Source organism: Melozone crissalis, unplaced genomic scaffold (genome assembly GCF_028551555.1).
Source record: "Melozone crissalis strain CALT ecotype California unplaced genomic scaffold, PUWL_Pcris_2 ptg000027l_1, whole genome shotgun sequence".
Lineage (NCBI taxonomy): Eukaryota > Metazoa > Chordata > Aves > Passeriformes > Passerellidae > Melozone > Melozone crissalis.
This window is the reverse complement of record NW_026535805.1, coordinates 62,900,493-63,044,671: the sequence shown is the minus strand read 5'-3', so window position 1 is coordinate 63,044,671 and position 144,179 is coordinate 62,900,493. Positions and strand designations below refer to the sequence as shown.

At 40.4% G+C, this 144,179-nt stretch overlaps 3 protein-coding genes across 3 annotated transcripts; 2 read left to right on the top strand and 1 right to left on the bottom strand.

Annotated features, from left to right (window-relative positions):
- Window positions 1-35,662: 35,662 nt before the first annotated feature.
- CMPK2 (cytidine/uridine monophosphate kinase 2) lies at window positions 35,663-42,993 on the bottom strand. Its single transcript, XM_054279049.1, has 5 exons — window positions 42,898-42,993; window positions 42,449-42,563; window positions 41,434-41,635; window positions 40,040-40,273; window positions 35,663-37,002 (listed from the first exon to the last, which is right to left on the bottom strand). Exons 1-5 carry the CDS (start codon window positions 42,991-42,993, stop codon window positions 36,882-36,884), a joined length of 768 nt encoding a protein of 255 aa, XP_054135024.1. The 3' UTR covers window positions 35,663-36,881.
- A 7,140-nt stretch (window positions 42,994-50,133) lies between these two features.
- Window positions 50,134-55,461, top strand: RSAD2 (radical S-adenosyl methionine domain containing 2). The gene is made up of 6 exons (XM_054279986.1): window positions 50,134-50,464; window positions 50,652-50,813; window positions 51,303-51,532; window positions 52,367-52,516; window positions 54,216-54,248; window positions 54,816-55,461. The coding sequence occupies exons 1-6, from the start codon at window positions 50,134-50,136 to the stop codon at window positions 54,978-54,980; spliced, it is 1,071 nt and encodes a 356-aa protein (XP_054135961.1). The 3' UTR covers window positions 54,981-55,461.
- A 3,897-nt stretch (window positions 55,462-59,358) lies between these two features.
- RNF144A (ring finger protein 144A) lies at window positions 59,359-117,705 on the top strand. Its single transcript, XM_054279987.1, has 9 exons — window positions 59,359-59,419; window positions 73,898-73,980; window positions 94,034-94,179; window positions 108,933-109,037; window positions 109,222-109,282; window positions 110,286-110,493; window positions 112,252-112,399; window positions 113,652-113,741; window positions 117,061-117,705. Exons 3-9 carry the CDS (start codon window positions 94,045-94,047, stop codon window positions 117,190-117,192), a joined length of 879 nt encoding a protein of 292 aa, XP_054135962.1. The 5' UTR covers window positions 59,359-59,419; window positions 73,898-73,980; window positions 94,034-94,044; the 3' UTR covers window positions 117,193-117,705.
- Window positions 117,706-144,179: the final 26,474 nt, after the last annotated feature.

Sequence of the window (144,179 nt, the reverse complement as noted above, 5' to 3'; positions counted from 1 at the left end):
GGTGAATAACATCACAGCCTCTGGTCCTGCTCATTTTAATGAAATCAAGTCCTGACCTGTGCTTTCTTATTTTAAAGGTTTTGCTGTGGAAGAACTACACAGCTGAAGGGAACACCTCCTTGGGAGTGTTGTGGCACAGCATAAGGGTACAGGCTGTCACAAGGCATTGATCAAATTTTTTCTGTACATCTCACTGACAGATGTACATAGAGATCTACATGCTTTTTAATACTTCCTCATTTATGTGCAAGCCTCAAAAATTTTTTTTTCAGGAGTTTGTAGAGCAAAAGACACCATTCCATCAGTGCCATCCCACTGAACATCACATGGCCACAGAAAAGAAAATTAGCTGGTGCAAAGATCCTTAAGCCATTGCCACTAAAAATGGGCTTGAACTCAAGAGCTGCAGTTCATTCCCATTCAGGGGCTGCAGAAAGCCCATGGTGCTGGCAACATCTGCTTATCTCCTGAGCCCTTCAGGAGAGCCATGGATTTTCAGAGGCTCCAGCAGCACTGAGGGTCTGCTTTATCATCCAGCTCTCCATTTCAAAGCCAGTGCTAGCCTACACTGGTGGGAGCCAGGGATAGGGAGAAACATGAGGGAAAAAAATTGAGACAATCAGGTAGACCACAGCAGTCTTTGGGCTCCTCTTTAGTTTTCCCCCATAGTCCCTGTGGCCCATGCAAGCAGCAGGGAAATGAGTCTTTGCCCTTCCAGCTCATGCAGGACAAGTCAGTTGTTTCTTTTCAGGTTTTCTTGCCTGGAGCTCAATCTCTCTGACATTGCTCAAGTGCTCTGAGTGCACCCTTCAGTCAACAACAGCAGCAAAAGGTTGTGAAAACTGGTGATGCCTGAGGTCAGAGATGGAGTTAAGTACCATAGAAGTTCAGGACTATGTGAGAAATTTTCCCAGATGCACTTTGCCAAAAAGAAGAATCTATATTCAGCAGCAATGTGATATGTGCTAACTTACAGTGAAAATCCTACCTTCATTCTCAACCTTTGCAGAAGCCCCATCAAAACCCAAGTGACATTGCTGAATAATACATGACTTAAATTAGCAGATTACTGGAGACAAGAAATAGCCATAAACTGTAGTCATAATTCAGTGTGCATTAAACTTTCCAATCACTATCTCTAAATCACCTTGGTTCTACCCATATTTTCTTTTTCATCTTCTTTCTCTAGAAATGAACAGGAAATAATAAAATCCTGGTAATTTATTAACATAAGAAAAAAATCTGAGGATGGGATGATATACATTCATTGAAAGTCTCATTTCCTTCCATCATTCAGAAAATAAATTTCCTGGGTTTGGTTTGCTTTGGTTTGGTTTCAATCAGAGAGCACGCTAGGAATACTTGCAAAATTCTAGCAGGACTTTTACTTTAATATCAAATAGAAGACACCTGTACTGTCCTGTGAAAAATTATAAAACAATATTTTTTTCAAATATTATAGAGGTATAAGCACAATGCTGCTTCATGATCTGGAGTAGATCAGATCATGCCTTGAAAGCTATTTTTGCATGTAACCATCTTTATCCTATTTGTTGAACAGCCAGGACTTCACTTCTGTATCAACATGACCATCCCCTGGAGGAGCAGAGACTCTTTATAGACAACTTAATTTTTGATTAAGGTGTGTCTATGTATAGACATACCTTCATCAAAAAAACAGAATCAGTGTGCCTACAGGGAGCTTTGTGTTCAACCATTACAATTATCTCCTCTTACCATCAGCTAGGGCATGCTGCACTTTAGGACAGAGATCCCACTGGTGATCAATATTAACAAATTTTTTAATAAACTCGAGAGCTTGAAAGCTTTGCTGGGGGGGTCTGTGGCCAGGGAGAACCTAAACCTCAGGAGCTCTGACCCAGCTGCACTCAGCTGTGCTGGTCCAGCTGGGCACACCACAGCTGTGCCAACGTGACCAAAATAAGTGAGGTAAGGTTCATCTATCAGCAGAGTCCTTGCCAAGCCAGCACCCCAAGAAGTAGTTCACAAAGCAGTGTCAGCTTTGACCCACCCTCTCTTGCCTCCTCTCCCCATCAGTGAACCTGTCTGTCAATCTCCAGCTTCAAGGTGTCAGAAATATGCTTCTTCCTGCTGAAGTAACCAATTAAGTTTTATTGCTTTATTGATTCCACAGATATAAAATGACTATGTAGAGCATCTGTCATAAAATGCTTGCTTAAGAATCTGTTGCTGGAGACATCAGTACTGCAGTAGAAAGATGAAAGGAAGATTTAAAAGGCGTGATGTGGATATGTGTTAGAAGCTAATTACATGCAGTGGGAACAGATACAAGGATGGCTTGCCATCAGCTGTGGATTGCATCGAAGATGTGGTTATCAGTGCTAAAATGTTTTCATAAAACAATCTTATGTGCTGTCGAGCTAGTCATTTTTCTATCATGAATTGTTCCTTCTAGTGATTTTTTTTTTAAGAGGATGAAAATTCAGTCCTGGTTTTCTCTTATTCTGTACAGAGTACTTTTATGGGGAGCTCATAAGTACACACAAAACATTAAATGCTGGTCCTGAACAAGGAAGTCTATTGTCAGGAGGTATCTCTTACAGCAATGGCATTAATTTATAGAAATATAAAGAATAAATTCAGCATGAAGAATCTATGACCATATAAATCTATAGTGCATCAGTTCAAATGAAAGCTGTTGAAAAGAACTGGATTGCGAATATATTCATGTAACTGCCTGTGACACAGAAAGTTTACAAAAGAAAAAAAGAAATGCTAGCAATAAAAATGGAAAGGTGTCTTTCTTCTACCATATCCTTTTATCCTTGATATATGCCCTGCTTCTGCATTTTTCATATGAAAGCTTAAGAGAGTGTTGAAATTCTTAAAAAAAAAAAAAAGGAAAAGGAAAAGCTGTGCCTAGTGCCTATCAGATATAGTCACAGAGGCAGTTGACTCAGATATACAGATTAGAGAATCTTTTATGCTTTGGCAGCATTGGCCCCTGCTTTTTTCTGTGTAGCCCACAGCAGTATTACCTCCTTAATTTGTTATTTTATAAATATTTTGAGTACTGAAACCTTTAAAAAGCCCCAGAACAAAATAAAAAAGGAAAAAAACCAAACAGCATCACTATTGTCAATTTTTAAATGGCAAACTCAGATTCCTAGCAGGTTCCTTTGAAAAGGGAAATTGTGTATGAGGATCATGTGCACAGGGACATGTTATCAATTCTGAATGATTTTCAAGATGTAGTCTTGCCTGCTGCTAACACATTATACAGTGCTGCAAATCGCATGTACCCTCAAGAAAGGTCAAAAGCAAGAAATTTTAAATACCATGGGATTCTTCCTCTTTTTATACAAAAGGCCATGCTTTATTGAAGAGGTTAGGAAATCTGCTGTTGTAAAATCCACAGTGGAGATAATTTTGTGTCACCGAAATAGGAGACTATGTTATTTACTACATATGTAAATATTAAAGAATTGAAAACTTGTTCTAGCTTAATATTAAAATACATTTTTCAGAGATCTGGGAATGTATCTAATAAATTCACTGTCTTATTTAGAAAACAAGGAGATAGAAGCAAGCATTAAACTCCCATACAAAACCTGACCAAAGAAATATTCACTGATTGTTTTCATTCCTTATTCCTTTTCTACCCTAATTTCCTTTCTGCCTTCTCTTCCTTTTTTTGGCTATATAAATAGTAATTTTTCAGTCAGGAAGAATGTGTTGTGGCAAGAGGAGGAAAGCCACCTTTTAAAAATATCTTTTTGCTTCTATTTGTTTCATTCATATATTCAGATGGAAATAGTTTTAAAATAACCTCTAAATATTGAAATTCAAAAGAATGAGAAAATTTCCATCTTTTTGACCTGACTTGATCAACCCTCATTGCAGCACCACCCAAGCATTCAACATTTCAGTCAAGCTAATGGCTAAAAGATTGATGAAGAAATATTTGTTTTGCTACTTGACCATGTCCTAAAATCATTGTAAGAATAATAATTTCTTTGTGTTTATTTATTGGTCCTGACACAAATCCCATCCCTTATTGATGCAATGATCTTTGTGACCACTACACATCTTGAAAAGTGAGAAGGAGGAAACCAAAGCACTGCTTCTTTGCAGAATGTGTTTCCTGCCTTGACATTTCAAGAGTCAAATGCAGATGATATATGTCTGCAGGTGGTTTAACCCCATCCTCTCAAATAAGATGAGGTAAATCAAGATGTACCAGGAGCAGTCTTTGTAGCAGTAACAGGAAAAAATAACTGTTATGGAAAGGTACACAGAAATGCTGCAACGTCTCTACCACCATCCCCCATTCCCAGATCACATCAGTCACCATTACCAGGCACATCTGTGTGTACTCTCTCTGGAGTTACAGCAACTTGGAGAGGAAAACCTAATTATATATGAACCTCTGCTTGAAAATTTGCACCTGTTGAAATGTCCAATTGTCTCAAAAGTTACTAAATAATTCACAATTATTTGTTTATGCATAGTTGCTGCTGAAGAATTATTTTTGTATTTCAGACATCATTTAAATTAAAATGATCCAAACAAATGGACAATCTTCTTTCATTAGTGCTTTACACTCTCTAAATCATAAAATTCAATTCAGAGCAGAGCAAAAGATTTCTGGTCCTGGGATAACGTCTATCCAGGACAAAAGATGGATCTATGTCATCATTATTAGAGTGTGTTATTCAGGTTGCATACATGCAGGCTGAATTCCTGGGCCAATCAAAGGAGACGTTGAAAAGATGAGTTCATCCAGCCTGTTCCATAGTTCCTTATCTCAAAAATGTGAAAAATTATGTTCTCTCCAAAAGGAGTAGAGGAAGTACAAAGCCATGAATGGTTGTGTAAGAAGTGCTGAAGACCATAGCAAGAAACCTTTGTAACTATATTTTCTTCCAACTTTTTTTAATGTTCCTTAGTCCCCACCCTCTGGGAATTCCTACCAATATTCCTTCATCTCATCTTGCCCCTTTGTTTTTATGGCATATGCTGGTCCACCACCATAGAATCCAGCAGTGGTTAGGGTCACGCTGTAAAGCTATGAAACTTAGAGCATAATCACATGGTTTTAATGTGGATCAACCACCTCCTGAACCCTTCCTGTAATGGCAGTCTATCTTAAGATATGCATTAGTGAAGAAAATCAATTAAATTACCACCACTTAATGAACTATTGCTTGTTGGCCAGTCAGGGTACCTGACTCTGTTACCACAATTGAAAAAAATAGGCCATAAAGGGCATAAAGTAGTTGCATTCCATATCTGAGTGAATCACATATTCAGATGGCAATGAAAAATATTGATTCTTTTTGCTTGTATTGAGTCTTCTCCTGTGGTCAAACAACGAGTCACAAACTACAATTGATAAGAAATTGCAGCAGACAAGACCTAATCGTCTCCCATTGCTCTTCCCATCCTCAAACTACACATCTTGCTTTGGACTACACCTTAGTAGGAATTCTTGGCAGAATGTTTAGGACAAGGAACTGAATCACTGTATGAATAGAGGTACAGTCAAGTGTTAATTCAGTTCAGGTTAAGCTACACATTGTATTTCTCAGGCTATTGAGGATGATCCAGAGTTTGTACTGGTGCAAGGATTAGTATTTAGTCTGAAAACTTCTGGGTTTTTAGCTTTACCGTTTCTGGTACATCTAAGGTTTGTTTCAATCACTAAGAAATTTGCAATCATGCAGCTGCTTGTAGCTCACACTACAATGTCAGCAGTGAGCATCTTGCGTGGCTTTACACAGGAAATGGCCATAAATGATCTGGACCAAATTTCCCTTTTTCCCTCAAGAGGACTTCCAGGGTCAGAGTTAAGGTCATTAACAGGATGGTGTGGAGAAACTCACACTGCAGCTATCTCTCGTGTTTGCAGCTCATAGATAAACAATGGACCTCACTGTAAAATATTTCAGTCCATTAATCTTCAAAAATACAAATATTTATAATGCAGTAAGAATGCATTAGCCCTGTACACAGTAGCTGCTGTGATTTGCTTCCTTTTGTGCAGTTCATTAGCTGTTTTAATACTAATACATTAGCTGTTTAATACTAGTACATGAGCTGGTTAAATACAGGCATCAGTTCTAAAGTGTGCTCACTCTTCATCCATCTGTGCATGCACAGACTATCTGAAAATGTAGGGGTCATCTTCTGGCTTGTGTATTTTGTTATGGTGTTCAGGAGAACTTAGTCTTTCCAACTCTGCTATCTCCCTCTGAGGTTGACAAGGCCAAGAGAAAGAGGGCACTTTCTCCAATTGCTTTGAAACTGAGCATAAAAAAACAAAGCATAAAAAAAAGGAATTCTGTTAAAGCAGTTTTTATACTCTGTTCCCAAATTGTGCCAAGCACTCTTCAAAAAAAAGGTGCTGGCCTAGAAGAACCATATTTTCAGAATAGGCTTTCTTCTTTGGTTATTTTTATTTGAACAGTTAATGTTTCATTCTGCTCCATCAATGCACATGGGTCTCAGTACAGCAATGTACTTCCCCCCCATAACTGTATTTTGTGTCCTGCACTTACCTTTCAAAAACAGGTTCAGCATTTAGACCTGCAGAGGATGATTTTTCAAAATACAGTGCAGTAATAACAAGACAGTTTCTCTTGTAGAGATGCTAAGACTGACATAATATCATACTTAATGGGCCACTGTCAACAATGAACAGTCCATGAAAGAGCACATTCAGCACTGTCACTTTGTAGGTAATTAGTTTCACCATTTAAATTATTACACTTCCAGTAATATTATGGCAATGACATAGGCACATCAAGAAAAAACTGTATTCTGCCCTTTCTTCACCCATGCTAATTGTTTGCAGACCTGTGGTAAAGGCAATGGAATGAAAAAAAAAAAGAAAAAGAGAGGGGAGAAGGCAAAACAACCCCAACAAATTATGATCCCTGATGGAAATGACTTATCAACATTAGTTGTACGTTATATGTTGTTAATTTATAGATACATAGATGCTGTTTGCATTGTTTTTACAAACATTTGCTTAGTTCAATTCCTAGTTTCAAAACATGAGCTAATGGATCAAAATCTTTTTTTGTTCCTATTTCAAACATAGAGAAATAGTTCTGCTTTCTTGCTCAATTTACTGACAGAGAGAAGTGTCTCTTCTATACAGAGCTAAGGATTTTGCTATGCCCAGGCACCAGCGCAGATCAGCAGGACTGTACAGCTCATTCTTTGCTGTAGGATTTTTCCAATAAACAGCTAGATTTTTTGCTCCAGCCAATTATATGAACTGGGCAGAGTGAGAATGTACTCTGGCACCATCTAGCAAAAACACAGTGCAACTCAGTCTTCTTCTCTGAGTACAGACTAAAATGGGGACATGAAATAACTAAACTGCAAGAGAATTCAAAATATTTGCACCATGTCTCTTTTTTTTACACAGGTGAAAAAGAGCTTTAAGGATGATTTGTAAATATATACCCTTTTGTCAAATGGCTATTTGTGCTGTCATAGCAGAATCTTATTTCTTATATTTCAAGGCAAATGGAATAGAAGATATAATCTATAGTGATGATTGATGCCTCTGCAGAAGTGGATTAAAATGCAAAGTAATTTCTTAAGTGTAGGCTTCTGCTTTAACCTTACTTGAAATCACCAATTGAGGCAAAAACCTAGTGTATCCTGAGAACAAGGTTGTTTTTAACAGTAACTTATTTACTGGCCATAGAGAAACATCCAGGTTTTCAGTGTCTCCATATGTATAATGGAAAAAGAAATATTTCACAGGATTGCAGAGAAAATAAATTATTGCACACGTACTGGCTGTTCTGAAAGCATGACCATAGCTGAAGCAACTATTTTCCTTCCTATTAATACTATAATAAGGCAGTTTTCAAACAGAAGCTTACACTTTTAAAGAGAAATAAAGAAGCAAAGCCTGGAGATAAGAAAAGAAAATAAAAGAAAACATGTTATTGTATTAATGAGAACAGCTCTGCTGTTTTTGCTTTACCTTGGATAAGGAGGTGAGCCCCTCAGATGGTATAAATTACACTACTTCCAGCTTCCTTCAAATGATGGCCTTTCACACTGACTGAAAGCCTGGCCTGTGTTCTCTAGCAGCTCTGACCTTGGAAATCCCTTTGCTTGAAGAAGTTTTATGAAAAGCTAGCCTTCAAAACATTTATTTTTTGAAAAACAGAGGCTCTCAAAGAAGTTTTTTTCCATTAAATGACAAATAATTGCTAACTTCTCTAAGTAGCATTTAGAAACACAGACTCACAGAATAAACTGAGTTAGAAGGGATCCACAAGGATCAAGCTCAGCACAGCACAGCACCATCCCCAAGAGTCACACCATGTACCTGAGAGCATTGTCCAAATGCATCTTGAGCTCTGCTGTGACCACTTCCCTGTTCCAGTGCCCAACCACTCTCTGGGTGAGGAACATTTTTCTAATATCCAACCTAAACCTCCCCTGACACAACTTCAGGCCATAATACAATTAACTTGACTGTCTAAATCCTGTTGTCTGAGTTAATGTTTTAATTTTCTTCTCATCAAATAACTTGTTTTATAACTACTTTTTTTTCTATCATCTCACCAGTGCAATCTCGCTTGCAAATTCTGGTGAGATGTTTGGGATGGTTTATAAGAGTTCCTTAGTAATCTGGTAATTTTTGCAGTCATTTTTAAGCGTCTGTAAACTTGGAGGGATCAAGGAAAAATTATAAGCCAGCGGTTTGAATTGAAAATTGCTAAAACTGTTATATCAGACATAATTCAGTAAATAAATTGCCCCGGATTTCGTAAGCACAATCTTTATTTTTTAAGTGGACTTTTTCTTCGTTTTGTCCTTTTACCTGAAAGAAGGAATTTCTTTAAATCTCTGCTTAAGACTCATACTCTCCTCTCTTTTCTGAACAATTCTTGTTTCTATTCATCATAACTTCCATAAAAAAAGCTAACTTTTGGAATATCTACTCTGAAACCTGAATGCAATTAAATTCTCTCCAATACTTTACTAATTAATTCATATATCATTTTAGAAAATCTGTGAAACACTGACAGAAGAGATCACATTTCTGATTTTCCCACCTTTCCAAAGACACACAGGCAGTTTCCAGGTTTGAGGGATTTTCTCTTTCTGGCTTCTCTTAATCCCTATAGTATTCTGGCTAAATGTTTCCATCTGCAGGGTGTAACCTCAAAATACAGATCTCTCAGCTGTTTTCTGGGCCAACACATAACTTGATAGAGACATGTACAGCACACCAGGTTGTCGGTGAAGAGTACACATCTATACCTTGCTCCCATGGCAAACACAGGCAAAGCAGTCCCTGACATGGTGGCCTCAGCAGGGCTCCTTTCCTCACCAGCGCCAGGTTCCTCCCGTGGGTGGAATGTCCCCACAGTCAGTGTGGAATGTCCCTGCCTCCATAGGGACTCTGAACCCAAGCACACCTAATGGAATTCTCATTCCAAGTCATGCTAGGGAGCCATGTGGACACCACAGAACATGACCACACTGATAAACCACAGCAGGGGGGGACCACTATAACCCACAGGGCAGGTCTGTGCTCCTGCCACCATTGCAGGGACTGATGGGAGGACTTGACCTAGAACCTCATGGGGATCCACAGTGTCAATCAAGTGTAGGCACACTGTTTTACTCATTTATTTTAAGAGCAATGGTTGGAAACATTTTTACATCCGATTGCATATGTTATTTAGCCACCTGCATTGGCTATTCCATACATAAAGACAAATTTCTGTTGGCTTCTTGACATGAGTTTAAAATACGTTTGTGAACACAGCAATGTGGGAAACTATTTGAAAGTGGGCTTTCTTCCATTCTGCTGGAGCAATCCCTATGGCTTCAGGGTAAACCAAATGGAAAGCATTTTATTTAGGATCTGGCAAATGTCCACACCAATTTTTCACAAAGTCATGATATGCTTATGCTGAAAAGGTTGACATATATGAAACCTCTGTGCAGCAAAATGTCATAGTAACAATAAAGCAAATGGACTATGGTTTAGGCCAGGTTTTTTTTGTACAGTGTCAAATTCCCCCGTAGGACGAACTGCAGAGAAATGGTCTCTGGAAAAGCAGACTGATTATTCCTGGTTTCATTAACAAGCTGTCAGTGTCTCCCTCTAAAAGACCCACATACGCAAATAATGGTGTTTTTATATTTAGATTTTTTTTCTATCACCTTTAAACTATCCTATCTCACTGCAGCTGTGTCCTTTCCAAGCTGTCAGATTCGCATATTAACTGATATTTCATCAATTTGGCCTGAGCTGCATTTGTAACTGAGTCCCAAGGGGAAAGGCTAATGCATTAAACAGAACATTAGCCTCCTGGAAGTCGTATTTCCTTCAGAAGCAAAGAAACCTTCCTCAGCTGAGCTGTACAAACCAGAAGCACCAAGATGGCGTGGAGAAACTCATATTGTTCCTCGTGAATTTTTTATGAGGGTTTCTGCCCATGCATCTCTAACATCCATCACTGACCTTTACTTATCCTCATCCACATAGAAAAGATGGGAAAGGTAAAAATGACCTGGGCCTCCATATTTTTGGAAATATTTGATACAAAATTGAGAGTATCAGGGAGTATTTGGAGCTAGAGATGGGAACCAGGTTGGATGGATGTTAGCTTGCTAGTCCATAGCCCAATGTCATCACAATCATGCAGTGCCAGAGGTAGTTAGTTTGTGGCTGTACAGATGGTCATGGATGGTAAGGTTTGCCTCAGGCAGGAGAGCTGTTCTTGCTTATTCCACTGAAATGCAGCTTTAGATATTTGTAGTTAAATTGCTTTGATTTTTTTTTTTATTGTAAACTCCTCAAGTTAAAAGGGTAAAGCTCAATTTATGAACAAGATATCAGAAGGCAAAGTTTAAAATGCAGGTGTCCCTTAACCTAGCTTAAATACAAATTTCAGAAACAATTTAATTTGAAATACATTTAACTTGCAAGCTTACCAATCGCATCATTTCCCATACAGTTCAAATCAAGACTCGGCAGAACTTTCTCATTAATGCATCAAATAATGCAGATGTCCTTTTCTTGCCCCCTTTGAAGTGACATATGCTTCAATTTATTTTTAATCTTCTTAGTGATGTTGTAAGTAAAGCTGCCCTGTGTGACATATGAAGTTACTATTTTCTTCATTGCTATGAATCTGGAGAACGCAGGCAGTAGTGGCTAAATGCATATTGAATCAGGCTGTTTAACCTAAACGCCAAGGAATGAAGGCCAGCATCTAATTGTGAGGACATACACAAAGGCAAATGCAATGAATTTGCCCCTTGCACTAAGAGAGAGAATACACTAAACACTTAAAACTCCACATCTGCACTTCTCTTCTACAAGGCACATTTCCACTGCCAGATGAAGTTTTTTGGCTGTAGCTGTGTGGAACAACAGTGGCATCCAGTGGTTACTTGGCTAACCACACACTGCTCTTCCCTCCAGGCTGTCCTAAGTCTGCATCTCAAGCTTGCCTCATTGCCTGAGATAACAGCCTGAAAGTGAGCTGGCATGGCCAGCCCTCTGCATCATAATCTTTAGGGAATATTTCTTGTAACACAACTGCTCTCTGCACCCTCACTAATGGGTGAGGCTTGGGTTTCATGAGGAGCCTGCCTTGTGGGGACAGTGCAGAACAAGCAGCTGCTATGGCCAAGGGCATTTCCATGTATGTTTTTAGAATCTGACTCTGAGATCCCTTTAAGAAGACCAGATAGCCAAAGGAGGGCCAGATAAGGAGACACTTGGATACTCTCCCTTGGCTTCTGGCATTGACAGTCCAGGAGCTTCCCAAAGCAGAGGCAGCACCTCCGTGTCCTGAGCCTGACATGGAGTTTGTCCAGTTGCTCAGTAAATGTTTGATCCCTCCATGTGTGAGGTTATGCACACTTTGAAGGGAAAACAATATCTCTTTCCTACTTTGATTCCACCAACAGTCTTTTTCATTCTTTCACTGGCAGAGGAAATGAATAATCTATTCTGATACACTTTTTCCAGGCCACCACAAAGCCAGATCTTCCTTCATCCCCTTTCCAGATGCCAGACTTGTATTTGATCACAACAGCCACTCCACATCCTTGAGCTTCTTTGACCTTCTCTGTGCTTCTACAAGCACTAAAACTTCATTTTTAAGACAGAGACATGTCTGAATATTCAAGAGTAAAGATGGCATTTTTTGGCAAAGCTAAAGCCTTCACTCTCAATAAAAGAAAGTCAGAATCACTAATAGATTTTTCTTTCAATTAAATAACATAAAGGTCTTCACTGGTATAAAATAAATTTATTTGGCTTTATTGTTTTCATGCATTTTCCTCTGACCTAAGGATTAAATATTAATATCATCCTCTATATAACATATCTAGAGTGTTTAATATTTTATGCTGTGATTTCCCATGGTCTAAATGAAATCCTCTAATATTACTGAACTGAAACTTTCTGACATTCTCAAAATAAAATGCAATAAGTTCTCTGATGTTTCCAAACTGAGGGAAATAATTAAAAATAAAAGATTCAGTCTGTCATGAAATTCAAAATTTCCATTTTAGGTTGGCATGAGATGTTTAAAAGAAAATATCATGGGAAAACAGTTCTATCTTCTCAGGTTTAGCTGCAAGAGTTTTCCAGATGGGAAATGATGCAGTTTCTCATGGGGATATAATGCTTTCTGTATATTTTGTTAAAGAAGTGCACATGATCACTTTGGAAAAGATATATTAAACTTAAGATTTTTGCTTTGTTTGCAAGAAAAAGATTATGCTAGGGAAAAATAAAAGCCAAAGTGCATCTTAGAAGAGGCTATATTTACGACTAAAGATTTTTTTTTGGTGAGATTCTAGTCTTTTTCGAAGTTTAATTTTCCTTCTCTTGAACAATATATTTAAAAGAAATTGAACAGTCTCAGAGCCCAAGACCCTTCGGCCTCCTTTTGTCCATGCAGACTCTATTTTACAGCAGGAGAGCACTGGAGATAAGGAATTTTATAAAAGAACATAAGTGATTTAGGCACAATTAGATATGTGCTCTTAAACATGCTAGGTGCATTTAAAAGTCTCCCTAGACAGGTTATGACCATTTATATCCTCATTTATATGGCCTGCCAGGGCTACTTCTTTAAATTAGCTTGAAGCAGGCCAGATAAACCCAGAAGGAAGTCAGTTGTCTTTTCTTTTGGCATATAGATAGCCATTGCTCTGCTTTCAAGGCTTACAACAAACAAGATGAGGGTAGCGATAAAGAGGACAAAGACTAAGCAATCTTCTTCCTGAAGAGTTCACCATGCAGGCAGCAAAATGTCAAGATGAATTGGATGAAATAGTAAACCCCAATAGGAACAATACATCTTTTGAAAAGAAAGGCTGCCAGATAGCCTGAAAATGTTCCTTGGCTAGATTACCTATTCCCCAGAAAAGCTCAAGAAATCATCACACTAAGCAATCACAGATGAAATGATGGTGTAATTATGAAGATTTAAGCAATAATACTAAAACTTGGCAAAAAAGCAAGATAAAAGCTCTCTGTTCATTAGGGTTATTAGGCTTCAGTTTGTGCTGAAAATCTGTGATATTTTAAGGAGCCTGGGAGCATAACTCAGCTTCAAGGATAGTTTCTGAAAGAGCCTCAATTAAAGGAGAGGAAAGCGAGCATGATCACATCTCTGCCAGTCTGAATGGAAGAGGGTGATGGGGAGGCCAGAGGAGGTATTATAATGTTCCTCAAAAGGTAGCATTGCTGAGAAAGTTTTGGGCAACATGTGTTGAGAATCTGGAGGAAGAGGGAAGACTTTATTCGGAAGTGACCTTCAGAAATCGTAAGTAGAATATGATCACTGACCTCTGCCTACAGCAGGAAGAGAAAGCTGTAAGTTCCTGGGGGGAGAACGAGGTCACATCTACAGATGCAGATGCAGCCCATATGTCTTTTTTTCCTGATTTTAATGAAACTATGTAACACTGATGCTGTTTTTTATTTAACAGACTGTTTTGTTTGTGGTTTTTTGTTGTTGTTGTTGTTACTGGTCTTGATTTTTTTGTTCCTTTACGTTTTTGGCAGGGCTTGCATAGGTGTGTATAGCTGCAGCTGTCACATGGCAGAGTACATAAATACATGTGTTCAGGTTTCGTCTGAGATAAGTTTTTTAGTTTCCAAGGAGAAAGAAGTAGAAGGACAATAAAGTCTTCAGCTACCTGAACAGTACTGAGCAGAAAATTCCTACTGTGGGATGGGGAGAGGAAAAATAAGGTCATTCACAGCAAGTGAGAGGCTGAAACAGACAAAGACTAACTTGAGCTGCAAAAAATCTTGAAAAAATATTGTCAGTATATATACATAACAAATAGGGGCACATAGAAAGCTAAACCCAATGTCTGAGGCAATGTAATGAATTTAACCTCCTGCTCCCAGTGGAAAGCTCCTGTAACCACAAGACTGCAGTTGACTGGAAGCCAGTCCTTCATAACCAAAACATGGCTTGCCCAGGCGGAAGGTTGGTGGCTGGAGGTCCCCTAATTCTCTTGGGCCTACAAAACCTGAGGAGACACCTCCACTGACTCTGAGGGGTAACAGATGTGTCTCCTCCTCATCTGTCCACAGTGCTCCAAACAGTTCAATAAGACCATGCTTCGGGAACAGCAGAGAGGCGGCTGAGTGATAGCACTTCATTCCCATCCTGCAGCAAGTGAAATACTCCAGACCCCCACAATTGCAGCTGTAATTCCATTGAGGCTTTCTGGTGACATTAGCCAACTCCTCGAGTCTTTCTCTTGATGGAATTAGAGACCTTCTATGGTCTGTGGGACAGACATCATGTCATTAGCATCAGCACTGGTTCTGCCTGAAAAGCCAAAGCACTGAAAAGCAGCTTCTGGGAGTAAGAGCCATTTGAAATGTTGCTTTAATGGGAAGACAAAGAGCTCATGTAGTTCAATGTAGTTTTCAAGATAACAATAGGTAAAAGATATAACAATATACAGAGAAATCTAATTTATCTAATTTGCTGTTTATATGTTTTAGCATGGAGGTATCCTTGTTTTTCACCTTGCTTGCACCAATATCAGCTAAAATAGCATAATTGAGGGCAGTGGGATCACATTGCACAAACCCATCTGATGTGAAGTCATGATCAAGCCTTAAGTACAAATATATTACTAATTCTAGGACTGCAACCAGACAATGGTGCAAATCCTCATTAACTAAGGGGCACTTTTGTGCCTGGAGCTCTGTTTGCACAGGGCTTCACCTTCTATAGAAGGCTGTCTAACTGGTTTCTGCACTTTGTCATCTAAGTGGCCTAAAAATATGCTGACAATAAAAGCTTTTTTTGACAGCTGTGTAGAGGCCTCTAGAGGGGAGATAAACAGAGAGTGGAGGTTATTCATCCTTGTCCCTCCCCCACCCAGCCTAACTCTCCACCCAAGTTAGCAGAGCCAAAAATGTGTCCACCGCAGAAGCTTTCTCTTATTTTTGAAAGTTAATCTCCCCCAGAACTGGATTACCACTGGCTAATCCCTTTAACCACAGGCACATAATGCTGGAAATGGATAACTTGCTTAGAGACCTGCTCAGAGCGTGCACGTTTGAGACACATCCACAGCCTTTGGCTGCTCGGCATCGCGGCTCAGAGCAGACACTGCCCGCTGCTCTTTGCTGGCTCCTGCCCTGCCAGAGAGCCTGGCACACCCTTCCCCTGCACATCACCCAGGGGGTTTTACTGAGCTGCTCTGCCCTCCACATTATGCTGGAGATCTGCTATTCCACCTCCTGCTTCCTCAGAACGTGTTTTATATTTTAGCTGGGGAGCTGTAGTAAAGATTTTAAATGAGTGGTTCTGCTCATTACACAAGCTTGCTGCTCTATTAAGCAGATAGATGTTGTGCTTCTCATCCTGCTAGAGTGTTCTGCAGCAGCTCGAGTACTAAGTCTCACACTACACTGCTTTTTATTTACATTTCAAAACACCTGTCTAGAGATGTGCATGCAGCACAAAAATTAAAATTACAGCCTAGTGCTGGAAATATGCTAAATATTTCTGCCTGGTTGATACTGCGCTGGAATGTGGGAGAGAGAAGATAGGAAAAAAAAAGCATTATTATTTCATTCAGAAAATATATGAAGAACCAAAGCTTTTTTTGATCAGTGTTGTGAAGCTCAAAGGTTATGGTACAGGATTGATAACACATCTTGGTTGATGAGTCATCACTGAGCTAGGAGGCAGTGACATTGTTTTTTACCCTGAGTATTGCTGATATTTGTTCCACAATTAGGCGACATCTGCGGTATTGATTAAGTATAGATAGCAATACTGGTTATAGTCTAATCACATAACTGGAAGACAGCTTCTAAACATATAATTACTTATAAAAAAATTAGTCTAAGCTCTGTGCTGAGTTATCATACAAAAAAGAATATTATTAGTATTCTGCACTGACACACTGGGGAAGATAATGATGGCACAGTATATTCCAAGTCTCATATTAAAGACTAATCCAATCCTACACTATGACTGAGGGCATGAAGTTAGAGCAGTCAAACACAGTCTTACCCACCTCATAACCTTCAGTGTTTCTACCCTCTTGATGTAAGATGGAAGGGACATTTTATTCTTTCAGCAAAAGCAAACCTCAAATTTACACATACTTACAAAATGGTCATTGCATTTGCCTGCAGACTTCCTGCAGTACCAGTTTCTAATCAGATTATGTATATTCACTATGTATAATGTCTAGAAATTCATTCTGAATTACCTATGGTTAGAAAGTTTATAGCTGGTTCAAAGAGAAAAGTCATAAAATTCAATAAGGCCCTGCCTAAATAAAACATGGATAATGAAGAGCAAAGCCATTATTTCTTTTTTGGGATTTTTAATATTGACCAGCACTGGCACAACCAAATAAGAAGAGTTGTTACCTTCACAGATTCCTACTGCATTGGGAACAGAAGTGACAATATGCCAGGATGCTGCATGTGCATCACTTCTCTCTCCTAGGTGTAATAGGGAAGCAATTTATCACTATAGTACACCCAACAAGTTCCCATATATCAGACAGTCCCTTCATCATATATTTGTGCCTCCACTTCAACAGCAGGTACAAAATGTCACACTTGTCTTTACTACTTATGGCTTCTGCTGATGCAGCTCCTCAAAAGCCTTTGTACTACAAAAGCCAATCGTTCACCAGAGAAGACATGAAAAAACTTCACAGACTGTGCCAAGGTAGGTGCCTACATTGGATTGGCTGCTGTTGGCAGAAATCCAAGGTCTAGGTAAACTGTTTTGGAAGTGGTTCAGATGCCCAGGTGAAGTCTAGACTACAACCAGCACATGAATTTCACCTGCTGTCCGGAGATTTCCAGGGAGACAGCTGGCAAGTGAGGAAGTCTGTCAGCCTGTGGAGGCTCAGATGTGATGCTGCCTTTTTTCATGCTTCAGCCACAGCAGCCTGGGGATGGTCTTCGTCTTTGGAAGGGCAACTACCTGTAACACTGAACTTGTTTCAGTTATGTCAAACTGAAAAGTCTTTTCCATATGCCAAAGATATGTTGTTTCATTTATGATTTCATAACAGTTTACTGTAATGAAAGAGTGCAATATCAGCAATAATCTCACTGGAGCCGGAAACAGAAGTTATCTTAATTTGTTAAGATGGTTAAGACTTCAAATATTGTTAATTTCTTAAAATAATTCTCAAATGATAAGAGTGAATCTACACAAGACATTTGCTTTCACTCTGTGGGATGGGGTTGGCTCTCAGTGCTGCAGTGACTAAGAAGTTCTCAGATATCTCTGATGACAAAGACAGTGTAGATGTTTCAACTAATCATGTATAGAGAAACTTTGCAGCTTTAAATTCTATTTTCCCTCCATATCCTATAAAATTCAAAGGTCCTTTCACTAACTGAAAGACTTGATGGTGATGTAAGATTTATAAACCTGGATTTTAAATCAGGTAATTTATATTACTTGGGATAATCCAAAGCACATTCTTAGTTTGACCAACAGATGCTTTGTGTCCCAAAATGCTGAATTCAGATATTTTTCATGTACCTCTTGGGAAAGCAGAGACTGCTACCCCAGAATAGGATCTGAGCTACATCTGCATGCTGAGCTGCTGTTAAATTCTTAGCACAGTTCTGAGAATGTTAAATGGACTAATAGAAAATCATTTTCTTTCCAGGAGGAGAGCAGATGAATCAAGAAGCTGTAGAGACCCCTCCTCTGGCTGTTACCAGACACCGTTTGCCACTCCAAAAAACAGTATTTGATATTTTCAACCTTTAGCTCTGGCGCTTTGCAAAGGCTCCTAAACTGTAACTTTTTGAATTGTACAGGCTATAGACAGATCTTTAAACCACTGCAATGCCCAGATGAAGTCTCTGCCTCATTTTCTCCAACAGCTGTTGTCCATTCTCTCCAAGCCAGGCTGGATCAGCTCAGAAATCACAAATCTTCCTGTGCAGAGTTTGTCCCAGAGAAAAGTTTGTCCTGCTTATCAAAGCACAAAAAATTTTCCTAGTTTGAATAAAAATCTTAGTCTTGTATTACCCTATAAGGGCTATTAAAATGTTGCTAATTTTTTATGCATTGAACTCAAGCATTGTGGCATCTCATGTTTACCTTCAATAGAAAAGAAGAAAGGAAGCAAAAGCTTCATTGCAAGCATTTGGTATGAGGAGTTCATAATTTTAAATTCATGAATTGCCAGTAAACAGGCCTCTAATAGGTGATGAACTCAAACATAAGTACTAAGCCATTTTTATGTCCGTTGTATACTCACCTTAGCAAATCAAAATGATTTAAAATTATTTTGGTGGCAAAAAAAGAACTTGTTTACTGCAGAAGAAAAGATACTACTGCTTAAAAACAGTATTTGTCTCATAGTAATAGATGAAATTTGTCCAATTCACACATTTCAGCCATCAGGGGATTTTTGTAATGGAGCAATGGAAAATGTAGAGTGGGGAAAATACTTTTTTTTTTTTTAAATTTAAATCTGCACTGAACATCTGATATAATGCAGATGAAAATGCATTGAGAGAGAATGCTGGTGAGGCACCAGGATTAAGTCAGCCTGGCCAAGATTTTATTAAACTGAGAAAAGCAAAAGGTTATACAAATAAGTGCAATAGTAGAAAGATGACAAGGTGCACTTTTTCTATCCAGAATACACACTCAGCAGAGAGTACCAGTCTCTGTGTGATTAGTTGTGTACTGACACATCTAACACCTGTTTCAATGAATTTGTAACAAATTTACAACAGGTTACTCCAGTAATTTGTTTCTCAAAATATGTAAACTTCCTTGGGGCTGTATTGTGGTGCAGTTTCCAGAGCCATTCAAGGGAACAATAGGATTCAGACACTCCATAAACGAAATTATACCACGAGTTACTCAACTTGCCTTGTAGCCTGCTGCTGGGGCATTGGAACATTATCCAGCCCTTTGCATCGGTTTCACAAAAACCCACAGCTTGGCCTTGAAAGAATAAATCTTCATACTTATATGATGCCTGAATTTTCAGCATTAACATACCAATGGTTACTTTTGGAAGTTTCATGGCGGTGCTGACTAATACAATGGCCAAGCATATGTAAAGTGGGAATTCTGAATATTGCAGCAGAATAGTTAAGTTTTTCAAGGCAAAATTCAGTATTACTATTGTTTTCAGAGTGGTGGCACAGTCTGTCTTGGGGCTGTGGGGAGAAAATGAGTAACGGGAAAGGAAGGTTTAAGGGGGAAAAAGTTTCAAAGAAATGAGCTGAAAAAAGCGGATGTTGAAGGAAAAAACTGTGGCAGAAAGGAAAAGCAGCAGAAGGCTGCAGGTGGAGATGCCCTCCTTTCCTGATGCTTCAGAGGTGGGAACAGAGGCAGCAGCTTCATGTGGATGGGAGCAGCGCATGCCAAGCAATGACTGTGCCGTGCCCTCCTGTGGAGGCTGGAGCTGGGAGTGTGCGAGGTGGGATATTCTGTCCCAGGCCAGCCGCCTGCTCTGAGCCCGCCTTGAGCAATTTTCGATGCCCTGCCTGCATCCCGTCTCTCAGACAGCCGGAGCTGCGCGGACCTGGCAGCGCCCTCGCCTTCCTTAGGGCAGCCCTGGCGGCCGGAGCCGCAGCGGCTCCCTGCAAGCACATGGAGCCGGCCAGCGGCCTTCGGGAGCTTTTCAGCCACACATTCCTCGCTAAACTGACATCCTGTGCTCCCCACGCGGCCTGGCAGGGTGGGCAGGCAGGGCAGGGGGATAGGGCTGGGCCTGGCCGGAGCCTGAGCTCGGCTGCAGCTCCGGGGCCTGGCAGCGCTCAATTCCCTCTCGCTGCACCCGGCACGGCCGGGCCTGGCTGCACAGGTCCAGACACACACACACACACACACAGACACACGCACACCCACACAGACAGACGGACACACGCACACACAGCCACACATACACACACACAGCCACACAGACAGACAAACACACACAGCCACACAGACACACAGATACACACACAGGGATGCACACACTAACACACAGACACAAACACACAGACACACATACACACACACAGCCACACACACACACACAGACGCACACACAAACACACAGACACAGAGATACACAGACACAGACAGACACACACACAAACACACAGACACACGCACAAACGCACACACACACAGAGACACAGACACACAAACACACAGACACACATACAGACACACACACAAATACACAGAGACACGCACACAAACACACACACACACAGACACAGACACACAAACACACAGACACACAAACACACAGACACACAAACACACACACAGACACAGACAGACACACACAGACACACATACACAGACACACGCACTCGTGCCCCTCTGAGAAGGTTACAGTAACCAGCGGTTATAATTTTACTTAATCCTTTATGACGTTTTTAATTAAAAAGGCTTTAGTGCTTTTCTAGTGTGACATTTGATTGCACTCTAGATAATGCACCCTAGCCGATTCTGGCAGCCGTAAAGTGCTCAGAAAATATATGAAATATTTTTATAAGGAATTCTGTCAGATCTGTCTTCAATGGGAAACAGAATGATTTCAAACCATGTGTATTCTTTTCAATAAAACAACAATATATGCCAGAGAAACATAACTGAAAAAAATTACCCTATCCAAATTACTGTCCATTTGAAACTGTTTTTATTCCTGCTGCTTAGATTGACTTGTTTTTTATATAAAAATTAACTGAAATTTGTTGCACCATTTTGAAGTACTGACTGAAATTAAACCTACTACAAGCTGTTTCTAGCTTGTCTGAAAAAAAACTGTGTCTGATTCTCTTGTCATCCATACCATTTTAATTTACTTGACTTAATCCTCATTTTCATCTAGAGCAGAATCGTAGATCCTCATTCCTCAGTAACTCAGAATTATGCTGTATTTTTACTTTTATCACTATTATATATACCCCTTTGATTTATTCACATGTATTCCTTTATCCACTTTGGTCAGCAGTAATCACACTTTGCTTAAACATGGCACCTTGTTAATCTGTGACACTGAACTGCAATGTTATGCTCTTTCCTGGATTTATGCAAATCTGAAAGCAGAAATGCTGCTACTAAGGACTTCACATACTTTGATGACAGGGATACATTTACAAGATCAAAGAACAAAATTCTAGTCCCACTGTAGTCATCTGAAGGTAGCCATTGAAAAAAAGAGCTCCTAGATTTTTTTTCTCAAAATAATAGATCTCTTAGAGAATTATTTGGCTTGTTGTTTTGGTGAGGTTTTTTTCCAATTAAACAAAGCTTTTGACATTTCAAATTCTTTCTAGTGAATTGAAGGAAAAAAATAATTTATTAATTCTGAGGGAAAAAAACAAAACTGTGTAGAGCAAAGTTTCCTTTTCAAACAAATAAAACCTTTTTTTTTTCTTTTTTTCTTTCTTTTTTTTTTTTTTTGTTGTGGCAAAAACTGTGTATGTTTTGTCCTGAAGAAAAAAATAATTCTTCAGAAGAATAATTCTGAAGAATAATTATTATTCAGCAGAATAATTCTGAAGAAAGCTTCAGTCAAGGGAGACAAATTAGTCATTTCATGACAAATTTTTATATGGGTCCATCACAGCAGTATATAAATGCTTTCCAAATGGATTTGTCTTCATAGCATCCTTATGACATTAATAGTCCTTTCCTTCCCCTTCTCTGCTACGGATGCTGCAAAATGCACATCAGAACCTCCTCCTCATTTGTTCAGTCCTGATTTTAAATGCCAAGATTTTTCAAACAGTGTTGTTCAAAGGTGCTGTATTTATAGTCGAGTGTTTCATTGACCCCAGTACAATTCCCACTGACTCAGACTCTCCCTGGAAGCTCAGCCTTGCTTCCAGCCAGGCACCAGGGGTCCCCCAGAGGGCACTGCAGCGAGGAGCACACACACACCCTCACACACACAGCCACACCCACACACACCCACACACACCCACACACACCCACACACACTCACACACACACACCCACACACCCACACCCACACACACACACAGAGTTATCACCTGTGTAAAACAGTGACCTGTGCCACTTGCTCAGGGACACCAGGGTGACCCGACCCTGCAAGGGCACTGGTGCTCGGCTGGGCCTGCCCTAGCCTTGGCCCCTGAGCCTGTACAAAGAGAAGGATGGAGGTGACTGGCAGGGGACAAGGGGCATGTGCTGCAGAAAGGACGTGGCTCCTCAGGGGACAGCTCTGGGAACTGTGGGTTATCTAGGCAGATTGCTTTGAATTTGAAAATACTTGAAAAAATCAGTCCCACACTGGATCTGCTGTTAACCTGTTTCCTTAGAGGGACTGGTAAGGAAATTGTTATGTCCACACCAAGGATGGCAAAGGGTTTCATAGTCAGAGGACACAGTGACCTATCCGATCATTCTGTGGCTGCAATACCTTCACTGCTTTCCATTTCTATGGTGAGATGAAGGGCCTTTTTAACAAGGCATTGCCAAAACCCCATCTTGGGCCATTTCCTGAATCCCATCCACCTCCTGTAGTGTGTGAAGAGGAGATAGAGATGAAAACATTTTGTCAGGCTGAATCTGGTGAATCCTGTCTCATTCACCAGCCCACGAGTCTCAAACAGAGCGATCTGCCGTTTGGTTGCACATAGACAGAGATCCTCTGTGGTGCACATTCAAGTGCCTAGCCCCTTGCTTTTGGGTCATCCCAAAACTTCTTGTTCCTTAGGCTGATATCATGGAGGTCTTCTTCCCAGTGAGCTGGGAAAGCTGGTGGAAGCAGCCCTGTGCCATGGTGCCTGATGCCCAGTGCTTGATGTGGGCAAGGAGGCTGCAGGGAGACCTCTGTTCAGCTCTGCCAGACCGTGGTCACCAACAAGAGGGTCAGGTTTCTTTAGCAGCCCTGCTGTCACTGCAGTGCAGAGCTTACGACCTGCCCAGATGCTGGTAGGCTTTGGGTTGGGTTTTTTTGTGAGTGCTGCCCCCATGTTTCTGATACATAGTCAGGAGTGGCTCATAACCCGGGTTTCTGCTGCAGTGCAAACCATGGAGATGAGCATCCTTCAACCAAATGGTGGCCGAAACTTTCTAAAGTGGGTGAAGCAGCTTGTCTTTTCCTATGTGCCATGCTGGGAAGTCAGTGGGCTGGTGTTGCAATGTTTCTCCTGAATGTTTTGATAACACTTTTCCAAAAAGCATTAACTCTGGAGCAAGCATGAGGCAGGCAATATTTCAACTTAGAAAACCTGGCAAAGTTATAAGAAACTAAAAAGGGTGTCTTAAAAGAACACATTTCCAACAACATTCACCATAAATACCACTATTTATATGTTTTAGAAAAGGCATGGGCTTACATAGTACCTGTAATTTTTGAGGCACTACAACTAATTTTTCAACAGTAAATCTTTCCCTTGCTTTGAAATCAAAATTCAATAAAGTCTTACCTATGGAGCTTACAGGTATGTTGACAATGAAAAAGAACTGGATGGACATCCAGGCTCAGAGTGGTGGTGCATTAAGTTACATCCAGCTGGTATCCAGCCACTAGTGATATTCCCCAGGGCTCGCTTTTGGCAATAGTCCTGTTCAATATCTTTGCCAATGATCTGACAAGGGGATCCAGGGCACACTCAGTCAGTTAGCAGATGACCCCAAGGTGTGCAGGAGTGCTGGAAAGTTGATCTGATGGAGAGTTGGAAAGCTGCACAGCGGTGATGGGCCAAGGCCAGTGGTAAGAAATTCAACTAGGCCAAGTTAAAGGTCCTGCCCTTGGATCACAACAACTGCAGGCTGAGGGCAGAGTGGCTGGAAAGCTGGATGGTGGAAAAGAATCTGGGGGGCTGAGGAGAACCAGCTGAACACAAGCCAGCATGTGCACAGATGGCCAAGAAGGCCAATGGCATCCTAGATTGTATCAGAAAGAGTGTAGCCAGCAGGACCAGGGCAGTGATCGTCCCACTGTACTCAGCACAGATCACTGATGGGACTGCACCTCGAGTGCTGTGTTCAGCTCTGGGGCCCTCACCACAAGAAAGGCATTGAGGGGCGGGAGTGAGTCCAGAGAAGGGCAACAGAGCTGGTGAAGGGCCTGGAGAATGAGTCATATGAGGCACAGCTGAGGGAGTAGAGGGTGTTTAGCCTGGAATAAATGGACGTTCAGGGGTGACCTTATTGCTGTCTACAACTACCTGAAAGGAGGTTGTAGCCAGGTGAGGGATGACTTTTTCTAACAGTTAACAAGTGATAGACAAGAGGAAATGGCTTCAAGTTATGCCAGGAAAGCTTTAGATCAGATATTAGGAAAAATTGCTTCACAGAAAGAGGTTTTTCCAGCATTGGAACATGCCATGGAAGTGGTTATGTCACCACCTCTGGAGGTATTTAAAATATCTGTAGATGTGACACTTGGGAACATGGTCTAGTGGTGGACTTGTATGTTTTACAGTAAAGGTTGGAGTTTAGAGTTCTTTTCCAACCTAAATGATCCTATGATATTTAACACCAGTAATGCATATTACTACTACCATTATGTGTGGCCTGAGAGATATCCGGAGAAGGATGGAGATGAATTCCAATTTTAGAACCAATTTTCTATGTAGTGCAGTCCCCTTTTTCTTAATAGCCCAATTTGGTTCAAAGAATTCTTCAAGGCATGCTTTAAAAACAGCAGCTTCTCAACTACATATGTCAGGTTGCAGCCAATAATGAAATTTCATAACTCGTTGAAAAGTAAGATCTGCAGTGGAAAATTCTGACACACCCTTAATTATTGCATTCTGAATGAACCCAGTACAATAAAGGAAATTGATAAAACTCGGGAGACATAAAAGTCAGGTCTGTAACAGCAAGACAGACCAATGCTGTGTGTGCTATGCAGCAGAGTTCTGGAGATCTTGATTTTTTAATCAGAATGCCTGGCTTGTAGCCTCAGCAGCATGCCTTCTGCATGGCTGCATGGAAAACCAGCCCAGGACATCCTTGAACAAAAAATAACGTTGTTAAAATTCCCAGTTATCTTATGCTAGTTGTAACAATCAAAGCCCCTAAGCCCCAGGTCCCTGAAACATAAAATCTTTCACCCTTTAGTGCACTCTTTACAGCATGGTGTGTTTTCCTGTGAGGGAAAGAAGCTGCAGTTCCGACACATAGAGCAAATGGGGCACAGGGGAAATAGGGCTACAGTATTGTTTAGGTTCTGCTGTTTTTCAGAGTGTTAAGTTTCCTTATTATCAATGAAGATCTGGGTTTAGGTGATTTGCACACAGCCACACGAGAAAGAAGTGAGAGAAGAGCAAAACTTGCTTCAGCAGTGCTGTTGTAAAGATACAGTATTGTGTTTAAATTCTGTGCGACTGAGAGTTTTTTTAATCACTTAGTTTAATAGTCTACTTTTGCCTTTCTCTTAGAGGAATGGTATGAAATACTTGTAATAGCTACATCTTTATGATATTTAGCAGCTTATACAGTTTAGCCAGTGTTGATTACATAAAGAAATCAAGAAGTAGGAAAAAAACCAAAAACAAAACAAAAACAGAACCACAAAAACCCGCAAAACAAAAATCCCAGTGTTGATTACAAAAAGAAATCAAGAATTAGGGGAAAAAAGATACAAAACCAAAACCAAAACAACCAAAAACCCAACACCTGCCAAATGCATCAAAATGGGCTTTAAAATGTCTTTGGGGTTTCTCCATCTAAATGCAACCACACAGATTCTGAGCCAGCCCTCCTCTCCTCTGGCTCTGGATGATTTCTGTGTTTGCATCGCCTAAAGCCGCGGTCCCGAGCTGCCTTGCTCGGTGCTCTCGCTCCCTCTGGTGGCTCTGCGCTCCCCGCACACCGACTCCAGGCGATGGATTCGCACAAACACTGCAGAGACAGATTCATCTGATGTGCTGCAGATTTCCCTGGTGCACAGGCCTGCCTGGCACACTGGGTTAAAGAAGGAGATAAAGAAAAGAGTCTCAAAGAGAAGGAGCTGGCATCCCAGCTGGTTTAGGCACGCAAATGGAGCGAGATGGGTGGGTTGCAGCCCACCAGCTTCTCTGCAGTGTTTCCCTGTTCGATGGAATTTATGGCACGGTGCATTTGGAAATCAAACTGCTCACACGGCTCGTGCCAGATCTGCTCCCTGTGTGGGGAAATCTGGGCAAGCATCAGGAAAGTCTGCAAGGTTCCCTCCACGAGCCTCCCAGCAGATTGTTTTGCCAGATGTTGGCCACCCTGCAGATAAAGCCTCAGGCTCTGCAGATCTCTGAGGGAGCCTGCCAAAACCCGGTCACCTCCTGTGTGTCACTGGGCTCTGCCCTCCCTCCCCACCTCCTCACAGACTTTGTGGAGCAGAATCCAGTTCCCTGCATCTCCCTTTGGGCCCCCATGGTCCTGTAAGGAGAGGATTTCATTGTCTCGAGCCTGCCTCAGGCAAAATTCACTCTAAAATACCTTTTTCCCAGAGGTCCAAAGGGAGGATCCCAATGCCAAGAGACACTGTTCCTTTCTGTGCAAGTCTCTGCACAGATCACCATGGACATCAATAGGTCAGGCATGCAGGCAGAGAGCCAGATGGAAGAAGTATGCAATCTGAGATCTCTGCTCCTGTCAGTGATGGGCAGACAGCCCTTACAAAGGACAAGGTTTGACAAAACAAATAAGTTATTTGTCTGAACAAAATACTGTTCCTTCCATGCCCTTTTATGCTATAGAACAGGTTATGATGAGGGGAAGTCCTTTGAAATTCATTTAAGTATTTCCCGTATGCTCTGCTGCTTCATGTATTTTATTCTTCTTATTGAAGTGCTTGAGAATATTTTGAGGCTCTAAACTCCTTCCACTGTCTGAATCAGAGTGAGACCCTTTTTCACTGCTAACCAACATGCAGGACCTGCTAGCCCAAGTCTCAGCATGTGCACAGCTCCTGTTAAAGATCGGGGCTTAGTGCCCAGGGCTTTCCACATCTGAATATTAGATTCCAAATCCACCATGTGGATCCTGTTAACTCCACGCTGAGAAAGAATACCAGAGCTCAGAGTGATAATCTGTAATGAGCCTAACCCAAAATCCCCAGCCAAAGCAGCTGTGACCTCTGAAGGAGCTCAGACCCAGATCCAGACTTCTGTGACTTAGCCCAGCTCCACAGGCTGCGCATGCAACATTAACACAACTGCAGTCCCAGGGGACAAAAGCAAACCACAGACTTGCTGATGCTCCAGCTGTGCTTGATTTACTGAAACTGGATTACAGGCTTTCCCTATCGCAACTGGCTGTACCACTGGCATGGCTGGAAGCAAAGGACATGATTGTTTTCTCCTGCAGCGTGCTAGTATGTTCCTGCTTATTTCTGATACTGTAAACAAAAGTGAAGCAAGGTTTGATATTTAGGCAAAAGCTGTTCCTCTGCAGAGTTGGAATGAGAACAAAGATGTTGATTACAGAAATCTTTCAACTCCTCCTTCCCACTGGTCATCTCCTCACCCCTTCTTATGTCAATACCTCCAATTCTGCAGCTATTTTCTGCTCCTTAACCTGGCAGTAGGAATTGCTAAAATCACTCACCTCTTCAATTTTTCCTGCGGGATATGAATCAACACTATCTACAATATATTCGTGTCTTTCTCAGTAAGTACAGCTGTGAGGAAAAAAACAAGACAAAAACAAACCCTCAAACAGAGAGGTGAAACAATGGTGAGAACAAGCCTCCTGCAAAGCTTTCAGGCCTGCTGTGTTTTTATTGATACATACCCCTCTGTGAGCAGGATATCTTACTGCTTCAGCATTTATAGTCTTGGATGAAGGCAGGGAGAGATATGAGAGAAGTTTAGCTTCAGAAGCTTCTTGATCAGTTTCTTGGGCTACAATTTTGGTTGTAGAATTTTGATTTTTTCCAGAATACATCTCCCATGCCTATTACTAAATACTAATCAATACTAATTAATACTAATCTCTAAAAATTAATCAACACATCATTTTTTTCTTGTCTTCCAAAGATGATGTCAGAAATCTGAATAGGTATCTACATTTTAATTGCAAAGAGTAGGTTTTGATCATGGAACTCATTACAGAAATTATGCACAGCTTAAAGGTCTCCAAAAATATCAAAGTGGAAAGACTGAGAAGAAAGCCCTTATTAGATCCACCTTGTCATCAGATTCACTGCTCACATCTTCCCAGGAGCACAACCTTACTTTGGTGTTACCCTTCAAATGAAAAGCCTGTCTAGGGCTCACCCGCCTATCACCCACCCTGAAGGAACAGGGACAGAAATGGTTTTTCTGTTTACAACAGCTTGAAACAATACACTCCAGTAAGACATAAACCACAGGCCAGTTCCTTACTCTGCCTTCAAAGGTGCAATCCCTTGTCTCTTTTCCCTGGCAAAAGTCAGGCTGAAATTGCTTTGGGAATAAGAGAGTTTTGGCTCTTGCAACCCTGTGGGGAAAAGATAAGGAAATCACAAGCCTTGTCTTTCGCATGAGAAAGTCATGCTTTACTGAGGGATCATGGTGCTTTCTGAGGATGACATGCAGTGGTTTTAGAAGTGTGCTACATGGCATTGAGGGCTAGAGAGCCAAAACTATCTATGCAGATCATTGCACCCACTCGTGCATCCCTTGCACGAATCAGGTTATGCTGGGACCATCTCTCCCCACTGGTGAGCTCTACAGGGGAATGCAGCGCAGGGAAACGTCTGGGATCCACTGAACTACAGTTGCCATTTCTTAGGGATGTAAATTAAACTTCCAGGCAGGAGACACCTGAAACAAAATGCCCATAATATAACAAAGCCATGTGTTAGAGACAGATGTAATTCCCTATGCCTTCCCACAGTACATGTGTGCGCACACACACCCACACATGGTACCCATGTGCACAGTTCAGGATGGTGTGCATCCAGTTCAGCCTTGCATCTTGTTTTATCCTTCAAGAAAGAGCTGAATTTTACAAATTGCGGGAACAAGAAATTGCATTTATTGTTCAGTAAGGGCTGAATTCACAGAATTTAATAGAATTCTTGCAAAGCTTGAGGTTCAGTTTCTGTTTGTGTAATTTACTTGCCTAATTCCCCAGATGCTTTGAGGACTATAGCATCAGAGTCTTTGCAGGACCATATCCTAAAGCTAGAAAATCATTACATTATTAAATTACTAATAGTAATAAATGTAATAATAGTAATAAATTCTTTGCAATGGCATGGGCTGAGTGCAGCACTTGCTGGTTCCCCTGTAACTCAGATTTCCCCTCTGTTTGGTGGGCTGCAAACTTGGAGCAGGTCCCAGGTTGTTTTGTTTCTGTTGGGATCCTTTTCCTGTTTGCTTTTGTCCTCCTCAAGGGGCTTTCTGAAGCCCCCTGCAATCTTGTTTCATTTGGTTTCTAAGGCAGTGCCCCAGTGCCTGTGGGCAGGCTGGTGAATTAGTGGGTACAACTGGCTGCAGACCATTCTGCTTCATTCTCTGGGACAATTCTACAGCTGCTCTTTTGTTTTGCCCTGAAAAAAGAAGGGTAACAACATCTGTCTCTTCTCATAATTGTGAAATTGTCCTGAAAATCCACACTCTCGATCTAGTGGTTCTAGAGACTTACAAAAACAACATGTTTTCTCTCAACAGAATTAGATTTATAGGAAAACGTTTGTAAAAAACCAAGAGATTTCTTCCTAAGGTCAATAACTTTGAGAAAGTGAATCTATTTTGGGGGATGGCTGGCAAAGCTACATATAGGTGCTTCTTTTGAATTGCAGCTGCAGATAACTAAGTCCTAATTTCCTGTGAAGAGCCCGCATTTAGATCATTTCAGAGCTGTCTTCTCAGTGAAACTCCCACTCAGAAAAAGGAGAGGCTTTTCACGGTACTTTGAGAGCAGTTGTTGCACAGATGATGCATCCTCTGAGGAGGCAGCTGTAATTCTAAAGTAGATGAACTCTAGAGCTGAACTCTTTGCTGTGTTACCAGAGTCATATGGGAATGCTGCTTGGAGCTGAGCTGCACTGCCATGGGGAAGCAGAGTCACTTCAAGGCTTCTGATCTTAAATATCACAGTTCAACCTGACAGCAGTTCAGAAGCTGTGAACTGCTAAATAAAAGCTAACTGTAAGTACTCTTCCTTTACTAAAATAACCTATGTTCCATTTACCAAATAAATCTCATGTGGAAATTGGAAAAGCAGAGCAAAACCCATATTGTTTGGGCATTACACATGCATAGTACATAAACATGATACACAAACTACATTACAAAGAAATGTCTGTATAGCTTGTTTGACACTTAGGTAATCAACTTTAGTAAAATATTGTTGTAGAGTGAATGGATTTTTCAAATTAAAATATTAGTGCAGAGATATTTTTGCCAACCTAACACAGTATTCACCCCAAAAATTTGCTGGCTGGGAACAAGGAATACGTGTGGCTGGATACAGACCAAACTTCAGAGACTGCAGCAGCACAATATTGTCTGAGTATCAATAGTATGAAATCTGCTTCTATCAGCAGATGAGGCTCCTTCCTTAACCTGGTGCATCACTCCAACCTTCTCCAAGTCTGACCAACACCAGAGTCAAGGAGGACTTGGAAATGGTCAAAGAATCATAGAATCATAGGATTGTTTAGGTTGGAAAAGCCCTCTAAGATTGTTGAGTCCAGCTGTTAACCCAGCACTGCCAAGACGACCACCAAATACCCATGAACACAATTTTTAAGTACCCCCAGGGATGGCCACCACTTCCCTGAGCAACCTGTTACAATGCCGGACAAACCTTTCCATTAAGAATTTTTTTCTGATATCAAATCTAAACCTTTCCTTGCACAACTTTAAAGCATTTTCTCTTGTCCTGTTGCTTTATTATCTGTGAGAAAAGACCAATCCCCACCTCACTACAACCTCCTCTCTGGTAGTTGTAGATAGTGACAAGATATCCACCAAGCCTCCTTTTCTCCAGGATTAATGTCCCCAGCTCCTTCAACCACTCCCCACAGGATTTGTGGTCTGAACCCTTCACCAGCTTTGTTGCTCTTCTTTGGACACCCTCTGGCACCTTAATGCCTTTCTTGTAGTGAGGGTCTCTCGAGCACAGTACTCAAGGTGTAGCACTTGTATCACCAACAAAAGCCTAAGCACTGGCTCAGAAGATTTACAGTTGTGGGATGTGGTCTGAAACATCTGCAAAATTGTGTCTTCTGCCCTCTCAGGGAGAGTAGCGCCTACTTGCTAACAACATCTTTCATGAAATAAAACTGAAAGCCCCAGCAATTCTGCAGCCTGCACTAAGCTTTCAGCAGTGTAGCTGGCTCCAGTGAGGGGGAGAGCAGCAGGAAAAGTAAATTACCCTGCTGGAATTCATTCTGTATTTGCCACATGCTTAAAGTGCAGCTTTTCTGTCTGGGTATTTTCATAAGCAATGAGGTTGCAGACAGCATTTTTCATCATATCTCCCTTGCTTTGGAGTACACAACATGCACTGTCTTTATGGCTGAAAAAAAGGTCATGACTGGCCAGCTGGTAACACAAAATGCATTTTTACACTAATGGCAAGGTATTCTAGCTTTTATTTCACAAAATTTCACTGACTGCATATTTACATAAACCCTACATCTGTTTAGTTAAATTAAGCCAGAGGGTGATGATCTTTGTCTTTACAACAGAGCTGATTTAATTTTATTGAACAAAGCTTTCTATTTAAAAGATCAAAGTCAGTGCAGCCCCCTGCAGCAACAACTTAAAAGTTTCTTCAACTATTTGAATTAATGAAATACTGTAACTGGGACTGAACAAGCAGGAAAAAGAAAAAAGGAAAATAAAAATAAAAACTCCTTGGGGCTTTGTTTATCATGAACTTTGAGAGACATTTTTCCTTTCATCAAAGTCCCATTGAGTGTCCTGACTCTCCTGCCTCTGAGAAGGCAGGAATTGATAGCAGAAGCAGCATGCACAGTTTTAGACAAATGTAGCAAAGAACTGGCATCTCTAGATTCCATGTGCTAGTTCCAGGTGCTAGTGAGGTCCTACTTGATAAAATATCAGTTTGTCTATAAAATTGCTTGGTAACTCTACAGAAAATAATTGTAAAATCATGAGTTTGAAACTGTAGCTGTAGTGGAGATAGATATTTCATGCCTTCTGAGAGAGTCTGCCTGTGACCTCCTAGCATCTGACTTTGGGGAAATTGTCTTGCAAACTTATTTTTGGGAGGGAAATGGCTAAACACCTGCCTTACATTTCAGTCCTGAAGTTTGGTATTTGCTTGCAAGTAGTTTTCTCACCTCCCAGACTGACAGCAGAACTCACTACTCTTACACTGGGTGAGCCCATGGCTACACCTCATGCTACAGCAGGATGGGGTCAAACACGCACCAAAATTCACTCTTTGTGCCTGTCCATAGGTTATATCTGGCAGGCAGCCCAGGAACATGGACCAAAAGGAACTGTAGCATGTTCCAACTTAGCCCTCAGTTAGGACACTGGTGAAACTGGCCCCAAAGTCTGTTGTGGCTCCAAGGAAACCTTTCCCAGAGATCTATGTTGCTTCTACATCTCTTGTACACAATACATCCAAATTAGCACTTCAGCTTGGATCAGGAGAGTGCTGTGGCAGCTTTCCTCCTGACCATCCCTCTTTACCATGCTGTGCTTCACCTGCTGAAACAGTCCTGGCATCTATCAACTGGACCCCATCCAGACAAAGCTACACAAAAAAATCTGGTGTATGAGTACACTTATTGCACTACAGCTGCTAACATGAGGCCAGTCAATGTGACCAGATTAGAGCTGGTCTAAAATAAATCTCTGAAATACACAGAGGGCACACACTGGTCCCCTGTGCCAGCTCCTCTGTGCTACAGATCATCCCTACTTGTTCCAGGCCACCTGCTAATGTAGACTCAACCCAAAGAGGCTGCACTACTGCTTTCTGACCCTCTCACTGTTTAAATGGGTGAATAGTGCCATTTTAGGCACCATATGGTATCCCTGCAGGCCTCCAGCTGCCACTCTGCAGATCAACAGCTCAACCAAATGTCTCGTGTCATATCTGGCAGCCCCACACAGACATCTCAGATACCTCAGGGAGAATAACTGCCGTGGATGTCTATGTTTAGACAACTGAATACCATTTTATTTTAGCATCTATTCCCCTCTAGACCAAAAAAAATGAAGCAAATGAAATTGAAAATGAGAATGCCGATGCTTTAAATACTATGGTGTGTTTTATGAAATAGAATGCACAATATAGAATAAATAAAATAATAAAAATAGAATTTCTTGAAAAATTCATTAAAACTAAATTTTTAATAATCTAAAAAGTATACAAAGCTTAATCTGACAACAACAAAAGTATTTTTTGTCCTTCAAGAAACAGCTGAATTTTACAAATTGCATTTATTGTTCAGTAAGGGATGAATTCACTGAATTGAACAGAATAATTGCAAAGCTTGAGATTCAGTTTCTGTTTGTGTTATTTACTGGCCTAATTCCCCAGATTTGAAGACTGTAGCATCAGTGTCTTTGCAGGACCATATTCTAAAGCTAGCAAATCAATAAATTATTAAATTACTAATAGTAATAGTATTAAATGTAATAATAGTAATAAATGAAACAAGCTTTGGCATGTTTCCTGTCTTGAGGGTGACAGAGATGACAGAGAGCAGCCCTTCTCTGTTACTAGCAAACTCCTGGTGTCCAGCATGGGCTGGCTGCAGGTAGGCAGGGATGCTCTCTGGGCTAACCCAGGACTGCCTGGCAGGGGCTGGTGGCCACGGGCCAGTGCTGTGTCATGGCTGAACCTCCCTTATACAGGATGTCTTACACAGCAAGCACCCTCCAAAGCTGCAGAAAAACATTTACATGCCAAGGAACTGACTTCTGAATCTGCGTGGAAATACCTGGGAGATTACCGGTCTTTCAGACACTTAAACGTTAAAATCCTGACCTCTTGTGGCCATCAAACTGTCCAGCAAAACTTCTGCCAGTTTCTAACATAAGCGATGCTCTTGCTGGGTGCAGGATAGTAATTTGTGTATTCCTGCTCCCAGACCTGCCTGTGTGCCAAGTTATTGATAAACCTCACATTTGAACATCTCTGTGGGCCCAGAGGAGGCCACAAATGAGATCAGAGGGCTGGAGCACCTCTCCTACAAAGGCAGGCTGAGAGAGCTGGGGCTGTTCAGCCTGGAGAAGGGAATGCTTTGGGGAGACCTTAAAACAGCCCTCCAGTACCTAAGAGGGGAGATTTAGATTAGATAATTGGAATAAATTCTTTCCTGTGAGACTGTTGAGGAAACAGGTTGCCCAGAGAAGCTGAGGATGCCTCATCCCTGGATGTGTTCAAGTCCAGATTTAATGGGCCCCTGAGAAACCTGATCTAGTGGGTGGTATCCCAGCCCACAGCAGGGGGTTTAGAAATAGATGATCCTTAAGGTCCTTTCTAACCTAAGCCATTTTCCTTGATTCTGTGATTTGTCCTAAATGTAAATGAAGCCTTTTTAGACACTGTGGACAAAAATCTCCAGAAATGCCACAGAAATGGGAAGCATGGGAGTGGGTCTACACATTAACATCCTGCAGGTGGCACAGAGCTACTTGCAGACCTTTAATTTTAACAAAGAGAAAGGGAATGTTTGTTTTGTCTACCTTGCCTTGCTGTTCTCCTAGTCTGCATCAGTAGCTTTGGGTTATAGAAAAATTTAGACTATGAATATATTCTGCATGTGTGCAATTGATAACATCTGATGTGAATTTTTGCAGATATATATAATTATTGCACCACTTCAAATAGGAATCTAAACTTCTAAGAACTCAGCATCAAAACCCAGAAAGTCTGGCTTCATGTGCAAGTCTGCATAAGGACAAAGGGCAAAGGGAGTTTCTCAGGATGAGTGATCTTTTACCTGCACAAGCTAAGGCTACACAATATTTAGGACAGGCACATATTTGCACCCTGATCATTCATATGCAGTAGTGTCTTAAATATAAGAATTTCCTCTATCCAGGACTGAGTACCTGAATACTTTATAATTTCTAAAATAATTGGAGCATCTACAAGTATGCATTTTCAGTCTGCATGTATGGCAAATCCAAAGGCTGCTGAAATACAAATAATATACAAAACAAAACAGCATCCATTTCTAGAATTTATAAATTTATAGAATGTATAACTTATATAATATATTAAATCAAAAACATTAAACAGTGCATGAATTAAATGTATTTTTTAGAAGTTTTTCTTTCTATCACCTTGTATATACAGACTGGACATAGGAACTACAGTACTGAGTATATTATTATTTAGAAGACAGATTCATTGATAATTGCACTTGCTTAAAACAGGAAAGTAAGTAAAAGTGTTTTAAATCAAATTTACATTTTAAGATTTTTTTTCTGGAACTGCAGCTTTATTTCTGACCTCACAAAGACTTATCCATATGTTTAGTTTTACACTTAGGAGTTCAACTAATATGCATAAAAATAAGCTTTTGCAGACCTGAAGTCTTGATGCAGGTCTGAAGTCTCTGCATTCACATTCAACCTGTTTGAACACCCACATAAGAAAGAAAAGATGAACTCAAAAGGTGCAATCATTCCCACTGCTCAGAATCTCTGAGGTTTTTCATTTCACATTCTCTCAAAAGAAGATTAGTTCTCATTAACAAATATTAATAGGATAAAGTTTTGTAAAAAATATTATAGTGATTATTTATAAGTTTTTAGTTTCCAGTTCTCCTCAGGTCTCTGTTTCTCATTTGCTGGCATTGTCTGGGTTCCCTCTGAAAATATTCATATATATAGATATTTCATTTGAATATATAAACAGGCTTGGACTTTATTACTTAGAGCCTTTGGTGTTTACTGGCACTCGTTTACAACACATTTTTTCCACGATGCTCATCATAGCAACAGCTGCACATCCTCTATATCAAAAAAACCCTCAACACTGGGCACTGGATTTTCTGTTCCTGAATGTTACAATCATTTTATGGTTTTAGTGGTTCTGATATTTTAGCCTCTCCTTGGACATCTAATGCTCCTGATGCAGTGCAGCAAATTTTGGCACACAATGGATTGGGGAATAGGTTCTCCTGGTGAAGAAGATGCAATATGATAGGATCTCAAAATATCCCGGTGTCAGAAAGCACTCTGAGGCACTCCATGCATGACTGTAGTATGTCTGTTTCTTTACAAAGAATGCTGAATGATGTAAGTACTACTTTTCTGTATTTTGCCTTATACAGAGAAGTAAAGTAGCAACCACAAAACAGATAACCTGCACAGATTACTGTTGACAGAATAAAACCGTATTCAGTATTTCTGTGAGACAAAACAAATCACTGTACATTTTCAGGTACCAAAACAGTGGGGCAATAAAAAGTATCTTTTAAGTGCTACTACACAAAAGTTGCTTTCAAAAAGCACAGTGCTTCTTAATTAGTTGTAGAACAGTCTTGAGAACCTCTTCTTTGGAGGGACTGGCATCAACCTCTTGGCACGCAGGATTCACCATCCTTCTGTATGACTCTTCAACTCTAAAAACAAAACAGAGAAAAATAGAGAAATTAAACTTCAAAATGCAGGGATATGAAATGAAATTAGTCATCAGTCTCAGAAGACAGCGCTTACACTGCAGAGACAGAGGACAGAAAATCTAATATGAAGCTAAGAATGAAATCTCCAGCAAAGAGCAATAAACCATTAGGAACTATTACAATGTAAATCTCAAACCATGCAGTTTCCTCGACATTGATCTCCAGAGCTCCAGCCCTATTAACAAGACATGGCATAAAGTATTTCTTTCTTTACAGCTTGTCACTGGATACAGTTTGGTATAGCAGTAGAGTGGACAGTTTGCTTCTAGCACCTGAATTAATTTTTTTCATTTTCTGCCAAGGTATCTCTGAACTATATGGCATTGCATTGTGTAGTTGTGCTCATTGACTGATCCCAGCTTTGACTCACTAGATTATAGGGTTGACATATCATTCAACCCCTTCCTCTGATCAACTAACCAGATGAATAACAGGATAAAATACAGGATGAAAACCTCCTCACTTAGGCTATAAGCATAATGCAGAACCCTCCCACATTGTGTCTTTGAGGGTGTGAATGGGGATGTAAATATTATTGTCTATGTTTCCATAATGCCATTCAGGACAAAAGTCACAAGACAAATCAAGGAAGATTCTGGATGTTCTCATATTCAAATTGAAAAAATGAACAGGTAGAAATAACTAAAAGCTTTCTGACATGAATATGCAGTAACAGGATTAAAATGTAAAAGATGCTTAAATGGCAGTATATTCCCTAGCTAAGTCATCCCTCTGCAGGTCCCACTATATGAGCTGGATGTCCACACAGAGTTTCTGTCAAAATTAGGCAATCACAGAATCATAGAATGTTAAGGGGCTGGAATGGGCCTTAAAAATCATTTAGTCCCAGTCCCCCTACCACAGTCAGGGATACTTCCCACCAGACCAGGTCGCTTAAGGCCTTACCCAACCTGACTATGAACACTGACAGAGTTGAAGCATCAACAGCATCTCTGGGCAACCAGTTTCAGTAGCTTAGCATCCTCACAGTTAAAAATTTCTGACTAATAGCTAACCTAAATTTCCCCTCTTTCCATCTGTATCCATTACTCTTTGTTCTGCCTCTACAGTTCCTGATGAAAAGTCCCTCTCTGGTTTCCCTGTAGGCCCCTTCAGATACTGGAAGGTTGCTACGAGGTGCCTATTCAACCTTCTCTTTTCCAGGCTGAACAGCCTCCCCTTTCTCAAGCTGTCTTTGTAGAGGAGGTGCTCCAGTTCTCTTATCAATTTTGTGACCCTCCTCTGAGCTTGCTTCAACAGTTCCATGACCTCCTTTTGTTGGGGACACCAAAACTGGACTCAGCACTCCAGGTGAGGTTTCACAAGACCAATGTATAGGAGGAGAATCCCCTCCTTCAACCTGCTGACCATGGTGCACAGATGCAGCCCAGGGCACGGTTGGCATTCTGGGCTGTGAGTGCACGTTGCCAGCTCATAATGAGTTTTTCATCAACCATCACCCTCAAGTCTTTCTTTGCAGGGCACTCTCAATCACTTCTCCATCCAACCTGTAGATGTGCTCGGGATTACCACAACACAGGTGTAGGACATTGTACTTCCCTTTGTGGAATTTCATGAAGTTTACACATGCTCACCCCTCAGGCCTGTCCAGGTTCCTCTGAATGGCATCCCTTCCCTCCAGTATGTCCACTGCACCACACAGCTTGGTCTTGTCAGCAAAGCTGCTGAGGGTGCACTCACTTCCACTGCCCATGCCACCAAAAAGATGCTGAATAGTATCAGCCCCAGCAGCGAGCCCAGGGGACACCACTTGTCATTGGTTCCCATGTGGACAGTAAGCCATTGCCCACAACTCTGTGTGTGCTGCCATCCAGCCAATTCTTCATTCACTGAATGGTCCATTGGGCAAATCCATGTCTCTCAAATCTGAAGATGAGGATGTCACGTCAAACACTTTGCATGTTACTGTCACATGTCATGTCACTGTCAAACACTTTGCAGAAGTCCAGGCAGATATCATCATCTGCTCCATTCACCAATGTTGAATTTGTCAGGCAAAGTCTCCTCTTTGTAAAGCCACGTTGGCTTTACAAATTATAGCCACTTTTGACTTTACAACATTTTTAAGGTATACCATCACTAGAAATTTATAATCCTAAAGGTAGATTTCAGCCTTGCTTGTAGATATGGAAATCAATGTTCAGGTGTCTCTGCTGAGGTATCTACATGAACACTGGGTATTTGAGTTTCCACCTTAGACAAAGATGATCTAATCAATACATTTGGCAGAGCCTAGACAGCAATTCAGCATACCCTGAAGCAGGATACCTAGGAGCCATTCAGTGGCTTAAATTAATGTACCTAGTACAGCTTGAGATGCTCTGGACTATCTCATTTAGCTTCCAGTTCCTAGCCCAAGAAGTGTCCACAGGTTCTGCATCACAACTCATATGGAAAGGCTTCAGTTTAGATCACTGAGCTCCAAACAAGTGGTGAGATAAATCACTTTGAAGGCTCCATTGAATGTGTTGACTATACTGGTACCTGGAACACTTTGTACAACTAAAGGCATCTACAAGAGGATGTTTAAATTTTATTCTCTTAATCTGGAGCTCAATTCCAGAATTTCCTGGGGAACCTGTGTGTTTCATCTTCTTGCCTCCCAGTCCTGGAACCCTTAAGTCCATTTCCTTCATGACCTCAATAAGAAAGATGCGAAAATAAAAGCAGCAAAGCAAAATAGAGGTATTTTAACTCAAAGATCCTTTACAATTAAATTATACATCTGCATCTTTCAAACACTTTCAGTTAGAAGTGAGAGAATTTACACTCCCTGAAAGCCATGCATTCTTTCCAAAAAAAAAAACAAACAAACAAAATAAAAACCAAACAAAAGCTTATACAAAGGAAATTTGTGTGGAAATTCTTGTCCCAATAACATGGGAGGCACATTTGTTATTGATCCCAGAGGGACCAAGATTGCCTCCAGCCTCTTATTCCCCATTAAAGGAATTACCTTTGGCGAAACAAGCTGTTAGCTTCCAACTCAGCTTCCTCCTTTGTTTTCTCCAACCCCCGATGCTGAAGTCTCTGGACTCGTTCTTCAGGGTCAACAGTCAGGAGAAGCACAAGATCAGGTTTAAGCAGATCTTCAGGCCACTGATACACCTCATCTTGAGCTGGTGGAAGTTCCTGGACTTCCCCACTTGTTTCAGTGGCAATTGCATAGGCAGCTGTGCTGTGCCAGTATCTGTCAGGAAAACACAAAATGGAGGGAGAGAAATTTTAAAGAGAACATTAATTCTTCAGTAATATAGAAGACAGTTGGCATTATAACAAGAAGTCAATAATGATGAGATAGGTGACACCATGGCTTTGAAGGGAAATCCAAATAACAGTTCTGTGCTATCCATTATTTCTAAATTATAATAGTCAGTGCACTATTCAGAGTTAATGTGAACTATTAATTAAAACATTATGTAGATACTGCTTCAGATACTCCTATCAAAAGAAAGTCTCCTGTAATATTGAGACAGGTCAAAGAAGAGTTACAATATATCTCAAAATCCTTTACTCTGAGTCCCCTTTTTTGTAATTCCCATCCCACTTAATGCAATAGATTTGGTAGAGAACATGCAGTCTTCACAAACATGCAAATGAACAGGCATTACTAATGCTACTAATTTCACTTGCATTCAATATTGTCCCTACTACAAGGCACTGTGTTTGATAGATTTCAGTGGATTTGAGGCTGGTTGAAAACAGCACTCACATGCAACTAAGGCATGTGTGCATGTGTGTCTGTGTGTGTAGCAGGAGGTTACAGTAACACCTACTGAAATAAGCTAGAGGGTTCAATGTACATCTAGACTTTTTTATGAACAGTAATATTGTAAGCTGCCTACACATTTAGTGAAAACCAGAAATAACACGAACTCAAAAAAGTAGGAAGTATATCTCTGTGTTTAAATTCACAAAGAGTAAGTTTACCTAACACTCAGTCATTCCAATCCACCCATATGTGAGAGACATCTTGGAGACAGCCATGACCAGCAGCCCACAGTCTCCTCTGGTTTGTCACAAAACCCTGGTTTAGCTCAGGATGCACAGTCTGTGCCTTCACTATTCCTAACTGAAGATGTAACAATTTTCATGTTTCCTAAAGCTAGTTATGAGTATTACACTGACTGAAGTTCCCTATTTTACTGTTATCATAAATGTTACTCTTTAAAAGATATAATATTTATCTGACTCTCTGCAGAGTGCTTCCAAAAAAAACCTGAACAAACTACAAAAAAACCCAAAACAAAACCCCTGAAGAAACACAGAGACAATCACTGACTGCTTGCAACACTGCCAGAACAACTGTATGATGGCACTGATATAAGAGGACTTCTTAAATACACAAACCTGTCTATGATCACAGGTGCCTGAGTGGATGCTTTTGCTATCTCTGAAGCCAGAATGTAGTTGCCCGCAGCATAAAATGCTCTTTTAATGGGTGTTCGCTCGTCATCAAATACAGTCCTCCACTGGCTGATGCAGGGTGGTGGGGACCGCAGCAGGATGCCATTCAGGGTGTCCTTAACAGCCTGGGTCACTGTGGTTTTGCCTGCATTTCATTTACAGAAGGAAACATTAATTATATTATTTACCAGATACACCTGAATCTAAAAACTGAAAAACGCTTCTGTCTGTTCATGTGGAATACAGATTTTGACATCTGAATATGTAACTCAAGCATATTGTCATAAGGTTTCCAGTAGAAAATGATTCTGATTCTGGTTGCAGGAATTATTACTCCTCTTCCTGATCTCTGGGCCTTCCAGCCCTTCCTTTAGCCAGCTTTCAGTTTTCATTTCCTTAAATGCATTAGGTGCACGGCAATTTCTCTATATATTCATGGCAATTTCCCTATCTATTAATTTATAACATTTTTCCCGGCTGCAATTTATGTGAATGTTGCCATGCTGGTTATCCAGTTCCTTCTTTACAGGAGGATTTTCAGTTCTCTTTAACTGACAAGTCAGAAAACAAAGTTAGCCAGAAGTAAGCAATATTTCTCTCTTAGACAAACTGCTGGCAGCTCCCCAGACTACCACCAGTTTAGTTTATTTATTTGAAAACTCTCCAGTAAAAGTATGTTTCATCATCTGCACAAGAAATTTAATTTTCAATATTCCACTCTGTATTCTGTCATTTGCATAGGTAAGGAATTAAACTACTGAATGTAAATTAGCATATACTAATCTTTTACAAGTAAGAGAAGACAGATTGGCATTTGTAATTATTAATTCTGTATCTGTCACAGGTTTCTGAGATTTTTAAAATTTTATTTTAAAGCCTGATGTCTAATAAAAAACATAGCAGTTGCTCCTTTCAACAATTTCTCATCTGTGATTCTTCAACCACACGTTGCTCTTACCTGTGGCATCCAGGCCCTCAAAAACTATGACGGGAAAAGATCCCTTTTTTTGGTGCTCTGGGCATTTCTCCAGCAGGTCGAGTACGGCTTCAGCCTCTGGGATTCGTTCTGCACACTGCAAGGAGCGATCACAGCATGTGTTGGCTCGGAAGGGACCTGTAAAGACCATCTAGTCCAACCCCATGCAGTGCACTGGATCATCCTAAACTAGATCAGGTCTCTTAGAGCCCTGTCCAGCCTCGCCTGGAATGTTTCAAGTGGTGGAACATCCATCACCTCTCCGGGCAACCTATGCCAGTTTCACCATCCTCATCGTAAAAAACTTCTTCCTTACACCTGGTCAGAACCTGCCCTCCCTCCGTTTAAAACGATTACCCCCGTTCCCGCGGCACCCTCCCGCCCCACGGCTCTGGAGAGCCAGACTCGGGCTCCGCGCCCGCGGTGCTGACCTGGCGCAGGCGCTGGCGGAGGGCGCTGGCGGAGGGCGGCAGGGCGCGCACCGCGGACCGGGGGCCCGGGGAGCCCGGGGCGCAGCGCCCCAGCATCGCCGGGAGCAGCGAGCCGGGAGCAGAGAGCCGGGAGCTGCGATCCCGACCAGCGGCACAGCGAAGGGGGCGGGCGGAAGCGGAGGAGGAGCCAGCGGGAAACGAAACTGGCCCGGCCGGCCGGGAAAGCGCCGGTCCGCGGGGAGCAGCTCCTCGGAGCAAGGGGCAGCTCCTCGGAACGCCCTTCTGCTTTCCCCGCCCCGCGTCACTGGCACCGGGTTGAACGGGCTCGCTCCCGCGGGGAATGGGCGGTGGCAATCACGGGATGTAAGGTCCCAGTGTTTTGCGGAGAAAAGAAGAAACCTCACAACTTTATAAAAGTTGTAAAGCCCGGTATGCTTTTATTACGACGCGCGCCGGACGCAAGCCTCCCCGAAAGGCATGCGTACCCCTGAAGACCTCAGGTCTCCTTTTATCCCCCTTCCAAATGCATATGCATACAGTTTCACAATAGGTTCATACATATTCATTCCGCGTGACATTTATCGCCAGTTCTTCTTTATCAAAGGAATTCCTAGGTCGGGGGCAAATTGACCTTGTGGTAATTTCTGTTTTTCTTTCTCTGTCTCCTTGTTGTCTCTGGAATGCGGCTTTTCCTTCAGCTTTGGCGTCACAGACTTTTCACCTCTCCTAGACACTTCACTTAATTCAGAATGGATCTCTACTCTGTCTCACCAGCCTCTGGATCCGGCCCGCCAGCAGCAAAGGGTCGCATTCCCACGGGTTCCCGTGGCTGAATCCTGGCGATCTTCTAAAAAAAAAAAAAAAAAATTAAAAAAATTAGACGTGCAAAATATGCTCCACTGGCCCAAAATAACAAACAAGTCCTAACCCAAACTGAACTACTTTGTTGAGTTGCAGTGCCCAAGCAACACTGGGCTGTCAGGCATATCAGTAACTTGACCCCATTATTTGGTAATTCAGTGCCTTGATATCAAGACCAACAGGCACAAATAATTTTGGGGGTAAACTGGACTTTTAGAAGGCTGTTGCCATTTTCCAAACAATTTTGCCAAGGCCAATTTCAGCTTTCATCAGTTCAGATGTATGAACCATGAACACTGCAAATAGCAATAGCACAGTCTTAGTCTTGTGACAGCTGCTATGAGTAACATTGCCTAAAATGTAGTTTTTGAGTTTTCAGAAGATGTAACTTCAAATGTTGGAGAACCTGCGTCTCTTTAGGAAACTTCTTATTTACAATAGTTGGAGAACTGCCACTTAAAGATATCTAAAGTTAAACTTCCGACGTGTTTTTTGAACTAATAGACTCTGCAAGAAAATCCTTGGAAACCTGTCTTCCTCTGATCATCTCAAGCGCCTGCACAAATACCTTTTACTTAGTGTAACTGCAGGGAGAGGGGAGCAGCTGGGAGGCAGTACCAGTTGCAGATCATCTGTACTAGTTGGAAACTGCCCATCCCAAAGAAGCTGATGGAAGTCTGGGCCAGAGCCACAGCTGAGAACATAGCCTTGGAAGCTCTTCAGTACAGTCCCAGCACCATGTGCCAAAATTCATTTGGTTCTTTTTAAGGCTATTTCATACCTGAGAACTCCAGTACTATTCCACGTCACTCAAACACATGGCTAGGGCATCTGGGTATGGATACCAGAAACACAGGGTAAAACATGGTTCATTGTACAGGAAGCCAATAGATAGTTTTAAGACCATAATAATACACACTGATTAAGAGTCGGGACTCTTGTCAGCCAATATTTTGTCTGGCAGAATGACATGCTGTACATGCCTGGCTTATCCATGGTCCCTTCTCCTAGTCCTTGTGCTCCTCCAGCCTCCACAGTCACTGAATCAGGAATGCTGAACAGTACATCCTCATCTTTCAGCACCTGCTGTGGACCCTTGCTCATGGAGTTGGCTAAATGCGACACAATCTACCTCCACAAACCCCTGTGCTCTCCAATCCCAACAATCCTACTGTTGCATAAAACTTTTGTAAGTTTTAAACACACATCTTTATTTCAACACGTGCCCCTTCTAATAATGTTACTGGTTTTGGTGAATAACAGTTCAATATTCAGTTTATTTATTACATACAGGATTTTTTTAAAGATCACTCAGATTTTGCCTTCAGCTTTTTCATGTCAGAAATTACAGCCTCTATCCCTTGGTAAGGCAGCTGCTTCATCCCCTTGATCAGTTAGAAACAAGGATAACTTCTTTAACTGTAAGGTCCTGCCAAGATGTGGAGACCTGAACTGGACCACTAGTCAGGGTTTGGTTACATTTACCAAAGTTTCACAGACCAGGAGAGTAATGCAATCTACCTTGTTTCTGGGTGACATTAAGCTTTAAGTTGACTTTTTTTCTGTTCTTCCTCCCACAGAGCCATTGATTTCAGAGGAGAAGCAACAGTGACTAAGATGTCCTTTCTGAGCACAAGTGCCACTGCTGAGCTCAGCATCAGCTACACAAGGTTTCAATTACTCTTTTGGATCTGTGCTGCCTCACCTTTATCTGTACTGAAACTTACCTGCCACTTTTCTGTTCATTTGTTTGCTTGAGGTCCAATTTATTTGCAGCCAAGTTTCATTTCAAAAGTGCTTGTAAACCTGGCCATTTCCCTCACTGACCTCTCAGTTTTTTGGGTTTTTTTTTTTTTTTTTTTTATTGTTGTTGGCTTATTTTGTTTGTTTTTTCTCCAATGCTACTGTTGCCTTTCCCCGCTGCTGAACAAATGGAAAGAACTTACTTTCATTTTCTCTTTTCCCTTTTACCATCTCACTGCCTTGATATAACCTAGTTACAACTATTCCTGAACCAAGCTGGTGGTGATTCCTTCATTTATAATATGCTTATGAGATCATACATAATAGGCATGTGATGCCTGTTCTCTTGCCTAATTACTTTAAAGTACCCTCTTTCAGGATTACAGTAAAAATATAGGAAAAGAGAGTTGTCTTTTTATGCCCAAGATACTTTGTTGTATTTAAAATCAGTGGAGACAGTATGACTTTTTTCAGCCTCTCTACAAGGACCTTTATAATTTTTTCCTCTGTATAATATGAAGCAATGTTGAAGAACAAATGTGCTAATTATGTACAAAACACTGCCCAGGAGCATTTTTACATCTTTGAGTGTCTACTGTGCTTACATAGAGCTATAGGGATGAGATACAGAGACAAGAAGAGGCCATATGAATATTCAAAAATTTTTGATCCACACAAAATGGAAAAAGAGAAAAAAAAACCAAAACCAAACCATGGAAATTGATTAGCCTGTAACTTAAGAGTATATCTAAGTGTACAGTCCTGTAAAAGCTGTCTGATACACAAGCAGGAATAACTTAAGTCAAAGGCACATAAAATGGGTAGGTACATGGAATGCACATAAATAAAACTGCTCTTTTAATGCAAAATAAACTTTAAAGAATATCAATAAATGGCCCTCCAGTAAAGAAAAAGATCTGGGGATAAGACAATAAGAACACAGAAGGCAGTATAGTGTCAGGCCAAGAGAGATTCCTCTTCCGCCCATGACAGTGGCCACTGCCAGGTGTTTAGGGGAGGTTATGGAAAGGACACAGAAAGATCCTTCTCTCAACATACTTTTGTCAAGAAAGGATCTGATGATCCTTGAGGTCCCTCCCAACCTGGTATTCTATCGTTCTAAAAGTCTATGATCTTTTCCTAGACCATAAAAATCATCTTTTTAATACTTCTTGAATGGGAATTCATATCTACACTATTAAGGGTCCATGGTGGACTTCTTTCAAATGTGCCTAATCTGTAGCTATATTCATATTGTGTGTTTCATATGTCTTTCATAACTTAATTGCATGTGGGTTTGAGCTTTCGTTTGGTAACTTCCCCTTGGATTTTTTCATCCAAAGGAGAGCTGAGTCGCTCTAAGTACAAGGTCCTTGACAGATTTGCATTTATAATGCTGCAGATGCAATGAGAAAGCAATAGTTTCCAGATGAGACTAGAGCAAGAAGTAATGTATTTACCAAATGCTAAAATTGCATCTGCCATTGCTTGATTTGCATGAGTTGTCTGGTTGTCCTTGGATGGTTTCTGGTCCTCCCAGGGGATGTGATATGACTCCTCTTTTAACCTTTTTTATGTTACTGGTTTATATCAGGAGTTTGGTTTGCCTAGCAAAATACTGTTTGACTGGAACTGCCAAATGGCCTCTCTGGAGAAAGCAATACATTTATTTCAAATATAAAATTACATTAATTCGATAAATATTATATAGGTTTTGCTTTCCTAGCAACTAGGCACAAGAGCATTATCTATGTTTAGCCCTTTGGATTCTCCCATGCTAGTTGTGTACTTATTTATTATCTAGTGCACCATTAATAACATTATTCAATAATTTTTGAAAAATTATATTAATCTTTAAAGGGTTTTTAGATACAGATTTGGAATACAGAAACGTTTTTATTACTGTGACTCCATTGTGTAAGAGGGCTTCTATAGGAAGCTAGAGGAAAGAATCATACTTCCTACAAATTTCAAAGAATATTTATGCTTGCTTTTCTGAGGTTCTTCCTGAAGGCATCAGGACAGAAAATTTCATTACAGTTCTAGCTTGCAATAATTCTTATAGATTCAAAGCTTGTGCATAAAAATGCACGTGTGTTTTCTTAAAGGCCTTACCATAGAGCCTGTGAGCTAAGACAGTTTAGGATGTAAAATGTGACTGTCCTTCTTAAAGCTGCTGGATCTTGAACATAGGAAGGGGCTACATCCTGGTCTGAGTTTACTTTGAGAGGATTTACAGTAAAGCAGAGAGTGTAATCTGAAAACATTCTTAGTTGAGGCAAAAAGTAAAAAGAACTATAATTTCCATTTTTCTAAGAAAGCACTGATAGGATTGCAAAGAACAAGAAGCCATGAGTATGCTTGGGTGCAATGTTCTCAGCATGTTTTGTTCCTTGAAATGAAGATCTGTGTTTTCAAAGAAAAACGGTCCAAAAATGCTAATGTTTTCATTTTCTGATTTATTGAGCAATATTTTTCTGACATGTTTTGGAATGTTTGGGTATCAGATGTAATTCTTGTGTTGAGAGAAATTGGTAATCATCAAGGGTTCTTTACCGACTTTGGAAATTTAGTATTTTGATCCTAATTTTTCTGGCCAGCTGAGGTACTAGGCAACAAGCTCAGGGCTAGTTATGAGCCTTCCATCTCAAAGAAGAGAGAAAGAATGTAGTTCCTACACCTGCATTGGCTTAACTTGACATGAACAAGGGATATGAATGAGGACAGAAGGGAATTTGAATTGAGGCCAGAGAAGGTAACACATAAAATAGGATTCCTGCCATGCAACAGAAGGGATGTATGGAGTGAGGAAGAAAGAGGGCATATCAGAATTCTCCAAATTAATTGAAACATTGAAGCTATCAATTAGCAACTCCAATGTCAGATTTCAGTTTAAATTTGCATTGTCTTGTCCACCTCCCTTTCCAATAATATTTTCAAGTTTGTGATCAAGAAACTCTTTATTTATTAGGATATACTGCTTTTATCCCTAATCTTGTATCTTACATAAAGCTCAAGGAACTGGAAGAGCATATAGTCAACTCCTGCTGGAATAATCTCTGCTGACAGCCTCTCAGACCATTTTGGAAAGCCTCAGAAGTGAGATGTTTCACATCATGCTGCAGCATGTGAGGGGGCATTACTGGAGCCAGACACAGCAAGAAGTTTCTCATCCTGCCCTAGTAGTATGAACCTGTGACAGCAAGAAACAGCTGATAGAAACAATAATAAAAACTGTTCAAACAATAAAAACTGCTCAGAATGGTTTTTGCTGATCCAGACATTATTCAGCCAGTAGATCACCTCCAGGAAAGTGAAGGAAAGATGACGGGAATTCGGCAAGAGGCAATGACAAGACAAATTAACACTTCTTATTCACAAGCAGGTTTTGTTTCCCATGAAAATTGCACAGGATGAAGATAGTTCTACCCCTTTTTTCGAAGGGGGAAAAAAGGGAAATAAAAAGATGAGGGCAAGACTTCTTGGCTGCACCAGCAGTTCTGGCTAGGCTGGTCAATGGAAGTGAGGGAAGCTCCATTTTAGGCCATTGACAACATGCAGGTGGAAGGTGTCAAGATTTGAGCATGACTCTGTACCTTGGCAATAGTGGCAATGTTAAACAGCCCACGCAAGAGTGAGGACAGGCTGAGTGAAGACAAAGTGAGGCTGAAAATTTGTGACAATCCTGTTAGTGTGTCTGAACACATTGGAAGACTGAAGATAGCAACTGGTATTACCATGGAGGAGCTCCTTCTCCAGCAGTACCTGTTGTACCACCAAGGAACTGAGGAATATGGTAACTGGCAGCTTTGTCCTGGTCTCTCCTGGTGTTACCAAGAGTGGGCAGCCACCAATGTCTCACCTCAGGCTGCCAACTGTTCCTGCTGCTAAGGCTAACCATGTGCTCAACTTGATGCAGCAGCTTTGCTTGAGGAGCATCATTGAGACCAAGAATCAAAGAACCTGCAATTACTTTCTTTTCATGTATCTGAAGTCATCAGGCTTCCTCACTTGGGTTGCTTTTCCATGCAAAGCTTTAAACTTACAGGAGCTCTTGAATGCCTGACAAAGGTGCAGTGCAGTTATACAAGCTCAGTTTCCCCCCTGCTACACGAGTTTAACGACAGGAGCCAAAGTCACTGAGACCTCACTCACCAAAAGGGGTCCCAGATGCTAGACCTGCTCAAACCCAGAGGTGCTCCAACCTGCTCCCAGCCCCGGGCAGCCGGCGGTGGCCGGGGCCGAGAAGCGGCTCTGGAGCGTGGGGACTCTGCAGTCACGGGTGGGGCAGGCGGGAGACGGAAAACACCGCGTCTCGGTGCCAAGTTTCGCTTCTGGGAGAAGGGAAAACGAAACCGAGCTGTTCCCCGCCGTCCGGCACGGCGGGGCGGGACGGGCGGGGAGGGGAGGCGGTCACCGCACATTTAAGTGCGGAGCGCCGACACCTCTCTGCAGCCTGCGAGCCGAGCCGGGCCGGGTCGGATTGAACTGAACCGAGACCAGCCAAACCGACGCCAGCCAATCAAGTCCAGTCGAACCGTGCCCAGGAGGGTCTGAAGCAGCAGCGCATCTCGCCGGGTCCGAGCCGAGCCGAGCCGAGCCGAGCCGAGCCGAGCCGAGCCGAGCCGAGCCATGCAGCTGATCCTGCTGGCCCGGCTGCTGTCCGTCGGGCGGGCGGTGCTGGCGGCGCTGCGAGGGCGCCTGGGCGCGCTGTGCTGGAGCCTGGCTCCCCTGTCCCTGTCCCTGCCGCTGTCCCTGTCCCTGCCCGGCTGGCGGGACTCGGCCCCCCGGCCGCAGCGGGAGCAGGAAGGGGACGACGCGGCCCCGACGCCCACCAGCGTCAATTACCACTTCACCCGGCAGTGCAACTACAAGTGCGGCTTCTGCTTCCACACGGCCAAGACCTCCTTCGTGCTGCCCCTGGAGGAGGCCAAGCGGGGGCTGGCGATGCTCAAGGAAGGAGGTGAGTGCAGGAGAGGTGGGTCCGGAAGGAACCGGGGAAGAGGGACCCCGCAGGACCAAGTGCCGTGGAAAAAGTTATCCCGGGGATGTCCCTTGTCCCGCTGCCGTGGGGCATTGATGACATTGAACAGGAGCAGGCGATGGGCAGCAGAGGTTGCTCATAGCATCTTTCTTTGGTCCTTCTCTAGGAATGGAGAAAATCAATTTCTCGGGAGGAGAACCATTTCTTCAGGACAGAGGCGAATTTGTAGGCAAACTGGTCCAGTTTTGCAAGCAAGAGTTGGAGCTCCCAAGTGTCAGCATTGTCAGCAATGGCAGCCTGATCAGAAGGCAATGGTTCGAGAAGTACGGTAAGGAGGGAGCACGGGCACAGCTGCACTGGCAGGGCTGGGGAGCCTCCATGGGGCAGCCTCACCCATAGATGGGCTTGGGGGCAAGTGGGAGATGGTTTCTTAGTGCTTAATTTTTAGTAAATGCAAATCAAATGTAAATGTCAGTGAAACAGTGTTGATTATCTCCTGTAAAGGTAGGCATTATACCACAAAAAACCTTTTGGTATAATGGTGTAATAAAACAATTATTATTGTTTTATTTACACCATTATACCAAATGTTTCCATATGTTCCACCTGTTTCCATATTGCTGGGGACACACACACACACAAACTATGTGTTTCTATGCTGCTGTTGCTGTGGCTTTTGTGGTTGATGGGATGACTCAACAGAACTGCATTTACATGGCATTTTGCGTCAGATGACAAGGAAGTGAAAATGACTAGAGTCCTGACAGCTTTTAGCTGATGGACTGGATATTAATCAATTTTTAAAACTTGTTTTCAGGTGAATATTTAGATATTCTGGCAATTTCATGCGATAGTTTTGATGAGGATGTCAACATTTTAATTGGTCGTCGTCAAGGAAAGAAGAACCATGTGGAAAATCTCCATAAACTGAGGCAGTGGTGCCGAGAGTATGCTGTTGCTTTTAAAATAAATTCAGTCATCAACAGATTTAATGTTGAGGAAGATATGAATGAGCAGATCAAGGCACTGAACCCTGTGCGCTGGAAGGTAAGAAAGTAGTATATACCACACATTTCCTGTTCAAAGAAAAGTAATAATCAAGTCCTGGAGTTGTCTGAATCTCTATTGACCTGAGTCTTACCTGCAGCTCCAGCCTGGGCTGGTGTCAGGAGCCTTCTTGTCAATGTTGCATGGTGCTGAGATAGGTTCTAACTCATTCAGCACTTAAATGGAGCCCAGTAGATCAAGAATGGTTTTTTTTGGTTGTGTTATGTACAGAAAATTACTATTTCAGTATGTCTAGATCTAGGTTGTTTTAATATACTAAAATTAGCACAGAAAGCATTTAACATGTGAAAATATGTTATGGTGTAGAGAAAATTAGGAAAAATTACTGAACAATGACACATTAAAGTGAATATATTGTTTAGCAAGATATAAGTGTGTATTAATTTTCTCTTACAGAGTATTAGAGGTTAGGGTACACATATTTATTTTTTTTTACTAGAAATAAGTTTGAAAATGGCTAGATATAAGGTGACATAAATATGGGAGAATGTGTGGAGTAATTTCTCATTATTTGCCTCATGGATATTGTTATAGACACAGAATTACTCAGAAAAAAAAAACAAGGCCCAAAAACACTGTAAGTGAAATCTCAGATAGTAAGGAAAATCATAATTTATAACATTTAGAGCTCTGTAATGTTAATTTACAAAAAGTAAATCTGCACCATGTCCTTTGTGGAGTATTCAGTTATCACAAGTTGTGTCATTTTGTTTCCACTGACAGAAAAATTAGACATTGCTGCTGAGATTGAAATCTCTTATCCTCAAGGCAAGTGAAAACATAAAGTCTTACCCAGGTGCTTTCTTTGTCCAGGTATTCCAGTGCCTGCTTATCGAAGGGGAGAACAGTGGTGAGGATGCTCTAAGAGAAGCAGAAAAATTTGTTATCAGTGATGAAGACTTTGATCGATTCCTGGATCGCCACAAAGATGTCTCCTGCTTGGTACCTGAATCTAATCAGAAGGTAAAAATGAAACTGTCCCTTTGTAACTTTATTTTTAAATAATGCTAGAATATTTGAAAGGAACAAAAAACTTTCATGGCAATTAATACTCTCCCTGTTAATAGTGGCTTAGAAGAGGTGCAGTACAACTTTATAAGCAGCTGCTTTTGTTATGGTGGAAGCCAAGATTTTAATTTTTTTAAAATTTTCTTTAAGGCTTTTCATTGACAACAAAATTATTAGGAAGAGGAAAAACCCATTGTTCCCAGTCCTGTGGACACCAATGGGAGTACTCTTCCTGACTTGGGCACAAGATGCTGAAAATTTCAGTTACTGTAAACACACTTTATAGTCTAACTATAGTTTCCTAATAGAACTTGACTGTGATGTCACATTGTGCCAGTGTCACCAACCTACATGAACAAGACAGCATCCCAACCAGCATTGTATTGGGTACTGAGGAACAGTACCCAACTAATAGTACTTTTGGATAATCCCTCTCACAATAAAGTTGCATTTTTAACATTTTCTGTCTGAACTCCTTTGGATTGCACACTCAGGCTCTTTAATCAGGAGAAGACTCCTTGTGCTCCTGCAGAGCCTACCAGTTAACTTGATCAGCTGCCATCCAGCTTACATTAACCACACTCTAAAGGACTTTGGTGCATATGGCTCAGGCCATTTTGTAAATGCCTACAGATCCTAAAGATGGGATGAGGGGAGTTAGAGGACACTCTGTTAGGAAAGTTTATGAACTAAGTGAAGAAATAGCAAGTTGAAGCAAGTTCAGGAATGCATTAAATCTCCCATCTTGTGTTCCTTTTCTTTTCCACAGATAAGGACTGGAACTGTAAACTCTATTTACAGTTTACTTCTTAATGTATGTAGAGGTTAAGTGAGCAGACTGGGTTGCTTTTGCTATGTAAGACCTAAAAGTGGGGTTGCATTTGGTGAGAGGGAGCACTCATCAGAGAAAGGGTTAAGATGAGAACCCAGAACTATTTCTACTTTCTCTTTTTTTTTTTTTTTCTTCATAACAGAAGTCATACAAAAAAGGCTTCCCATTGTAGGTTTGGTTCCCGAAAACTGTTTCTGATTTCTGATTAACCTGTGTGAAAGATGAACACCAAATTGACCAGATTTCCTGTTCTGTGTAGCAGCAAGCCCCAGCTACCCAGAGAATTTGAAGGAGGATTTAGGAGATGCCCACCTAGCTAAGCAAACATGTCTTATTTCAGCTGTTGGCATATTTCTTTGTGGAGACCTGAGTGCTTTTTTACCTTTGAGCCAGCAGAATACCTTTTTTTGGTGGGGTCATAATTAAACATTCCAGTTAAAATGGTCATGTCATTTGTTTGGAAAATGGCATAATCATTCCAGCATGCAAAACTTTAAGTTCTTCTGGTGCAGAAGTTAATAGAAAACTTGGATATTATTTAAAATACCTTTGCCCAGTTGGGCACCCACATTTCACTTAGACACCAGAGAGGTAATATTCCAGGAATTACTAATTTATTCATACATAAAGTTTTTCTAGCAATTCTGTCATTTATTTCTATAAATTTCATCCAAACTCGCTGAAACAGTGGTGATACAGCAACTGTTTCAAAGATTTGTATCAGACCTTGAATGAATAGTTGCTTGTTTTGTCCCTCCTTTTTCAGTGGAATGGAATTTTGATTTGTACATTAATTTAGTTTTTTCTTTTGATCTATTACAGATGAGGGATTCATACCTCATTCTGGATGAATATGTAAGTATTTTTTTGATACGTGGTATTTGTATGCTAATATATGTATATATACAACAGTGAGAACCAGTTAATTTACTCTGCATTCTATAAAACAATTTTGCCATGTGGTACAAGGAACAAATGTGATTTATGCCCATCAGACATGTTGTGAACTACAATACAGCATGACCTAAGGAGGCGTTGCCATCAGCCTGCACACATAATCTTTGCATCACAAATCTTAAGGTGTAGATGTTAGTTTTGCAGGACATCTTTGCTTTTTTTCTTTAATTTAAAAATGCAGAACTTGCCTTGAAAGTTAAGTTTCAGAGTGCCAACTTAGTTTACATGTAACTGAAGTGACAGCATTTAATCTTCAAGAATTATGATATTGTTTTGTTCCTGCTAAGATTTGTCACATGTTTAACCATGAGTTTCTGAGCCTTCTGAGGACTAGAGTGAACCTCTTCATGCACTTACATAGGCTTTGGTGGAATTGCAGTGCAACTTGCTTAAGTCTGTAGAAAACTTAAGCTTTTGCAAATTGACTTTCTAAGATCTTATCATCTTATCTATCTTACGTTCCAGATGCGTTTTCTAAACTGTAGAAATGGGCGGAAAGAACCTTCCAAGTCCATCCTGGATGTTGGTGTAGAAGCAGCTATAAAATTCAGCGGATTTGATGAGAAGATGTTCCTAAAAAGAGGAGGAAAGTATGTGTGGAGTAAAGCAGATATGAAACTGGACTGGTGACTCAGTATACTGAGTTAGGGCAGTGCATTCTGTGAAAATAGGTGTATCTTTATAGGTGAGTGTATACTTGTAGATAATGCTTTTAATTACACCTGATATTTTACACAGACTGATGTTCAGTATAAATGTACATGTGAATATGTTACATGCTTTTAAAATGCAGATTATATTGTCTATTACTTTCTTGAGCATGACCAAATACTTTCAGAGCTTTTACATGAACAGATCTCTGAAATGAACTTTGTAGTCCACTGCACCTAGGACTAAAAGGCAAACTGTTTTTATAAAATACTACATGAGTGTGCATGCCAGATAAGAAGCAAAAAACCATCCCAGACTCTAATTCATTCTAAATAGCTGCAATGACGGAGAAGTCAAAATTCTTATCAGGACACACATTCTGCCTGTTTCTCAGGGCAAGATGGATTGCAGTTCCTGGGTAGATCACTGGAGGGCCAGCTGGCAGGCCTCTGGAAGCAACTTCTGCTTTTTTCAGTAGTAATAGAGGGTCAGAATCTGGGAATCATTAAGTAATAACGTATTTAAAAGAAAATTAAGGAGAAGAAATTGGCAGTTTTTATTCTTTAAGACTTAATTGTAACAGAATCTTCTCCCTCTCCTCTGTAAAAACACATGATATTTGCAAAAATGCTAGGGCGTGTAATTTTCTGTGAAAACATATTTTTGGTCATGAAAAAATATTATATTCATTCATCCTAAAACCTAGAGGTACATTTTGCCTAATGATAAACAACATCATATTTCACATTGGAAATGTCCTTCAAATATTTGTTCTAACAAATATTTACAGGGAAACATTGTTTTTATTTTACTAGTATCTAAATTTTCCTTTCATCTGCAAATATTGATTTATTATTTTAAACTATTTTTGAAGTGTGGGCATATAGTTCTGATGAATACTCTTTCTTAAACTAATTAATACCATGTAGAACAACCTAACATATATCTTCTGTTGCATACTGGCTTTTTATTTTGCTAAGCTATGGAACTACAAACAACAAAGTTCATGTACCAAGCAACCTTGTTTTAAAGGTTGCTTATCTCAGCAACTAATTAGCTGGCTGTTTATAAACCTGCAGATTTTAAATGAAACTAACTTGGTTTTGTGAGAGCTACCTTTGATTTTAAAAGCAGGTTGAATCAGTATAAAATACAAAAATTAAAAGAAAAATCCTCAAAACATGAAAAATAATCTAATATACTGCCCTCATTCTTGGTTTTCTGGCAATTGTTATGGCTTTATAATTGCAGTTTTTCAGATTTAACTAGTCCCATCCTCCCTCTGTCTGAAGGGCATGGTGATAGGCACTGCACAGAGCAGAAGTGAGATGGCACTACTCATTCATCCTGTCCCTGAACTCAATGCCTGGACTGTCTCACACATTTAAATATTTGCAGCAGCTGGGAGCCAGCATGCATTAAATATACCGCATAGAGAAAATGACACCTTATTCAATATTTTTGGAAATGCTAATTGATTTTTTTAAAGAAGTTTTTTTGCATTTTTGCATGAAAGAAATGTTTTGCATTCACCTAATGCATCTTCAAAGTTGAAGGGGGAAAATGCTTAAGTAGGAGCTGGTACTTCTGTGTAAAGGAAAGTGCTCTGAATACTCAGTGAAAATGTTTCCATTTATAATTCCTTCAGTTTCTATTTTTACTATCCTAACTGTAACTATACTCAGTGGTGCTCTTTTGTCCCTTTGTATTTTGCATTTTGCAGTCACAACATTTCCTAGACACTGACATTTCAGTATTTTTTTTTCTCGTATTAACACTAAGTGACATTTAAAATGTGGCCCACACACAGTAACCCCACACTCTTTTGGCAGCTATTTCACTGACCTTGGCTGGAGCTCTCCCTGGCTTTATGGGCAGTGCAAATTTATGTAACTGGGGTTTGACTTCCCCTGCCCAAATATTAAATCTAGTCTCTTCCTCAGTACCTACACCCCACTGATAGAAAAGAAGCATTTTTCTTTGTTGCTGTCTCAGTCCCAGGATGGGGAAAGATTTAGTGCATCCATGTAGCAAAAAATCTACCACCCTGCAGCTTCTACAAAAAATGCCAGCTGTAGCACAGTACACAGATATGAGGCACACAAACTCCTGTTCAGATCCAGAAATCCTGCCATTCTTTGCTTTGCATTTGACCCTGTAAATGGCTATTCTTTTGCTTCCTCTGTGCCTACAGAGGAAACTGCAGGAGAAACAAGAAGGAGATGAAAATGTCAAAATCCAGTAAATAATGTACAGACATTTAAGACGGCTTTTGTTAGAAGGTTCTATGTGCTTACCTTCTTAAAATGATAGGGATTTCACCTGCATAATTAGTAAAAGGTTTCTCCTCTGTGTGATGCTCCTTTTCAAAGGAAATATGAGTTGTGTACATCAGAAATTAAGAATCTCACATTACAGTTGGAGAGTAATTTAAGTTAATAAATAGCTATTGGCATTTTTATATGCAAAATTTATTGCTGTGTAAAACAACAAAAATTTGGCTACAGTTGATGAGTCTAGTTTATTTAAAAAAATTATAAACACAGTTCATATTGGAGCAAAAGTGGACTTTGAGCTTTCATTATGTAGTAGGGGCTACCTTTCAGTATGGGACTAGAAAAATAAAGCAGAATTCAACACGGTTACTCCCAGGCTTAGTGATTACACCTATGTTGTGATCCTGAAAAGTCAGGATTAAATTTAAGTCTTATAAGCACAGATATGCTTAACTGTAGCTTTGTGTATAATATCATAGTATTGCAGCTAAGCACTTGCTAAAGATGCTGAATTGGGAAGGAACCGGCACTGCATTCCACTAACATTATACAATTGTTTCTATTTGTAAAAAAATGTAAAGAATGAGTGTTTGGAAGGATGACCTCTGATAAACTTGTGACTATACCTTGGGTAGCAAGTAAACTTGTCACTTAAGATGCACTTTAGGATGCCCTTTTTCAGTATGAAGGATGCTTATATATTTGAATGTTACAAATGATCAATTTTGGACTAATAGTGTCAAATAATTAATGCTAAGTATTTCATGAGTGTGTTGCACCTTTCAATAAATGTTTCTATTTTCCTAAGTTTGTCTGTAATTTTTTTTCCCTGTAATACAAGCCATAGTAGCAGAATGTGTGGCTGCATTCACAAGAGATCTGTAATTCTGGGTGCATTTAGTCTGTATTTAGCAGGGGGCTGCTTGCACGGTGCCAAGGGCAGCATGGAGGCCGAAATGGAGAACAATGGTGGTGATTCTCCTCGCGATGAAAGGCACTTGTTACAAGGCTGAGTGGACTGGTCTGTGCTGGGAGAGGACAGTTCAAATACCTTGTGCTGCTCAGATGTGCGAAAGGCACAGCTATCCATAAATATCTGAGGACAAAAAAAAAATTATCTTCTGTTATGGTAAATAAGAGAGAAAAGCCAGTCTATTTAGAAGACTGAAGACAAGGAGCTTCTCAAGCTCATCTTCCATCTTCAGGCTCGGTGTAAACTCTTGTACTAGACAACCTCAAATCGAGCTTTTCCCAGTATTTGGCTGTGTGTGAGAGAACGCTCGGCTTTTTACCCCGCGTTGCCATTGCCCCGCGCACTGCGGCGCTGTGAGGGGCCCGGCAGCCGTGCCGCAGTGAGCTGCGGTGAGCCCGGGCCCGGGGCTGCCGCGCTGTGCGTGCCGAGCCGGCGCGGCTGCTGGGCTGTGCCCCATGAATCCGCCACACAGCTCCCTGCGGCTCCTGCCGTGCCTGCCGCAGGAGCACCGGGCCTTGCTCCGTACACACACCGGCAGCAGGGAGGCTCGGACAGCTCCCGCAGAACAGCCGTGCCCGTCATGGTTCCCGTGCTTTCCTCTCCTTCCTTTCCCGGCAGGCAGGACAAGCCGCCCGCCTCCTCGGCACAACCAGCCCCGTTGTTCTCTCTGCCGCTGACGGACCTGCTGGGCCCAGCCCATCACGCTCAGACACCCCGAAGTGCTATAGCTTCAAGCAGATAAAAAGCCTCATGGTACAACCAGCGGCTCGGCTCGGCACACCCGGGCCAGCGGGGCTGCCAAGCGGGAAATCCCGGGATCCCCGCGCCCGGGAAGCGCCTCCCACGGCCACCAGGGGGCGCCGCTGTGCCTGGCGCGGCGCGGCCGCTTCAAAGTGGGCGGTGGCGCGAGCGCGGCCGTTAATGGCGCCCGCCCGCCGCGGGCGCGCCCGCCCCCGCCCGCCCTCACCCCACCCTCACTCCACCCTCCTCCTCCCCCGCCGGAGAAAAGACCGGGAGCGGCGCCCGCCGCGCACACTCCGGCTCCGCGGGGGGTGGAGACCATGGTTGGGGCGGCGGCGTCGTCCTGCCGCGGCTCCGCGGGATAGCGCGGGACAGCGCCGCGCATCGCCCGCGGGCCGCCCCGCGCCGGCAGGGGCTGCAGCGGCACGGTAAGGCGGCCGGAGCGGGGGCGTCTCCCGGGGCGCTGGAGCAGCGGGAGGCGGCGCCGGAGCGCACGGGCACCCTCGACCCCTCTACGTGAAGGGCTGTGGCGGCGTTCCGTATCCCTGCCGCTGCCGCCCGCCGGGAGCCCCCGGCGGCAGGGCGCTGTGCCCGGAGCGGTGCCGGCTGCGGGGCGGGCACGGCGGGGCCAGGCTGCCGGCGGGAAGCGCGGCCGCCGGCGGAGCGCCGCGTCGGGGGCGTAATGACAGCGGCGGCTCAGCCCCGCGTGTGCTCTGTCTTGGGGTTTCCATAAACGAGCGAAAACGTCTGGAAAGAGCCCAGTGCCCTGGAGTGCGGTAGCCATTCTTCGGGGAGCGGGAAATAATGAGCGCAGGGGTCTGTGGAGTGCCGCCCCCAGCCGTGCTCTCAGCACAAGCGGAGTGTGCAGCCTGGGGAGAGCCCGGATCGTTTGGGTTGCAGGGGTGGAAGAAGCGGGAGTAAGGCTCGGGTTTTCCTTCCCGGAGCTGAAGTCATGTCGCCGTTGACTTTTATTGAGCTGTTGGAAGAACCTATAGATACGATAAGAAGGTGTCTTCCCACCCGCTGGATCAAGGGTATCTTGTTCCTAAACAGATCAGGCCCTGCATCATGTGTTTATTGCTTCTGTAGTACTGGAACAGGGAGTGTCAGCAGGGCAGGCTGATGGAAGAAGATACCAGCTCTTTGAATTTTTACTGTGTTCTTGGAAATACTGTCACTTCTGCCCTGGAACATAATATTCCTGTTCTATAGCAAGTATAAATAATGATTTATAAATAGATTCATTTGTTTATATTGTCCCCTGTGTAGCCAAACAACTGTTTACATCGGGAAATGGATTGCTTCATTTCACATCAGCTTATCAGTGCTGGCCCAGGAGTGGCTAAGCTGAAGTTACACGTTCTTGGACAGAGTGCTACTGAGAGATTACATCAGTAGTGTAAACTTCTGGTGGCTGGGCTGTCTGCTGGTGTGTGCTTCTCTCACAGGCATCAGAGGCTACTGAGGGGATGATTGGAGGGGTGAAAGAGGGTGTAGGGTTGTAGTACAGTAAGGGGGAGATTTGTGCATTTTAATGAAAATTTAGTTAGTTTATACTTTAATGGGACTTTACAGTGTGGGAAAACTTAGATTATTTTTTCCTGGCAGTGAGGTATCAAGGTGTCCCAATATGAAGCTTGTTAAATACCCAAGAGAAGCAAGATCAAGTGAGAAGAGTAGTGGCAGGAGGGAAAAATAGTTCCTTTTGTCTAGGGGTGTCTTGAAAAAGACAGGATTTTCCCCACAGCCATCTTCACCCCTGGGATGAGGTTTTAGTTTTTACTCCCCCCCTTTCCCTGACCATCATGTCTCATTATCCTCTTGTGCAATCTGTGCATTTCGAGAGGGAAAACCATTTGTGATTGAAGTAATACTAGGTGTTTCAATTTGATATAGCTACTTTGAATAAGCCATCCTTTATATAAAACAGAGGGTTGATTTCCCCTCATATCTAAATCATCCTGATTCATATCCTAGGAGCTGCTAGATCAAATCATGTGTTTGTTGTCTGCAGTTTTTGTAGATTTTTGCCCTTGAAGCACAGTTTTGAAAGTTACACTTTTATGCCATTAGAAGTAACACTTACAAACTGGGGTTTTCTTTGTCTTATTCAGTATTTTAAGGCAATAATTTGTAGGGGGAAAAAGACTATATATATACAGTTGCTTAAGTCCTTTGGTTTTAAGTGTGGGTTGGTTTTTTATGTTTTTTTCCCCTCCCCCAATACTATACTCCAAGTATTTGTCAGATTTCATGTGGGGTTTTTTATAGCTTCTGACAACTTTTCTTTCAGTTAAGCCAAGGGACAAAGCTGCTGTCTTAAACATGAGTTTTGGCTGCAGTGTCATACAGTGGGTATGAATGGCTTCAGTGTATCTGCTGTATTTACAAGAATGCTCTCATAGGCTGGCAGAAAACTCGTATTTGCCCTCCCAGTGCTGATTCAGGGAAAAATAATGGCTCTGATCATCCTGCAGCCTGGTCAGCGAGCACAGACCTTTTCTCTCTCTCAGAGACCTGATGTAGCAGGGGAACTGTTGTACTTACCACCATATTTCCTATGGGTTAGTATCAGTAGTTATGCAATTGAGTTAGTCTGTGGATTGATTAGAAGACTTGCTTTTCATTGTGCTCCTTTTTACATCTTGGGTTACGAAAAGGAAATGGAAAACAATTACAAACTAACCCACCACTCATTTTGAGTGGTGTAGTGATTCTGCTGTGTCGAACTTAGGCTGTGGTCAGCTGTTCTTTTTATAAGGCACGCTCCTTTTCTGTATTGCTTTGTGGAAACAAGCTCATAAAATTCATTTTGAAGGAGATCAGACAAAAGGATCATAATGATAATGTCTGTTTTTCACTTCTGATGGCTGGGAGGAAGAAGCTGTTGAAAACAGACTTGCTCCTCTGGCTGCTTGCTGCAAAGTGATATGTTTTTTGTATTTCCTAATCAACTGGGATCAGAAATGCTTACAGTTTTTCTGCATATGCAGTCAGCAAATTCTGGAGCTGGCAAAAATAGTATAAAATGGATTTTCAAATAGGTTGGTTGTTGATGGTGCTGCTTATAGTGGTAATACCGTTAAGTGTCTTTTCTAAACGGTTGAAGAAAAAGAGGAACAGAGAAAGTGAATCAGTATGTCTAGTAACTTTTTATTTACTGTGAAGACAGACTATCTTGTCAGACTGTTCTAGTCTTGGCATGGCTATTGCTTCCTTATTACAGCAACATTTTCACCTTTTCTTTTATAGAATATCAAGTCAGGGGTAGCTTGTTGCATTGAAACACCTTGCTGTTATCCTCCAGGTACCACTATGACAGTTTAATACAGCTTCATCCTGTTCATAATGAATGGAAACGGCTTGTGATTGAAAAAATGCACTGAAGCTTATTAAATAGAAACATTTTCTTCGTCGTGATGTCCAGTGGATCATCTGAAATACTTCAGAATGTGGGCAGGTCTTGCGGCTTGTCTGGAAAATAAAGTTCTAACTTAGCAGGTTCAGGTGTAATTTTTTCATTACTTACCAATGTTCAGCTTTATTTGCACTGATCACTGCTTTGCTTGTGAGCAAGCAGATTCCATAGTTTTGGAGTCTTTATTCTTGAATTTCACTTGGAAATTTTACTGACTGTTTTATTTCCAGACTATTTGGGTTATTTCCTGTAACCATAAAACTCCAGTATGAACTACAGGCTATGAAAGTTCCACTATGGTTCTTGGAGACAATTTCAGCTGACCAGCCTTTGTCTCAACTCTGCTCTCTACTAAATAGATCATATAGAGCATAACAAGTGTATACTGTTCTACACATCCAGTCCTTGCAGACAACTCTTATATTTAGCCAGGAAAATTAAATAGAAGGAATATGAAAATGAATTAGGAAAATATATTGAGGCAAAAATCTGTTATTAGCCCTTGATAATCAGGCATGTGATCAGCTACTTTCTATGCTTATTATTTCTGTTGCTCAGTGGTTGATTTGGTTCATGTTTGATCACTGATGAGGATTTATGTGTGAGTTTTATAATCTCACAGCTATTAATTTCCTTCTATATATACTTTTTTGTGTGTATGTATATAAAATACATGCTATATAGAACGTTTTATGCAATGTATGTATATAAATAAATCTCTCTTACTTTTCATTTCTCTGATGGGGGCAGGTCTGACAGAAGCATCACAAGTGGTTGTCTGCTGTCTTCCTACACAATGTTTTTAGTCAGGCCTGCCTCCCTGCAGTGACCACACAGGGTGGTTGTGGTGGTATGGGTGAGCAGAGTCTGTTCCTTGCTGAAATGTCCCCTTCCTGGGCTGACAGGAGGGGTCTTGCTGCATTCTGTAAAGCAGCTGTATTTTTCTGGGGCTGATGCTTCAGATAGTGTTTGTCCTCTTAGAAGGAAAATGAATGTTTTTAAAGTCTGGGTTTCCTTCTATTACTATGGTTTTCCCTTCATCTCTCTATTCCCTAGTAAGAAATACATCCATCCCGACAGAATGAGAGCAATGCTCTGCGACTTGTGTGGTCAGGCTCTTGTCTCCAGTGCAGTCTGGTAACAGCAGCTTCAAGTTCAACACCAAGCTATGTGCAGTCAGTATATATATATATTTCTAGCCTGGTTTTCTGAGAAAATAGAGATTGTGTGCAACTCTGTGAATGTCTGAGTTTCATTGTTGCTCTTCATTTCTAAACCTTTTGAGAAATTCCAGTTGCATTCGTGAGAGGATGGTAGCTTGTGGTCGATAAACCTACACCGTTTCTGGCAGTAGGTAGCCTCGGCAGATGGAAAGATGCTTGCTGAAGGATAGATTGAAATCTGAACTCTTCCTGCAACTTTGACACATATTCCTAGGAAACTGGGTTTTACTGCCCCCTTTGCTTACAAATCAGCTTACATTGTGTTCCTATTTTTTGACACTGTTTCAAATTATACTTTTCTTTCATTACTGAGTATTTTTGCAACAGTTTTGAATATGAAGAAGAGTGAGTGTTTAGTCTTTATAAGTAGCTTTATAATATGACAAAAAATGCATGATGAGAAGGGAAGGAGTCACTGGTTTTTAAAAAGATTTTATTATTGTTCTTCATACATGCCCTGCTTATGTGAATTCCTGTTTGTTAAAATAATTATTTTAACTCTTTTCTTTTTTTAATTTTACTTTGTAATAGCAGCCCTTGAGACACCCAGAAACTTTCTTTGTAGCTGTATGGTATAAAGATTGTTCCCCAAATGTAACAAGACGTAATAGGATGCAAACTGAAACAGTTCAGTCTTATTTCTGTATTTCTCCTCTGTGTTTGTTTTCTGTAAACAGACTCTGTGTGAACCTTTCAGTTAGCTGATCACTTTTGCACACTGCTATCTGTTGAATACATCTTGTGGTCTTTGTTTGTCTTGTCACGCTGACTTGATTAATGTTGTACCATCATCTTCCTTCATGAATAATGCATTTCCTGTCATGCGGTTGGAGCCTAGAGAAGACACCTACACCTACTTTCTTAGATTAATTATGCATTACTTTTACTTTTGATGTGTACTGTCTATTCTTACTTTAATGGAAAAAATGCTGACCAAAAGATACATGTTGAGGGTGTAGAAGGTATGTTAGATTTGTGGAAAGGCAGACCGTATTCAAATAAAACAAACCAAACTAAGCCCCAACTTTTATTAGAGCTTCCTATTTTTTTTTTTCTTTGTACTCTTGATATTAATTGGCAACTTGTATTTTGAAAGGTTTGCTGGTGATTTCTCCCTACTTTAAATCGCCAGGTTTTGCTGGTGTCAGTTACTGTTTCTTAGTTGTGTGTGTGTGTCTAGCTTTCTAGCAAAGATATGACAATATTCATTAGGTTTCATTGTTGCTGGAAAGCTGTAGGATGCATGTGCCAGCTCAAATGGGCTGTTGATGTGTATTCCATCTTGTTGTTTGGTCTCATTGATCCTCTGGACCACACTTGGAGCCTGCTGGGCTCTGGCTTGCTCCAAACACTGAGCTCATCTCATAAGCTTTGTGCCTCAGGTAAAACAGAGCAGTTCTCTCTTCCTGTTAATCACTGAGAAGTGAAACTGATACAGGTTAAGCACAACATGGTGGTGAACCTCGTAGTTGCTACAGGAGCTGAAGCCAGCTGCTTCTTAAGGGTGCAGCATGTACTGTCCCTAGTTCTGATGGTAAGCACTTAAAGACCGTCCAAGTTTGTGGATGCTCATCCATTCATAGTCACCTGCGGGATGTAAGCTTATCTCAAGGCTACAGCCTTGCTTTTTTCTCTTTACCATGTGATGTGACAGCCCCTGGCCTTGGGGAAGGTTGTGCTGGAAGAATTGGTGCAGCTTGCTCAGAGCAGTGCTGCTGACCCCGGCACCTCTCCATGCTGTAGGGGCTCCACTCTGTGTTTGGTTGTGCTCTGCACTTTGGATCCTTGTGGCTCTGAGGGAGCCATTCTCTGCAGTGTGAGTTCATCCTTCTCTCCACTGTAGCTTTTCACCTCTCCTGCCTGTTGAAGCAAACAGCTTGGTTCCATCAAACTGCTGCTGTCACTGGGCATCAGCTGTGGTGGTGTTCAGGATATGCAATGTCAAGTCACCTATCTCCTTTCTTGCATGATGTCTCACTGGGGCAGCAGCATTGGCCATTTAGTTTGCATGGATTTATGTCTGAAAATCCATTCTTAAGGGTTTTATCACTGGCTTTTGTTGAGGGTGAAACAATAATTCTTAGTAGTTTTACTGTCTTAACCCCTTTGCATCTGTAGAGTCACTAGAGTGTGATAAGCCATTTCTCTGGCTTCTGTTCTCTTTTGTTCTAGCTTGTCATTGTTTTAAAATCTCACTTCAGTGGGAGCAGCAGGGTAGTTCTAATTTCAGTTCATGTTACATATTTAGTCAAAAATCAAGGTATGACAAATTCGTAGACAACTCATAAATCCAAAGAATGTGATATCTTTTTGGCAAACTGTCAGTGCTAAATATTTGAATCAGTCACTTTACATTTCCACTAGCTCCTTAGAAAGGTGGACTTCACAGATTAGAATGAAATACAATGTTTGACGGTGTTCCCTGCTTTTCAATTTAGACTACTGTTGTGAAGCTTTCTTATAGTTAGAGATGAATGTGTTTTCAGGGGCTGCTCTTTTTGGAAAGTTTACTGTTTTGCTCTGTCTTCTCTGAAAGGTCTGCATGGGATTTTTTGAGGGTTTCTTTGGTTTGATTTTGTCTCCTGTCCTCCGTGGTTCTGCTGTATTGGTCTTCAGACCAACACAGGCATGTCCTTGTAACTTTTATTAATAGGAATGGTTGCTTTTGGATGAGATGATTCACCACAGCTGCCAGTATAAGGAAGAGGCAAAACATTGTGCCCCTTCATTGTGCTAATAATAGTGGTGTACCTTTTTGCTGGCTGGCAACGCTGCTGTTCGTGGCAGCTTCAGAAGGGATTGCTGCAAGGGCAGTGAGGATCTCTGCTTTTTCCCTTTCGCCTTAGGATCTTTCCTCATGCAGCTTCATTTCTCACTCCATGACACTGAGCCCATCCTTTTCATTGAAATGACAGTGCATTTTCACTCTGCTATCAACCACTTCTGATCTTGAACTTGTGGAAGGGCAAAGATGGTGCTATTTTTGGAGGGAAAAAAAAGCCACAAAAAACCCTGAAAAACAAAACATTTTTTGTGCTGTGCTGGACAGGATGTTACTAAAACTATAACCTGGAGAGTTCCAGGGTAAAACAATATATGCACATAAGGATGTCCTATCAAAATCATCTAAACTAATGTGAAAATCCATTTGTTTTCTCAATACCAAGGGAGTTTCCATGTGATTGCCTTAATGTGGGACTTATTTAGCCCTACTGGTTATGAAGAATTTTCATTATCTGGAGCTTTATAGGAAAGAGAGGAAATCATTCTCTTAAAAGAAAAAAAAATCTTTACAGCAAAAGAAACTTAAAACAAGCAGGCTTAAATGAAAGACAGTATCCAAGCTGTTGGAAATTGCTGAAAGGCTTCAGAAGATTAGTATCTGTCCCTTAGCAATAAGATCTTCCTAGAAATGTGTAGGAAATGCTTTGTGGGAGCTACAGACCTGAGTTTAGGTATTTCATATTAGTTAGTATTTGTGTTTGCTGTCCAGCTGTTTCAGTGCTTGAGTGGGAGAATATCGGAGGTTACTCAACAAGATTGTTCCCAGGCATTCGTCAGGCTTTGATTTTTCTCATTCAGTGAAAATATGTAGAACTCCACTACCTGAAAACAGTAAATGCTGTAAAAAGAAAATAAAGAATAATTTTAAAGACTTGTGTTCCTATTTTATACAGACACTTAATTTTTGAATATGTACATGAGGTAAAGCACATCGTGTTTTCATGCGTTTATTGAATGCTCCAAAAGGCTTTGTAAGAGAACCTTCTGTGATTTGCATCATTATGTTCTTCAGGAGTCTAAGTGCCAAATTGACTTTCTCTTTAATTGAGGTGGCTCCTGACATTTAAAACTATTACATATCTACAGTGCTGGAAAGTCTGCAGGGATCAGAAAAGATTCCCTCATTTAGCAGAGAGAGTTTTTTCCTGAATATACTGTGTCCATATTTCTTTAAAACAAGTTACTTCTCATAATAATACAAGAAGCCCTCTCCAGTTTCTTCTCCTCCATATTCTTCTTCCTACTCAGCAACTATTCAGTACATGGAAATAAGGAAATTAGAATATTTTGAAATAGGGATACTTTGCATAAATTATTTCCAAAAATATATGGAGGATCTGAATGTTGACATTTTCTTTGGATGTTAACAGTTAAGGAGTATAATGAAACTGTCAAATTAAAAAAGATATGAATTCCTTAGAAAACAATAATGTAAATACAGTGGTTTTCCTCTCAATGCAGTATACTTTTGTAGATATCATCTATTCCAGGAAAGTACCACAAATGCAAAGCATGCAGATGCAAAGAGTGGCTTTGGGGCAGTGTGTCTCAAAATGACCAAATGTTGGGCATCTGACAGTACAGCTTAAACTGTATGAACTCTTAATGTGTGAAGGCTTGATGTGCCTGCCAGTGAATGAGCAGTGCTGTATGATGGGAAAGATGTGAGTTATTCCAGAATCTCAGAGGGCTGTCTGGTGCTAGCCATGAAGACAGCCAGGTTGAGTGGGCCTTTGGCTACTGTGGTGTTGTGAATTGCAGCATTGTGTGCCCTGTCATAAATGAGCACACAGAGAAGGGGCTGGTTAATCTGTATGTGGAGCTGTATTTTCTTTTAAGACAATTCCTGTTTGCATCTTTTCCCTCTTTTCACTCTGTCCCTGTGTTCTCCTGTGTTAGGAGAGGGGTGTTGGTTAGTTGACTTAGTTTTGAGATTCTATGGGAAACTTGAGGCAGAAAACTGAAGCTAATTTGCATGTATAATTCCCTTTTCCATCCAAGAACCACGGTCATGTCTTAACTGATAGAGTGCCTTTGGGAAATGTCTGATATAGAACAAGATATAGAAGAGTACTGACAGTCACCTTGAAACAGCTCTCATCCAACAGGCATGGGGAGACTATTCCCAAAAGTTCCAGAGTTCCAGGGAGTACATGCTTTGGGGTAATGCCATCATATCAATTTCATCTTGCCTCCTGTTTTGCCTCTATTTTGGCTGTGCAGCTCGCTGCCAGTCGCAGTGATGGAGCCATTGCCAAGTCAGTCCATCTGGCTAAGCCTGTGCAAAATGCAGCTGTACCTCAGCCCACATCTGTGCCTCTTCCTGTGCTGTGGGGCCGCTTTGTAGCCTGAAAGGAGTTGCCCGGTGTGTTTCTCTTTACCCAGTACATCTCCTGTGTGGTCAGGTTTCAAGAGGGAAGGAATGTGAATCTATGGTCTTCAAAATGAGAGTATTTCCTTTTTTTTTTTTTTTTTTCAGTCATATACCTTGTGTGTTTCAATGTATCTGAGATTACAGGCAACTTCTTTGGTCCATTTGTGATTGACTGACAAAATGAGGTCAGGTTAAGTCTGTGTTGATTTCTAGGTCAGACTGAACCTTAGACCCTTTTTTAGTTTAATTTCTCTCTAGTACTTGTAAGTGAACAATAACTTTAAAAATATTTGCTAATGAGGGAATTAAAAATGGGTTTATTTTCTCACACAACTGTGAGAAAGTTGCAGAATTTAAACTGTTCTTACACCTCATTCAGATCCCAATTATGGTCAAATTATTTTAATAGTTTTCCCTAGGAAATTAGACTAGCCATGTGGAAAAAGCATTTCTTTTTCTCAAAAAATTTTATTATCTTTTGAAGTGGTGTGATATGCCTACTCTACCTTTTTATAGGAAAACATACAATATTTAGTCAACATTACTGCATTTGGGGATCTTCTGGAAGGCTTAGAAAAGCTTATTTGATAAAATGAATAGGTAATTGTGATTTCATTATTTTAACCATAGGTTTTGATTGTTTGTTCTTCATTGGAGGGAGAAATAAATACAGGGAAGCCATTTTCCATTCCAGCTTTTTAATAAGCAAGTTTGTATGTGGTGGGGAATTGTCTTCTCACAAAGGCTCAGTTCTGTGTGCTTTGCTATTATGTATATTATAATAAACCTGATAGTTAAATCCAACCATCTCTTCTTAAAAAAAAAAAAATCTAAAATGACAAAGCTTCTTTAGAAGTGCATCCAAGAGTTAGTAGAGTAGTAATAGCTGTCAAGTTCAAAGCAAAGCTAGCAATTAAATCTTCTGGTATATCATGCTAGAAATGTCTTAAATTTCGCTGTTTTCAGGACACACTATCTCCTGTATTAGTATGAATGGATCTATTAAAATGCCTTTTATCACTGTGCTTTGAGCTTTTCTGTCTTCATGAAATCATGTAACTGCTTTCTCTAAAAAGCCTTTAAAGAGCTTCCCACATGTGATCTCATGAAAAGCACCTCACTGCTGGGAACCAGCCAGTCAAATAGCTGTTCAGCTGTGGTAACCTGAATATTTCTTGCCAAGAGAAAATGGTGTGGGATATGTGAACCAGAGGGAAGGAGGGGCAGGACTGTAGCAGGTGGGTAGCTTCCTACTCTGCTTCAGGGAATCCATGGGGATTTCATCTCCTGACTTGAGCAACAGCATACTTCAGCTGGCACTGTGCAGCAAAGAGCTTTACCCAGAGTTCATAAGGGCTTCTCTCTAAGCTGTATGCTTAAATTTTGCTTAAGCTTCCAGGATGTAGCTCTGTGTCTTCTTGGCACAGGGCTTCAATTTGTTTGTGGCCTGTTCTTGCACGGCAGAATTTGCCTCTGAAAACTGTGTTGTGTCCCTGGCTGCTGTGGGAGCTGGTGCTGCTGAGGGATCTCATCTTTCTCTCCCTTCCCCCTGTGACTAGGGCTGACAGTGTAGGACTGTATGAAATGCTGTCTCCTGACAAAGCTAAGGAGGCTGCTGAGGATATGTTTTGCATAATCACAAGTTGTTACCACTGCAAGTAAAGCGAGAATCCAAAGCTAAAATTCCTTCTTGTGCATATAACCTGTCAAACCTCATCCCCTTTCCTGTGTGCCCTTTAGCGTTTGTCCTTGGACCCTGTGGCTGCCAGGCTGTGAGCTGCATCATGAGCTCTGACAGGATGGAGTGCAGAGAGATGAGTTCACGGCCATTTGTGCCTCCTGGCTACTCTTGGCTGACACAAAGAAACAGATGACCCATGGGCTGTCACACAAATATAGAGTAGATCCCACAGCCTTTCTTTCCACATCTGCCACTGGTCCTCTGCTGAGGCTGACACAGGTTTTTTAATTCTTCTGCCCGTCAGCTTGTGCCTCTGTACAATACAGTTTTCTTGTTGGAAACCATTACAGCACATCAGCAAAAGCCTGCCAGGTGAATGGAGCAGCAGCCAGCTGTAAAATATAAACAAGTAGATAGGTATCTGTGGGAAATAAACTGTGAATCACAATGTTCCAGGACTGGGCCTAGGCAAGATGCCATTTAACATTTTCATTTCTAAGACAGAAGCTTGAAAAAAAAAAAAAAAGGGCATTCATAAACAGCAGTTGTGCTGTTTACCAGATTGCAATAATAAGTAAGCAGACACAAAGAATGATTTCTTTTTGATGAGTAAAACCAAAGGTATGTATACAGGATGTAGCTGTTCGGGTTTCTTGGTGAAAAGTTTTCCAGACATGAAGCATGAGGGGCTGCATCGAGGAGAACAGCAACTCTGCAAAAGTGTTGGGATCAAGCTGGATATCAGTGCACTGTTATAGGAAGGGAAGATAGAACTAATTTAATTCTTGGTTGATGGGATTTATACAATAAGCATTTTTCTCCTGGCATGATAGAGGTGTTACAAATGACAATAACACTCAAATTCTGTATCTGATCCTAGTTTTTACATCTTTAAAAGGTCTTTTGAAAACTCTCAGGTGGATAGAAAGAGCCACAATAATTATTAGTGGTGAAAAAATTCCTGGAAATTATGTAATATGGAAAGGGTGGAGTGTGAGTAACTGCTTTTTTTTCCACCTGCATTTTTATTAGTAGTTACTGGATTCCTGTCCAGATAATTTTAATACAGACTTCATATCATCCAAAGATAAATGTCCAAAAAGTGTTGAATGTTGATAGTCAGGTCATTTTTGTGAGATAAATTGTTTAGTTGCTGATGCAGGATAAAACATCAATAAAAAATGATCAAAAGAAAAGGCTGAGAAGACAGAGAAGGTTATTAAAACTATGGGAAAAGCATTTGGGGGGGCACTTTACATGAATTAAATAACAATAAAGGAGTTAAAATAGCCCAGCCACATGTGCAGGAGATGACCATTGTTCTTTCAGAAATTCTTGAGGTTGGATTCATTTGGTTGAAACCTGAGAAAAGTAGGAAGATCTTTCAGGGTAAAAGGATCCCATTTTATAAACCAGGATAACCATTTTATTTGTCTAAGAGATCAGGAAAAAGGCTGCATTTTATGTACATTATGTGCATGTTCTTTCTACAGGATTTAGACATACAGCTTCTTGTTGAATATAAGGATCAGACTTGCAGGATGCTGACTATTTAAGAGGAGACTCTTGGGAAGGAGGGGAGATAATTGGTTTGTCCATCTGTGTAGAGCTTAACCTAATAGCGGGATAACTCCTAGGAAATGTCAGAGAGAAGGGTTGTAATTTCCAGTTTGGATAAGGGGAGAGTGAGAGATACTTGGAGTAGGAGGTAAATCTGTGAGGTCCTTCTGTAGAGAGGGTAAACTGAGTTTTTGTGGTTGGAAGAGATTGCCCAGGAGCAAGCAGGAGGAGTGACAAACCCTGCTGATAAGAACTATTTGTTTCCTCTGGATGCCTCCTGCCTTTGTGAGCTACAAGTGGGAGAGAAGGCCCCAGGAAGGCAGCGCTGGTGGAGCGGTTAGTGAGGGGCTGGCAAGGGCAAGGATTTCAGAGGAAGAAAGAGATTAGGAGATGCATAAGTCAGATGAAGCTGATGCAATGACTGAGAGTGTTGGCCCAGGACAAGTTGTGTGCTAAAAAGAAAGAGAGCTGGCAGAAGAGAAGAAAAACATCTGTGGTAGAGCTTTAGGAAATGAGTTTGAAAGCAACTTAAGCACTAGCCATACCCTAACTGTACAAGAGACTGCATTGACAAGAAAGTGTGTTGTACTCAATTCTTTCCTTTTAAAATTAATTTTCCTCCTCCCATTTAAAGAGTGATAAATATAACTAGAAACACTGTCTTAAGAACTACATGGAATGTAAACAGCTGTAGCTCTTCAAACCAGTAAATTGCCCTTCCTGCCATTAGAGAAAGTGGTGAATCTCTCCAGGTTTCCAGCCCAAGGCAGGTTGTATGCCTAGGCAGTATTTGTTATCCATGTAAAAGCTACTTATCTTGCTGTCAGGGCACTTGGAAAATGTGTAATAATCTCTGGTGTTCAGGTTAACAATCTAATACATCCCATGGACCTTCTGACCCCAAGGTACAGGAAACAGTTTTCTTATTTTACAAGTAGGTAGAGCATAATGAAAATAAATTTTTATTTTCCTCCTGAAATGTCAAGATAATTTAGGAAGAGGGCAATAATAATTTTTGTCAGTTTTCCTAATTTTCAAGCAAAATTTGTTTTAAAGAAGTAGGAGGGGAATGTTGAAGTGCGGAGCATGTGGAAGAAGTGAGGGGGGAACCTTGTTTTGGTGACAGAGCTGTTGGCTGAATTACTGATCAGTAGCCTAGAATTTTGGAGTACATGTATCTGAGCTTTTTTTGAACATTGGTTGCCCGAGTAACAGTAATTACTGTTTGTTTTTTCTAGAAGTACGGTAGATATTTTTCCCATATCACATCTCCCTCTAAATGGAAATCAGTGGAGGATGAGAATGTTGCAGAATGAGAATGTAGCAATACTTATTTTTAGGAGTTTTAAATGTTAAGGCAGACTTCAGTAATTACAAATATTTTTAAATAGCATGTTGTCTAAAACTTAAGATGAATAAGGACAATGGGAATTTTGTTTGGCTGTAAACTTATTCCAAGCTGCATTCTTTTTAATATTTGATAACAAAAGACAGATTTTATGTTCAGTTTGTGTAAATAAGTTTTATGAGTATTTGTTGGAAAGGAATTCAGCTGATAGTTTATTTCTGAGAAAAAACACTATTGGATAAATCTGAGAAGTGGGAAATAGCTTGCAGTGAAAGTAGGACTCCTGCCAGTTGCTGTTTTCTGAATTCATAGAATCATGCAATTGTTTAGTTGAAAAAGACCTCTAAGATCATCAGGTCCAACTGTTAACCCAGCACTGCCAAGTCCACCACAAAATTTTGTCTGCTAGGACTGTACTATCACAAAATTTTAAAAGCTACTTGGCAAAATGGAACTCTCAGTTCTGGTTTTATATAGTCAGTTGAAATAAAGTGTGACCCTTATCTTTTGTATTCCAGGCTTGTCTAACACTGCCAAAATCGTGGACTGGTTGGTGCTTTCTCATGGGATCCCTGTGACTGACAAAGGAGAGATTGTTGTGGTAGGTGTTTGCCTTGACTGTCTTGATAACACTTGGCTGGGGCACAGACAGATGCAATTTTCAATGCAGCCACACTTTCATAGGACTCTTATGTCAACAGAGGCTGTGGGAGTGGAAAAATATGACTGAGAGATGGGTTTTAGTCTTGGGAATTGCTCTTGTGGTTGCCCATAAAAGTGGAAGCCGCATAGCCTGGGGTAGTGTAAGAGGAGGGAATTTGTCAAAGTTTGCTTGTAATTATGGAGCTCTACCATGAAAAGGGTTGGTTCATTTACCAAAGAAATGTAGGAAAACAACCAAATCTGCGTTCTAATTGGCTTCCTAGCGAAATGCAAGTCACAGAGACTTGTTTGATAGCAATCCTCAAAGCACAGTTTAATGGTACCACCTAAAATGGGCTCACTAGGCTTTCATTTTTAAATCTCTACATAGCATATGTGTGTGTGTGTATATATACAAACACATGTATAAAACACATAAAAATATATCTCCATCTCTATAACAGAGCCTGTTGTGCTTTCATCTATGGTTTTTGATTTAATAGTTCCATTTCCTGTGTACTCCATATGTCCCACATACTTCATACTCCAGATAAGGGAGAGAGATAGTGATTTCCTTTTTGAGATAGCTACAGTTCTGTACAGTACTGGATAGCAAATTATTGATACAGTTGGCAAATGTATCTCTAGCCAAACAAAAAACATAGCAGGTATTCAGTTTCAGATCTTTTAAAAGGCAGCAGAACTTGTGTTTAAATAATGAAAACCTATCTGTTTCTCTGTGGTTTGGAGAAGGTCATCCTGCTAATATCACTACAGCTGCAAGTTCTGCGTTATGGTTGCTCTAATATATGGCTATATGCAGAAATAATGGCATTTTTAGATTTTTTATTTGCTTGAGCTCATGACCTGCTGTTAGTAGCTTTCCATTTTTCAAGCAATGCTGCTTTTGCACACATTGATATTCTAGAAATAGTACTAAAAAGTCATACTTATGGACTAGCAGATTGTACAATATTTTTCCCTCCTTTTCTTTGAAACTCATATTCTTGGCTTATCAAAGTGTGACAGTGTTCTTACTTGACTTGTTTTGACTACTGGAAAAACCTCTTGTGAAAACATAATCATACCCTCATTGGCTTATATTTAAGTATTGAAGATTTAATGTAACAGTCTGTATGCTCTGCTTGAGTAACATATCTTAATATAAAGCAATATTTCTTAATTATATAGCTAGTTTAAATATTTTAATCTTTTTTTTTTTCAGCTCCATTGTTTAGTACTAAGTGGAAAGGTCTATATTTTCACGTCTTTTTTACAAGCAGAAGATCTAAATGGGAGGGGAGAAAAGGAGAGATAACATTTATTTTGAAGCCAAAATGTCTGATACTGTCTTTCATATCCCTTGCTTTAAAAAGTTGAGGTTAAAAAAAAAGTAAATGTACAGTTTTATTATTCTTTAATTTAACTAGTTGATTTAAAATTTAAATACAAAGAAGCCGAAAGGTTTTTGTTGTCCCTCACAGTGCTATAGTTACTTTTATAAACTTTCAGCTTACAAGTAATCAGCATTTTTCCTACTTTTAGAAAACTATGCTAGAAACACATCATTAATTCCTGATACTTAGAAACTTGAAGAAAATCCTTGTATGAAGTGGGAAATGGCAAGTTTATACATGTCTATGCTTGGGGTCAGTGATTTCTTGAAATAGTTCCCCTCCCATTTAGTGAGGTACTTTACCCTGCATCATGGGTATTCAGAGAGTGACAGCAGCTCTTCTTGATCTCCTCGTGGGAAGCTAAATGAGCCAAGGTCCCTCAGCCTCTCTCCCTTCTTTCAGCTCTCCGTGCCTCTCCTGGAGAGTCCCATCATAGTCATCTGCCTCTGCACCCATTCACCACTGTGCTCTTTCAGCAGTGCAGCTTGTTCTGTTCTCACCTTGCTGTTTGTTTAGTTTTCTGCTGAGGTGCCTCTAAAGATCCTCAAACTTCTCCAGGCACCGTATCCCATTTTCTGAAACATGAGGCGAAAAAGAGGTGTAATGTACTCTCAGGAGCTGTGTCCATTGTCTTGGAAAAGCATGCATAACTGGTCAGTCTTTTTTTCATTTTCTCAAACAAGTGGAAGCCTAAGTTGAGTGTGTTCTGTTCCAGCAAAAGTCAAACTGTGAAACCTGTATGATCTTTCCTGGCCTTTGATCAGTGTGAGGGCAGCTCTGACATCTTGTGAGCATACACGGTTAAAATGTGCCTTGAGTTCTTGAATCTTTCTGCTGCCTTCCAACCCTGTTTCACTGAAATGGCTCTAAGGGATTACTGAAACGGAGCATGTCCTGGCAGAGATCTGTATTGGAAAATATTTGTGGCATACAGATGATCATGAGGTATTTGTGTAAAGAACAAGAACATACCATACATAGCTCAGATGATTAATACAAAGCAGAGAAGCTTTGCCCTCTGATTTTCCTTGTCTGGCAGGCAAGACCCTGCCACTTTTGTCTGTGTGATAGTGAACATAGGGAGACAGCTCATGATCTTTCCTAAGCATCTAAAGAGGCTTGTGCTCTTGTCATCTTCTTTAGACATGCTTTCATAGCTTGCTCCTGCTCACTAACAGGGAGAGAAGGGAACAGATGGGGAGTCAGAGTTTGCCAGTAAAATGCAAAATTCTTCTCTAATGATCTAGTGTTGGCTTGGCTTGAAATTGTCAGATTTTCTATTAGAGTTGATAATTTCTGTTCCATTGTTTATAACCTTAAAATAGTTCTAATGTTTCATTTCACTGTGGAAGGAAACAATCAAAATATTTTGGCTTTGCTTCAGAAAAAGATGTTTTCTTAGTAGCTGTCTGTAACCTTAATGGCAGTTGAGACCTATATAAACTTTATCATTGTACCATAATTCAGTGACAAGTGTGTGATCAAGATCCAGTGATACAGTAATAATTTGAATTATCATAATCATCATTATTAATTTACGTCTTATAGCAGTAGCCAGAGACAACTTGGCTCAGTCCAACATAGGAAACAGGTAACTAAAATAAAATTTGATAAAGATGTAAATATCTGTCTACAAAGGTCAAAGTGTTTTTTCAGCCTGTGACATAAAGAAAGAATTATATTGTGGAAGTGACAAACTCATTCTGTGATGTCAGCCACAAAATAAAATTTATTTTTAATTATAGTTAACGAAAGGATGAAAAACTAAATGTATTTATTTGCCTTAGTCACAAAAAATCTTCCCCACTAATAAAGAAGGGTTCGAGGGTGGGAAATATTTATCAGTATGCAGCATTTTAAAAAGTAAATTATCTCTGCTTGTTCTTAATCCATCTGCATTTCTTTGTTTGCCTGGTTGTTTGTGTTTGGGTCTGTGGTTAGCTCAGATCGTCATGGAAGTGTTTCTGACCAGGCATGGCCTGCTCAGCCTTCATTGCTTTCAATTCTTAGTTTTGAATGCCCCTCTAGTGCTGCAGAACAACTTGGCATCCTATTGAAATAAATAGCTGTAGATTGCATTTCTGAGGCTTTGTTTCAAATGTTGGAGGGTTTTTTCCCTATGTTTTTTTTCTATTTGTTGTTGCAGGCAATTAAAAAAAAAAAAAAAACAGTATTAGCTTCTAATATAGGAACATTCTGGGGTCTTACCATATACCAAAACCTGATTAGGAATTATTTCTCACCTCTTTTTATGTTTGCAGAAATAAGTCTGGCTGTGAATGTTTACTTTTTGTATGGATGCTACGTATATGTGGCGTTGGTTTTTTGTAGTTTGTTCCAGGTTCTGTAAAATTTATCACCTTTCTGTTAAGAGGGAATTGCAAGAGTTAGTGTGTTGGGGATGGTTGATTTTCTCCAGCTCAGTGTGTGAGAAAGGAAACAAAGGACACTGACTACTGCAGATGTACAGAGTATTAAATACAGAGTATTAAATGTGCTGGAATGTACTGGCAATGCATGAAGCAGGGAAAGAGGCACAAGTCAAGACACTCATCTGCTGTTGTGTATTTTGACCTTTATAAAGTTAAGTAACCACTGCACACCTTGCAGCAATTTTTTGTCTTATGCAAAAGAATCTCGTTGCTGCATAACAGTGAGTTCCTAAGCTTTCACAAGCTTTCTTCCACCTTTTCTATTTTTTTTAATGCAATGTACACAACTCCATTACAGCAGTACCTGAGAAATTTTCTTGTCCCTAGATTCAGACATTACAGTGGAGCCTCTAATTTTCTCTGAACAGTTTTCCATTCTCCTGGTAAGGTATTGATCCTAACAAGAACTGATAGCTCTTTCTGGTGTTTGTGTCATGTCAGTATTACTAAGTCTTCCTCCTGTCCCTAGCAGTTACAAATTCAGCTCTTTCTCCTTTCTTCTGGCTTGCATTTTGCATGTCTCAATCCAGTTTCAATTTTCTGGTTGGCTTGAAGTAACACTGCAGAATAAGGACTGCCAATGGGAATGAAACTGCTAGAGAGATCTGGATCTCGGAGAGGGAAACTTCCCACTTCATCCCTTTCCTTTTCTGTCATGGTAAAAGGCTGATTTACAGCTTTCCATATTATTCAGCAGTCCTTTTAATGTTTCTGTTATAAATTGAGGTGCTGATTGTCATTTCTGTCAAGCCGTGAGCTCGGGGCTGGGGAGGAAGCAGGTTGGTGGCTGGTCTGTCAGGCATAAGCTGAGCTGCATAAGCAAGCTGGTTTTCTCAGGGGGTATGGAAAGAACTTCTCCAAGCACTTGGGAGCCCTCTCAAACCTCAGCACTTTCTGTTCCAAGCCCAACAGCTACTTTTCAACACCGCTTTCTTTAACCAAACAGCAAAGCCAGTCTCCACAGAAGAAAACATTTCATTTTGAGTGTTAGTAGGGAAGGCAGGAGAGAGCACAAACTGTCTGTGTCACAGGATAATTATATTGTCTTATGCACTACATACTACTTTGCTTTTTCCATCTGCTAACTCTCTAATCACTGCTGTCTTTGCAAGAACCCAGACCTCGTGGTTATTTCAGGTCACTAGCAGGTATTGTAGCATCCTCTTCAAGCCAGCTCAGGTGATTCACATCTGTGGTTAGAAGTTAAGCTCAGTTTGTTGCCCAGTATTAAAGTGTTGTGCCCAAGTATGAGAGCCTGTATTGCTGTTCAGTACCTGGGTGAAGGGGTCTCTACCCAGCATAATGAATTCCTGCTCTAGTGCCATTTATCTGTGCCCATATTTGTTCCTTTTATACTCCTTCAACATTTTTTATACTTCTTTATTAGCTATTTTTACAAATGGTTGGTTATTTTTATTAATTTCTAACAACCACATGGTTAGAAGCCCCATGTGTTCAGCTTTTGCTTAATATGTTTTAAGTCTAATATTTGGATGACTCCTGGTCTACATATCCTTCTCATTTTCACTGTCTCCCATGAGCCTTCTTTAGTGGGGTTTGGGGTTTTTTGTTCTTTTCAAGTACAGATAGATTTTGAATGTGCTGGTAGTTACTGACCTAGTTGTTTTGTCATTCATATTCCCAAACTCCCCATTAACTCAACTGCATGACTTCAGCTGTTAGACTTCATGGGTTTAGAGTTTATGTTGCACTGCCTTGGCTTGCAGCTGATCCCCTACGTCTGATGCTGAATCCTCCCTATTCTCCATGTAGAATAGAGTTTGGTGTGGGTGAAAAACCCCAGAATTTATTCTGTTGCCTTATAGGCTCTTCCTACACTGCTCTGCTCTGGCCTTTCCCAGTGCAGTGAGTTCTGAAGGCCCCCAAGCACCTTGGTTAAAGTGGAGATGCTCTTGCTCCTATCTGTGCTCACCAGCATAAAGGGGATGCACTGCTTTGTGTCTCCTCTTCTCGAAGGAATGGCTTGTTCCAAGTCTTGGAGAAGCTGCAGCCAGCTCCTGTGCTCTTCTCTCGTTTGTTTTTTTAAAGAAGCACTGCTTTGCCCTTGCATCTATTTAATTGGTTTCCTGCTGGAAAGAAACTCAAGGGCTGCCTTTGCCAATTAACTAGGACAAAATACTCTGTTGTAGACAATGTAGGATTTACCCAAGGATTTCAGAAAAGAAATGTGGGATACTTTTGATGGTTTAACAGTTGTTCTGTTCAAAGAACAGTTGTTCTTTGGTGGTGGACTCTTGTCATTAAACATGCAACATGTTCCAGGTTTAGTTCCTTCCTGAAAGCTTTTTTTTTTTAATGCATAGTTTTAATATTAACAAACTATTTAATCCCAATAACATGACAAATTTAAAGTCCTAGTCAAGCATTTACTGTCTTTGGTCAAAAAAACCCCAACAAAACCTAGAGAATGACTTAAGGCCTGGTACACAGGTCAGTCATGTGGTAGACTATATTTAGGAGCATTAATAGCCATATTTAAAATGAAATTTCTATTATTGGCCTCCTAGATTGCTAGGTGCAATAACTTCAGCCAAGAAAGAGCAGTCAGATTGAGTTTGTTACTGGGAATATCTAAAAACCAACCACAAAACCTAATTTTAAACAGTGGGTTGTAATCCATGCTATTTGGTTTAGAACCCCTTCAGCAATTCCTCTCTAAATGTCCATTTTAAACCAGTATGTCAGACCTCTGGCTGTTTTTTCACAATGTCCCAAACATAAAATACTTTGACCATTAAAGTAAATAGGAAAAAGTAACAACTAAAGAACTTAAAAAAAAATATATTTTTTTAGTACTGTGGATTCCCTTTAAATAGAGAGGTATGTTTGAAGAGGTGGGTGGTGATGTGTGTGCCGTGTTACTTGGTTGGGACCATAATGAACAACCTCATCTGTGATCTTCCCAGCAGCTGGAAAGAGGGCAGGCTTCTGTGGTTTGTGTCTTGTTTGGTTTGGGAAAGCATGAGTTGAACTTGGAAAGTTCCCTACTATCTGAAATGTGCACTTGACCTCTGGGAAGTGTAGAGTATCTTTGCCTACCACTTTAAAATTCAGTCTTTTAATCATAACTTTTAAAGAAAAAAAGCTTTTTTTTTTTCTTTATTCCTTATTTCAGTGTTAACTTGACTTGATTGGTCTACTTTTTTGGGCTGCATACAAAGGAATGGAAGCTACAGGAATCAGAACTGCTCGGACAAATACTGTATCAGAATACTTCCTGATGCCCAAACAGCTTTGCAGAAAATGGTTGCTCACTAAATTCAGCTACTCATGTTTTCAGCAGAGAATTTAGTACCAAGGCTAATGCTATTAGTTCAATTGTCTTACAGCTTGTTTGTATTGATGTAAACTTCTGTAACCTCTGGTCCGCTGCAGTGTGCACCATGCAAACATAAGAGAATCTTTTCCCTACAGAGGAATTTGCAGTTGATTTCTGTTAATAAACTGTTTGGGACTGTTCTGCACCCATATGAATATATGTCAAGGTCCTGAAAAGGGCTTTTGCAGACATAACCAATGTCCAAGGTAAAAGGCTTGACATAGTTATTTTACATAAGGAGAAGCATGTTTTTAAAGAACTCTTAGCCTTTTCCTGGATTTTGTTTTTGTGGTATAAGCTTTAGTTACCTTTTTGGTAATGTACATAGACTGATCATTTTTACCTGTGGAAGGAGCTCATTTTATGAAGTGGCTTAGGGAAAATAATGTGCATGTAAATGCTTTAAATATAAGTATCACTGCTTTATTTTATTTCCTTCTTAAGGAAATAAGATTACTTAATTCTGATAATTTCACTTCTTCTAAAAACCATTAGGACTCACTGAAAAAGCCCTTTGTTTGACTTTTTGTTTTTAAAGCTTTTTTTTTCTAACCCCTAGAATAATATCCACAAGCTTAAGCTGTCCTAAAAATGCTTTTGTCCTTGCCAGAATAAGTCTATGCAAATTTCAGTTGCTTTATGCAGCAAACCAGATCTCTCTGCTGGGAAACTGAAGAGTAAGTAGGCGTTTTCCATCTGTGTGCCCAGTGTGCTTTCTGCTAGTAAGCAGGTCAGCACTGTGACCCACAAGATGTGCAGTGGGGACTGTGTTTCAGCATCCTTCCTGCCCATGTGCATGAGCACATAAAAGTTACAGATTGAGCAGGATGCGGGTGGTTTGTACAGGTACAAAACTCAAAAGTGCTCCAGTGGATGTTCAGCATGGGGTGTATCCTGAACACCAGGACTGGCTATCAGTTGCAACATCTGTGTTAATTTGGGAAGGGGTTAATATGATCTAGGAGTACTAGGAGATGATGCAAAACAGTAGCAGGCAATTCCTCTTTTGAGTAGTCTGTCACATTCACTACATGCCAAATCTACAGCAAAGTACTCTGGTGCACTAGGTATTAATGCCTGCACCATTGGTACCTGAGGTGTTCCCTCTTTAGCAGGATGAATTATGGGAGTATGTTGAAGATGTAAGGGATTGACTTAAGTACCTTCAGCTTTCTCTTCATAGCAATACAGTGCTATGTCGTGCTAGGCTACACTAATACACAGATGCCATGCTAAGGTAGCATCCTTTTTTATTTATATTTTAATTGCAATTCAAATTGATTTTGCTAACTTGATGTTAGAAAAGCTTTATTTAAATGATTTTTTGATAGCTTATTCTATTGGTATATTCCTAGAATAACTTTTGACATCTCTTCTGTTTGTGTAACTCAAAAGCCAAGTCTCTTCCATAATAGTAAAGGTTTAAAATTCCAAAGATTGAAATAAGGGTGGGTCAGGCTGGAAGGGACCACAGTAGATCATCCAGTCCAACTTCCCTGCTCAAGCAGGGTCTTCCTGCATGGCACAGGTTTGTGTTCAGACAGTTATTGAATTTCTCCAGGTTTCTCTGGGAAACCTGTTCCTGTGCAGTTACCTCCACAGCAAAGAAATTCTTCCTCACATTCAGGTGGAACCTTCTGTGCATTAGTTTCTGCCTACTGCCTCTTATCTTTCCCTACCGATGAATTTATTTAGTAAAGTGATTTGCCACTGTAGAACCTTCGGAAGCTTGTTCTTAACATTTTGTTTTAAATGAGGAAGGAAACTATAGTTCAAGTGCCAAAATTTAATTTTTGATCTTAATTTGCAACAATTATTCATTAGTAAAAGGAGAAAACTAAATGTAAACTCTAAGTAATAAACCAGAGACCAGCACCTATTGACTTTTGAGCTGTCCTCAAGTGTAGAAAGTGGTACAGAGGAAATCACAAATAGAATTTCTCTGCATGTGTTTCCAAAATCAAGAGGTCTGTAACTTACTGTGTCTGTTACCTAGATAAGGGGTGCCCTGAAGGGAGTATTTCCATCACTGTGGTGCTTCTGTGCTCTTTTTTTTCTTCCCTGTTATGCTTTCAGTTATCTCTATGTGCCTTCAGTACTTCAGCCTTTGGTTTTGGTATCTCTGCCTGTGTGGTTGCAGAGGCAGTAAGCACGGTCTCTCTCATGTGCTGCTGCTTTCTGCAGTAAATGAGGGCTATATAGGTGTATTGTACTGCAAATGTTGTTTTAAGATAGGGAGGGAGGAGCTGGAAGCATTACTGTGCAACAGTAATATTACTGTGAAGAATTAGAGCTGGGGCTGATGTTGAGGCTAATATATTATACTCCTGAGAGTACTGTTACATGCTGATTCTCTGCAGAGGGAGAAGTGCAGGAGAACATGTACTCAGGCAGCTAATGCACTGCTCATCCCCCCATCCTCTGCTCAGCCCATGTGGTGTGGTAGGTCCCACCTGAGGTGTCTGTGTGACTAAGCTGCATGAGCTGTTCAGTTATGCAGGAAGTTTGGGATAGAAGAGGTTATCAGTTATTCCTTATAAATCTTGTGTTCTGATCAGATTTTTTTTTCTGTTCATGCAAACTTAGTGGTTCACACTGACAGAAGAACTTTCCCTTGAATGTGTTTGTTACTTGACCAGACCATCACTTAGAGAGAGAAACGAAGCATCTGTCCCTAATCCAAGCACTGTTGTATATTAAACATCTGTCTTTAAATTCCTTGGCCCGTGTGAGTGACATATCTGTGCACAGGCATGTGCTGACTGTCATACAAAGACATGGAGACATAGTTGGAACATGGAATTCTGGATGTGTGAGATGAAACTTGAAAGCAAACACCACTTTATTCATCAAGCTAGCATGGCTGAGATATTAACATAGAACAAAATATGATTAAATTTTGTAGCCCTGTGCTTAGAGGCAAAATGCCCCTTTGCCAGAGAGGAAAGGAGCAGCCAGTTGCCTAGTAGGACAGTGATGGTGAAGAACTGGATTGTGCTACAGATGATATGATGGGAAGAGGGCAGGCTCCTTCCAGCAGGAGGAAATTAGAACAGGGGCTAAAAAGACAACACTTCTAGGGGGATGCTGGGGAATAATCAATTGGATTTGAACTGCACAAAAAGAGAGATTTGAATCCAGAGGCATCAAGTGTGTCAGACCAGAGATTTGTTGTAAAGTGTCCTAGCTGATTGTTGTAATTTTTGTCATGTAAAGCATGAGATTATATGAATAATGATAAAAATGTTTTGTTCTCTTATCTGTTTTTAAATTTAGGACTACTAGTAAGAAAAACTTACTAGTTTTTCTAGTGAGTGGCAGCTAGTGTTGATCAGACTAAATCCTGTCTGCAGGATGTACTGAGCAGACTGTATCAGTTTCTTCAGTGTTGGAGGCGGGTATATGTACTGATATATAATTCAGACCACTGCATAGCTCAAGCCATTCAGTTTATTATTAGGGGACAGAATTCTTACAGAAATGTGTGGTGGCTTGTTTTTGTTTTTGTTTTGGTTTTTTTTCCTGTTTGTGTGGGTTTTTTCCCCTTGACTGAGGTGCCTGGTATTAGAAACACTGTCTTCCTCTGAAGGTCTTCAGAATCACTTTCCTTCCTCTCTCTGAATAAGTAGTGTAGGCAGTTATCTGAAAATCTGGTTTTTTTAGGCACAAGCAGCAGCATAACTATCTTGGGCATTCTAAATCCCATCCTAAGTTTTTCCTTATACTTAGTCCTGTGTGTCACACCAGCATGGTGAATGAGTGTGTATACCATGTCATGTAATTCACAGGGTGAAACAGTATGACACAAGCTGGTGGTTTGGGACAGAAGCTGTCTGACTTCTCATTAGGGTTGCTGGTTTTAGAATAGTTTTGGAAAAGTAAAAGTAACTTTCCATGTGATTGTAATGAGTGCACAAAACACATCTATAAAAATTTACTCTATGAAGAATCTTTGTCTTTTCCTGTGTTTTGGCAATGCATTCTTTCTACTCCTATTGATTAAATGTGCTCTCTTGGTTCTTGTCCCTCTTAATACTGTTTTGTGAAAGATAACTCTTCAGAGCAAGGGAAGCCTTTACTCTAATCTCTGAGGGGTAGATGTGGGACATGAGACCAGGAACTTGTCCATACTGAGAGCTGTGAAAAGCTCTTACCAATACCTACCTACCTGGAATTTTGTGGTTGTTACTGAGTCAAAAGAACAGAGAGCGACAGGGAAGTTAACCATGCTTTACCCCACTCTGAATGTTGCTTTCAGCCAGCAGCATATCTGCTTTGCATTTCAGATCTAGCCTGGGAAGGGATGGTGCTTGGATATGTGCTGTCTTACAGCTAGTGCAGGAGCTGTTGTTCAAACCTGAGCTCCACTGTTGGTATGCAACTGACACCTTGAGAGGGTTTGTGGTGGGTTTTTCAATCCCATGTACTCATCTGAGACCTGTGAAGTCCAATGGAGATACAGCATGCCTTAAGCATGCATTTTGTCATAGTTGCAAGTAAAAGAACAGTTTTGATTTCCTTTTGAGCGGTGGTCCAAATATCTCAGGCAGAACTAGGGCTCTATTCCCCTTGCTCATATTTTCAGTTTCACAATAACTTTGCATAGCTTTAAATGTGGTTTCTAGCTTGAAGCCTCTGAGGCTTTTCTCTTTCCCCCCTGGAAGAAAGCTCTTACAGAGCTCAAACTTGGTGTTATTTGGACTTTGTGTAAACAGGGGTCTTACTTTTCTTGGAGAGTCAGCTGTGGAGAAGGAAAAAGCTTGTGGTATGTCAGAGCTTCAAACTGCTCCGTACTGATTTATTGCTTGTGTGGAGACAGCCCAGAGTGCATTAATTCATCAATTCTTGTAAGCAGAGAGGAGGGAAAGAATAGGAGGAAACAAGAAAGGGGGTGGAGGGGAAAAGAGTTGGGGAGGAGAAAATAAAAACATGGGGGAATATAAGGGATGGGAGGAAAGACATAGCAAAGCAATTGATTTTGAGTGGGTGGTCTAGGAATTTCTGGAAGATAATAAAGTGCTTCCCTTGAAAGCGGTGGAATTGTCTGTGCCCTTCTTATTACTGTGGCCTTTACAAGCTAGGACACTGTTTGGTCTCAAGTCACTTCTGACTGCCAGATTACGTTGAGGGGTTTTTGCAGCTGTGCTTAGGTTACAACTGACTTTAAGATCAGTCTGCTTTAGGTTGGCTTCATCTTGGCTCACTTTATGACCTGTTCTGTGTGCAGCTAATGTTCCCTTCTCTAAAATACTCAGAGCTTAAACATTTTGTCTGTTAGTGATTTAACCTGTGACCTCCCTCACCTTTGTATATATTTTGTATATTATATTTTACACACCTATAGCTATACAGTAATTTACGTATGGTGCCTTGGTATTGGCCTCAGTATTCAAAGGCAATGGTTCACTGCAGTAAAGTTTATGGAAGTCTCTAAGGATCTAATAGGCTGATGACTCTTAAAGCAAGCAAATGAGACAGGCAGGCTTGTTCTCTCCAGACCAAAATATGTTGCACTTGTGCCAGTTTTAGATCCAGTTGCAAAACCAGTTCTACAGTGTCCAGGTTTTTCTCCCCATATTATGTAGGATGGAGTTTTCCCATCCAGCAGAGATGAGGAGGCTTTTAAAGTGCATATAATCTTGACCTCACTGTTTCAAATTATCTTAAGCCTTGTGCCTCTGGCTGTTGAGAGGGCTCTGAGGTGTGCAGAGGATCTAGGACTCCAGTACTGGGAAATGGCATAGTGCCAGGGCTTCCCAGCTTTTGCCTGAGGTCATCTGCTGCTCCAGTGTTTTTATAATCTCTTAGATAGCAAACATTGATTAGGCACATGAATTCTGAGCAATGTTCTTTAGTAGTTACACGCCTGTCCTTTTGTTCATGTCATCTTTTGAGAATATTAAATGTTTGGGTCGTATTGCAGAGGGATTCCATTTCAATTGTTATTTTATTCTGTATAGAAGTACACTACTTCTGAGATGAGCTGGGAAGTTGATCTATTTCAGCTATTTTCTTGAGATTTCTCCTGTCTTTCCTATGTTTTCAACTGTTTTACTTATTGCACCATTTTTCTTTTTATTGTATTTATTTTTTTCTTACCTTTGACTCTTCCAGTTCTTCCCCTTCTGTTTCCCTTTCCCATCGACAGTTTCTTTCAGATGAAATGAAGTGATTTTCTTTTTTTCTTTGGAATGTTTTCACCCTTGCCTACAGGATCTGAATAAGAGCCTCACCCAGTTTATTTCAGGTTGCTGCTGGTTGGCAGTGCTACAAGAAGCCACAGTGGCACCAGTGCTGGTGACAAACATAGGAAAATGCAAGGTCAGGAAAGTCTTTGGCTCTGTCACATTCACTGACTTTATTTTTTGGAATATGTGCACGGATCTAGCTCTCTGGGGCACTTCTGCATGGACAGCTTATGCATGTCTATTTGTAGTATTCTTTTGAAGGAGATTTAACAATCTCTTATTTTCTGTATTTGTTGCAATAAAATCTTTTCCTCTCTACCCACCCATGTATTTGATAGGCAGTATTCTCTTATCCATAGATCTGGAAACTGTCCATTGCTTTTTCTAATCTTTAAAATCTATCATGGTCTGTGCAGTAATCAAACCCCATTGTCTAATGTTTTGTTAGGGATGGTTGCTGTATATAATATTCTAATTTCTCAAGAAAACAAACAAGAAAAAATTTACCCAGGTATTTAGCAAAGAAATCGGTGTGAGTTTTTTTTCTTCTTTTAACATGCCCTAACAGTGATTTGTCCCTGAAACAATCCACTAGATTTATTCTGCTTTGCACTCAATGTTACTGTTCAGATACCTTTTATCAGTGAAAAGACACATTCTTTCTTTTTTTATTGGCATTGGAATGTTTCAATGTAATCTTTATACATTTGTATGTTTACACACCTATATCTGTACACATATATACATATACATCTGTGTGTGTATGATACATAAATAAATATTTAAAATACAGGATTTTATCAGTTAAGGAGGTAAAGCAAAGAAACATAGTGGCTACTCGTGAGTGGACTAAAGTCCCTGGAATAATTGTTTCAACTCAAAGTAAGACTTCGTTTCCCCTGTGCTTTATTGTCCAGGAGACTGCAGTTGCTGACAGCGTTCTAAAGCTTTTTATACCTGGTCTTTTATCTCTTCTGGGCTTAGGCCTTGGAATAGCTTGAAGATAAGAACCTGGAGAGGTTGAAGTTGGTGCTTAGTCTGTGTAGGGACTTAAAGGCTAGCTCTGAAGAGTTCACAATAGACAAAGCTGACATGACTTTCTGCACTACTCTAAGTTGAAGTTTCATACATGTAGAAAAGTTATGCCTATAAACAGCAGCCTATGGTACTGCTGGAATTAAGAATTTGGCTTTAGTGGGATTGTCTGGAATTCAAAGGATGATACCTATGTGCTGGATTTGTGCAGTTGATTGTGGATCAGATTTATGAATGAGTTTGGAGACTTAGGTAGACATTTGACAGGTTGACAGGATTTAAGAATGTAAGGAAGGTAGGCATCAAAACCTTGAAGTTAGTAATCCCTAAATATCCATGTAAATCAGTCTTGTGTTAGTGTGACTGACACCTATCAGGGAGAGCAATTCTGCTTTACCAGGCAGTTCAGTGAAGATGAAGACTTGGAGATACAGCTACTGCAGTGATAGATGCCAGTAACTAACTGTGGCTGTTAAGTGAGAGATATGGAGTCTGCCTGCCAGATTGTTATTGTAAAATCTACCTGGTGGGTGGATGTAATAATTAATTTGCTATATAAAGTGGCTTTGACCTTATCTGTGATATAGTTGCATAATAAAAACTGGTGCCATGGACACAAAACATTTGCAAAGTGGTCAATTATGTCATGTAGGCTTCTTTCATATGATCCTTCTGAAGATCTTTGGAAAAGCCTAGGAGCAAAGAAAAATGGCATTGAGTTCTAGCTCTGACAGAGGGGTAGCAAATAATGCAAACCCCAGGACTGTTGCTGAATGCCCTCAGCCTCTAGCCTGGATCATGGGGGGTAGTCCCTGCTGCCCTGAGGGTATGGCCCATGGCTGTGGGATTGTGTGTGATGAGCCACAGCTGTGGCTGCAGAGGAAGGCTCAAAGTCAAAAATATTGACTTTAAAGAAGTGGTAGGCAGTGTCAGTTCCAGAGTGCACTCTAGTAGCCTTTCTACAGATGACTGCTTCAGACATCTGTGGACTTCTTCCATGTAAATAAAAATATGTAGGTTTTTGTACAGATTTATATTTTTTATAAATATTAGTGGTATAAATGTATAGTATAGAAACATACTTTATGTATTAAAAAACCCATACAATTGTACTAACGGATGTGTTTGACTTTATATAGGAGGAAATGCAGTCTGTATTATATCCTTCTTTAATCTATAAATACTTATACACAATACTGAAACTGTACTATAGCAGATGTCTAATTTCATCTAGTAGCCTGTATTGGAGTTATTTTGATAAAGAAGGACAAGAAGATTGAGACCAAATTTTAAATCCCATTTAAGTCCTTTCCTTTGATTTCTATTTTCATGCTTTTCATCATGTCAATAAATTCAGATTAAGTTAACTCCTTAAGGCAGATGACTTAAGTGTACTTGATTAACTATCTTTCTGGTAGGAGTGGGAACTGAGGCCCTTAATTTAGAAATTAAACTCATCCCTGACCTAAAGCTGAAATTGAGATTCTGCTGAAATCTCTATTTTGAGTCTTGCTTGGTGGAAAAGACCCACCAGCAAGTGTGCTGCATATGACTTCTATTTATCCCTATTTTCTAGTCACTCTTCTCACATAGGCAGTCATGCATCCTAAGTGTTGATGATGCAATTGCAGTTTAAATGTACAATGCTGTTAAGTACTTGACTAGTGTACAGTAAAAAATCATATTGTTTGATTTCTTGAATGACTTTTATGAAGAAAGTTGCATTATTTTCTGCTTCTATAGAGGTTTTCACAGTATTTCTGCTTCACTGTTTTCCGCAACTCTTTGAAGCCTAAAAAGAATTGCTCTATTCAGATGTTATCAGCCGCTTGTTCTCACTAGAAAATGTAGTCTGTGTAGGTGGACCAAAAGCCGAAGGATTGCTGTTCAGAAATAGTTCATGTTCACTTAATTCATTAATTCTTCAGAAATAATGAAAGCTTCCTTTTCCATGCCCATCTCCAGGAGTGCCTAAGAGTCACATTCATATATATTTTGTTATTACAGTAAGAAGACTTCAGTCCCTTTCTCTCTTTATGCAGAGGTTCCCTTTCAGTGTAGACATGCACAGATTGAAGAATTTAACAGTCATTAGTCAAGTTGTTAATTATTTATGACAAGACTGCTCTGAACAAACTCTTACTAAAGCTATTTCCTATGCTTCTGACTTCCAGTTTGCTTTGGGATGCTTTCCCAGAAAATCACATGCTATCTTACCATATATCTTACAAATTCAGTATTACCGTTTTGCTGACCACAGTCAGCAAAAACACCTAAATGGGATTGACCTTGACTGCAGTAGAATTGGGAGTTTGAACTGATGACCAACTTCTCTTCTGATTTTCAGTGCCTCTAAGTCTATTTTGGTGTATCTGCTGTCAATATTTATGTTTGCACTGAGTTTGGCAAGAAACACAATCTCCAGTGAACTACATATTTACTGTGCTGGGGTTTGTTGAGCTGTACCTTCACTAGCATTATTTCTTGGGACCTCCTAGTAAATAGCCAAACCATGGGGCAGAATTTTCTACTGGCTGTTTGAGTAACTAGTCCTGTCATTCAACGCAATGACACACCAAGATGTTTTTCAATATCTTGTTCCTCTAGAAATCCATTTAGTTACCTTGTCTTTCTTGCAATTACTTAGCATTCTCCCTGAGATATTGCACATCACTAGAAAGCATGAGAATGCAATCTGAAGCCATAAGAGGCCACAGTTGTGGAACAGTAGGAGTTTTAATCTGGTTTTGAAAGAAGGTGTTTTTCTACTTTTCTCTTACAAGTTTGTGGCTTGATTTTATGCTTTATTTTTTTAAGCTTTTTTAAATGTTGTGATGTAAACAGAGAAGCTTATTATTTAGTTGCAGCAGTGTGCTGGATGATCATGAAACAAGACCTAATCCATGCATTGAAAAGCTTCATTCTGTGTTCCTTTACAGGGGTACCCAGGAGAGATGATCCAGTGGGGTGTGGAGGTTTTTTGTACAAGCCTTTTTAAGCTGGGTGGCAAATTTCTTGGTCCTGGCTTTAATGACATCAGTGACATTGTGTCCTCTCCTTGCCCCATAGCAAATATAAAATTTCTTTATTAAAAGAAGGTGTTTGGCAAGGAGGGGAGAGCAGGAATGGCTGTGCTACCATTTGAGGCTGAATTCAGATTTTGCTCAGTTATCACCATGGCTGAATTCAACATGTAATACATGCCAGCTGTATGGGCAGCTGATTTCTGCTGGTCTATTAAAAGCCAACTTGAAAAGCATTTTAATTTGATTGATTCTTGCTTTGCAAAAGACAAAGAGGAGAAATATTTGCCAGTGAGGTGTTATTGCAGTATGGTTGTTCTGCAAAAGTGGAGTGACTGCAGTGATACCAGTAAACCTCTACTGAATATCCTAGAAAATGAGGCTAAGCCTTGGGGCTGGAAGCTTGATATTTTCCCTTTGTTGTCACTTATTGACCCACACTGAATATGTTTTTTTTTTTTTCTGAATTGAACCATGCCATACATTTGGTGAGCTTTAGTCTGAATTGTGTCAGATTCTACATCTTAACTATAAAATTTGCTGTGATTTTGGTCTGCCTGATGTATGCAAGTGCAGCCTTAAGGTAATCTGTCCTTTGTTGTTCATTTCCTGGTTTCATTTACTTGGAACCATAAGCATCAGATATGCAATAGACTAGGCAGGACAAGCAAATAACTAATAGAAGCCAGTTCAGATGTGTTTGGTCACTACTTCTCAAATGCCTCATGAATCTGTGTATGTCAGATAAACCAAAGTTTGGAAGAAGGAAATTGGTTTTGCTAGTAATTTGTGAGTGAAATGAAAAAGTAGTGGTGAAGTATAGAAGCAGTCTAGTAGCCTTAGAAATCATGGGGTTTCATTGATATCACCATGTCTGACTTTCAAGTTGAGGTCTCAGAAAAGACTGCACAGCACAGTTGTATTTTGTGAGGTGGAGCCATTATTCTTGTGCTGGTCTGTGGGGCTGTTCCATGTTTTTGCTTTGAAACAGTGTTGAGTTGGTGTGTGGACTTTCAGAGGAAGTGCTCGAGAGCGGCCCTGGAAATGGGGTTGCTTAACCTTTATTCTCTCACCCCATCTTCTCCCTGATGACTGCACTAGGAAAAGAATCTTTTGGTGGTACTTACATACATCATAAAAAGCATCTTCTACTGAATTGGACTGAATGGGAGGGCTGACAAAGTCTTCACTTTCTTTCAGAAATGTTAGGGACCTTGGTGGAGTCATGCCTACAGTTAATTGAATATCAAAGACTTGGACTTCAAGGAAATGTTTGTGAAGTCTGCATGTGATTTCTTGGGGGACAAAAAGCATGCTTTTCTTGAACATTTGCCTAAATCTAGTCTAGTAAGCATTAGTTTGTTGCAGTTCTGGAGGTTTGCAAAGTTCACAGATATGAGTTAAAAATTTAGCAGTTCCTGCAAGGAGTAGTGGAGGCAGAGGGGAAAAAAGGAGGAAAGAAAAGAAAACAAACCCTGAAAAAACTGTGGCCGTGATTTGAGTAGCATATAACTGCTGGTGTAACAATGGTAAGGAACTACCTAATTTTGGGTAGGAGGAAAGCATGATAATGTGAACCTTTCAACAGCTTGGGATGTGACTTTTCTATGCTCAGGAGGTCAATGTCACAGTGATAAAACATTGCTAGTAAATATGTTGTTTAAATTTGATGTACTCCATAAGTTACCCTAGATGTTTTGGGGGAGTGTGTGGGTTTTTGTTTTTTTTTTGTTTTTTCTTCATGTAAAATTCATAAATTAACTTTTCTCTTTGGGAATACATTTCTTACGTGTGAGATTTTCTTTCTGCTTAGTCAGTTGACAGCACACCATCTGGGCCCTGAAGCCTAGGATAAAGATGCTCTGCATGATCTTATCCTATCACTGTCTTGAGGGTGATATATAGGTTATTTTAGCCTCTTCTTATAGCTCACTTTGTGCTCTTATTTGCCCCAGATGGTTGTTACAACAAAGTTGTGCTCTCAGCATATTGAAAGGGTTGGAGGAAATTGCAGGCTAAAACTTGCAGTGTACTCAAAATATTTATTGTTCTTGCTAAAATTAACAGCAAACTGATTGATCTGTCATGCTCCTGGGAACAAAAATATCTGGCTCTGTGAGTTGAAATATCATCGTGCTGGAAAAGGGCATAATAAATGCCTGGCTTATGAAAGACCTTTTGAGTCTTGCCTGGGTAGCTGAGGTTAAGGAACGTCGTGAAAAAATTTTAACATTTGTCAGAGAAAGCTTGTAGCTAGTGATGAAAATCACAGGAATTGGAAATGGGATTTTTGTGTTTGTAATGTGTGACAAAAGCCTGTGGCCTAAGGGTATTCCTGTTTGCTTGTTATATTTAGTGTATTGTGTGTGGGGTTATTTTCCCTTCTGCTTTCTATATGCCAGTTCTATCAGGCAGGGGATATACAAGGGAATGCAAATGCTGGCACTGTCAAGTTAACTATGTTGGTTAGTGTCGTTGTTGGAAAAAAACAAACTCAACAAGCAATGTCTGACAATATGATTTTTGATGGCCGAGATGTACTGACTATCAATATAAGGAAATAATGGAGTATCTTTACTTTTTGTGCTGTTCTTCAGACTGCTCTGCAATGACTACAGCAAGATACAGGCCTACCTGGGACTTGGTACTTGACCCATTAGTGTCCTGTAAGCTCTGCCTTGGTGAATACCCCGTGGAGCAGATGACAACAATAGCACAATGCCAATGCATCTTCTGTACCCTGGTGAGTTTGTGCTCTTTATTAGACATGAAAAAACATGACATAGGTTTAACTGCAGAAATAGGGTATTTCTGCTGGGAGGGACTCACCCTGAAGTATTGATCGTGTGGTGGAAATAAATACTGTTGCTGTGTACTTGACACAAAAGCTAGGAAGTAAACCTTTGTTTACCTGCAATAAAAAATAAATAAATGATGCAGCATTTTAGTATACTGTGTAGTTATGTGCTTAGCAAGGTTATTCACACTTTCCCTTTTATTGGTGTTCCTTATGTACCTTATAAAAAACATCTTCTAGTTAGTTGGACTGAATGGGAGGACTGATGAAATCTTCACTTTTTTTTCAGAAATATTAGAGACCTTGGTGGAGTCATGCCCACATTTAATAGAATATCAAAGACTACTGGTGGTAGTTTTGTGATTGATTGGGTTTTTGTTGGGTGCTGAGGTCTTTGTTTTAATTTCTTTTTTTTAACTTTAGAAGAGAATAGTCTTTCAGTTGAAAGGGATCACTTCAACCATGATCTGTGGTCCAACTGCCTTTTCATGGCTCATCAAAAGCTAAAGCATGGTGTTAAAAGGCATTGTCCAAATACCTCATAAACACTGGGAAGCCTGTTCCAATGTTTGGTCACCATCTCTGTAAAGAAATGTTTCCTTATGTCCAGTCTGAACCTTGCCTGGTGCAGCTTTGAACCATTCCCATGTGTCTTGTCAATGGGTACTAGGGAGAAGAGCTCAGCACCTCCCTTTCTACTTTCCTTCCTCAAGAAGCTTTAGGGAGCAATGAAGTCACCCCTCAGTCTCATTCTCTCCAAACTAGATGGACCTCAGGTTCTCAGCTGCTCCTCACAGGACATTCCTCCCAGCCCTCTCACCATCTTTGTTGTCCTCTGGAGATACATCCAAGGATCTTCACATCCTTGCGTGGTGGGGCCCAGAACTCCACCCAGTGCTGAAGGTGGGGCTGAACTCTGAACTCAGTGGGACAGTCACCTCTTGAGCAGCTGGCAATGCTGGGTTTGGTGATCCCAGGATGGGCTTTGCCCTCCTGGCTGCTGACTCACATGGAGCCTGCTGTCACCCAGCACCCCAGATGCCTTTCTGCAGGGCTGCTCTCCAGCCACTCCTCTCCTGATTCATACTTGTTCTTGGCATTACTCCATACCAAGTGCAGAAACTGACAATTCAACTTGTTCAATTTCATGCCATTAATAATTTCCCTACTCCTATTTAACTAGATCCTTCTGCAAGGCATCTTGCCCCTCAACAGAATCAGCAGCAGTTTCCAGTTTTGTATCATCATCAAATGTGCTAATGGTACATTTGATTCTTGGATCCAAAACATTGAACACAACTGACACTAGAGCTGAGCTCTGAGGAACAGTCCTGGTGCCAAGCAAATGTAGTTCTATTCACTACAACCTTTGGAGCCCAGTTTTACACTCTGCTTATCTCACAGCTGGACAGCTTGTGCAGAAGGGTGCTGAGAGGGACAGTATTTACTACTTTGAAAAGCTTTACTAAAATCCAGAGAAAGTGCATCCACTGCCTAATTCTTAATTCCAGAGAGGTGACCTTGTCATAGAAGGTTATCAAATTAGTTACACAGTCTTTCTGGTTTTGATCTTATGTTGACGGTGCCTGATGATTGCATTGTTCTTTAAATGCCTTTCAATGGTACCAGCATAGCCATGCACACACTTGTAACTAGGGAAGTATTTAATGTATTACAGATTCTAATCTCACTGCATCGTAATTACAGTCACAAAACAGGCTTCCATTACCATATTGTACAAATGCCTACCCAGAATAACAAGAATCTTGTCAGTTAAATACAAAACACTGGGGAACATGTGTAGTATTTGACAAAGAACATCATCATCACAGTTAATGAATATTGCTAGTTTAGGACCAGAGGAAACTACCTAGTCAGTTTCCATCCCTAATACTGAATTTAAATTAAAATTTTAGTTCATTAAATATTGCAATGGGTGCAATTTTACACCAAAAACCTTGTAATGATGGTTCAGCAGAGAACAAATTTGAGTATTATCAGTAAGAATATAACTTGTGGGATACATGATACTCAGGCTTTAATTTCCCAAGAGTTTATGATATGGTATTATAGACTCAGACATGGGATTGGGTGACTTTTTTAAAATTAATTTAAAAAGTCCTTCCCAGAAAAGTTTTTTGGTGTATGTTTTTAATACTTAAGATCAAAGATTTTAGTTGGTTTCATTTTTTCTTCATGGAAATACTATTTTTTTCATAGTAGATTTCATTTTTCCTGATGGTTATTGAAGATATAGGAGGCAGCCAATGGAACAGGTAGATCTACTGTGAAAGAAATGTTGCTCAAGCATGCCAAAGTATATAAAATAAAAGGCTTTATGAAAACTCTTCTCTTCAAATGCTTACAGATGAGTGTTGTGTTTCTCCCTGGTGCTTGAATGCAGTCAGTTTTCAGTAACATTTCCATGGCAGCAGAATGCTTGGGCTACCAAATACATTTTTTCATCTTCACCTTGCTCCTTTCAATATTTACTGTCATCCCCAATCTTCTGATTTTTTTGGTTAGAATGTGGTTGCTGACTCTTACAGCTGTTTTGCAGATATAACCAGTTACAGACATCAGATGTGTAACCTTTACCGATAACCTGTTCTAGGCAGCTGATATCGTAATCTGACTGATGACATGGAGTTTGCATTTTGAACTCTGTTCAGGTGGAATTATAAGCCAGTTTTTACTAGTATTTGGTTGACTTGAATAGTTTGTTCAGCTTTGTCCTGTTTAAAGAAATTTTTGTAGTTTGTCTGCCTCTTGTTTGCCACTAATAAGCTTTATATAGTGACATTTCAGTGCCCTGAAAAAGTTTTTTGTCCTAAAACTTTCTCATGAATTAATAGATAGTATTGCCCTTGCTTTCCTTGATGATGGCGAGGGAAGTATTAAGAATCAATCCCAATAAATGCAAGAGGCAACAGCTATAAACCTGTTACAGTCCAGGCCTTCACCTGAAACCCAAGGCCTTCATCTCTACCTTTGGGCCAGCCTGAAGGTTGATAAATTGCTAAAGAAAATAGTCCCATGAGTCTAGCAAGGTTGTTTGGCCTATTTACAGTCGTTAAGGAGGAGTGTGACAGATATATGCAGAATCCTCCACTGGTGTTCCTTCAGCAATGATTCCCAGAAACATCAGGGACACTGTGTATGAACTGTGCTTTGTAAATGGCCAAACCATCAAAAAGAGGAGCCTTTTGACTCAAGATTTTGCATGGAGTCTATGTACAGTAGATCCAGTTCATATCTGCTTTGTTATTGTTTGACCAATATGTAGTTTTCTTCAGGCTTCTTTTTTTTGTACATTTACAGTGGTCTTTCCAGGAATATGAGCAAAAAAGAAAAAGAAATGTCCGTAGAAGTGTGAGGACTACTTTTACTACAGCTTTTACCACTAGGTCTAGCCTTTCTGTCTAAATCACAGCCAGCTGAAACAACATGAGTATGTATTACAAAGAGATCTTTCAAGTGCAGTACTACTGCTATGTTGGCAGCATTTGGATCAATGTACAGGTCTTTCAATCCTATATTTCTGTCTGCAAGTCTTGATTCTTTATAATCACAGAAGTACTGTAGTAAAGATACCATGAAGGATTGTCTCTTCCTGACATTTGTACAGTAGCACAGCATTTCCATTCAGAAAGATAGAATGGGGACACTGTTTCCATTTGCTTTCTGGCAGAGCTGTGCATGAATTAAATTGAGCAGACTGCCACTCCTCTGCTGATAAGGTGCAGGTATTACAATTTCCCATAGTATTATTTTGCCAGTTAGTACAATACTCCATTATTGTTTTTATCATTGCGATCACTAATGCCTAGACAATGCTGTGAGCTCTCACGTCTTGTATCTCTCATCCATTAGGAATGTTATGAAAATGTATTTTCTCTGGTACCTCAAGCAAATCCACTGTCGGATTGTTTGAGGTACCAGAGAAACGTAAGTCTAAAATACAGAGAGAAGAAAAACAAGCTAACCTGCTGTTAGCTTTTTCTTTGTTTTTTTGAGTACTATCATGGGGCAAACAAGTAGAGTAGTGTTAACAATAGGACCAATCTTAAGTGTGCTTGTGTAAGTTTGGATCAAAACACCTAAATATCTTTTTATTAAAATTTTTCCCCACTTAAATAGCACACAGTACATAGCTAATAATCTTACATAGATAGTCACTTAGCAGTTGCTTGCCTCAGAAGTTATTAGTTTTCCATGTTTTCTTCAGAAAGCTTTACACTTAGAGAAGAAAAAAGACAGTAAAGCAGAGAACACCACTTCTTTATTTTTTTTTGTATTATTTGCTGTACTAAATTTTTTCACTTACTACTTAGCCTTTGCTTTTTCAAGGGAATTTCAAGAGATAATTTTATCCAATTCCTGTCTGAAACTCAGATTATTTTGTAATCTGTGATGAAATTAACATGCGTCTTCATGAGCAGGATGTTTCTTTGATGTGTTACCAATTGTATCTGTGCTGAAGTTGCAACAGGTTTTTTGAAGTTGATATTCTTGCATGGAAGTCAAGCAGTTAGTTGCTTGAATGTTTTCTGGTTCAGGATTTGCATGTACATCTGTGTACATAAATATGTATAATTTATACATATATATAAAACACACACAGATGTGTCATTGTGTTCCAAGTGCAGTGATGCCACTATGTCTCAGTGATAATGCCACTATCACTGCACTCAAGTGCAGTGATGCCACTATTACTCAAGACAGGCTAAGCTCCTTTTGACCTCACATGAGATTATTCAGTTCCCTTCAGGATGATATGCACTACTGATCATTCTGGTACCAGTGGATTCATTGCTTACTTTACTCAAATTTAAAACCAAAGTCTGTCCAAGCAAACAAATGTTTAGAAGACATATGAAGCATGACAGAAAACTTGTCTTTGATGAAAAAATTTGATTACTGCTCTGTAGTCTACCTTGTTTCCAATAGAAGGAGAAACTGTGGTCAGGTACATGAAGGAGGGAGCCACCAACAGTTAGAAAATAACAAAACTAAGCTTAAGACCTGCTTTCTGCTTCATGTTTGTACTTTCTTTTTGGTCAGACAGCACATGTGGATCAACTTTGGTGTTTGAAACTAACACTGCTTCGCAGATACTCATACTCTGATACTTGCCCTAAGCTCTACCTTAAGCACTTGAGCTAGCTGGTTAATCTTACCTGGACCTTTAGGTGTCCCTCTAAGTTGGTTATTAAGTTACTTGTATTCTATCTCAAGTAGGATAGTGACAGACTTCTGTTATCATTAGTCCTTTTTAAACAGGATTACTGAATTTGCCTAATTGTAGTTTTACAGATCTTCTTAATTTTAATCATTCTGCTATTTGAGCTTCCTCTCAGGCTGATGATCAGCAAGGCAATTATCCTGCCTATAACTGGTAACAGGCACCCTTTTTTTTTTCTCATTGTCATGCTTGACCAGAAGCGCATGGAGCTTCTCTGAGTAGGAGGACAGAAAAAAGTGATTTACTTAGTGTTATACCTCACTCCAAATGAGGCAGAGACAGCATCAGCCTCTCCTTCCCCCAGGGCAAGGCAGACACCAAGAGCAATGTGGATGAAACAGGTGGGCTTGGCTGCCTTCCTGTTCCTGTGTAGCTTGTTTCTGCTTGCCAAAAGAAGCCTACCTTAGCAGGGCAGCACTGTGCTGACACCAGGCTGTTCCTCACCTCTAACCAAAGGAAATGCCTCACTTGCTTAGAGACAGGAGGGAGGGGGAAAACTAATGGCTTGTGAGGTTTTATGGAGTTCAAGGTCCTTCTTAGCAGCTATGTTTCTGTTTCCCACCACCAAAGCTTAGAGCTTGCTGCTTGTGCTCATATACCCCAACCTTAGCAGAGAACTGATACTGATCTTGACACGTGATGTGTCATAGAGGCTTCATGGTTAGAGGTCCCTGTGTGTTTGCATAGCAGTTCACATGGCCGGCTGCATTCTCACTTGTCTTGTAGGTGGCGGGATGGCAGAACTCCCTGCTTTAATAAGTAGGTACCACAGAACCCTGGGTGAAAATTGATCCAGAGCTTTCAGCTCTCCTCTCCTGTGTGATGTCACTAAATTAGATTATGTCTTCATCCGGCTGTTGGGAAAAGTAGCTAATTTTCGTTTGCACAGGGTTTTGCATGTGAAAAGGGAAGGGCCTTTGTTTGCTGCAGGTGTATTTTCCTCCCACTCAGAATTGCTATTTTGGTTCTGAAACAGAATAAACTTTTCTCAAGCATATAAGACTGAATTTTTTGTGGTGTTTTTTTTTCCTTCAGAAAACTTGATTTTCATCCCACAATATGTTGGCATTTGAATATAAATTAATTTTTGTAAAGTTTGCTGTGTGTTTTTACCAATTGCAGCCCTAAATAGGTGATAACAAAAAGTTTGTGCAAGGTAATGGAGGGTTAAAAATTCATAATGAGAAAAGTTTACATGTACATCCACTTGAAATACCCATTTAAAGATGAAGGGGTATCACAAGGTATTGTCCTTGTGTCATTTGGCCATTTTTTGCTGTCTGCTGCTGTGATATTGATTCCTCTAAAGAGAAATTGTTCAACTTTATAAATTTTACAGTACACAGCCATAAAAGTGTATATAAAAAAGCATAAACAAGCCCACCACTTCAAAGGCTGGGCAGCTGTTAGATTTTGTTGCCTTCTCTTTCAAGATACTCAGCTGGAGAAAGGCAGTTGTTTTTCCAGTGCTTTTAGTTTTGTTTGCTTGGTTTTGCTTGTGATTTCTGCAGCCATTGATTGCTGTGTCTCAGAGGCTGTTTGCCATGTCCTGACATTTCTCAAGCTGAAGTAGTCATCAAGGCTCTTCTTTCTGCTTTCTTGATAATACATTTCTTCTTGCCTTGCTTCATCATTTGTTGACTGATGGCCTAATGGTGCTGTTCCCTGTACTCAAGTTGGTGCAGTCTCCTGTGGAAGATTTGGAGGCTGGACTCAAAGGGGTGATATAAACATCTTGTCTGTGAGTTGTTGTTTGCATTCGTTAAGAAGCAGGTACCAGGGACTGCTGTGATGTTTGGGTGTACTGTCAGAAGGCATTTGGACAGAGGTAGAACCAATGCAGCAAAGTCTACTCTGCTGTCCACAGGGGGAATCTAACTACAGCAGAATTTGCAATGGGTGAGTTCCTGCTCCTGCCAGGATGTGGCCAGTCCCCATATTAAGATTACACTAGCTGCTGAGAGCACAAGGGTTCTTGGACATCAATAATTTTTACAGCTCAGGGAAGAATGCTTAGATGGTTTGTCCTCAGACATGGAAGCACATGGGTTGTGTTTATCTTTCCCAGCCCTCATCCTGTTTGGCCATCATCCACAGGGAAGATTATGTGACTGTGTTTAGACTGGCAAAATAGTCTATAACAGGGCTACAGAACAGCTGAGGGAGTCTTTAAACATTGACAGCATGGTGGGGAAAAGAGGCATTTACCCATGGCAATTTCAAACAAAAAGTATCTTTAAAATAGGCCAAGTATCAGGAGGATAGAGGCGAGAAACCTGTCAAACAGGGGTCTTCCAAACTGCTTGCCACTTTGGGAAAAACATGTATCAGCTGTGATGTTATCTCTCCCTGGTCCTGGCCAAAGTCTCTCTCAGTGTGTACCTTCTTGTTCACAGCATGAGGCTTTAGGTATTTCCCTGTTGCAGAGCTCTGGAGTACCTTGCAGGTGCTTCTCTTGGAGTCAAGGGTTGGTATGCTTGTGTAGCAGAACTTTTGTCTCTGTAACAAAACAAAGGATATAAAGGATAAACATGTAAGACAGTTCTCTGTTACTGCTTTTAGATTTGAAGTACTGCATGTCAAGATAAGTGAATTTGTTCTTCCTGTGATTTATTCTTAAGATGATAAATTAGAGTTAATAAAAATTTGAGTTCTAATGGTGAAGATTTCTTTGCAAGTAGATAATTATTTCTGAAAAGATGTCTGTAGAAGTGGAAATTATTTAAGTTCAAAGTATTACCACAAACATTAAACACGTCAAATGTGCATCTGTCTCAGATCTACATGGTTTGGGAAGTTGAATGTATCTTGTGCTTGCAGATTTGGTCAGTATAGCTGACAGTTTATCTAGTAAACAAGAAAAATTGCTCCCACAGTCAGGCATATGCCTCCAACAGATCTCTGTGATTAAGTGTGCATAGATATTTTCCAGTAAGTCTCTTGTCAGCTAAGTAGGATTAGGGTGATATTAAAAAGCCAGTCTGTAGGTCTGCTGTGGAGAATTGTTCACTCTGGAGCTGCAGTGCAAGAGTGGTTTTGAGTTGAGCCTGTTATTAAACAACAATAGATTTGAGGCAGGATTATAACTGCTTTACACAAAAAGGCCATGTAGTAAATTTGAAAGAAGCTTACCCCTCTCTGAGAAACCTACTGTTCTTTTTCTTTTCTTACACGTTTTCTTGTGTGCGGTAAGTATACCATGGAAATTTCTCGGTAAGTAGTTTTCTTTTTCTGTAAAACACTAAGATTAAATAATATTGCTCTTATGACTGGAGTGTTGGAATGGAAGGATACAGGCTCTTTAGGAAGGGCAGGCAGAAGAAATGAAGTGGAGGTGTCACTATATGTCAGTTGGAGGTTGTGGAGCTACACTTGGGGACTAAGGAGACGACCAAAAGCTTATGGTCAGGATTAAAGGGAGGGCAGGGACAGGTAACTTTATGGTGGGGTTTCCTACAGGGAGTCCAACTAGGAGGCTGTACAAGAAAATTGGAGGGGCTTTATTTATAAAGGCATGTAGTGATTGGACAAGTGGGAATGGCTTCAAACTGAAAGAGAGTTGGTTTAGATACTAGGATGGAATTCTTTACTATGATGGTGGTGAGGCACTGGACAGGTTACCCAGAGAAGTTGTGAGTACCTCATCTCTGGAAGTGTTCAAGGCCAGTTTGGATAGAGCTCTGAGCAACCTGGTCTAGTAGAAAGTGTCCCTGCCTATGGCAAAACGGTTGGAACTATAGGATCTGTAAGGTATGTCCCAACCTCAGCTATGCTATGATTCTGTCCTATTTGTCCTATTACCAGATAAGCATTCCTCTTACTTTAAGAAGTGTGCACTGAAATATTTAAAAAGGTAGCATATGATCGTTATATATGGCTACTAAAATCTCTTTCAGGAATAGGGAAGGCTCTAGCCTTGCTGTATCATTCTTCCTTTTTCAGAGAACACCTCAGATGCAGGCTGCTTGTTTTAGGGGAGTTTTTCTTCTTGAAATTGTTCAGGTTTGTCTAAGTGGAAAATATTTCTAGAAAATGGCATTCAGAATGAATTTGCTATTTGGACAAAAGGAAAGGAGCTATTTTTCCAGGAGTATTAGGCTTTACCCGAGACACAGACACTCAGATTCTTTTGTAGTGAAAGAAATTCACTCACTCTCACACATGCTGTCTCCTCCTGCCCCAGTGAGTATTGCACACTACATCACTGCACTGTTCTAATCTGAACCTAAAATAGGACATTGCATCATGTTACCCAAAAGATTTACAGGCAGTTTGTCTAAGAGTATAAATTCTACCTATTCACCAGACTGACTGCAGAATTAGCTTAGGAAGTTTGCACAGAGCAGCAGAATAACCTTGGTATTGCCCTGTCTTATGGAAGGAAAAGATATTACCTTCTTAGAATTCATTTCAAAGCAGTGTCAAGAAAACTTCCCAGTATGTACAGCATAAAAATACTGCCAAATGTAGTTGATGCTGAAGTAGTTTTGGTCATCTGTGTAACCCCCATCACATGAATTTTGAGCTTTGGCTTAGTATCCTGTTAGCATAAAAGCAGCCCATAGACCAAACTGTAGATTTTTAGCTACAAGACACAAAATAAGTGCTTCTCACTCAATGTCCTTTCATATTCTTCATACAGAAGAATCTTCTTACCCTAGAATGCAATGCCCAAAGGAATCTTTGCATGTACATATCCTGATGTCACTTGTAACATGGATCACAAAATACCAACCAGCTTTTCCCGAGTCTTCATGTGGTTGAATGCAAGTTTATGTAATTATATGTGTGTGTGTATTTATGTATGATATTTTTAGATATTCATCTAATCCTGGATTGCAGATGATATAGAATTTGAGACCAACAATTTAGTCTACATGTTAATAATTATCCTCTTTGAAAACATTTTTAGCTTGAGCTTTAAAAAATCTCCGTTGTTGAGAAAGCATGTCAGCCCTTCCTTGTGTTTCTGAAGTGCAGTGTAAACTCCTAGTGATTGTCTGCCCAAAGTGCAGGGTTATCTCCAAGGTTAATATTTGTGCACTGCCTTTACCTAACTTTAATATTAATTGCTACTAAATAAATTGTAAAAAATTAATTCCCTTTCTTTTTTAGAACTTGTTAAATGCTCGATTTCTTGTTTTTATTTTCCCCCTTTTCACTTTTATTGGTGCATGTGTTTTGGTTTTTTAAAAATTGTTTTCCAATACCAGCATGTGATGATTCTGCATGTAGTGCACACTTCATGTGGTGATGGCTATGGCCTAGTGCCAGCACTAAAATACATTTGAAGGTTTAAGAAATAAATCAAATGATGCAGTGATGATATATTTCACTCTTGTCATGTGTTTTTCGCCTTTCCAAATCCATGGACTGATTTAAAAATTTCCCGTGTGATTTAGCACCTGCAGCACAGCATTAGTGTAGTCAGAAGTCTACATTTTAACAAATTCCACCTATCAGCTGTCATGAAAACAGTGCAGGATAATCTTTTTGTCTGCCTAACTCAAATAAAAGTGGCATCTTTGAAAACTGCTCCTTGTTTGCTGCTATAGTAGCAATAACATGTTCTTAAAAATAAATTAGTTATAACTTTCCCAAACCATCTCCAAATGTTTTCAATAATGTACATTTTGTATTGAAAAATGACCTCACGTGCCAAGTGAACACATTTTTTCTGTCAAAGTAGATGGTAGATAAGTGTTCCCCCCCAATGTAAACAGTGAAGGTCAAGGTTCCTTTTTTAGAATTATGATGGGGCTTATTTGGGGTTTGGTGTCAGGAGAAATAAATCAAAGCACCAACATCAGAAGTAAGCATGATTATTCCTGGAATTCTTCTAAAAGAAAAGGAAAATCCAAAAATTTTGCTGTGGCCCATGGAGGTTTGTTAGAGCTAAATGCAGGAGAGCAAGATTGTGTTGTGGTTTTGAAATTAGGCAGAAAATAAGCATTTTGATTCCTATATAGGGTCTGTTGATCTTTATAACATTAAACAAAAAGATATGAAGCTCTAAAGCCATGGCACTTGAGTGGTCAGAGCACATACCTTCCTGTGTGGCACAATCCTTGATGCATAGTGGTTAGAAGTGCAGCACATCTTACTGAGCTTTAAATACTGCACTGTGCTTGGCAGCTTCAGAAAGTCATTCCTTTATTAGTCATCTGTCTCTGAGGCAACAGAAAAAAAAAGTGCTCCCAATTTATATAGGCAGCTTATAGTAAAACTGCTGCTGAATTGGAGTCTTAGTTGATCTTTGTGAGGGAATAGATCTGGGCCAAAGCTCCTAAAAATGGTTGTGCTTCTGCCCTTCGTCATGGGGACAGCAAATGCCTGTAGGATTCATGGGTTACCAGGTGACAGAAAAAGTTATGCATGTGTCAGAAAGGACAGCAGGGATGGAAGGAAGACAGGGATGTATTGAACAAGGAGTATGCATGCACAGGGAACAATACAGGAGTAGTGCTCAGGGGAGCTAACTGGTCTCTTCTGACACACATCCATTAGAGGAATAATGAAGATGTTCCTCAGCATATTGCTTTTATATATGTCAGTGTACTCTTGTAACCTTACTCCAATCTCATGCCTTAGGTATCTAATTTTAGCTCCTGTTTTCTCTGAGAAAAGTTATGTAATAGACTTCATTTTGGATGTTGTTTGGGGTGACCTACGCTCCCACATTTTTTGTTCATGCTGTAGAGTACTTTATTGCCTTAATGGAAGGACTATGAAAATAATTTCTTCCAGCATTGAGTCAAGTTGCATAGAAAATTTGCAAAAAATTGTCATTTTTTTGTAATTGTTTTACAATGAATTTTTCATAGTATATGATTGAATACCTAATCCTGCTTTGTTGTGTTGCTTGCATGCTGCTGCATTTCTGGTGCTGTAGCCAATCTTATACAAGTTGAATGTCTTGTGTCTGCTCTCAAGAGAAGCCACAGCTACCCTGTGTATCAAATTCTCTTGCAACTGTTTGGGTTCCTCTCTCTCTACCCAAGAAGTCTCAGGGGAGTCTTGAGTGGATAGCATGTTTTATCCTCTACCTATTTTCCAGCAATGTTTTGTAGCCTTGAGGCATTTCTCAGAAGGTGAAGCATGAGAAGTGCACTTGGCTGTGCTGATTTTTGAGAAGGCAGCAGCCAATGCCCCATCAAGGGGAAGGGAAAGGCCAGGGACACTGCTCATGACAGGAATGAACTGTGTAGTTTCTTGGAAAATGAGAGGAAAGGGAAGCAATTTGAGTAGGCTTTGGCAATAGTCCTAAACAGGTTGAGGAGGAGAATTAGCCACATTAATGATTAATGATAGCATAGCTCATTCAGCTTGAAAAGTACTTGCTATAAGTGCTAAGTGCTGGCATTAAAAATGTATGCATTTTCGTTTTAATCCACACTTGGCATCTGCAAATGGAGAGCAAAGAGAAGAGCCAGCAGTGTCATTATAGCAGCACTAATACCTCACTACAGCTGAAATCACAGCTTGCCAAGGCACACAGCCTAGGGTCTGGGTGTTGCAGAGCTCAGCCTGTTGTGCTTAGTGATACGGGTTCTCCTAAAGTGTTCCACCACCTGCCCTGCAGAGCTCTGAGTGAAGGCTTGGAAACCTTCTGTGAGTCACCATCTACTAAATGAACAGTTGTCCTCATTAAACCCCTACTGAAGAAGACAAAGACTATGTGTAGGCTGTCACACATGGATTTCTTTGCACAATTAAAAATTTTATAAATATCAATTATCTAATCTCTGTTTTTCGTCTCAAAAAAAAAAAATGACCTGCTTTCTCTAATGTGTGGGAGACACAGAGAAAGGGAGCTCTAACAAAAATGATTTGTCATGCTATCAAGGTGGTGGCAACTTGCCACCAGAAATGCTGTGGATCAGAGCAGCAGAGATTGTGTGGGCAGGAAGTACAGTCTTTGCCACAATCAAGCTGCGAGAGGTAAAATCTAGAATAATTTGTTAATAGAGGTATCTGAAAGGAGCTGAGTAGACAAATGGAGAGGCAGAAGAGAAAGAGAAGAGGTTTGAAGTGTGAACTTTACCAGCTACAAGCCAGTGCCTGAGGGTTAGGCTGAAAGGTGCTTGTTGATGGGCCATTTGATTGCACAGGGTGAAGGAAGAAGCAGTTTTGTGCTCTGACCTGAAGTTAGGCACACCAGCCTTGGCACCGTCAATGCAGCCCTTTGCCTTCCTAGGCTGGTGGTTAGTCAGCAGCTGCATACCTTTAGCAAATGTCTGGAAATGGTAACTGAAATCCTTGTTTTGCCAGTTTGCTGCAGTGTGTAATCCTTCTTGCCTCCCACACAGCTGTATGCTGAGCTGGTATTATATCTTCATTTCACTCTGCTGTTGGTTTAGCCTCACTCTTTATTCACACATCTGCAAACAGAGTTAGGGACAGAGTTCTTTAATTGTCTCCAGTTTGCTTATGGCAGCTGAGCCCACAGGCAGGGTGAGAACATCACAGGGTGCCCCATCCACTGGGAAGCAGAGCCTTGTCTGCTCTTTCTGTGTAGTGCTGGGCTGGTAGAACCTGCACAATAGCAGCAGAGGGCATCTCTTCATCACTGCCCTGTCTTCCCAGTAGACACCTAAGCATTAGCTCTTAGCTTGGTGTAGGAAAGATGGAGGTGGAGGGGAGTTGTTGCTCATCAAGAATGACAAGGTTTAATCTTAATTTGCCCTTGGTCAAAAATATACATTTCTCTGCTTTGTTGACAGCCGTGCTGTGCACTGCTGTGCCAGAGGCTACATTTACAGTTACGAGCTGGGTAAAATGCTGTGGTTGCCAGGGGAGAAAAGTATTAGTATTACCAATATTTATTATTTGGTCCCCATGGAAACTATAGTTCTTCAGGGAGTCCTAATTTTCACATTTTTCCTCTCTGTGGAAAAGTTACTTCTTTAACCATGAAGTTCAGATAGTTGTTTTCCAAGAATACATTTCAAGATACTCAACTTCCTTTGTGTTCTAGCATGCTTGACAGATGCCTGTCTATGGGGAATTACTGCTTACTAAGATACGTTGTGGCTTCCAGTCACACAAATTTCTTTGGAGTGTGGTTAATATAATTGTATCATGGAGGTGTTTTATTGTTTTTTCCGCCTCTGCGTCCTCTTTGATTTGTTCTTTCCCCCATTATTATTTTGTAATTTGCTGCATATTTTAAATTGATGAAGAGCTATTTGGTTAATTTTGGTTTAAGTGGTCTTAGAAGTTTTTTTCAACCTAAATGATTCTATAATTTTGATGGGGAAATAAACTTTCTGTTTTCTACTTAAAGGTATAAATGTGGCAAAAGCTATCAATGTGGCTCATGGCTGTAAAACAGACACAGTAGTACCTGTTTTTTCAAAGTTTGAGTTCTTCAGATTTTCAGACTAAAGCTGTTAAAATACTGAGGGATTTAACCTTGGCAGAATAGTTAACTCAGTGTTTGGCTCTCTTACAGTGCCTAAAACAGTATGTGGAACTTCTAATCAAAGAAGGTCTAGAAACAGCAATCAGCTGCCCTGATGCTGCCTGCCCAAAGCGAGGTCATCTGCAAGAAAATGAGGTACACTCTTCCTGCAAAGAGGGTGTTTTCCTTACAGGATGTTTAAATCTGTCTTGCTTTTTATGTTGCAGCTTCATTGTTGACAACATATGTTTTTATTAATTCTTCAAAGGTCAAATACTCTGTTTAACAGATTATTACTGTTCCTAATTGGATTTTTTTCTTCTTTTCCTTTTTTCAACAGATTGAGTGCATGGTTGCATCAGAAATCATGCAAAGGTATAAGAAGCTACAGTTTGAAAGAGGTAACACATGTAACACTACCCATTGAAGGCTGTGAGAATGAGTTTTTTCCAGAGCAATCATATAAATCAGAATCTCTGCATATGTTCTTGCAGTATCATTGTGCGTTAATTGCTTGGTCATCAGAAAGAAAAACCCCAAAACCTAAAAAGTAATTGCTTCTGTTCTTGCCTGCATCATTCCCAGAACTGCAGCACTCTGGGAATAAACTAAGGAAAGAAAATTGCTATGTATTATATTCCTAAATAGCTAAGGGAGGGAGTGACTTCTATTTTGAGCTTTGCTGTTTAAGTTGACTACTAGTATTGTAGGGGCTGGAGAAGAATACTGACCTCTTTCACAGAGGCAAGATTATCTCCTGGGTTAGCATTTAGTACAGAATTAGTGAGCATGTGTGTAATGATACAAACACATTAAGAACTGTATGCTAATGGAGATGTGCAATGGCAGGACCATAGAGAACTGACAGTAAAGTTTTGCTGGGACCCAGCCTAGAAACCACTGCAATCATTGGTAGATTTTTACTGCCTTCACTGGGCGTTGAAACATGAAATGAGTTATCTGTAAGGAGCATCCAAGAAAGAGATGAAACTGTATCTTATGCTCTTGTTAATTATGTGGTTACATTAGGATAGAGGTCAACTTGAAATAGATTCCTACTGGGCAAGGCATTGTAAAAACACTTTCTGGTGGTTTTAACTGCATAGTATACGCTGTATTTAACTTCAAGTACAACTGAAAAAAATACCTCTCATTCTCAGAACAAGTTTAGTTCAGTGAATGAAAGTGTGCAATTAATTGAGATTCATGAAACTCACTTTGGTTTGGTGCCTGTTTGCAAAGCAGGCCAGGTTTTTATCAATGTGGGTCACATAAATTAAAAAGCTCCTTTTGAAAATTTGTGTCTTCAAATGCCCTGCCTGTCAACCTCAGCTGAAATGCATTGTTATGGAAGGCTGATCTTGTATCTGCCTTTGAATTTGGTTCTTTTATGTCCCTTTGCAGAAGTGCTTTTGGATCCATGCCGGACTTGGTGTCCATCCTCTACGTGCCAGGCAGTTTGCCAGCTCCAGGAATCAAGCCCACAGGACCCTCAGCTGGTCCAGTGCAAAGTGTGTGACATTGAGTTCTGCTCTGCTTGCAAATCTAATTGGCATCCAGGTCAAGGCTGTCAAGAGAGCATGCCAATCTCTTTTCTTCCAGGAGAAACAAGGTAAGATATTGAGAAAGATTAAGTATTTAGAAGCCAAAAACTCAAAGAGGCATCTTCCTGATGTTTTGTTCTAAAGCTGTTTCCTTCACTTAGTTGTTTCTGTTCTTTTAATGCTGTATTCTAAAACTGAACAGTTCTTGGCAGCCTCACTCTTTGCCAGCATTCCCAGAAAAGCACAAAAGCGCTTGCTTGAGCCTTTGGCCTTTTGCCCCAGTGGGAAAAATATGACATCCAGGCAGCTCATCAGCTTCACTTGAGGGATGATCTTGTTACTGCTGCTCTCCTGGACAGTGTGGGAGTCGCTAACATCATGCCAGACAGTGATTTTTAGGATACCCTGTCAATCATCTTTTCTGCTGCACATTTGCCATATGATCTTAAGCTCTGTTTCAAGTGGTCTCTGGTGGCAAACTGCAGCCATTGAATAAGAAAGACCATTGTGTCTGGGCTTTTTCAAAGATTGTGTTGCATTCCAAGGCATCATTAAAGCCCTGGAACTTAGTTACTCATCCTTGTCTTCTTTCAAGCTTTGCTGTAACAGATGACTAGCTAGGGTGCTGTCATGATGAGTTCCTGATCAAATACGCTAACTTTGGCACATGCTTTTGTGTGTGCATGACAAGAACTGAAGGTTGCTAAATTTCATGGCAAGGTAACAAACTTTATCTACTTTTGCTTAGTGTTTTGGTTGCTTTTAGTTTTTATTCCATGCTTAATTTTTTTACTCCACCAGGTAAAAGTAAAAATTGTTTTTTCATTGCTCTGGAGCTTAATGTGCCTGTTAGGAACATTAGGAGTTTCACATACATTTTATGTATACAAAGCATTTTTTTCTAGTACAGTCACCCCTAGTGTTAATAATTAGTGTGTGTCTTTTTATCCTGCTATTGGGCAAATCAATCAATCATCAGTCTTGTTTTGCAGCAAATTGTTGATTCTCCATCAGTAATTCTTACATCTTACAATGGCAGTAGCTGCAGGATTTGTCATTTAAGGTACATTTAGTTGTTAGTGAGCATAAAACCTGCATACAGCAGAAAGCTACACAAGGGAAATAAAAATTGTTCCACTGTTTCAACATTCCTCTGTGTTGTGCCCATTATATCAGGGGATATCTGTGGTTTTGCACAGTTGTGCAAGAACAGTCAGTGGCGACCCTAACTCATGAACAGTGACTTGTTAGGAGTCTGTCAACAGAGACAAAGTTTAACTGAAAGAGCAACATGCACCAAAACCTTATTGTTCTTGATTTGGAGGGAAACTCTTAGGCAGGGTCCTCAAGGAGGGCACAGACAAGTTCTCTGTCCCTGGTGCCCCAGTCAAAGGAATGTGGTCTGGGGTTATTGTGCAATCAAGGGATTGTTTCTTCATCTGGGAAAGAAAGGAGAGAAAAGGAAAATAATCTAGATGTACAAAATATTTAGATGTGAGCTACCTGCTGCTCATCTGGTACGTTACAGGATAAAACTGTTTAATATCTATTCATATCTACATAAAAAAGCTGTTTTTTACATGATAAAGAAAAGATCCTAACTTTATGTAGACACTGTAGTCATTAAGCATATTCCTAAAGATATACTTGAAAAGTAGTGCACAGCATAATATCTGAATAATAAAACCACTTGAATTCCTGAATCTCTAGTAATTTCTCTTTTTTTAAGCAAAAAATACAGGCTTGCCTTCATACACAGTTCTTAGACATTATTTTCTAAACTGACATGGTCATGCATTTTACTAATTTCTCACTTTCTCCCACAGTTCAGTTTTCAAAATGGAAGATGATGATGCTCCGATCAAACGCTGTCCAAAGTGTAAAGTTTACATTGAACGAGATGAAGGCTGTGCCCAAATGATGTGTAAGAATTGCAAACATGCCTTTTGCTGGTACTGTCTGGAATCTCTTGATGTGAGTACACTATACTGTGCACTCTTGGCTCTCAGAAGCTTAGAAGTTCATTGCTTTGCCATCCAGCTGTCTCTTTAATCAATTAAATAAATAGTGCTCTAGCTTCTGGCCACAACTCACCAGAGCTGGTGCTGGGAATTTGATAGGATTTGTATCCTCTGTTTCGCTTGTCTGACCTGTGTGAATTTAGCATTTGGCCTGAGTCAGTAAATAATTATTAAAAAGTAAAATCTTATGACAGTAATTTGTTTACAATCTTTACATGGCACCTAACATGGAGAAGGGTGTTGCTTTTTTTTTCAGTGCTGACTTTTAAATGTTGCCTTTCTTGAAGGCATTACAGTATAAGACTAGCAATGCTCTTAGTCTGAGGATGTTTAACAAACTAGATGTGGTAGGTTATTAGCAGTCTAATTGGTTTACCATTCATTGTATTCTGTGGGACAAGAAATAGATCTGCCATAGGAGAAAGAATACCGTGTTCCCTCAACAGCAGGAATTTATTGTTCTATAAGCTGCTACTGTCATATGTTTATATTTTTTTTAAATCAGCCTGTTATCATGCCCACAGATCAGAATATATACAATACATAACATCTGTTTCCATGTCATCAGTTTTACTTTATAACTTTGTTAACAATAGCAAAGGAAATTAGGTTCCTGAGAGCTACTCCCAACTATTCAAATCTTGTGGTTGTTCCATTTCAATACTTTACTAACAATCCTGAAATCACAGGCTTCTCACATGCTCTCAGAGATAAAAAAGCAGTTTTGCCTTAGAACTAGGCCTACTATCTTGTTTGGTTGTGAGAGGCTGATAGAATTGATAGGGATGTAATATCTCAGAACTCTGTTTTGTCATTCTGTTCTTCAGCTAGATAAAGGAGCCAGGTTTGGGAGGTCTGCAGCACAAGTACTGATTTTTCCTTTGCTCTTGCTATATGTTTGTAAAATGCCTGCAGTGATCAGCTTATCTTCTTGGATTCTCTTGCTAAACTTCATGCTAGCATTTAAATATGCAGCTTAAGACCCTTTGGGAGAAGAATTTATTATATATCTATAACACATGCCAAATAAACCTGCTTGTGAAGACATCTAACTATAAACAAAGCACTTTGGAAAGGTTGGACATGGCCATATCCACTTGCTTTTATCTTCCTGTGTGATTCTTGGGTTTAAGTTGTGTGGTTATAGTGTTTTGTAACTTGAAGAACTTCTGTTTATTGCCTACCTTCTCATTTAATATTTGCAGGATGATTTTCTCCTTATACATTATGACAAAGGACCTTGTCGAAACAAGCTGGGGCACTCCAGGGCATCTGTTATCTGGCACAGGACACAGGTAAAGCTCAGATCTTTTAAAGCTCTCTACAATTCTACTGCTGTCATAGTCCCTCATTTTAACTCCTTAGGATAAATTCTGTGCCAAATGGTAACTGATTTTTGTAGCAGATATAAAGAGCGCAGTAGCTTGGAGTGGAGCAATTATCTCTCCTAGAGAAGGCCCTCCTTGGCAAAATGCCCCTGAGAACCAGAAGAGGTATGTTTGCAGAGCCAGTCCAGTGCCAGTCCAGATTGTTCTCACTGAACGTGGAGGATGAACTAGGTTGCCACTGTCAGTATTATTTACAAGGAAGCTCTTTCTGCAAGGCAGTTTTAGCTCTGGATCCAGAACTGGAGTGGAATTAACCTGAATACCGACATTATCTTGCTATGGTCTCTATCTGACTCTTTCCTGTTGGTTGGATAGAAATAACCCTGAAGGTTCATCAGTAGTTTCAAACACAGATTCAAACTGACAATTGCAGAGAGTGTGGGAATACCTCTTGTAGTCTAGATTCAGTGTTGCTAGACTCAGCAAGAATGCTAGTAATAAAAGAGCTCTCTGCAGCACTGTGGTGCATGCAGTATAAATGCTAATGTGTGACTTGGTCCAATCTACTGCCTCTACATTCACTTCAGAGATAGGGGGACATCTGCGTATCTGAGTCATCTCTTCCTAAATTAACTGTGTGCCAGGAAAAAGCTACCTTTGAGATGAAGTACTTTTCTTGAAGTACAGATTTCTTTCCATGTGAGCATAAACCCCAAGTCTACAGAATAATCATCAAATCTGGATAAACAGCTAAACTGAAATAAAAGGAGAAGGATCTCACCCTTCTCCTTTCACCCACACCACTGGGTGTCTGAGCTGAGGACTGGCTTTTGCTTGGATTAGCCAATGGTAGCTCAGGAGGTGTGTGGGAACATGAAGTTTACTTGATAAACCTGTAGTATGAGGTGAATAATCTGATATTTGGAATCTCTTCTAAGCCACTGCAGTTTATGCAAATATGTTTGATATATGGAATGTTTGATCTGTTTATTGTTGAGAAAGAAGGTGATAATTCACTACTAGTCAGGATGTAATTCTGCTAAACCCGCTGAAGCCAAATCAACACTGCAATTGTTTCCTTATGTTAACTTTGAGTAAGTTGTTAAGGTTCTTCTTAGATTTATCCAAAGCAAATTGAGGTGAGTCTTTGGTTTGTTGTTTGTGGGTTTAAAAAATATTTGTTTTGGCCAGAGAAAATGGCTTGATGCCTAGTAGGGCAGCAATTTCTTCAGAAGAGAAAGAACCAAGGAAAAGTAAGTAAGTAATACTCAGCAGGCAGTTTTACTTAAAAATAAACAACGCACCCCACCACACACATGCAAAACCACACCCAAAAAACAAAAACAGCACCCAAGAACAAAAAACCTGAAACTTGATGATTTCTTTGATGGCATATTGAGGTTGAAAGGAAAGTGTAAATAGATGTTTTATATTAATTACCAGTAGTCAGTCTGGTCCATTGAATTGCCCGCTTCTAGCTTGGCTCTGTCCAACCAGTGCATTCAGCCTGCGTTGTAAAGAGCAGCATGGCAGTAGTTGCAGCTGCATGTTTTTTAAGGATGAGAATTTAACTTTAGTTTCTGGGAAATAAGTGCAAAGATTAGAAGTTGCATCGCGTTGTCAGCACCACCAGAAGAAAAAGAATGGGTTATGAAACGTGCCCACCTCTGAAGCTGAAAAAGGAATTGCTGCCGGGAGGAAATAAGATGGCAGGGCGAGGCAGCGGGGGCTCCCGGTGGCGGGGCAGCCGCAGCCGCGGTCCGGTCCCGCTCGGTGAGTTCGGGGCTCCCCATGCCGGGCAGCAGCCGCGGTGCCGGTCCCGCTCGGTGAGTGCGGGGCTCCCCATGCCGGGCAGCCGCGGTGCCGGTCCCGCTCGGTGGGTGCGGGGCTCCCCATGCCGGGCAGCAGCCGCGGTCCGGTCCCGCTCGGTGAGTTCGGGGCTCCCCATGCCGGGCAGCAGCCGCGGTGCCGGTCCCGCTCGGTGAGTGCGGGGCTCCCCATGCCGGGCAGCAGCCGCGGTGCCGGTCCCGCTCGGTGAGTGCGGGGCTCCCCATGCCGGGCAGCCGCAGCCGCGGTGCCGGTCCCGCTCGGTGCGTGGGTGCGCGCCCGGAGCGCTGTCGCACAGCGCCATCTCCCGCGGGTGCGGACGCTCCGCGGCAGCACAGCCCCACAACCCTGTGCGAGATCATCCACACCCGATTATCCGTGGCCAGCATAAGTGCTACTGCATCGTCCCATCTATACCATGGCTAATTTAATATTTGCCAGCTAATTGAAGTGGTGTATCTAGCCCTGACTAGAAGAATCTGTAATGAGTGCTGCAGTCTAATTTCATTTTGCCTTCTGCTGTGAGGTTTTGCTATTGCATTAGCATTCCACTTTTGCCATCATTATTCAAAATTATTCACAGACACTGTCATGTGAATAAATCTAAATTATTCACTTAAATTATTTGTTGCTGCATATCATTGCAGCATCACTCTTACGGTTGCCTGTGGCAAATAGGAAACTTTCTCAGGTGATGAAGCTCAACTTGAATGTTTCTTAAATAATTTTCCAAATTTAAACTCTGGAGAAATTAACTGCTTTGTCACACTGACTGGTTATGTAAATCTATGGTCCTCTGCTCATGCTGGGAAGGAGGCGGTCAATAAATGTAAGTGAAAAAGATGCACTCAGATCATGTGCCCTGAAGCAGCAGCATGAGCTCAGGTCTGACTGCAAAAAGCCATTGCATATGCAAAGTGCTCCTATAATCCATGATGTTAGTAATCTGTGATTGAAATTCCCAAGCTTCACTGCATGCAGGTGGTACATTGTGGGATTCTTCCCAGATTACACCACCAACACCTTGACTAATTCTTCTTGAAGCTTTCTCCAGAAAAAAAGGGAGCACCTGAACGTGGAAGTCTTTTTTGTAGCCTTGATTTCAGTATTTAGCATTTAAGATTGGTCAAGAAAAGTAGTAGTGATTTGCTTCATTAGTCGTTTGAGATATAAGAAAACTCAAAAAGTCAAATAGCCATCTGCATCACCTTGTGTGATAAAACAGTTCTGTGGCACAGTTCTGACAGGAGCCATTAAGACATGAACATTCACACTGCTTTCACTCACATTTTCTGGTCACAGGAGCTGACTGTAGTAGACACATGGGGAGTTCTGGCCCTGATAAGGTCAGTGGCATTTGCTGAGGTCTTTCTGATGGGCACAGAGGATGCAGTGGTGTAGCAGACACAGAATCTAGGCAATGTTATCCCTGACACAATGCTATCCCTTTCTCTTACAGGTGGTAGGCATTTTTGCAGGATTTGGTCTTCTACTTTTGGTGGCCTCCCCTTTCCTTCTACTTGCTACCCCATTTGTTCTCTGCTGCAAGTGCAAATGTAATAAAGGAGATGATGACCCTCTACCTACCTAGACTGAGAGAAGATTGGAATCATCACAACATGTTTTGATTTTATTGTTGCTGTTATGTTTCCCTCTTGCACTTACATTGCTGTAGCCTTACTTGCCCCATTCTGCTTTTTGTTGACACAGTCTTGATTCCAGGAACTGTTGTTACTACTGTTGTACGGATCACTTGATAACAGACAAGGAGGGTAAGAGAAGGCAAGTTTGGTGCTAAAGGGAGACCACAGACCTGGGCAGCTATCTGAAATTAAGAGGTGATACTGCTAAAAATAATGCAAAAGGTTGGTGCTGCCCTGCTGGTGGACTAGGAACTGTACTGAATGACATCAGCAAACCAAGCTGAAAAAGCCTACAAACTTCTGCATATCTGTTTGCTTCCAAATTTGGTGTCTTATTCCTGCACATGTTTGAGTTGACTATCATTTGAATCTGGTAGTCAACTTCATGTGACTTTATTACACATCTGATTTTGTTAAAGCCATCACAATGTCCTTTTTAGTACCTATTTTTTCCAAGTGTATTTCCAAGTGTATTTTACCAAAATTAGTAAGGTGCATATAGGCCATCCTATGCCTTTCTTGAAAATTGGGGAGGATCAAAGGGACAAAGTTAGTCCTGCTGCCTTCCACTAATTTTATAAAGTCTTATAAGAAATTTGTTTGATTAAAAGCTACATTTTAAAATTAATTGATGAAGCTGTAAGGTTGAGTGGAGACGCAAACCCACTATTTAATCAAGTTTCTTTTAAAAATACATTGATGGTATTGCTTACCCCTGGACCACTAGTGTTTTTCTGAATTGTTATTTTTTGCTCTTGTTTAGGGTTCTGCTACACTTATAGGGCTATGTAACTTCTAATCCAGGTATCTTAATCTTTTTATAGATACATAGATATATATATATATAAAATCCTATTTAAACCAAATGTGTAAATAGCTGTGCTATTGAATTATTTTGGAAATTCAGAATAGCTTGCTTCTGTCTTTAGGAAAATTAATAAAAAATACAGGACTAACTTTACTGTTTAGCAGACTTTTGGGTTATTAATGAGTCTTTACTTTTAAATATAAAAATACACCATGGTTATCCCTGTAGTTAATATGAAAATACCTGGGATATTTGTGGAAGTTGTGCTTTGCATTTAAACTACTTAGCCCATTTTCAGAGATAGTATTGTATGATATGTGGTGTATTGTGCTAATAACAATACTGTGACAAAATAAGTTTTTATTTGAAAACTAATCACTTGACAGTTTTGCAAGATTCAGTACTCTGTTTTCAGGGTAGTAAAGTGTGCTATTCAACACACTACATCGTTGAGGTTTCTCTTTAGAAATATTTTTTGAAAACCATTTTGCTCTGTTTTAAAGCCAACAGGAATTTGACTAATAACTTTGTGCCATGAAATGTGAAGCACCTGAAACAATGTGTATGTCTGTAATACGAAGGAAAACATTCTTTTGAATGGCTTGTGGGCTGAAGTTTTACTGCATTTCTTGGTCATCATTTATTTCTGCCATTAGCAATGTACTGACATGGATGAATATCGTGAAGCCAGGATAACTTTATACTGAAAATGTCTTAAGGTCCTTAACTGCATCTGCTTCTGGCTGTTGTCACAGGCTGGGAATTGCTTTCATAGCTCAACCATCAAAAAATTACTCTTTATTGGCTTTTGGTTTACACTGTGTATCTGTTAAATAAAAATATTGTAGGGCACAGTTTTGAAAAGGTCAATTTCTTTTTATAAAACTATTCTCCTCCCTTATCCTCCAAGTTTAGTGCTATTCAAATTGTATCTAACCATAGATTTTAACTCCAGGAGCTGGAGATTGCAATTCACTTACTTGGTTTGATTTTAATGAATTTGGCCTCTGTAATGTGAATAAAAAGGATAGGTTGTTTCCAGCAAATCTGAAGTCATGATATCTTCAGATTGTTTATGGCAATGCACAGTTCAGATCTTTTGTTATTTGAGTATCTTTAGTATTTTGGCTATCTTGGTTATTAAAAATTGCTCAATTGCTCAAAAATACCTGAAGGGAAGTGTGGTAGTGCATTTGATCCCTGTTTGCCAGCTTCAAGGGGTGTGTGGAGCACTGCTGAGTTCAGCAGGCAGGGAGCTGCTTCTCTCCCTCTGGCACCAGTTCAGTCCATTTCCCTGAGGGATCCCAAGCCATGCACCTGAGTTGTCCTGAGTCATAGCTTCACTGTGCAGAATTAGTGGAAACCTTTCTGCAAAGGACAGCTTCCTGAAGGTTAGCTTGAACTATGGCCTTTCCTCCCTGGCCCTGTACTCCTGTTTGACTGGAGAAAAAAACCCTGGACAATAGGATGTAAAGACTTAATGGGTTATTAATTTTCTAGCTGGTGCACTGAGGGGCTTTGCTGTATTGTGGCTGTGACTGGTGACCAATTCTCCTACTGGGATCATAGTAAACAGGAAATATTCACTGGCCTGTGAACAGTATTGAGTGTCCTGGTATGAGGAGGTTTATTTTCTCTGTGCCTTTCTTAGAGAATTTATGTCAAAATACAGCAGAACTTGACTTTTCCCAAGTGCTGTGCGGCCAGTTAATAATCAATGTCAGAATTAATGCATTTCCAGATTTAAGAGAAAAAAAAAAAGATAAGTTATTTGCAAATACAGAAATTTTAAAATTATAATTTATAATTGATACTCACAGGTAACATTATATGCAATCAGAAAACTGTGTCAGTGTATCTCTGATCTCAACATACTTGAATTGCTGCTGGTGATTTTTATGACACAGCTCTTGTTTCACATCCTAGCTGTTGGAATAGACTATATGCCTACATATATTTACCAAATACCTACCCAGTCTTTTCAGGTTTGTTAAATGTCATTCCATCTGTATTCTCGGGGACTTTTTTGCTTGTTTTTATGGTTGTTAATATTATTATTATTATTTTTTTAATGCTGATTTGGTTCCAAAGTAGCAACTTTTGGTGGTGATGTATTAAGTTCAGGGTGCTTTTATGTTACAGCTTATGTTGATACTGTGACATTTAATACCCCAAAATTCAATTGTAAATACATAATTTTAAACTCTGACGTTTAAACCCCCTGCCACGGGAATGTTTGTTTCTTTGTCTTTCAAATGAAAATCTGTTGCAACAGCTATGGCTTTTTGGATTTGCACCAGAAAAATAAGTATCACAGCATGATTCCTGCTGCATTTTTATGGTTATGCTATTATTTAGGGTATTTTTATTCACACAGAATCATAGAATATTCTGATTTGAAAGGACCCACAAGGATCAAGTCCAGCTCTTGAGTAAATGGTGTGTTCGTAAATGCTGTTTGATGGAGTTTGTACTCGTACATCATCTGCATGTTCTTGTGGGGTGTCATGTGGTGTCACATCTAGGGAGTGTGGAGTCCCACTCCAGAGGCTCTGCATCTCCCCAGCCTTACCATTAGTTGGACTGGAGCCAGTCCTGAGAGAGATCAGGAGCACAGCCCACTTCATCTTCAATGCTGGTAGCGTTGGCTTTTCCCCTGTGACATCGGCCAAGTCACTTACTGCCTTTTATCTCAGTCTGACCATCTTTAAAGTGAATGGACCAGTGTTTACCTCAGGAGTGCTGTGAGGACAAATTCATTGGTTCTGAGACTTTTCAAAAGTTTGTGGCTGATGAACAATTATATATAAAAGATTACTGTAGTTTTATGTTAATATTTTAGTTTTATTCATGTTGGCGTTCATCCTGAAGCCTGCTACTACTGACTTTAGCATGTCAAGAATTTAGGATACTTTCCCCAACATACTAAGAAGCATGATCTTTCCTCAGATACTCTGGTGCATAAATCAGGCAAAATACCAAATAACAGCAGACTGAATCAACTCTCAGTTTACAGCTGAGCTCCTGACATGCAGAAAACAATCAAAATTAGGGAATAGCTCTCATTTATGGAGCTGACAGGATAAAATATCCATAGCTGAGAAAAATATTAAGTGTTTTTTTTAAAAAATATTGTTATGGGCAGGAAGATTAGAATGAAGTTCTGTGCATTTCATCTGTAGGCCTTTTACTGTATAGGAATAAATATTTTTAATGCAGGCCATTATCATTCCAGTGAGGTGCAGCATGCATAAACCTTTGTGCAGGTTTGCTTTTTTAAGACCAAAGTTTGTACATTTCATGTACATAATCTAAAAGCCTGAGGAAAACAAGTAAATTACAGTTGTTGATGACAGTGATACTAAGGACATCAGAAAAGCCTGCATCAGCCCTTAATTGCTAATGCACTTGTACTAAGTAAGGCATGCTGTTTGTGTTTAGAGCCCTGTGGTCTTCATTATTGCTTTGATTTGTGTATATCTTACAAGAAATCCAGGAACATTAGGTACAGGTACATGGTACATAACTGAACCTTTCTTGATCATTTTATTATGATGTATTTTAAAACTTGTATAGGGATAAGCATGAAGGAGTCATGCATATGTATAAATAATGTATTTGACCAGTGTAGAAATAGTTCTGTTGATGTATTTGAAATGTAAGTGCATTTTGTGCCACTAACACTGTGATGTATAAAGGAGCTGTTGAATGCCTTTTAATGTGGTGTTTTGTACTTTGAATCATATTGGAGAGTTTAATTTGTAATTTCAATAGATATTTTAAATGAATGTGTTTCCTGTGATTCTTCATAGTGACTTTTCCCTGTGCTTCTCTGCCTCTCAGGCTTTTGGAGAAAGCACAGCCTGTGGCCTGGAGACCTCCTGCCACAATTCTGGACATCATTGTGGTTTCTGACTCACCATCTCCCAGCTTAGCTGGAAGAGGGAATCTGAATATCTCTATTCAGATATATCTCTAGGACTAATTTGATGCACAGCTGGATCTTTGATGGGCTGAAGCCAGTCCTGAGAGAGATCAGGAGCAAAGCCCACTTCATCTTCAATGGGGATAGTGTTGGATTTTCCCTTATGACATTGGCCAAGTCACTTACTGCCTTTTATCTCAATTTGACCATCTTTTAAGTGAGTCCTTGATCCAGCTCCCGTTGTAGTCCATGGATGCTCTGGGCAGGTGGACGTGCTGCCCCAAGGATCACTCTGAGGTGTGTGTATGTCCTTGCACCATGGGTTTAGGTCTGGTGCAGATGACTGCGAGCAGCTTGTACTCCCACCTGCTGGTGTGGAAGAGAAAAAGTAATGTTGGGGTACCTGTTGCAAATTCCCTGACTTCTGGGACTCTGGCTGGGCTCTCCAGGGGGCTTCCCTGTCTGGGGAGACCCTCCTGGAGTGGTCTTGTGTCAGGAAAGAGAGACGCACTGGATCTTTTCAGTCTTCAGGTTCTTGTTTATTGTTATCTTATCTAGAGTTCTGCACGCTGTCCATGCCAGGCTCAGCACACTGAAAAAGCACTGCGAAAATGGCAAACAATCTATCATTACAAGGTCTTTTAAAGCTAAACTATCCAATTTAAAGCTAACACCTAGATTATTTTCCCTTTTAACCCAATAACTGATCCCCAGTAGCCCACAATGTGGACTTTTCCACCCAATTACAAAATGCCACCCAAACCCATGAAGAAGGAGGAAGAAGAAGCATGAGGAAGAAGCCCAGAATGACACCCTGTGCCCTCCGTCTTGCTTCCATCCACTACATACTAAAAATCCTAAAACCTAAATTTCCCACCCAAGTGATATATCTACACTACTCTCTACAATCTACTTCACACTCTAGTGGATTCTAGTCTATTCTGGAGTTTAGGAAACTTTCTCCATGAATGAGGGTCAAAATCAGTGTTCCCTGGGGTTCAGGGCACCCCAGAGCAGACAGGGACATATTCCCAGTGCCCTGGGTTTCCACAAAGTAAAGTCCAATCTCCTGAATAACTGAGCATATTTAACTCTCTGAAAGTGGAGTCAAGAACATGAGTTCTCATGTTCTTGACTCCATCAACAAGCACTTTGCATTTTGCCTAAACGGTAGTTGAGGATGCAGACTTTCCTTTAGTTCCCACAGTTTATTTCTCATTTGTTAAGATACAATTTGTCTATATGTGTAAAGAATGAACAGACATAATTTCTTCAAGAAAATGGTGTACATAAAGAATATGTGTATATGTGCTTTCTACCTGACTACTTTAGAAAAAGCCATGTAATGGCTGCTACTAACTAATTTCTTTCGTTTTCATGGAGCATAATGATTTTTCTCCATAAAGGTAAGAGCTAGTTAGATATTTTGTTCAATTAATTGGGCAGAAAGTAGTGTCTAAAAACCACAATGTGTTTGGACTTCTAGGAGCAGGTATTGTTAATAATGATCTTTCTGCTTGCTTCTGCTGCTCCCACATTGTGTTTCTTCCAACGAATGGATGTTTGGTGTTGCAGTTTTCTCTTGGAGAGTAGGATTATTTCTCAGTCATGTGCAATAACTGTAGATTAGTTAACCTTTAGCTTCTGGGCAGTCCCTCTATTTCTCTACCAGTTTCAGCCTCCCTTGCTATAGAAGGATTTTCTAACCTGTGACTTTCAGCTGTGTGACTGGGTTTCTGCACAGCAAGTCTGTCATCAGAGAATGACAAGCACTGCAGAAATTAGGTGGAGTAACAGTCATGTGTCTAAAATTAGAAAATTTGAGTGGCAAACTTATAGCACATGCATGTTCTAGTAAACAGTGTCCAGGACCATTCAGTTGCCAGGGCTGAACCACATAAGTTCTGTTAGGAGGGACCACAGCCCCAGAGTAACTGCTGAAGTGTATTTGGGCATTGGATGGAAGAGTTCTGCTCAAAATCATGTCATTAACTGTAAGAACTGAAAGATTGAGACAAGAGAATTGCACAGCACAAAACTCTTGTGCTAATTCTAGCATTCTCCTAGTTACAGTGGTTCTAATGGAATTGGTATTGTGTAGGCACACATGCATGGGGGATAATGCTAGAAATTGCCACTACCAAATTGTGAGCACAGTGCATCTACGGCATCCACAAAGCACCTTTCGTCTTCTTCTCTTTTTTTTTTTTTTTTAATTGAAGATCAGCTGGAAAGTTCCTCATAAGAGATTTTGTGCCATGGGTACTTGACCTGTCAGCACCGCATCTATATCAAGAGTCATTTTATCTGGGTTATATTGAAACCAATGAAACTTTCATTGATTTTGAGAATGACAGATAAGGCTGTTTGGTACAAGGAAGCCTTTGTGACCCAGATTCTCTGCTCTGGGAACCAGGATTCAGCCTGTAGTATCTGATATCACTTAAGTATAAGGTGTTCTGACATGTGTCTGGCCTCAGCTGGTGGTAGTTAATGCTAAGACACATCTCAGTTTTTGGGACATCTCCTTTCCCACCCGTGCTTTTACTAAGGTTGTTGTCTAGACAAATTAGCTTTTTTTAGCCTCTCAAGCTGCTTCTCAGGTGTGGGGGTTTTTTTCCGATATGCTTTGATGACAGAAAGCATATAACTTTTACATGGCTAAAACTGAGAACAACAGCCATAGAGTGCCTTATCACAAGGACTGCTTTCAGACTCCAGAGCAGAAGTTGGTGGTGTGAATCAGAACCAGGTTACTTTGTATTTCCAGGTGGCTCTGTGTGTGACGACCATAACACATGTGCCGCATACAAAATGTCTAGAAGCTGTAAATCATACAAACCAACTCACACATGCAAGCAATGGAAATGCACTTAAAATATTAGAGTCCTGTTCTTTTGTGATGTGTGGCAGAAAGAATAATGTCAAATTGTGTGTGCTATCTCTGAATTTATTCCCATGTTCCTTGGTTTTTTTGAGTTTTAAGCCAAAAATGAAAAAAACACTGTAAGCCAAATAAAGAGAGCCCCTGGAAGCAAATTGTAGGTGTCCTAATTCAGTGCAGTATTCTAAAATCTGGATCTATATATGTGTGTCTAGCTGATATGTGCTTTATTTTTATACCCAGCATCTCCTTTAATGTCGAATGTGTCTTCTAGTCTGTGTACTCATATATGACTACAGGAAGAAGAAATTTTATTGCATAATTTTGGAGGAAATGCAATAATTTAGCAGGTCTGACCTCCTCATACCAGTCTAAATTAAAGATGTTGGCTCAGCCGTTCCTGAGATCTCACTGCTGTATGCTATTCTTGAGAACAATTACAAACAACCACACATTTTATTTTTCCTCTTTGCTCCCTCAAAATGATGTTTTGGTGGGTGGCAGAAATACTTGGGCTGCCACAAAATCCTGAGGTCTTACTGTATTTTGAGAATGCCACTGTCATTTTAGGGGTTAGCCACAGGAGAAATGCATGAGCTTGTGCAAAATTGCATTGAAAATTGCCTCGGCAGATGGGCAGAGCGCGGTGTTTCTTTGTTTTCATGCCTGGACTCATTTTGTTGAAACTGCTACGAGGGGCATAGGTCGACTGAGCGATTCCTGAGCTGGAACAGGGATGAACTCCATCAAAGTCCCTTGAAGGGACGTTCCCGGCAGAGAGCGGTGCTGGCGCCGGCCAGCAGGGAGCAGCCGCCGATCAGCGCAGCTCAGCGTGGGCTGCCTCCAGGAGAAATCCCTGGCAGCCAGATTTCCACCTCGAGCCTGTAAAGTCTGTGTCTCAAAGCCTCCGCAGAGCTAATTGTAAAGATAGGGCTAAAAATAACGATGTTATGATGGGCCTGCTGACACTGCTGGGGCTGTTCTAGTCTCTGATATTAACATACATTATTGCTCCTGTTCTCTGAGGGTGTATAAACCTTTTCTGACAGGGAAAAAGACCAAGTGTTGAACTTTCAAAAGCAGATATAGAGATGCTGCAGTCTACAAATGTAAAATGAGAGGTGCAAACCAGAGGTGTCTTTCAAAATGCCAAATTAAAAAAACACTGATTTCACTGGGAGAAGAGAGGGGAACACTAAAATCAGTTGGTTACAAACAGAGTAAGATTTGGCTAATAACATTGCATCTTCTCTATATTTTATAATGGACGGATATTGTAGCTCAGCCAAATTATTTTCTCTCTTCCTACCCATGCCTGCTGTTGTATCTGTGTTCTTTAATACAGATGTTCAGCAGAAACAATGCAACTGTCCAAACAATAACTCCAGCCATCCATTCAGCAGTCAATGTGTTTGGCAGGGGAGGCTAGATGCAACGGGGAAGTTGTGAGTCCTTCTGCCTTTACCTCTCTATTTATATACATTCCAAAGTTCATGCGCCTTCCTACCCCTGCCCAGCCACCAAGTACATCTGAGTAGAGCAAAGTGAGAAGTTGGTTTCTCATATTTTTTGTGGACTAGAGGTTTGTTTCAGGATCCTGCCAATACTAACACAAACTCGAACTTAAAAAAAAAAAAAAAAGATATAATGTGCAGTCCTGGTTGCCACCATCTCCCTGACAGAATTCCAGGGACTCCTGGAATTCATGCCAATTACACCCTGTTAGGGATGTGTTTGGAGCAGGTTTTTGAGCTGAATCTGTTTTTCCTTTTCAGATCCTTGAAGTTGTCTCAGGTGAAGCAGAGCAGTTAAAGGATTGGGGTAACACAGTGTCTCTTACCAAACCACTAACACTTTCCTTCCACCATATCCATGCATTTTGTTGAGCAAATTTTCCCAGCCTTCAACATCAATTAGGGGCTACAGACAGAAAATCTTCAGAGTGCAGGATGCCTCCAGCCTTTCAGTGTTCCTTGCAGTTTTTGCTGCCTTCCCAGGATCAGGGTAGTGTTTCTAGGTGCAGAATATTGAAGAATAGCCCTTGAAAGATGCAAACGGGGGGGGGGGGAGGGGGTGTTTGCTATCTTGCTGTTTCCCACAACTGGAATCAGAAAGCAGAGACATCCAGAACAGCAGAAGAGAGAATGTGAGAAATTGCACCTTTCTCTCTGTCACCTCTACCTATGCTGTGACTAAAATGTACATTGGTGCTCAGTGCAATCATCCTTACCAGCAATTTTTATCCTTTCCTTAGTTGTGATCTCAGGATGTGCTGCATTGCAGGTTCTGCAGTCAAGCACTCACATTTCCTTACAACTAAGGCTTGGTAAGGGAGGCAGAGGAAGGTTGTGACTCAGTTAAAATGCAAGTGCCTTATGTGAGAGCTGACCCTCTAACTCAGCTTCTCCTGTGCCCTAAGACTGAGAGAATTAACCCAAATATTTTCTCTGCCATTGTGCTGTGGAAATAAACTGAATGTGAAAAGCTACAGCACCTGCAAGCAACATCCTTTTTCTTTCTAGAGACATCCCTTAAACCTAGGGCTCCTTAAACTTAAAGAATTCTGTTGGGTGCAACCATCTCTCTTTCATAGCTTTTAACATTAAGCCTGAGAAAATGCCTTCTGAGCCCCAGCATCTGGCCAGAAGCTGCAGGGAAAAGCTGTGGCTGTGAGGGAAAGGAAACTGAGAAATGCTTGAGGTTGCAGCAATGTTTGTTTTGAATCACAGGATACCTTAATGACCCTTCAGGACACTCAGTACTTTAGGTCTTTAAAATTTTTGACAGCAGCCTCAGATGTGCAGCCTGTCAGCATGGCTCAGTAAGGTTGTAACACTGCTCTCAGCTGGATAGACTATGACTTTCCTTATTCCCACTCAAATATGAAGCTTGCAGAGGAGCTCTAGCTGCTATGCAGTGCCAGCAAAGCAGCTGAGAGCTACCTGCCTGCCCTTTCCTTGCAGCACATGGCACCATGGAGCACTCCCTGGCAATGGGCAGGATTGTCTCTGCTCAGAGATCTCCAAACAGGCATGGGCAGCAGCCCCACAGAAATGATTGTGGTGTTTCTTCAAGGTCCTGCTCAGGAGGCTGTGTCAGGTGGGATTTGCCAATAAAACAACTAACAATGCTCCAATGGAAGGGTCTTGTAGAGCTTTATGTGTCTGAGTGTTCAACAACCACATGTGAAGCACTGCAAACAAAGCTCCTGGATACAAGGAGCACTCAACATGTCGGTAGGGAGAAGAAAACCTTTTTCTATTAACAAGAAAGTATCATAATCTCTTTAAAAGCCATAAAAGCAGTGACAACATGAGGTTCAGAAAAAACTTCATTCCTCTCTAGAGTATCCTCTGTGTCCTTTGTGTTCAATAGGTTTTTCCACCTGAAGAACTCATTCTCTCCGGGCTTCTCTGAAGAGCTGCTGAAGGCTCAACATAAGGTTTGTGTGAAGAGTGTGTGGGTTGTGTGCAGTGCTCAGGCTAATTGCTGCCCCTGAAGCAGCTGGGAGGGGGTGGCCACAGAAGAATAGTAAATGAAGGTAGTCCACAAAGATTAGAAAATGTGATAATCACTTGATTTGTCAGGAGTAGAATCAGGAAATTTAAGCAAATATCTCAAATTCATTATTATTTCCTTCGACAAGCAAAATTTCAAAAGATATCTGGCATGTACCCCTCTCCCACCTTACAGAGAGGAAAACATCTCTTGCGTTACTGCTGGCTTTTGTTTCACTATTTTCTTCCTATTTTAAACATAAGAAGCAAACCCCAAAATTTCACAAGCTCTTGAGTACTGCACAATGCCTGCCTTATTTCTTTTCATGCATGGTGTCATGGCAACAGGAGGAATTCAAAATTAATTATAATGCAGGCAAGATGGGCTCTACTTGTATTATGTTTGATTTAGCTTGGCCTCCTGATTTATTTTTGACAAAGCAATATCAGAGGTGCTCTTTGCTACTACGGATTTTTCTTTGTCTGGTAAAGATCTTGTAGTCAATAATTTAAATATGTAGCAAGCTGCCAATGAAAACTGAATTATTACAGAGAGATGAGACGAAAAATATTCAAAGGGAAAAGCAGGAAGAGGTAGTAAGTGATTAAGTGAAACAGATCTTGTTAAACTTTAGTAAATTCTAGGAGTAAAACAAAGCATGCTCTTTTTAACAGGAACAGCTCTACAACTATTACTGTTATCAATTTCCCTAAAAAGATTTGATTTATGACTTATTAATCAGATATAAGAATGTGTTTCATCTGAGAAATGCTCAGTACCTGCTTTGATATGGTGATGCCTTAACCTGAAAGATAACTTGATGGTACACAAAGGGAACTCAATAAAAAATCAGTTAGACTTTCCAGCCTAACAAGTGTTTTACTTCCTCATTCAAAGTCAAAGTACTAAATTCATTTTTCTCTTCTGCTCTGCATTGCTAAAGGCTCATGTATCATATAGCTTTTATATAGAAAGGACCAAATTCAATTTTTAACAATTAGATAGAATTCTTTCACCTGGAAAGCCATTTCTGGTTTGCCAGCTCTGGCAAACCTGCAAATCTGTACCAGCAAGTCTATTTTGCACTTCCATCTGCAGGCATACTGTGCATCCTGTGAAGGACCAAATGCAGACAGAGAGACCCTGCAGCAGATTCCTTCAGCCTGTGTTCTGCATAATGCAGAAATAGTTCCCGTGTGATGTGTGAGTGACCCATTTATGAGGCAGCTTCTGGAAAATCATGGGAGGTGTAAAGGCAATAATCATAAAGAAAAAGAAAGTTCTGGATTATCTATGTCCATCTTTTTTGTCTTTTGAATGATAAACATCCATGTCTGCAAGTTTTCATTCACTATGAACACCAGAACCAATGTTTTATAAAAATCCACCCCCCCCCAAAAAAAATCTGAGATATAGCACAATCTCCAAAAGTAGGATTTTGGAATAAATAATAGAGACAACAAGGTGTTGAATTTTATTTTTTGTTTTGTACAAAATATTTTGCATGAATCTTATTTCCTTTATGCCAAATCAGTCTGACTTAAGTGTTCCAGGTATAAGGTACCCAGAAACAACCTACCACTGACTAAACAGAATACTCTTTTTTTTTTTTTTTTTTAATGAGAAAGGGAAATGCTTTTTTTATTGGCAGGAAAAACTATATCTATCTTGGAGGGCAAGAAACCCCCTAACAGCTTATATTCAGATGTCACATTGCATTTAGTTCTTGACTTAGTGAAGAGTAAAAGAGATCTTTAACTGGGTTGATTACCCACAGAAGTTATGCTCTCAGCAGTCCTGAAGCTTGTGAACATCACTGTTGTTCAAGCCTTTGCATGCAGTGAGAGCTACTTGGAGGACAGTTTGATCTAAGTTTCTCCTCACTTATTTACCCCTGGGGTCTCAATACAATTTCCAGAGCTATTGTACAATATGCGCAGATGATAAAATTCCAGAAGCTAATGCCTTCCCAGACTGGCATCAGGGATCAGTGGTATTGCATAAATAACCTCTGGATATTGTGACTAATTTCTGTCAGAACAACAGCTAACTCATTGCAACAACTGAGAAACAACATGTGGGAAAAGCAGCAACAAGCACTGAACAACGTCTTGACATGTCCTCCATGCAGTCCTGAGGCATTGATCCACTTACCAGATGGGAGAGACAAGTCAGGCACATTTCCTGGTTCTTTGGGTTCACATATGGAGCATCAAAGAGGTGAACTCATATTTTTTTGGAAACAGAAAATTACTCAGTTCAACAGAAATATCTGGGGTGTAGACACTTCCCCAAGATGCAGGATGAAAATATTCTGCTATGTGATACCACTTCTGTTTCAGGTTTCTGGAAAAATTTGTGAGGTTAAAGGAGAGTGGGTAAGAGACAAAAAAATAACCAGATTTACTAGACCACAGTTACTCTGAGGAGTAGTGCTTTCCTTGTGGCTCTCTTTCAATGTTTTGAATCTGTACTACCTGCAGCCAGCACTGGTTACAGATTATACTGGAGGATAACATCTGAATTGCTCTAGCATGTTTTCAGATAGTTCCACAACTTGCTATTGGCACTTATTTTGGGTATTGTTTTAAATTTCTCTGTTTCTTTTATGCATGGTGATAATGAGACACAGATTTTGTTCCATACTGACTGGCAAGCAGGCAGCAATCAAGAGTCCTGATGTGTACCAGTGAACCCTTTCTCCCAAAATGCCCCCAAAACTGTCACTTCTGAAAAATGTGGTCCCAGCTAGCAAAAGAGTGAGACCTTGCAGGCAGCTGAAGAGAGGCTGTCTGTTTAATCCATAGCAAAACAGAAGTGGGAAAGCAGTAGGAGCTCAGTAACTTCCTGGATATGAACAATGTTATGTCAGCTGAAAAATTGGCAAAGCAGATTCATGTGGGGGCAAGGACAAAAGCTTAAAGTATAAGGGGAGAATTGTCCAGCAGAGTACAAGAGGATGCTGTACTTAATAAAAAAAAGGAAACACACCACAGTGTAATTAAAAACAAAGCCAAACTACCACATAAGCCCATCATGTAAATAAAACTGAAAGGAGAAAAAAACCACGAAATCAAGAAAGTGTGAAACATTTATGTGAAAAGACATGCATACTTTATTTCATAGAATGCCTGTGTAAAAAACTATTTCTACTGTGTTTAATAAACTGTCTGCGTAGAGAAGTGCATATCAGGGTTAGTTTACTTCTGCTATGCAGATCTGCTCAAGGCAGGACTGCTGGCAGGACACTTCCCTTGATGGCAGCAGCATTGCCACCTGGCTGAGCACAGACTGGCTTGCCTTCCTTCAGCACTCCAACCAGGGTCACTGAAGAGAGTTATTTTTCATAATCCTACTGTGCGACTGTGTTCACAGGGGTCTTAGGATGAGGGAATAGATGAGGATCTGACTCTATGTTTCAGAAGGCTTGATTTATTATTTTATGATATATATTATATTAAAACTATACTAAAAGAATAGAAGAAAGGATTTAATCAGAAGGATAGCTAAGAATAGAAAAAGAAAGAATGACAACAAAAGCTACTGTCTCAGACAGAGAGTCTAAGCCAGCTGACTGTGATTGGCCATTAACTAGAAACAACACTATGAGACCAATCACAGATCCACCTGTTGCATTCCACAGCAGCAGATAACCATTGTTACCTTAACAAAGGTTAACATTACGTTGTTAACCTTTGTTCCTGAGGTCCCTCAGCTTCTCAGGAGGAAAAATCCTAAAGAAAGGATTTTTCATAAAAGATGTCTGTGACACTACTGGGCAAGTTCAAGGGCCAAACCTTGTAATACTGTAGTTTTAGCTTCTTATACCTTAACATTTAATGAGAGTTAGATTAGTATAAAGAATGATGAAGTGGTTCCAAAGGTGTCCATGGGAAATTCTTCTCAACCACAGGGAATAATACTAAATGAAAAGAGTTTGGAAATTGAGAGGAATTTGACCTTGGCAGAAGGTGGACTGAAATCAGGGACTGGCCCCCTTTCAAGGGTATTTTTCCAGTCAGTATTTTCCTGCCTAAGTTAGAGGTTAAGCAATCCTAGTAGGAAGTTGGTGGGAGCCAGAGACACCATTCTCAACCAAACAATGTGCTACTGATGAAAGGGTCAAATCCCTCAGGAGACAGGGCTGGAAACTGCTGCCTTTTGTAGACTAGACATTTAGTTAGCAGTCTTTGCTGGCTTTGCTCATAGTACCTGAAATCCTTCCAAAGAAACACACTTGTATTACCCCTTTGCAAAGTTTCTAACCCTGATTTTCCCATCCTTTCCTTCTAAGAACATTTTGTTGTATTCAGTGTTGCGAGCAAATACTGCCACCAGTCAAGAAATTGACCCAAAAGGTAATCACAGAAATCATTTGTTTTATATTATTCAGCATCTTCTCTTCCTTTTACTTTTTTTCTATGAAACAACCAAATCATTAAGTATCTTGAAGAAACTTCTGTTTTTTAAAAACAATGAAGGAATCTACATCAAACAGCAGTGATGGCTCTAGTAGTGGTGGCAAAACATGCAACAAAACCTTGCAGTAACACAGCAAGTTTCCATCCCAATTTAGTCTGGGGGCTAGGATATAAATAGCAACAGTGAAAATGTGTCCAAAAGAAATAAAGATTTACAAGACAGCCTTATTTCTTCAAAATCTTTTACTCTCTTCCTTTTAAATGCATACATGCAAATTTCTAGCATTTACATTTGGTGGGCTTATTTACTAAATTCTTCAAAATTATTCATTCATTCCTTTCACAAAGCTGTAATAAGGAGCCCAAAACTGAGTTTCTCACACTGATTCTCACTTTTTTTGTGTCACCCAAACTGGATGTCTGTGATTTAGAGCAACGCAGCAAAGCCTCCTATTACATCCAACAGAAAGAAACAGTTCCCTCCAGAGGAGGCTTATCTCACAAGTTATGCAAGTTTTAGACTTGTGTCTAGGTTGGTATCTAAAAAAAGTGAGATGAGTTTAAATGCTCCCTCTCTCAGTCCACTGATGTTGAAGAACCATGGGGTGGTTTCCCACAGCCCAGGCAAGCCTGACAGAACGTTTTTCTCCTCCCAAGAACCAACACTAGAGCTTGTGGGAAACTTTTCCACATGTGCATTTGGGCAGCCCCTTGGAAGTATCACTGTAGTCACTGTAAAATTGCAGTCCGAGAGGAATAAGTTTTAGCTGCTTAAACTTCCTGAGATAAATTTGTTTCTGAGAAGTTCTGTATGGTTTTTTTTGTGGAACTGGTTAGAGGGTTATGTTCCTGGCTGCCTGCTACAGAGGTTGTTTCTTGTTTCTGAGCTGACAGGATAAACTTGCTGTTTTCAAGTGTTATTTCTGTGGGAGAAAAAGAGTCTAGAAATCTCTTGGGTAAATGCAAACAGCATGTTGAACATGCTCTGTATTCCAGCAATTGAATTCCTGAGGGAAGTACCTGACAGTGGAGAAATTAAAACAGTGAACTTGATGCAGACATACATGGGAAACTCAAAGTGAATTTGATTAAGAGTGAAAATGCAAATAGTTAAGTTTTTGTGCCTGTTCTGAACTGTGATTAGAAACAGTCATATGAGTTGTCTGTGGGGGGCACTTGCTTAAACCCACCTAAAATGCATGGGGCCATCTTGGCGACTCTTCTGTTTATAGCTGTTCGTATCTACCAGATTTGCAGTTGTACCTTTTCCACATAGCAGTTCACTACTTCATAAATCCAGGTGTGGTCCACATATCAGAAGATCCATATCAGGATGTTCACATTTTAAATCAATACAGTTTTGGGTAATATTCCTTCTTTCCATTCTCTTCTCTCTTCCAGCATAACTGCAGAACCCTGGTGCCAGAAGCCATATGTCTTCACTTTGAATACTTCTATGTAGTCTATAGTCCCCTCTGGTTTATTGTTTCTGACTGATCTTTGTTTTTAGAGCAATTCATCAGTTTAAAAATAGATGGGTGTGTTACTTTCAAAAATTGCAATGAAGGATGAATGCTTTGATGTTTTCTTATTGAAAAATCCTAAATAATCATTCTTTGTATGGTGTGACTCTAAGACTCGCTTAACACAAGTTAAGCAATTTGGGCTGTTTGATATTCCAAAATAATATTTTATAATGAAAATGAAGTTCAAAAAATGCAGGTCAAACTAAATTCCCTTACTGTTACCATTATCATATTTTTGGCAAGTCTTACCTCTTAATGTATTTTGGCTGAAATTAAGTTTTGCTTATGTCTTATATTTGCTTTTGTTTGAAAGCATAATCTCCGAAATCTGAAGGCCACCACCAATGATATTATTTCTGGAGTAGTAAGACCTAGGATGAAACCTCTATTTTTTTTTTTTAATCTTATATTTTGTGCTCTAAGTCCCTTCCTAACTCAAAGTGACAAGGTTCTGAGTATCAGAATGAAAATGAAAAGTTTATATTTTAGTCACTCGGTCTGTGGATTCTATAATTAGTGGCCTTCAAGGCTACTGAAGTATATGCAGCATTTGAGAAAGGTTCTGCAACATCCCCCACCAGAATCTGAGTTGAGCAAATGAGATGTCTGGGGAATACACCCCAGCTCCTGGCTGCACAGGGAAGATATGTGCCTGTATGAATAGTGGAAGGGATTTCATCAGCCCTCTTCTGTTTGGGCATTTCATTTAAAATCCAGATGATGAAAAATATAGATATTTATGATATTTATAGATATGTATAGATATGTATAGATTTTTATGATATTCATAGATAGTCATGGAGTAATTTTAAAATAGGTACATTACATGGCTAAATCAAAGATTATCTTGAAATTCTTCTGGCAGGGGTTTACCTGAGCTGCTTTGCTTTTCTCAGTGCAAGATGTTGAATGGTTGAAGCATGTTCTATCTGTGGTGGATGGGTAAACAGTGGCTTTAGCTTGCAAAAAAGGAAAATGAAATGAAAGAAAAGTTCACTAATTGCAGAACCAGTGAAAACCAAGAACAGGCTAAAGATTTTTAGATTTCTCTGGGACAGAATTTTTAATAAGAGATTGGACAAATATTTCCTAGGAAGAAGATTGTTCTGGTGATGGATTGGGACCTCACAAAACACCTGAGCTCTGCTGTTCAATGATTTTAAATCCACCATGAGACCTTGTTTTATCCGTAACAATTCAGGGAGAACCTATTCCAAATTTTCAGAAAAGCTCAGACCTATGCTTGGGCAAGTCACTATGGTCACTAAGGTATTTTATAGCATAGGAATGCTACTAAAGTCTCACTCCCTGGAGGCAAATGCTCAAGACAGCACATGGAGAAGGCAGCCTGAGTTTGTCCTAGCTGCTGCTTCACATGATTGCCAGGATGTAGGTGTCCATGTCACCATTTAGTGGCTGTTTGTCAACAAAGGAGAAGTTTTGCTTAACAAATGCAAGAGGCTTTTGCTTACCCTTCCAAAAGCCTAAATTGAAAGGACAGACCACCCTGCGCAATGAGGTCAGTGTTATAGAGGCTTTGAGAAAAGACAGTAAGATGGAAAAATATCTGACTTTGAAATAGTTTCAACATAAGTTTGGGAGTGAAAAGAGCTCAAGAAACAAAAGACAGAGAAAAGGGTATTTAGGAAAGAGCAATGGTAAAGGAAAGCCTTGTTTCAAAGGCCTGTGTCAAACCAAGTTTGCTTGTTCAGAAGGCAAGATGTGATGCAGACATGTTCAATAACCTTATTTTCTTTTTGATCACCACACAGTGGGACAGTTTGGCACACCAGCTCTGCCAGGTTGACTAGATTTAAAATAGAATGAAATACTACTTTGGTTGGAGACAAGACTTGCTGGTTTTTGCAGATATCAGCTGCGGTGCTAAAAACAAAGCCTCTTATGAGGGGAAAGGAATAGCAGGCAGTGATGTTCACCTCCTCAGACTTATTTGGGAAGTCAGTAGGCTAAATCTCTAGTCTCTTTGTTTTCTTATTGTTTTACTGAAGTGGAATCATCTTTAAAAGCCTGCAATATCATGGTGTTTCTGGAATCTAGACCTACACATCCTCTTGTAGACCTACACCCTTTCTAGACCTACACAACTTCAATGCACAAACCCAAGTTGCTCCTGCTCCCAGTTTGTGTAGATCAAAGTGGAGGTAACATCCCCACATATTGATAATGTACTGTTTTCTAGGTGTATCCTTTGTATATTTGTATACTTTCTTAGTCCCTTTGGGCTAGCTATGAGCTGGACAATTGTACTGCAGGACAGTGCATGCACTGAGGAGCAGCAGTCCAGCTCAGTAGCACTCATGCAAGGCTCACACAAGTTGAACTCACATAACTTTGCACATGTTTAGGAAAACCTACACCAGACCTAAACTCTCCCCTAGTCCCAAAGCAATGGAAAAAAATCATATCAATGTATTTTCCTATGAAATGGAAAGCAAGGAAATAACTGCACTGTCATTTTTCCCGCATATTTCTAAAGTAAGATGACATCAGAAGTTACACATGGAGAAGTGGCATGGAAATGTGTTGTAATTTCATCTCACATGGGAAAGGACTGATGGTGTTATTCCTCAGGTAGTCACAAATGCAATACTGTGCTTCATTTCCACCCTAACCTGTATTATATTGTATTTCAAATGCTATAGAGTAAAACAGAACGTATAGGGTGTAACTTGCCACGTTCCAGAATTATTTTTTACATCTGATTGTATATGTTATTACTTTACCTTGTGAAAGGAAAAAAAAGGGAGAGAATTAAATCAAAGTAGGAAACAGAAAAGAGTCATGGGAAACAGATGAATGATGACATCCAAAGAATGGCATGAAAAACTGAAGAAATGCTACACAAAGCCAGGAAATTGTCATTTTGCAGCAATGGCATCTATCTGTGATCGTCTCCAGCACTGTTTCACCACATCCATCACTGAAGGACGCACAGATGTCACCAGGAGAAATTCACAATTTGAATAAAGTTCCACAGCAAGCAGTGGAAACACTTTGATTAACTCCAGAGGGCTTTGGATGTGGCTCTTTCCATATCCTGGCTCATTTTGGCTCAGGACCTGAAATCACTGTTTTTCTTTTTAATAACAATACTTTCCATTTCTGTGGTGAATTACATCCACAGAGCTCAGTGAAAGCTTGTAATATTTCCTTTCATGAGTTCTATTAATATCAAGCAAGATAAGAACCTTTTGTCTTGAATCACAGGTCTTCTGACCTTCTCACAGTTCAGAGGCAGCTTAAAATGGTAATTAACTTTGGTAGAAATTGTAGCATGCTGAAGATTGTTCTCATTCTGATTTACATTTACAAAATCCATTGTCGTCGGGGGAGGTTTAGGTTGGATATCAGGGAAAGGTTCTTCCCCCAGAGGGTGTTTGGGCACTGGAACAGCTCCCCAGGGAAGTGGTCCCAGCACCAGCCTGACAGAGCTCAAGAAGCATTTGGACAGTGCTGTCAGGCACGTGGTGTGATGCACACCCTGGGTGCTGTGCAGGGCCAGGAGTTGGACTTGATGATCCCTGTGGGTCCCTTCCAATTCCACATATTCTATAATTCTTTGATTTCTTATGACACAAATATTATAAAATATAATAACCTAAGAAGTTATTCACATTTTGAAATATCAAGACAGAGATCATTCTTCAGTTTTATGTTTTACTTATGAAATTAGATCTTTTTTTATACATATGACAATCAACATCTATCATTAATTACAGTTTGAAATACAAATTAATACTGCTGTAATACGTCATAATGAGATAGAAATATGGCTGGAAAATCCATTTTGATTTGATTTTCTTTTTTAGATTGTGGAGGAGACTGCTGTCTAGTAGCATAGCAAAAAATGAAATCTCTTATTTTTTCTCTCTTTTTTGCCCTCCTTTTTAAAATCAATGTCTCCTGTTTATATTACTACAAATTTTTTTTTTATTATTTAAGGCAGGACAACACACTATGAAAAATAATGGACATAAAGTAAAAAATTTCCCTTGAGCACAAAAAATAGTGCCTAAGTTGTTCTGCTGCATATTTAAGAAATGGGAAAAGTGCTTGTGTATAGCAATATGATAGCGGATTCTTCTGGGAAATCTGTCCTGGATTATACATAAGTAAAAATAAATTATTTTGAATAGGTAACCAGTGAATTGCACATAATGAAGTTAAAATACCTCTGCACAAGTACAGGCAGCAATGAGCACACATGACTGATGTGTGACTGTGTCAGTAAGGGGGTCTGGAGACGTGTGTGTGTTCAGGTTGCCTCCCCTAGAAGGGATTTCCAAATCCCCAAAGATGAGACCAATAGAGCAAACAATAGCACTGCTATTTTAGCAACAAGAAATAAGAAAAGAGCAGCTCCAGCAGGAGCAGCTTGATGTAAGAAAAGGGCTTTTATCTCTGCTTCCATCCTGATATCACAGCCAAGCATCATGATGAGACCTTCAGTTCCAGGGCAACAGTACGCTCCATTTTTAAAGGCCAAAACGGATTCCAGTGAGGCTGTCTTGATTAATTTAAAATAGCCTTGTGCTGAAGTGGAAGAGGGCTTGTTCCAAAGCCCACTGAAGTCAATAGGAGTTTACTTCAATTGCCATTGGATCTAGGCCAAGATAGAGGCACCATGAGGTCATAGTTTAACAACTTTGTTCTAAAGGACAAATTCTAAAATGTTCCAACACTTGTGAGTTCCTTATTTAACTCCAGGAGGCTTCAGGAGACAGTTTGCATTATGAATTGAATCGACTTCCCTCTTAGTTGAGAGGATGCTACTGAGTGCTCGAGTCAGAAAAGCTTGTGGTTGCAGTGGTTGGGGTTGCATTAGAACAGGGAGGGGTCTCAGGGAGCTCTGAAGCTTTCTCCATAAGTTACAGCCGAGCATCCCAGCTCCTGCTTCAGCTGCCACCACAGATGGCCTGGGCCAGCTCAGTAACTGTGTGTCACCACAGCTGATGGCAGGGATTGTCCTGAGGGCTTACGTCAGTAGCTCAGCATCCAGCCCTCTGCAGCAGCTTGTTCACAGAAGAATTTTCCTCTTTTAGATTTCCAATAAATTAGTAAAAAGACCCATAAATCTATTGAACGCTATTTCCCGCAGTCACTCTCATTTGTAGAAGCTTTCCTCTTTTATATCTCCTGGCTCCCAGCACCGTTCCAGTTCCTTGCTCCAGCAGACAGGTCTAGCAGAGCACAGTGTTATGTCCTTGCTGGCTTTGCACATCTCCTCACGTGTGAGAGGGGCTCACAGTGGTTTGCTGGGTAATCCTGGGCCCATAAAGTGTTGCCTTTGCACTTGTCCCACAGCCATGGGGTGGGCTGTGTGTAGCCCAGGACTGTCCTCACGGGAATGCTTTCCCCAGCCCAGGGATGGCTTTGTCACTGTGCAGGAGCACTGCTGAGCTGCCGAGGGGCAGTGAGGGGGGTGAGGTGTTCTCTGGGTGAGGTGTTCACATATCCCACAGGGAAAATGTGTGGGAAGGTGGTGACAGCTTCAGGATGAAGCAGGCCATGAATATGAAAGGGGCCTTGCTTGAAATTAAGTCTGATTTTGATCCAGTCTAGGCCAACAGACAGTATTGCATGCAAAACACAAAATACTTGCATCTTGTCCCTGAACTTTTTTGTGAATGTTTGCTTAAATCAAGTGAGACCCCCAAAACATAAGCTCAAACATAAGAAATGTATGAAAAATCTTTACAGATGAAACAGTGACAATAGAATTGGCCCCACCTGCATCTCTAAAGGAAATATTATGACAGACTTATTTTTCATCTTTTTCTTTTTTCTTTTTTTCTTTTTCTTTTTCTTTTTCTTTTTCTTTTTCTTTTTCTTTTTATTTTTATTTTTATTTTTTTCTTTTTCCTTTTTTTCTTTTTTCCTTTTTCTTTTTTCTTTAATTTTTTTCTTTTTCTTTCCTTCTTTCTTCCTCTTTTTCTTTCCCCTTTTCCTTTTTCTTTCTTCTTTTTTCTTTTCTCTTTTTTTTTCTTTTTTTTTTTCTTTTTTCTCCTGCAACAGTTGCAAAATCAAAAGAAACAAAATAGGACAGAAGAAAATGCTATGAATTTGGGCTAGATTTGCCTGTGTAAAAGAGCCTCATACAATTAACAGCCTAGTCCTGTGTAGCTGTCTCAGGTGATTTGGCTAACATACCATCCTCATCAGAAATATGTTAAGTAAATATTTCTGAAAGCATAAGGTTTTGAGAAATATTTAGCATCCTATAAAAAGAGTTGTAAAATCAAGACAGGCTTATTCCCAGGAAAGGGTAACATAAGCCTTTGTTATGATCAGAAATTTATTAATTCAATATCCCAACAACAGCACAGCACCCACCCCACTCCTCACCTCTCATCTATCTTAGGCTTATGTATTTGCCAGCATAATTATTTGCTGTTACATGTGGCAGATATAGTCCCTTGTCTGGTTGCAGTTTGAGCTCTAGTCTGATGTTTGCTGGTTCTTATCCTTGATCAAAGCTTATGTCAGGAAGTATTTTTCACCAGTACTGTTAAAAAGGTAGCTTAAATAAATAACACAATTTTTATTTTCTGTACATGAAGTGATTCTTTCATGGACAGTAAAGTTCTTGTCCATTCTTACTGAATAAACAGTATTTTTAGTCTATTATCTCCCATCATTATTGTAATGTTACTCAATAAACTAAATGCTTTATTTGTTCAGCAGGGTGACAGTGTATTTCCTTAACAACACAACATCATTGTGTGCTTTAGGAAACAGCTGCACAAACCAGTAAAGTGATGACACATACTTGGAATTTTCTCCATCTCTCAACCACATTTTGATGAATATCCCATGAAATGAATAAAAGCTATCTGCTGTAAATGTCAGGCAGGTGCTATGCAGCTGCACACCAAACACGGAAGGGCTATTTCATGAGAATCTATCTGCTGTGTCTATCTCTCCATCTCTGCACTGTGTCTACCCATCCACATCTTTTTCTGTCCACTCTGCCTAAATCTCATATCTAAATCTATTTCAGTCTAAAGATCAGCTTGCTTCTCTCTAAATCCAGGTTTTACTTCCTGCTGTGGCTATGACATCCAAAGCCTTTTGTTAAAGACGTTAAATACAGCTTGTTTTCTAGATTTGGCATTGGTTGGAATGTCCTATTAAAGGCGATTTAAGAATGTCAGCTTTCCTTTAGGCACCATTTAATTAAGTTGTTTAAAATGCTCATCAAAATGCAACTAACTTCTGAATTTTAAATATAACAGTTAACGCAGTTCTTGCAGCATAGAGAAATTTTGAAAGGAGTTTTGCACTGGGTGGAGGCAAAGAGGCATTTTAATGCCATCCTCTCCATGATTTGCTGCCAAGGTGGGCATATTTCATTCAGCTGGATGACAGACAGGATGTTTGTGCTTCAATGAACCCTGATATTACGGAGGTACAACAGTCTCCACCCTTCTGAAGAACTGACAGATCCAGGAGAGTGTTGGCATGTGCCACCCCTGTGCTGCGCTTGGCACATTCTGGTGATCAGATTTGGGGTGGCTCACTGTCCACCATCGTAATTCTCCATTGTCTGTGACTTATGGATGGGACTGACACATTCCAAAATGTGCTCTAAATGACAGTCATCTACCTAAAAGCTACTCATAGCCCATGAATTTGTCTAGCACACCTCATGTATACCTATCAGTGTGGGTATGTATATATATGTATATACATATACACCCCCTTACATAACACATTTTTTTATATAAAATAGAGTAATAGAATATTTCAGTTGTAAGGAAGATAGAATGTTCATCCAGTGCAATGCCTGTACACTTGTTTATATATTTCAGTGCATCATATGCATGTTTTTGTGTGTGTGTGTGTGTGTGTGTCTCTGTGTAAAGAAGAACCATCGGTGCTGTGCATAAAGTCATGGTGTCAGCTTGTACCCATGTCATTGTAAATCTGTGAGGAGTGGGATTAGGGTTAGGGTTAACACACTGGCACACCAGGTGCTTGCCCTGCAATGAGAGACCTCAGCTGGCTCAAGAAATGGTCCAGCAAGAACCTGATGAAGTTCAACAAAGGGAAATGCCAAGTCCTGCAGCTGCAGGGCAGTGACCCTGAGCATCAGAACACACCAGGGGCCAGCCAGCAGGAAAGCAGCTCTGCAGAGGCAGCCCTGGGGCACCCTTGTACACCAAGCTGACCATGAGCCAGCAATATGCCCTCACAGCAAAAATCAACAATGTCCTGGCTTGAATCAGGGGCTGCATTACCAGCAGCTCACGTTTCCTCTCAATTTTGTTCTGAAAATTTGGAGTGCTTTGTTCAGTTCTGGACTACAAGTACACTCTGCACCAAGACAGACATGTTCGTACTGAGACAGATTCCTCACAAAGATGATGGAGGAAGTGAAGCACCTGACATATGAGTAAAAGTTTATTTTTCATCCCAGAGAAGAGAATGATTAGGGGGAATCTCGTAAATGTGTATAAACACCTGATCAGAAGATACAGGCAAACTCTTCTCAGGGGTATCTGGTGAGAATGCAAGAGGCAATGTCACAGGTTGAAATACTGATATCGTATTTAAACATCAGGGAAAAGCTTTTTTTAATGTGAGGCTTGTTTAACACCATAATAGAGTGCCCTGAGAGGTTGTGGCATCTCCAGCCTTGGCAATATCTAACACCTGAGAGGACACAGTCCTGGGAAACCTGCTCTTAGCTGACCCTGCTTTGAGTAGGGAATTGTACCAGGTGAGCTCCAGAGGTGCCTTCAAATTTCTACAATTTTGTGATTTTGTGAGAATGTGATTCTGTGGGTGGAGGTGCCCAGAATTTCTTATTTGCTCAGAATTTTACCTTAGTTTTGGGTCAGATGCACGAGAAACCTCAAAGAAACCAGGTTTAATGCATTGAAAAAACTTCTAGAAACACTGACTTTGGTCATTGAATGTCTGAGAAACATCAGTGAATGGATTGACTTTCCTATTATTCCACACACTCTCTCAAGTGCCCAAGTAATACTTATTTTTTTTTTCTTTTTCTTTTTTTTTTTTTTCTTTTGGGACAGAGTACTTTATCCAATAGATATAAGTATTCTATCATCCTCATGTTTTCCTTTCAGTTCCAGTCCCTTTTTATAGCAAACTGCACAAAGTTTACTCAGTCACACTAATCCATGGTCCTTACCATTATGCTGGTCCTGTGAGTAAGAAAACTTTAAAATCAATTTTCAGCTTAGCTAGTTCTGTTGCCTTGGTTTTACTGGCATTGATTATTCACACTCAAAATCTTTACCAGGGTACCACGGAGAAGGGTAGCTGAGGTCTGTTTTTTCAGCCCTCCAGAGGAAGAAACAACATTTAAGTGAACCAGAGTTACTCACACACCACTCTCAAAAGCAAGACATTCTCAGCTGCAATGACCAACAATTGTTTGGAGAATTTCATTTATTTTACATTGTAAAAGCTGGATGAACACAATAATTTCCCAACTGACCCTAGACTAAGCCTTATGTGTTTTCATAGGACAGATATATGAGAATCTTTGTCCCCTGAAAATTTTTATAAAATCAGTTTCTTTAAACTTTCAAAATATAATGAAATATATGTTAAAAAATCCTCTGACTTCAATTGATCAGATTTTCTCTTTCACTAGTTCCTGAATGTTAAATTTGCTTTAGGCAGAATTGATAATCATTTGCCAAGCAGGCCTATAAGGTTTATAACTCCCATGTTTTATGTGAAATCAGAAAAAAAATTATCCTCTACCTAACAGAGGTGCTGAAGGCTTATTTTTGAGTTTTCCTCTTCAGCTAGAGAACAAATACAAATGGATGAGGTCAGCTAGGTGTTAGAAAGAATTTTATAAAATGATAGATTCTC

Coding starts and splice junctions, on each gene's coding strand:
- CMPK2 (XM_054279049.1), bottom strand. CDS start 42,993: ATGCTGGGGCGCTGCGCCCCGGGCTCCCCGGGCCCCCGGTCCGCGGTG. Junction 41,636..42,448: donor TGAGGGCCTGGATGCCACAG/GTAAGAGCAACG, acceptor AATGAAATGCAG/GCAAAACCACAGTGACCCAG. Junction 40,274..41,433: donor GCACCTGTGATCATAGACAG/GTTTGTGTATTT, acceptor TTTTCCTGACAG/ATACTGGCACAGCACAGCTG.
- RSAD2 (XM_054279986.1), top strand. CDS start 50,134: ATGCAGCTGATCCTGCTGGCCCGGCTGCTGTCCGTCGGGCGGGCGGTG. Junction 51,533..52,366: donor TGAACCCTGTGCGCTGGAAG/GTAAGAAAGTAG, acceptor TTCTTTGTCCAG/GTATTCCAGTGCCTGCTTAT. Junction 54,249..54,815: donor ACCTCATTCTGGATGAATAT/GTAAGTATTTTT, acceptor CTTACGTTCCAG/ATGCGTTTTCTAAACTGTAG.
- RNF144A (XM_054279987.1), top strand. CDS start 94,045: ATGACTACAGCAAGATACAGGCCTACCTGGGACTTGGTACTTGACCCA. Junction 94,180..108,932: donor AATGCATCTTCTGTACCCTG/GTGAGTTTGTGC, acceptor GCTCTCTTACAG/TGCCTAAAACAGTATGTGGA. Junction 109,038..109,221: donor GTCATCTGCAAGAAAATGAG/GTACACTCTTCC, acceptor TTTTTTCAACAG/ATTGAGTGCATGGTTGCATC.